The sequence below is a fragment of the Alosa pseudoharengus genome, unplaced genomic scaffold, assembly GCF_046254945.1.
Source record: "Alosa pseudoharengus isolate Yale_2024_CS ecotype anadromous, Long Island Sound unplaced genomic scaffold, YU_APseudo_1.1 YU_APseudo_1.1_scf_1, whole genome shotgun sequence".
In the NCBI taxonomy this organism is placed as follows: Eukaryota; Metazoa; Chordata; class Actinopteri; order Clupeiformes; family Clupeidae; genus Alosa; species Alosa pseudoharengus.
In genome coordinates this window covers 2,334,608-2,478,786 of record NW_027468564.1, presented here as the reverse complement: position 1 = coordinate 2,478,786, position 144,179 = coordinate 2,334,608, and the positions used below count along the sequence as shown (strand labels likewise).

The window sequence follows — 144,179 nt, the reverse complement described above, 5'->3', positions numbered from 1 at the left end:
TTCAAATCTTAAAACCCACATGAGAATACACACTAGAGAGAAGCCTCATGAATGTGCCCAGTGTGGAAGAGGTTTTTCACACTTCTCAACTCTTCAAAAACACATGCTCATACATACTGGAGAGAAGCCTCATAAATGTGCCCAGTGTGGAAAAGCATTTATAACCATCACAGATCTCAATCGCCACATGCCTACACATACTGGAGAAAAGCCTTATAAATGTGTCCGGTGCGGAAAAGCTTTTTCACAAATGTCAACTCTTAGAAGCCACATGCTCATACACACTGGAGAGAAGCCTCATATATGTGCCCAGTGTGGAAAAGGTTTTTCATACAGTTCAACTCTTAAAACTCACATGCTAACACACACTGGAGAGAAGCCTCATAAATGTGTCCAGTGTGATAAAGCTTTTACAACAACCCGTGATCTTCAACGCCACATGCTTACACACACTGGAGAGAAACCTCATAAATGTGTCCACTGTGGAAAAACTTTTACACGAAATTCAACCCTTAAAAGCCATTATGCTAATACACACTAGAGAGAAGCCTCATGAATGTACCCAGTGTGGAAAAGCTTTTACACGAAATTCAACCCTTAAAAGCCATTATGCTAATACACACTGGAGAGAAGCCTTATGATTGTGGAAAAGCATTTGACAGGTCCACAGATATTCTACTCTAACAGGAGCACAACTCGTTATGGTTATCATTTGGTGTGAATGGGCCTTAACTCGGTTGGGCTGTAACGTACACCAACCTCCAACTCGTTATGGTTATAGTTATCATTGGCCTTAATTTTTACCTTGTGCATTTTATTTTTATTTTTTTATTATGATCTTTATCTTTTAAACTATTCTTTGACTATTGCCCTTCTATGCTTTTATTTCACTGTTTGCATTTGTTCATGTAAAGCACATTGAATGATCTCTGTGTATGAAATGCGCTATGTAAATAAACTTGACTTGACAATGCCATAAAAGTGCAAAAGATAAACTGTGGTATACCAATTATGAAAGAAAAGAACCAAAGCCTCAATAGCTACATTAACCATATACATCGAACTACTCTGGCAGATGTTGACATGTCAAAAAACAGAGGTCTGAGGAAAAGCACTGGGCAAGACTTCTGCAACGCAATGACAGTGCTTTCACGGATCATTAAGGCTAGTTTTGAAGTCGTGGGTGTGTTTAGCTCTTTAGGGATCTCCAAGGCCTTAAGCTGTATGACGGCTCTGGTAATCGACATTCCGTCATTACGTTTTTCAGTCACATCATATCCACATACTCTGCCATCGATCTGTTGGAATCAGCCGCTTTTAGCACCGTGGATTTTGATGATGACTGCATTTTTAAGACGGTCTTTCTGGGCTCGTCATCACGTTATTTACCATATAGATTTTAAAATATCCATCACGTTATTTACCGTATGATTTTTAAATATCCATCACATTATTTACCATATAGATTTTAAAATATCTATCACGTTATTTACCGTATGATTTTAAAATATCTATCATAGCTCTTTCTCAGTTGTTGGTTAACTTGACCAACTTTTGAACCACTTTGTTTGAGACAATCTCTTGGTCTCCCCATCATCCAGGTTATCAATGCAGACTGCATGGTGCTTGATCAATCTATTGGTCTCTCCATCATCCAGGTTATCAATGCAGACTGCATGGTGCTTGATCAATCTCTTGGTCTCCCCATCATCCAGGTTATCAATGCAGACTGCATGGTGCTTGATCAATCTCTTGGTCTCCCCATCATCCAGGTTATCAATGCAGACTGCATGGTGCTTGATCAATCTCTTGGTCTCTCCATCATCCTTGATTATCAATGCAGACTGCATGGTGCTTGATCAATCTCTTGGTCTCTCCATCATCCTTGATTATCAATGCAGACTGCATGGTGCTTGATCAATCTCTTGGTCTCTCCATCATCCTTGATTATCAATGCAGACTGCATGGTGCTTGATCAATCTCTTGGTCTCTCCATCATCCTTGATTATCAATGCAGACTGCATGGTGCTTGATTAATACACCAGTGGAAAGGGACCTGATGAAACCCATCAATAGTCGAGCTTTATACCGAAACTGGCCTCCAAGAAGGGGTTTCCTGTGATCACCAGGGGCCTCATGTGCAAAGCTTGCGTACGCACAAAAATGCTGCGTACGCCACTTCTCACGCTCACGTCCGGATGTACGAAGGCTGATTTGAACGTGAGAATGTGCGGTCCTCCACCTTCATGTCTGGCGTACGCACATTTCCAATGTGTATCGTCAGTTGGCGACACTTAGAGGCAATGCAGCGCAACAACATTAGTTGATCGCGAGTCTAGGCCTTTATTTGCACAGTATATTGTGAAACGTGGGTTATTAAAAATGATAACACTTCGAAAGTAGGCCTATGTTTCTATATAAATGGACATGCAACATGCTCAAATTCTACTAAGTTATGCAACAACCTATCTATAATGACAACTGCAGAGGATACAAATTAAAAGGGAATGTGAAACCTATAGCCTACACAGAATAGATAGGCTGACTAATAAGCGCGGACATAAGCTATTTCCCTTAGTGTGATTGACTGCATAAGATACTTAATTTCCTCGAGTAAGCATTCGCATTATTGTTGTCACACTTGTGTGCAAATAGGGAAATGATCCAGAAATCGTAATGTTGTGGCGATGTGGCCTGGATCAACTTTGTTTATTCCACTTCGAGTGCGCGATGCGTGGTAGCCTACTTGGACATGATTGATTTAATGTTTTTTTTTTTTTTAATTAATGCAGTTGTGTTGTAATTAGGGCTGTCAAAATAACTGATTAATTTTGATTAATTAATTTGAGAAAAAATAACTGATTAAAAAAATAACACAGATTAATCGATTCTGTATGACCTTAGACCCTGAGCCATTGTAGTCAGTAACCATTAGACTGTAAAATGAAGGAGAGAGAAGAAAATGTGCTGCCTAGATCATTGATTGGAACATTTACTTTTCAAAAACGGTTTGATGGTGTTGATAAAAATAAAGTGTTGATTAAAATAAAGTCCTCTGCAATGTATGTGATAAAAAAACTTCTTCCTGAAGCACTTTTGAATTTATTTCCTCAGCATATTAGGTCATATCATAGATTATTATGGCCATTATTGAAATAATAATATTGCTAATGCTAATGCTGATTATTCAATGATTCATTTGAATTTAAATATTTAAAATACTTTCACAGCAAAAATCATATGCGATTCGTTTAGATTAATTAATCACAGAGTATGTAATTAATTAGATACATTTTTTTAATCGATTGACAGCCCTAGTTGTAATGATTCAAATGCATCAAACCCAGTTATGTGAACCCTGTCACCTACTTGCAGACTGACCAATAATTCTACCACTAGTCCAGTAGTAATAGGGTTACACCCGGAACAAATTAGTAACAAGCTGAATTTTTCAGGATATGTTCAGAATACCTTTAGGAATGACATACTAAAAGTCCCCGTGAATCCCCCTTGTGCTCTCTGAGATATTCAAGATGGCGTCCAAAATTGCCGCCATTTGGAGATTTTTCCGTATCTCAGGCTTAAAACCTGATACAAATGTAATTAAAAGGTCTGATGGTAATTTTGATACCATATATTTAATAGAGACCCAGTCAGACCAATAGTATGAAAAATCAGGAACAGAGTTTATTTACAATGATGCGCATCAAGGGAGAGACAGCATGACTTCACCTAAAGATCCATCAGCTGCTCTAACTAGACAAGGAAATAGTTAGGGTTTAAGTATCCTTCCAGGCTGAAGGGAGATGGCGTTGGTCATCCCATCTCACGTGGACTACACTGAATCAGACCCTGATTAGTGGCAGCCTGGCAATCCGGAGCAGATAGCTACTGACGCAGCCATGCAGAAAAGTGAAACACTGCAAAGTCATAATATTCCTGCTTATCTCTAAACACAGTCACACACAGATATACACAGGGACAGTACAGATATCATACAGTCATTACAGAATCATACTTTTAGTATCAAAGTGACCCACTAATGAGAAATGCAGAACATTAAACCACATAGTGATGTAGTACTCGAGTCCGGTCTCGGACTCGAGACCGGTCTCGAGACCAATTTCTGCTTTCTCGGTCTCGTCTCGGACTCGTTCCTTCAAAGACTCGGTCTTGACTCGGTCTCGGACCACAGTGGGAGGAGAAGGACTCGTAATTTCAGACCGAGTCCTCGAGACCAACGCATTTTTTTATGTTCTTATAAAAAAAACAGACAACACATACCAACAATAATAATAAAATGCAATGTTGACCGGCATTATTTGAAAATGACATCCCATGGTGCAATGCAAAGATACTGCCGTCAGAGCCGTTTATTTATCTCTATGGCTCTGCTGCCGGTGAGTGTCTGTAGGTCAGCATAGTCCATATTAAGACGTTAAGACTGCTCCTCTAAACAATTCCCAATCTAGCTTAGTCTGTAGGCCTAACGTTTGATTATTAACTGGGGTTATATTAAATTAATGAATTAATAAGTGAATATGAAAACTGACATTTTTTTATGGTCTTGGTCTCGACTCGGTCTCGACTCCTAAAGGACTCGGTCTCGACTCGGACTTGCTTCCTCAAAGACTCGGTCTTGACTCGGACTCGACTGTATTTGAAAACCAACAGACTCGGTCTCGACTCGGTCTCGACCCTTCAAAGACTCGGACTCGGCATAGGCGGTCTCGTCCCCATCACTAAAACCACATATTAGAATATTGGACATAATGTTCTAATCCACTTTCTCTCAGGTCAAAATATATGTTTTTTAGGGTAAGTAAGTCAAATTGAATGGAGAAATTTCATAATAATAAATCACTTCAGTCATCATCAGAAATTGGTGTTGATTCTTCAGTTTCTCCCTCATCATCTAGTAAAGCTGGCATTGGTGCTGCATTATATGAAGTAAGCATTATATATATTATTATTATATTATGTGCTATTACATTATAAAGGTTATAGAGGGAAATTGCTGTCTCATTGTTGTCTAACTATGCGTTCAGACCAAGAGCTACCAAAGTTGCAAAATCACTTTTGTCACTGGTAAAATGCAGCTGCTAAATAATAAATCTGTTGTTTTTGTCGCACAAGTCGCTCACGACATGAGAGATTTGAACCTTGTTCACATATTTTTCATAGACATTAAGATGGTTTATAACATGATCAAATGTATACAGAAATGCCTGTATGCTAAATATGCTTTAAAACTTGCCATCATAGTTATTCCTCTTTTGCCAAACTCTCTGAATTAACAAGGAATTCTTATTTTAACTTAGCTTATGCTAGCTGTTTTTTGGGTCACTGTACCATTTCAGCCCACCTTGGAAAAGGGCATTTTTTTATGTTCAAAAAATGCCTTTCTCCAAGGTGGGCTAAAATATTATTTCACCCATCCAAATCCTTATTTTTTTTTTTTTTGTAAAATGAATCAGAAAACATATAGTTTGTACACTCAACATTTTTCATCCTTAAGCAGTGTATCTGTAGCAGGGTTAATGTTGTTTCCCTGAATTTCCCCACATGAGTTGTGCTTTTCTTTTTGGAGTTTTTGTATTTTCTTTATTTTCCCACGGGAATCTAAGGGTAAGGGGGTGTGGTGTAGGTGTGACGTGGGGCTATGCTCCCCGAAAATTAACTTTTAACTAAGTGTCCCACTACCCCAGCTGGCTTGTCAGATTTCACGCAACACGAGCACCTGAATGTGATAGCTTGTGTACGAAAATAAACAAATTCAGTAAGACCCAGTTCGAACGTCACGTTGCATTATTTCAACTTTTCTTTTAAAAACACAATGCAGAGGATATTTATGGAGAGCAAAATACTCCCGTTACATATCAGTAGGCCTACATGTATTGACTATTGACAATGGTTTGCTCATTGCGCTAACTAGCATAACTCATCTTTCTACATAAAGCCAAATGTAAAAAATGGCACACAAAACAAACAATAATCTCCCAATTTACATAATATGAATCTACATACTTAATATGTAGAAAAGAGGCTCTATCTGAGGGGTTCAAAAACACCAAAGTTTTGAAGCGACTTTATCTGAGCCTCCTTGAGACTGCACAGATGTAAGTGAGCCTTATTCAATATTGACAAATGTAATTGGTGCCAAATAAAAACTAACGTAATAAAGACATTGTGTGATTAGACAAAATAATGAATAGCATTAGACAGGCCCCTCTTTTTCTAAATAAATGACAAAGTTACAAATTAATGGCTTAAATGGTGCCTGGGCTTAATGGGTACACCATGTGAATTTTGTGTCACATTGACCTTGTAATCTTGGTTAACTTTAATTTTAGCAGTGTGTCAATGGTGAATTTGGATTCCTTGTATGAGAAAACTTATATTTAAACATTTTTATTGCATTTGTATTATGTTTTAAGCCTGAGATATGGAAAAATCTCCAAATAGCGGCAATTTTGGACGCCATCTTGAATATCTCAGAAAGCACAAGGGGGATTCACGGGGACTTTTAGTATGTTATTCCTAAAGGTATTCTAAACATATCCTGAAAAATTCAGCTTGTTACTAATTTGTTCCGGGTTTGACTCAATTTTGAGCTAATGCCAAGAGGTCTCTGACCCTATAGCTAGCCACTGCTACGCTCTGCAATTACAGATGATAAAGATGTAAAATTATTGCCATTTCGTCGGATAAACACTTCTATTTTATTAATCTGATGATTTCAATTTTTAAACTTTGGAGCAGGTTCGAGTATGAATGGATCCACAAATGAGTTTTCATTGTTATTATAATTGCGGGATAGGCCATTTGTCTTCGCGGAGGTCTGCGCTCTCGAGTGGCCTTCTAGTTAGCATATTAAAATGAGTGTGATTGAGGGAGGAGAGAGGGTGGAGTGTAATGCTTGTGCATGTACGCTTAATTTCACGTTAATTGGGATGTACAAAGAAAAGCTGTGTGGAATGCTGCGTACGCACAGTTTCATACATCAGGATTTTTTTTGTGCGTACGCTACTTTCCAGGTTTGCACGTACGCAATGTTTTAGTATGAAATCCACGCAAGTCTTTGTACATGAGGCCCCAGGACTGGTGTTGGTACCTCTGGATCCTGGCAAGCAAAAAAAAATGTTTTAAAAATGACTGAGAAGAATCCAGGTAGCATATTGACTAACTGACAGTAAACCTACCTTTTCGTCGATCATAAAGTGCGTTGGGGTCCTCTGTGATCAGATGTGGGAGGAGCAATGTTGCAAGGATCACTTGCAGACCTTTTGTTAAAGATAAATAGAACTGTTAAAGATGATAAAAAAATAAAAAAGATGCACATAAAAATGACAAACATACCAAATTCATGTTAGGCTCTAATCTGTTTCTGCATTAGTTAACACAAATATAATAATAAGGACTTTATATTGAATAATAATTATTGGTAGTCAACACAGTATCTCTGTGTGACTCCTCTGTGCATAGAGTCTTGGCCTCATCATACATTGTGAAAAGATCCTGCCCAGTAGCTCGTCACAGACATGTAAGGGATAATGCCCGATGAGGTGTCCATTATCAGAAATAAATGGACGACACTGAGGCGTGAACCTTCCGCGAAGTCCATTTAAATATTACTAACTATTACTGGAAATCAGAGTGCAAGATAGTCCTCAAGGGCCTCCATAGTTGAATGGTTTTCTAAGTATGCTGTCCTCTCTACCCTTGTTCGGGTAGACAAAACATGTTAGAAAATAAAGAATGCATGCACCAGGATCCGAAGATCAGACATTGTCAAAATTTGGGTGGGTTTCTCATTTAAGTACATTACCATGGCAATGGATGTCCTTCTCTATGACATACTTTCCTGTCACATGATCCTCTGACATAATACATACAAAATTCCTCCTAAATGGTGGTTACACCACTTGACATTTCAAGTGGTTGACGTGATAGACAGGATTCCCCATATTAATTAAAACATTCAGAACAATGGGTTTCAGTACTTGTATTAAATATAGAAAAGTTCTTGTTCAAGATCATGCCAGATTATTTTAGAAGGGATTTTGGTGAGAACTTGTGTAATAGCCTATGGTTCAAGTTTTTGTGGTTACACCGTGTTGACAATTTTACCCAAATTCAGTTACTCTTTCAAAATTAAATAAATCCAAAATTTTAAGATTAGGGTTTGATAAGAATGATGTTTGAAAATAATTTGTCCAATTATTTTTAAATGTTAACTATTTTAAATGTATCTAACCCATATGTAGGCCTACACAAAAAAATGAGCGTCACATCATTGACCCAGTAACACAGTGTTTCTCAAACTTTTTTTCTGGGGACCCACTTTTTAAAAATTACAGACTATCGCGACCCAACTCGTGACTGTTAACAAACTAGAACAGTGGTTCTCAAACTTTTTCTTTCATTCCCCACTTTGATCAAGGGGGCATTCTCGAGCCCCACCTGTCCCTCATCACTCTAAGAAAGTGGTAGGTAGGTCAAGCTTAAAATTGTCAAATTTATTGAAATAATGACAAGTTCTATATATATCCTCTTCAACAGAGTTAAAATCAGCTGGTGCTGCAGATATAATAATAAATAAATACATAACACACATATTTCTGTTTTCCAGCAACATATTAGGAAGCATAGGCCATTTTACAGCATTGTATACAATATATTCAATGAAATACCAACATGCTGCATTAAATGGATCCATAATCCAGTCATACTGAGCAGCACTGCTGGTTGGGAAATATTTTTGAAATAAACTTTGCAGGGATGTAGGCCTACTGTTTAATACATGGGATCACAAGAGTGCCTCCCAATCAGACGTTTCAGCGATTTCGCTCAGAAATCTAATACTGCCTGTCCCATACTCAAGTTTTTTTGGTGAATGCAGTAATCTTATTTGCTAGGTGAGGTAGGTGCTTGTCTTTGCCTTGTAACTGGACATTTAACTCAAATGTATCGCTAAGATAGGCCTATATCAAATATATCGCTAAGATAGGCCAGCTTCGTCAAGAAATGTTCATTAGTGAACGTGCTTCCAGATTCAAACATCTTCCTCCAAGAAGAGGCGACTCGGAGCTCAAACACGCGCGACAGCACTTTACCTCGGGAAAGCCACCTTGCCTCGCTGTGAAACAGTAGGCCTACAGCCTTTTGGTCAGCTACCATCTCTTCGCAAAGTGCGGAGAATAGACGCGCTTTTAAGGGCCGGGTTTTGATAAAATTCACCACTCTCACAACAACGTTCAAAATCTCATGTAGGTCGGGACTAACTAAGCTGCCTTGACACGAGCGCTTCCGTGTGAATAACACAGTGCGTCCATTGCGCATCGGGTGCTACCTGGGCCCAGGCTACAGATAAAAAAATAAATAAAAAAAACTCCTGTTTTTCACGTCAGTTCGCGCCCCACCTGGCATGTCTCCGCGACCCAGTAGTGGGTCGCGACCCACAGTTTGAGAAACGCTGCAGTAACAGAACAGAATCATTCCACCGAATCGGTGCCTTTTGCGTCCCACAACATATAATCAGTTCTAAAGTTGCTTTAACAACAAATAAATGTGTAATTTAACATAATGTTACTATAGATCATATGCATCAATATAAGACCAAGTAAACCCAATAAAATACAAGTTAAAATGATTAAAATCACATAAATATATGCTATGGGTAAGGATTTTGGTTGATTTTGGCCTGTCCCACGCTATGTTTTTTCTTTTTCAACAGCACTTCTCAGTTGTAAAATGTTGGTAAAATGATACAATTTTCACAGTTTTATATTGTCTTAAGTGAAATCTCATTGTTAAGCAATGATTTTGACATAAATAGATATGTTTTCTTAGAAAATATAAGTAATTTCTCATTGTCCCTTAATTTCATCTCAGTCCTGTTACTTTCACCAAAACCCCCTATAAAATAATGGTACAAACTAGAAGTGACATAATTTCAAGGAAGTGACATCATTTAGAAGAAGCAGATTCCACAGTGTAAGAAAGGGTAACTTTCTCTCTTCTTAAATGTCCTATTTTTCATGTTTTATCAGGGTTATGAGAGAGGGGCAAGCATACAACATCAGTCCTGTTACCATTTTTTAAAGTGTATACATAAACAATTATTTAGCAATACTGATATTACCAATATCTAGAAGTAATAACCTTTCAGATTACATACCATGTGCCTTCCTAACCTTGACCTTGTTAGCTAGAAATGAGCAATTTAGCATGAAATCATCAGTCCTGTTACCATCAGTCCTGTTACTATCCTACAATATTCTATGTAATAAGTGAATGGTAAAAAAAAATGCATAGCTTGAGATGGCCCAACACAATTTCTTGTCATGTTAAGATGTGTTAATTAAATGGTCATTGAAAAAAATCAGTTTAAAACAATTATATTTTTCACATTTTTAAAGTTGAAAAGGCACCGATTTCGTGGAATGACCCAACAATACAAGTAGGTTCTTTGATTTGATGTTAGGAATTACCTTTTAAATGTCTAATGATGAAATCTCATTTGAAAACGTGTATGTGTTGCCAAATGTAAAGTACACTTCATAAAGAAATAATGTTTAATACATGGAATTAAATTCCGACTTTTATTTTGACAATATTCCGAATGACGGCCATATTGGAATTTTCATTCCGTCCCAGGATCCACGCAGGTATGGGAGTCTCGTCAACGTGTTGACAAAATTTGTTTCTTGTCTTATCCAAAACAAGTGACTGAGGTAAGTCTCTGTTACGTTAGGTTTGACATAACAACAGAAACACTATAACACTATCGACTTCTTGATTGCACACTGTAGCCTAAGTTAACGTTAGGGTTAAAACTACTCGAAGGCGAGGAGTCACGTGCCGATTTGGGTTGATTTGAAATAGACCTCTGAAGTTCGCCTACAAAAAAGCTGCCATCTTTGACATCCGGTATCTGGCGATTCTTCCTATGGGAAAATAACATGGGGATTTTGAATTATCGCATCTTTTAAACTCTCGCGGGGATGAAAAAGTCAGACGTTTGCAGACGTTTGCCTGAACACACTTTTGTCCTCTGCCTTCGAGTGGATACTGTGATCTCCGGTACGTGAAGGCGGCACACTTTGATTTTTGCTACCCCAGAGCTAACTTGCAATGCAACTTGCCATAGGTAGTTAGCTTCAATTAATAACCGGAGCTCCTTATATGGGCAAAGATTTTGCCGTTTTGGTTCTTTTTTGTAGGCGAACTTCAGAGGTCTATTGAACCCTAGTCAAGTTAAGAAAGACTCTACTCTTGCTCCAATCCGGATGCATGTCAGTGGTCCGTGTAACTAGCCTGTTCAGCGCGCAGACCTTACTAGGGGTATTTCATACCTCCGTCTCGCTATCTGGAGAAATAATCTTTGGTCACCGCTATTTAGGCTAGGCCTACCAATTTCCGGGCTCCCATTGACTTCCATTCAACACATGTAAACAAAACGTCAATTATGTGCTTAAACCAACGCCGCTGACTTATGCCAGCAACCATTTCACGTTGATAATAAACTACATTTTGGTACAGCATATAGAGGAAGGAATAACAGAATTTGGCTGAAGAAGTAAGAAGAAATTTTATGCTTAGTGTCCGCCCCTAAGATAGGGTGACCAGACGTCCCCGGTTTCCGGGGACAGTCCCCGATTTCGGTGACCTGTCCCCGGCTGGAGCTGTCCCCGGAAAAGTCCCCGGTTTTCACTGTGACTGACAGACCCGAAATTGGAATAAAAGAAAGAAAGAAAAGACTGACCAAACGTACAGTTGCGCACCCTTCACGCCCAGTCTCAAGCTAGTCAAAGACCATATAATAAACACGACATAGGTCAAAGCAAGCTCTCAGACCTCAGAGATGTTCTAGAATGCCCATATTTCTGGTCTGCTATTTCGGTTAGTGGAGTAGCAGCGCGGTAGAATCTTTGAAATGAAACCACTTGTGCAGGGGATTTATTAAACGAACGTGCCAGCTGCTCAAATCCAGGTGAAACTAAAATTGCAGAGTAGGGTACTCGTCACACAGACAGCATACATCCTATAATACGCAGATATCACGTGAACGGCCGGAATCTAAGCTTTCCAATGATATTAGCGCCAAGTTGCTGTGATAAATGGTTCGCGAGAAAATTAACAATGAACTTATGTAACAACTCTAGCATCGGTAGGCCTACAACAACAAGCGGTTCCTGAGTAATCCGGTTTTGAAACTGCAACAAATTTCTACATGGTCTCCAACTTTGGGCCAAAATTATAATGTAGGCCTATTCTCATGTAAACTATTTATGTCAGTAGCCTACAAACATTTTTGTAAATTGTTTAGCCAGAGAATGCCTATCCCACCATGGTTCTCATATTGCCAGATTCCAGACAATCACCTACAAATATGAATATAGCCTATATTTCTACTGGCAAGCTTCATAGTGACATTAACAGAAAAATATAAAGAAAAAAATTCATGAGACGTGAGTTATTTTTTCTTGATATAAGACTGACAACACATAGGCCCTTAGGCTACATTAAGACAAATATTATCACATCATACATTCTGGGTATAGCACAGACTGTCCTGAAAAAAAAAGAAGATAGGTATTACAATGACCAAGATAGCTAGATTAACTAGCCTATCTGAACAACACGGCCACTAGGATATAATGTAATGTAGGCCTAGTGCTGAAATGTAGCCAATACTATTTTGGACCATTTCTGAACTTTGAAACTGTGAAGAAAATATGCTTTGTGGTTGGGCAATAACATAACTTATTGCAATATTATAACCATTCCACCTGTGTGTGCATGGATAAAATTCTGAAGTGCAAATTTAGGCTACAGCACAAATATTTCCATCCATAGATAAGAATAATGAAGTCTAACCTCTGAATTTATTTTAAAAGTGCACCAAATTTATGCATTTACACAATAAAATATACCAAATTTTCTTACGGGGGAGCATGCCCCCGAACCCCCCTAGGGGGGCTTGTGGACTAGTGCAGGTCTAGTGACTCCCCTGGGACAGTGTCCCCGTTTTAAGTTTACAAAAATTAAAACATTACATGTTTTACGCTTCTCAACTGAAAATGTCCCCGGATTTTGTCTCAGAAATCTGGTCACCTTACCCTAAGACTGTGCCCATTGCCTAAATTTGTGCTCCTTTAATGTCGAATGTCAGAGTAATTACATTCCAAAACGTACCTTAATGATAGGCCTACTCCACAATTTATAAAGGAACGAAGTTTAAAAAGAAAAACAGAATATATCAGATGAATTACACGAATAATTGACAAGGAAGTACTGTAAGATTATTCGACGGTCGCTTCTTTTCTAATGGGTTACATTACATATTTCAGGCAATTGTGTTTTTCTTTTTAAACTTCGTTCCTTTATAAATTGTGATATGAAGGTATGTTTTTGAATGTAATAACTCTGACAAGTAAGGGATAACAGCCACCAAGGTAACCTGTTAAAAGTGACCAGAGAATGTCTAATAAGGGGAGAACTTCCACTCTCGGAAAACTTCCGGTTTCTGAACTGGTTGGTTCTAATGGAAATGGAGGTCTATGGAGCTGTACCCCTCAAAATCCACTTTTCTCGGGATCTAACACATACTGATGACTTGAGAACTCTGCAACTAGAGGGACTAGAGGAAACATGTTGAAAACGGTCTCCACTGATAAATATCACACTTGCTAACCTGGAAATGAGGTCCTATGTCCTAAATCCTGAACCACCCCTTTGCTTTACTTTGTCATGTGGAGTCGGGTGCGCAGACCCCAAAAACTGTAAAGACCCCAACACTGGTCATGTAAAGTAGCCTACTCTTTTTCTGAATGCTTTATATAATTTTCTAGAACATGAGAAAATAATTTAAAAAATATTCTGTTGTTTTGTGTAGCTCTGATTACAGGCTGTGTGTTTTTTTCGGATCTTGGCATCTTTGGTCCGTTAGGAACATGGATCTCGGACCAGCGTTGAGCTCTGGCTGTAACGTGACGGAACCACTCTGGGGCGATCTGGGACTGCTGGTGAAAGAAGAAGACATGAAAGAGGAGGAATATGGTCATATGATTGCATGTCAGAATGAAGAAGAAAAGCCCTTTGCAGAGTTTCATTGTGAATCTCAAACAGACGTCACAGACTTTAACTATGAATCACTACAGACAACAGTGAAGATTGAAGTGAAGAAAGAAGAGGATGAGCACGATTATCTGCTGGAAAGTAAGTCTTTTCAGATCCCCCTTTCAAACACAAATCCATAATCAAGTAAAAACTTTACGAGACTTAACAATAAAGAATAAGGTGTACTCTCAGTGTTCCCATACATTGACTAATCTGTGGCCGGGCGCCATAGAATAACAACTGGCCGCCACAAAATCCTTTCATTGAGCTGCGCTTTTTACGCACGCAGCCTTTCCTTGCCCCGCCCCGCTTTCTCTCGTAACGAACCTGCCGCCCCTCTGCATGCACATTTAACATTAACAATTGTTGAAGGATTGTTGTTGGCACGTACAGTGTAGAAGCATAGAAGACATCTGGCTAAATTGCTATTAAATCCGCTTAGCATCGTGACCATGCTGCGGAAAATGTTTCAAAACTGCTGCATTCAAGTTAACTCTGCTAAGGTCTTATATCACAACATAGTACATTGAGAAGACTAAACTAAGTCAGTCCTTTTAGTCCCTCCACTTGGCAGCCATATAGCAACGCTTTTTGGGCACTCATCGGGCATCCTATTCAGCGGAAATGCGCGTGCGCATGGCTTTACAACACCAATCTTGCTCCAGCGGCGAGTTCACAACACATGATTGGAAAGATGTCTTCACAACACACCATATGATTGGCTCAATGTATTCACATCAAACCACATGATTGGCTCAATGTATTCACATGTCAACGTTTTGCCGAGGAAGGGGTGGGATATGTGTAGACAACGTTACAAACTAACCCCATGCATTTCTATTAGGGGTGTAACGGTTCATGTATTCGTATTGAACCGAAACGGTACGGGCGTCACGGTTCGGTGCATGAATTTACACGGAGAATACACGGTATAAAAATACATAAAACCCGTGTGCGCATTAATTAATGTCATGCGCAATTACTGTTAAGTAGCGAGAGTTACGGGAGTTCTTTAGCGACACCTAACGCTAATCTGTAGCCTCGCCTTAGCTCTGAAGCTCTGATTGGCGCCTATGTTTTTTTTTGTCAGGTCGTCGGTCGAGTCCGTCAGTCATTAGCAGAACTAAGGTTAGACCCACAAGAGTTAGAGGATCCGCTGGTCTCTTTAATATCGCAAGTTTGAGAACTTCAGTTACAGTAACGTTAGTACAGGCGAAAGAGTGCTGGATAAGATGAAACTGTGTCGGCGTTGTTCAGCAGTTGTTGGGTATGTGAGTGGAAAAAATGCTACACATATTCGAAGCCATCACCCAGATGATGTAGGCTACCAATCACTGAAACGAGGGGAAAAAACTTCCCCTGCGCATCAGCAGCCTTTGGATACATACAAATAGGGCCAAAAACTATGGCTTAAATTAAATGATTTCGTAATGACAGAAAGTTATGTAAATCGCGTGGTAATTACCTTTATGTTGGGGTAACTTGTAACTTCTCACATGAGGAGCTGGTAGTGTTAAGTGCATAGACAGTAAAATAAAGTGACAACGCTAACCAGGCTAATAAACAAACCATGATATGGTGAGTTAACGTCAAAGGGCAAAGTCACGTGACTTCTAGTTGTAGTTATAGTGTGATATTTTTACAGTTAGTAGGCTAGATTATTACTTTACACACAATAAAAAAAATATTGAGGCAAATTGTAGACCCTTCCATATACAACTAAACACAGATATTGAAGGTCTTGCTTAAGTGGATTTTTAAAAATCATTTTTCTATGTAATTTGCACTTTCAGAAATAAGAGATGCTGTAGGCCTATTTTCAGTTTTTAGCTGATTGTCTTATTTTGTTTACAAGTTACAGATTGAGTCTGGGTACTTATTGTACTGTTTAGCCTACATCTTACACACTTCAGGCTGTTGCAGATAGCTCAGGGAAGAGACTGTATGACACTAGGTGGTACAGCCTGAGACATGTACAAAAAAAAATGCTTTCTGCATTTTTGTTTTGCTTTTCCCTCCATTGTACCGAACTCGTACCGAACCGTGATGTCCGAACCGAGGTATGAACCGAACCGTGACTTCTGTGTACCGTTACACCCCTAATTTCTATGGAGGATTTTTTGAGTGCTGTGTCTCCTCATTAGAAAGTCTCTGACTAAGTTAAGTTATGCAATCAAGCCATATCTCTAAGCTAAGGTTAGAATCTTTACTGTCTATGGTTAGAATACTGTTTGGATGTAGAGTTTAACAGCATGCTTTTACAGCTACTTGTCAATTGCGACTAGGTTACTTCTGCAGGGCACTGAATGTTTGCAAAATCCCGATGTAAATCAAAAAGTGTTTTCCAAGACTCTAAAGTGCTTATCCCAAGGAGAAGAATTACAAACCTTTATTTTAACTAACTACATCCAAAACATTATGAATTGCACCACACATATCAGCAGCCTTTTAAAAACTTCACGGATTCCTCCCTCACGAAAGTCTTAAAGTAACAGGCACTCAATTAGACCTACACACTACCAAGACAATCTTAAAGTGACAGTAACTCAACTTAAACCTACAATGTAACCCATTCCATTATAGACAACACCAGTTGAAATCAATTACATTGTTTTTTGACTGATGGCATTTCAAACTTACACTTATTCCATATCAGCGTTGTTTTGCAACATAAGCAGCAAGAAATGTGAAGGTTAATAAATGTGTACTCTCCATATTGAGTAGGCTATGACTTTGATTACATCAACATGTTTGATAAGTAGCCTATTAGTTATTGTAGGTCAACTCCTGCGGCATGTTTATCCATTCTGTAGATAAACTATCAAACAGCATAACGTGCTACAGGGTTCCCACGGTTCAAGGAATTTCTGGAATATCATGGAATTTTGGAAAGTCTATTCCAGATATGGAAAGTCAGGGAATTTTTTTTATAATTTGGGGGCAGACATGGAATATTAGGGAATTTTGTTGCAGCAGTTTAAAACCTACTTGCCAAACATTAATACAAATATATTTCCACGCAAAGTTGGTGTATATGGTTATTAGCTTTACTGCTTGCTTGAGTTGCCCAACTTTGTTTATTTTATGCCCATTCATTCATCTCCCGCTCTAAAAAAAAGTAAAAGATTCTTGAACGCTACGCGCCTGCTCAGAAATCATTGGTTGGTATATTGCACCATTCATTATATAGTAAGTCATGGCAGCCGTAATGCATGGATTGAGATAAATGCAGAGACCAAATTCCCTCACGGGATCAAAAGAGTATATACTTATACTGTAATTCAGGTTTTTTTTGTCAGGGAAAAGTCATGGAATTTTACATGTGATTTAGAGAGTGGGAACCCTGAGGCTATCTGTACCGTAGACTACTTTTACTACTACTGTTAATTTAAATACAACCGTTGACTGCCAATGACGTTTTTAAGGCTGGGGAACGATCTGGCGGAGCTTGTCACTGAAAATCAGGCTTGTAAACAGAGAACGTACTAGTGAACTGACCCGCTAGGTGCTTTCCGGCGACTCTAGCTTTTTTCACATCATCTATCGCAGGCTAGATATGAACCTGCTGGTTAATGTCGATTCTTGCAATGAAAATTTGATCAAATTAGATGTGATCCAACCCCCAAAACTTGATTACTTTTCAACAACTGGGCCCTGATGCAGTCTCAAATAGGGCTGTAACGATTTACGATTCGAAACCGAAATCGCAACATTCATATCCACGATACTGTGTCGCGGTGTGAAAAGGCAGAATCGCGACACACCCTTTCTAGTGTTTCACGCAGTGCTTTGCAGCTTATGCGGCCGCAAAAGCAACCCACAACTCCCGCTTTACTTATCGGTAGCCTACGTTGTCCAAAAACAAATAAATAAATAAATAATAATTTCATACCTCTCCTTGCTTTCATTGTAGACTATGTGTGCAACTTTACCAAACAGTATAGAAGTAAACCCCCTCTCCTTGCCCCGCTCTCTCTTGCGCTCCCTCCCTCTCACTCTCCCTCCCATTCCTGCTCAATGAACACGCGCGACTTAAATAAAACATTCACAATCGTGAAAGCAAGGACGCATAGACGACTAGCTAAATTACTATTAAATCCGCTTAGCATCATTAGCATGCTGCACATATTTGTTTAAAACTCATGCATTGAAGTTGACTGATCATCTCAATACCAACGTTTCCCAAAAGGGCCTGTCCCAAGGAGAACAAGTATTACCTTGAAACTTAAACACACATGGGGAAACTGAACAGTCCAATCAGTAGACTATGATAGGCTAAGCTATATTCTACTTTGTTTACAATATTTCCAGGCTTCAACCAGACAGCTGAATTAAAGAGGTAGAGTTGTAATAAAAAATAGTAGGCCTAGGCTATAGGCTAATCTGCATAAAGTGTGCTGTCATAAATATCAGTCATTCAGAAAAATATTTTTATATCAGGATATGAAATAATAGATATATTATATTGTAATCCTCTGGTGTTCTAAGGGAGGCTATTAAAATGTTATTTAATAAAATGTCTAGCCCCCCCCCCCCCAAAAAAAAAAAATCGAGATTCGTATCGAACCGTGGGTCAAAAATCGTGATACAAACCGAATCGTGAGGTTGGTGTATCGTTACAGCCCTAGTCTCAAAAGATATCTACTAAAACATGTCCTATCTGTTCACTGACCCTCTCTGTCTTGTAATGTGTAAGTCATAACTAGTGATTATATTTCTATCTGAAGTTAGATATTTCCTCGTCAGTATCTAATTGCTAAATGTGGAACATCTATCGTCATTCTAAGTCTCTATGGTAACTCTTCCAGGCGTATCAGAACATCCACATGTAATGGCACAGAAGATCCATGGACAGAGTGATGAACTCAACCTGCAACTGAAAGGAGGTCTGCACCACTGCTCGGTCTGCAAGAAGAGTTTCATGACCCTGAGAGAACTTGAGAAACACCAGCAAACACACTCAGTTTGGGTGAATGAAAACAAGTCTCACAAAAAAACACATACATATTCTCATTGTGAAAAAGCATTTACAACACCCTCACTAGTTAACCACCACATGCTTACACACACTGGAGAGAAGCCTCGTAAATGTTTGAAGTGTGGAAAAGGGTTTTCACACAGCTCAAGCCTTTCTCGCCACATGCTTGTACACAAAGGAGAGAAGTCTCATAAAAGGTATCATAAATGTGCCCAGTGTGGAATATCATTTACAACATCCCAAGATCTTCAAAGCCACATGCTTGTACACAAAGTAGAGAAGTCTCATAAAAGGTATCATAAATGTGCCCAGTGTGGAATATCATTTACAACATCCCAAGATCTTCAAAGCCACATGCTTACACACTCTGAGGAGAAGCCTCATAAATGTACCCAGTGTGGAAAAACTTTTTCACAAATTTCAAATCTTTACACCCACATGCGAATACACACTGGAGAGAAGCCTCATAAATGTACCCAGTGTGGAAAAGCTTTTATAACCTCCACAGATGTCAAACGCCACATGCTTAGACATACGGGAGAGAAGGCTCATATATGTGTCCAGTGTGGGAAAGCCTTTGTATACATGTTCACACTTAAAAGACACATGCAAATTCATAGTAATGAAAAGCCTCACAAATGTGCCCAGTGTGGAAAAGCTTTTACACGCTTCTCAACTCTTCAAAAACACATGCTCAGACACACTAGAGAGAAGCCTCATAAATGTGCCCAATGTGGAAAAGTCTTTTCTAATGGTTCAGCTCTTAAAACCCACGTGCTTACGCACACCGGAGAGAAGCCTCATAAATGTGTCCAGTGCGGAAAAGCTTTTTCACAAATTTCAAATCTTAAAACCCACATGAGAATACACACTAGAGAGAAGCCTCATGAATGTGCCCAGTGTGGAAGAGGTTTTTCACACTTCTCAACTCTTAAAAAACACATGCTCATACATACTGGAGAGAAGCCTCATAAATGTGCCCAGTGTGGAAAAACATTTATAACCATCACAGATCTCAATCGCCACATGCTTACACATACTGGAGAAAAGCCTTATAAATGTGTCCGGTGCGGAAAAGCTTTTTCACAAATGTCAACTCTTAGAAGCCACATGCTCATACACACTGGAGAGAAGCCTCATATATGTGCCCAGTGTGGAAAAGCTTTTACACACTTCTCAACTCTTAAAACTCACATGCTAACTCACACTGGAGAGAAGCCTCATAAATGTGTCCAGTGTGATAAAGCTTTTACAACAACCCGTGATCTTCAACGCCACATTCTTACACACACTAGAGAGAAGCCTCATAAATGTGTCCAATGTGGAAAAACTTTTACACGAAATTCAACCCTTAAAAGCCATTATGCTAATACACACTAGAGAGAAGCCTCATGAATGTACCCAGTGTGGAAAAGCTTTTACACGAAATTCAACCCTTAAAAGCCATTATGCTAATACACACTGGAGAGAAGCCTCGTGAGTGTGGAAAAGCATTTGACGGGTCGCAAGAGTTTTAAACAAATGTGCAGCATGCTAATGATGCTAAGTGGATTTAATAGTAATTTAGCTAGTTGTCTATGTGTCCTTGCTTTCACGATTATGAATGTATTTGGATTGTGCATGCCGAGTCACACGTGTCCATTGAGCGAGAGTGGGGCAAGGAGAGGGGGTTTACTTCTATACTGTTTGGTAAAGTTGAATACATAGTCTACAATGAAAGCAGCGAGAGGTTTGACATTTTTTTTTTTTTTTTGACAACGTAGGCTACTGGTAAATAAAGCGGGAGATGTGTGTTGCTTATGCAGCCACTGCAAATCACTGCATGAAACACTAAAAAGGGTGTGTCGCGGTTCTGCTTTTTCACACCACGACACAGGTTCGTGGATATGAGTGTTGCGATTTCGGCACGTCATTACAGCCCTAATGCAAACTTTCGTCAAATCTTCAAAGGCACATGGTTGTACACACTGGTCAGAAATGAAGTAGCCACATAATTGCGAGGCATGCAGTTTAACAGGGTTTCCATGAAGTCATGGAATTTCTGGGATAACATGGAATTTTAATTTAAGCCTATTCCAAACATGAACCCCGAGTTCGGCTGCGATATAGGTAGATATGACAAATGTGACTCTTCAAAAGCACATGATGGTACACACTGGTCAGAAATGATGAAGCCACATAATTGTGAGGCGTACAGTTGAACAGGGTGCTCATGGTTCATGGAATGTCTGGAAGTTCCACACATGGGGTCCGAGCTCGGCCGTGCTATAGGTAACGGAAAGCTATGTTCCAAGTCGGGGACTTTTATTTTGTCTTTTTAATTGGGCAATTCCACGCAAAATTGTCACGTCCATAACGCCAACTAAATACCATGGCATTGTGTTGCCGTTATGGATGTGACAGTTTTGTGTGGAATTGCCCAATTATTCTTTATTTAAATGATTTTACCTTGTGCATTTTATTTTTCTTTTTTTTATTATGATCTTTATCTTTTAAACTATTCTTTGACTATTGCCCTTTTATGCTTTTATTTGTTATTACTGTTTGCATTTGTTCATTTAAAGCACATTGAATGATCTCTGTGTATGAAATGCGCTATATAAATAAACTTGACTTGACAATGCCATAAAAGTGCAAAAGATAAACTGTGGTATACCAATTATGAAAGAAAAGAACCAAAGCCTCAATAGCTGCATTAACCATATACATCGAACTACTCTGGCAGATGTTGACATGTCAAAAAACAAAGGAGGTCTGAGGAAAAGCGCTGGGCAAGACTTCTGCAACGCAATGACAGTGCTTTCACGGATCATTAAGGCTAGTTCTGAAGTGAATTTCCTGAATTTCCCCTTGGGGATTAATAAAGTATCTATCTATCTATCTATCTATCTATCTAAGTCGTGGGTGTGTTTAGCCTTAAGCTGTATGACGGCTCTGGTAATCGACATTCCGTCATATACGTCACATCATATCCACATACTCTGCCATCAATCTGTTGGAATCAGCCGCTTTTAGCACCGTGGATTTTGATGATGACTGCATTTTTAAGACGGTCTTTATGGGCTCGCCATCACGTTATTTATCATATGATTTTAAAATATCCATCACGTTATTTACCATATAGATTTTAAAATATCCATCAAGTTATTTACCGTATGATTTTAAAATATCCATCAAGTTATTTACCGTATGATTTTAAAATATCTATCGTAGCTCTTTATCAGTTGTTTGTTAACTTGACCAACTTTTGAACCACTTAAAATCTTGGTCCCCATCATCCAGGCTCGTGCCACTGTTGTGAAGGATAGCTCACTTAATTCAAAACACTCGTTACAAAATATCAATATGGCGCCATCTACGGGGTTTCCTTTCCTTTAAGATGACTTTTTCAGACTTATTTTGAGAAAAAAAAAACCTGTCTTATATTCAGCCAATACGGTAATTAAATTGGGGCAGGTGGTAGTTGAACCAATCAAATGAAAAAAAAAATAGGGCTGTCAATCGAGGAGGAGCCTCGATGAACCTTTTCTCGCCATTTCCACTGGGGGGGGAACCTTTTCAGTTCAGAAAGGTTCCTTGGGGAACTTCTCAGCAAGGTTCTTTAAGGAACCCCTTAATAGGTTTAGGGTTCCTTTTAATTAGTAGGCTATTATTATTATCAGAATAGTATTATTAGGTTATTAATATTGTTATTATTATATCAATATTTATTAATGTTAATATTCATGCTATTGATCATACACAACAAGTTGAACAAAAACAGAAATAAACAGAAATACACACATATGTTATTTAATGCCTTTAGGGCAGAATTTACATAAATATTTGCTTAAGATAAGATACAATAAGCAGTTCCTTAAGAAAATAAATAGTTGGCCATTTTGATGACCGCTGGGGAGATCTTGCTCTGGGGTGTTTGACATTAAGTACTTCAACAAAACTAAGAGTGTTCTTCACTTTTTTGTGGCATTCAATGTTAAAAACAAAATAAATTGACGTTGCCAATGCCTGGGTGACGTCATCAACATTTTGAGTAAAGATGTCTGTATAGTCAAGCTTTATACCGAAACTGGCCTCCAAGAAGGGGTTTCCTGTGATCACCAGGACTGGTGTTGGTACCTCTGGATCCTGGCAAGCAAAACAAATGTTTTAAAAATTGCTGAGAAGTATCCAGGCAGCATATTGACTAACTGACAATAAACCTACCTTTTCGTCGATCATAAAGTGCGTTGGGGTCCTCTGTGATCAGATGTGGGAGGAGCAATGTTGCAAGGATCACTTGCAGACCTTTTGTTAAAGATAAATAGAACTGTTAAAGATGATAAAAAAAATAAAAAAGATGCACACAAAAATGACACACCAAATCACACCGTCATGATGGTCCGATCAATATCGACATCAAGCTGATTTTGAGATTCTGTAAGAAGCTTACAGGTGGGTTTTGGGTGGGTTTCTCATTTAAGTACATTACCATGGCAATGGATGTCCTTCTCTATGACATAATTTCCTGTGACGATCCTCTGACATAATACATACCAAATTGCTCCTTAAATGGTGGTTACACCACTTGACATTTCAAGTGGTTGACGTGATAGACAGGATTCCCCATATTAATTAAAACATTCAGAACAATGGGGTTTCATTACTTGTATTAAATATAGAAAAGTTCTTGTTCAAGATCATGCCAGATTATTTTAGAAGGGATTTTGGAGAGAATTTCACTTTTTTTCCAGCAAGTGTAATTATTTGGTTCAAGTTGTTGTGGTTAGGGGGGCGATGTGGCGCAACAGGCTACAATGCCCGTACCATGAACAGGTCCAAGTGCCCACGGGAACCCAGGTTCGAATCCGGTCATGTCCCGATCCCACCCCATCTCTCTCTCCCACTCACTTCCTGTCTATCTTCACTGTCCTGTTGGAATAAAGGCAAAAAGCCCCAAAAAATATACTTAAAAAAAAAAGTTGTTGTGGTTACACCGTAGGGTGACCACCCGTCCCGCGTAGCGCGTAAGCGCACAGCGTTTGAAGCCATATTCATGCGTCCTGCAAATTGAGACTGTGTCACGCATAATCAATGCTTGCTCAAAAAAAAAATTGCTCGCTCTATATCCTGCAGCCGGTTGCACGTTCCATCTTAGTTCAGTTCTAACGTAAACTGGCACGTTGAAGTTTACGAGCTACTAAAATGTATCGGGTTGCACCAAATTGAATAGTTTCAACGTACACCAGAGAATCCGTAGACGGGCTCTGGTAACACAAGTTATGACTTAAATTACACCACCCTCTCCCTAGGTGTAAGGTCCGTCGTAGGTAATTTGGTAACATGGTTTTCTCATTTAAATTGTGGGGATGTTAAATTTAACAAAGTATAGGCTTAAGTCGAGAAGAGTTAGCCTAGGTACGCGACCAATTACACACATTTAATTTAGCTACTTGAGCAGTGTTTGAATGATGTTTAAGGACCTAGCCTACAAATAGGCTACCAAACATCTACCTATCATTACCAAATCAAAGCATACATTTCATTGCTGTGGATTGATGTTATCAGAGATTTCATTAGCCATAGGCCTACTTGAAAGAGGTTTAACGTTAGCGTTACCTTCACTAACGTTAACGTTATCCACTGCGGTAGCCTACGTTAGGCCAAGTGGTGGCTGAAATGTTAGGCTACCCAGAACACTGAACAGTTTTTTCCCCTGCGCCTGCCTTTAGGCTACTAACATGCAAGTTCACCATCCTTCCTCCCCCTTATCGTTTTTTACAGCTCCTCCTTTACATTATAATTTATTTAAAGTGAATAAATTGTAATGAGAAATAAATAAAATGAAATAGGGTAGGTCTAACTAAAGTAAATCGTAAGTGGAAGTGCATCTGTCAATCCACTGAATGTTCAAAGTATTATGAATCTTTATTTAGAAAAAAAATACACTTTGGTTGGCCTATTCATGATACATCAGCAATTACACATGTTTAGGGGAGGGCATTATTAATATACCATGTACGGTGGATATGTGCTAGTAATGGGTAAACCACTATCAGTGAGTCTGCCCGTGAGATGGGGGCACCGCCGCGCCAGGCAGTGTCCCACATTGTCCCTCAGAAACATACCCCTTGTCCCCCCTTGGGATTATTAGCAGGTGGTCACCCTATTACACCGTGGTTGACAATTTTACCCAAATTCAGTTAATACTCTTTCAAAATTAAATAAATACAACATTTTAAGATCAGGGTTTGATAAGAATGATGTTTGAAAATAATTTGTCTAATTCTTTTTAAATGTTAACTATTTTAAATGTATCTAACCCATATGTAGTCTACACAAAAAATGAGCGTCACGTCATTGACCCAGTAACAAAACAATACAAGCAGGTTCTTTGATTTGATGTTAGGAATTACCTTTTAAATGTATAATGCAGAAATCTCATTTGAAAACGTGTTGCCACTTGTAAAGTACACTTTGTAAAGAAATAATGTTTAATACATTGAATTAAATTCCGACTCTTATTTTGACAATATTCCGAATGACGGCCATATTGGAATTTTCATACAGTCCCAGGATCCACGCAGGCATGGGAGTCTTGTCAACATGTTGACAAAATACTTGTTTATTGTCTTATCCAATCTAAACAAAGGGCCAGTGAGGAGCAGCGAATTTGACTGAGGTAACTCTCTGTTACGTTAGGTTTGACATAACAACAGAAACACTATCGACTTCTTGATTGCACACTGTAGCCTAAGTTAACGTTAGGGTTAAAACTACTCGAAGGCTATTGAGAGTAAGGAGTCACGTGCCGATTTTGGTTGATTTGAACCCTAGTCAAGTTTGTCAAGTTAAAAAAGACTCTACTCTTGCTCCAATCCGGATGCGTGTGGTCCGTGTAACTAGCCTGTTCAGCACGCAGACCTTACTAGGGGTATTTCATACCGCCGTCTCGCTATCTGGACAAATCATCTTTGGCCACCGCTATTTAGGCTAGGCCTACCAATTTCCGGCTCTCATTGATTGCCATTCAACACATGTAAACAAAACGTCAATTATGTGCTTAAACCAACGCCGCTGACTTATACCAACCTGCAACCATTTCACGTTGATAATAAACTACATTTTGGTACAGCATATAGAGGAAGGAATAACAGAATTTGGCTGAAGCAGTAAGGAGAAATTTTATGTGTCAGCGCCTAAGACTGTAACCTGACCCAGAGCCCGTTTACGGAGAACCGGATCACTCCCTCTTAACTCCATTGTACCTGCAATCTGTTGCAGTTCCGCTAGGGGCGATCACGAATAAGTGCAAAAACAATGGGGGTCTATGGAGCTAGACGGCTAAATTTGTCTCTTTCACCTGGTTGTCGTTGAGAAATTGAATATTTGATTGTGGTTTCTGCAAGCTCAATATGGATTATAGGTCAAAAGTTGAATGAACGAGTAGTCACGTCCTTTCGATTTCTTACAGGTTAGGCCGTTGTTGCCCACAACACACTAGCTTTCTGCTAATGAATGACGTCATTGACACATTTGAAAGGCTTTTTAGAACAAATAAGTGACTCAAAAAATATAATACTCAGCGGTTTGTATTTTCTCTGCCCCCTCTTTCGACTGCAACATTCGAATTTCTGGGGAAAAAATGATATCCCGAGAAAAGTGGATTTGAGGGGTACAGCTCCATAGACCTCCATTAATTCTGCACTTATTCGTGAGCGCCCTCATGTGGAACCAGAAAAGGAACTGCAACCAGTTCAGAAACCGGAAGTTTCCCGAGAGTGGCGGTTCTCCCCTTATTAGACATTCTCTGCCTGACCCTAGCCAGATGAATGTTGTTCCGCTTAGCTCCGCCTAGCTTCACTCACATCCATCTGGGACCTCTTCCATTGAGAGTGATTTCTGCAACCGATTTTATGGTACAGCCAATCAGGACGCAGGGCGGGAGTTTCATAGATGTGACATAGCGTAGAAGCGACTGTGAAACTGTTATTAGCGTCAATGGTTGGCTTCGATGTGAGTGGTTGAAGTAGCACGTCAATAGATGACGGACAAGTGGCTTATTCAATCATATGCAAGCATTTTTTGATTAGGCCCAGCCTTCTGAAGCAACACTTCAATGGATCGGTTCCAGATAGATGAGTGGAGCTAGGCGGAGCGAAATTCATCTGGCTAGGGTCAGGTTACTAAGACTGTGCCCATTGCCTAAATTTGTGCTCGTTTAATATCGAATGTCAGAGTAATTACATTCTAAAACGTACCTTAATGATACTCCACAATTGATAAAGGAACAAAGTATAAAAAGAAAAACAGAATATAGCAGATGGATTACTCAACGGTCGCATATTTCAGGCCACTAGATGGTGGCATTTCATTGCATTTCGGGCCTTTTTTGCCTCCAAAGTGAAATAGCGTCATGAAATATTTAATTTAACAGGAAATTGCAGTAGAACTCTTGTTTTTTTCTTATTAATTTTTCGTGTAATTCCTCTGATGTATTGTATTTTTCTTTTTAAACTTCGTTCCTTTATAAATTGCGATATAATATAAAGGTATGTTTTTTAATGTAATAACTCTGACAAGTAAGGGATAACAGCCACCAAGGTAACCTGTTATACGTGACCACAGAATGTCTAATAAGGGGAGAACTTCCACTCTCGGAAAACTTCCGGTTTCTGAACTGGTTGGTTCTAATGGAAATGGAGGTCTATGGAGCTGTAGGCCTACCCCTCAAAATCAACTTTTCTCGGGATATAACACATACTGATGACTTAAGAACTCTGCAACTAGAAGGACTAGAGGAAACATTTTAAAAACGGTCTCCACTGATAAATATCACACTTGCTAACCTGGAAATGAGGTCCTATGTCCTAAATCCTGAACCACCCAGACCCCAAAAAAACTGTAAACAACCCCAACAAGGGTCATGTAAAGTAGCCTACTCTTTTTCTGAATGCTTTATATAATTTTCTAGAACATGAGAAAATAATTTTAAAAAAATTCTGTTTTGTGTAGCTCTGATTAGAGGCTGTTTTGGATCTTGGCATCTTCGGTCCGTTAGGAACATGGATCTCGCACCAGCGTTGAGCTCTGGCTGTAACGTGGCGGAAGCACTCCGGGGCGACCTGAGACTGCTGGTGAAAGAAGAAGACATAAAAGAGGAGGAGTATGGTCATATGATTGCATGTCAGGATGAAGAAGAAAAGCCCTTTGCAGAGTTTCATTGTAAAACTAAAATGGACGTCACAGACTCTAACTATGAATCACTACAGACAACAGTGAAGATTGAAGTGAAGAAAGAAGAGGATGAGCACGATTATCTGCTGGAAAGTAAGTCTTTTCAGATCCCCCTTTCAAACACAAATCCATAATCAAGTAAAAACTTTACGAGACTTAACAATAAAGAATAAGGTGTACTCTCAGTGTTCCCATACATTGACTAATCTGTGGCGGGGCGCCACGGAATCACAACTGGCCGCAACACAATAATGTTCTATGTACTATTTAAATTAGATTAAAAATCCTTTCATTGAGCTGCGCTTTTTACGCACGCAGCCTTTCCTTGCCCCGCCCCGCTTTCTCTCGTAACGAACCTGCCGCCCCTCCTCTGAATGCACATTTAACAAAAACATTAACAATTGTTGAAGGATTGTTGTTGGCACGTACAGTGTAGAAGCATAGAAGAAGTCTGGCTAAATTGCTATTAAATCCGCTTAGCATCGTGACCATGCTGCACAAAATGTTTCAAAACTGCTGCATTCAAGTTAACTCTGGTCTTATCACAACATAGTACATTGGGAAGACTGAACTAAGTTAAGTTATGCAATCAAGCCATATCTCTAAGCTAAGGTTAGAATCTTTACCTTTCTATGGTTAGAATACTGTTTGGATGTCGAGCTTAGCAGCATGCTTTTACAGCTGCTTGTCAATTACGACTAGGTGCAGGGCACTGAATGTTTGCAAAATCCTGATCTAAATGAAAAAGTGTTTTCCAAGACTCCAAGTGCTTATCCCAAGGAGAAGAATTACACACCTTTATTTTAACTAACTACATCCAAAACATTATGAATTGCATCCACACATATCAGCAGCCTTTTAGAAACTTCACAGATTCCTCCCTCACAAGTCTTAAAGTAACAGGCACTCAATTAGACCTACACACTACCAAGATAATCTTAAAGTGACAATAACTCAACTTAAACCTACAATGTAACCCATTCCATTATGGACAACATCAGGAGGGTTGCCGGTTCGAACCCTGACCAGTAGGCACGGCTGAAGTGCCCATGAGCAAGGCACCTAACCCCTCACTGCTCCCTGAGCGCCACTGTTGTTGCAGGCAGCTCACTGCGCCGGGATTAGTGTGTGCTTCACCTCACTGTGTGTTCACTGTGTGCTAAGTGTGTTTCACTAATTCACGGATTGGGATAAATGCAGAGACCAAATTTCCCTCACGGGATCAAAAGAGTATATATACTTATACTTATACTTAATCCGCCAATAATTCAAGCTATGTGGTGTCTATGGCTGAAGCCTATGAGAAGAAAGAGAACATGGCGCGGGTGAGACATAGGCCTAAGAAAAAAGTTCATGAACTGTAGGCCGCTAACACTAGAGCAGAGTATGGCTCTGTTCGAAACGGAAGACTGTTGCCTGCTGCCCCCCTCCCTAGATAGAGTGCTGTCTCACTAGACATGACTTTTGGATTTAATGCATCTTTTAAAAAATCCATCTTTGTTTACTCTTCACAGCTGTTTCAGACGTTGCCGCAAAGGATTATGGGTAGTAGCAGGGAGCATGAAGGGAGCATCTATGCTGCCTTCAAAAACGAAAATCTAAGATATCTTAGAAGGCAGCAAAAATTGTTCTTGGTTTTGAACCTCACTTGCTGCCTTGCTCCCCAGCTGGATAGATAGATAGATAGATAGATAGATAGATAGATAGATACTTTATTGATCCCGAAGGGGAAATTCAAGAATTAAATTCAATTTAAATATCTTAAAAGGCAACAATTTGTCCCGTTTCGTACAGAGCCTATGTGTCGCAGTCACAGTAGTGTTGCAAACGGCCGAGACCTGGGAGAGGCGCCCGGGCCAAGCGGAGAAAGTAGCACTCGGTGCGTTTCACCACAGCTCAGCTCAGCAGACAGCTCCGACTCCGATAACGAATTCAGCGAACCTGACCCGGATTCTTCAGACGAGTGGTTGCCGTCTGGATCAGCTGAGAACAGCAGAGCCTCATCCCAACACGCGGCTCCAGAAACACATGAGGGAGGTAAGAGCTAACTTTTCCCTTTCTCTCCTCCTTCAGTCCCTGTCACATTAAAGCTGCAGTAGGCAAGATTTTTTTTGATCATATTCACTGAACCGCTGTTGTAGCAGGCAGCTCACTGTGCCGGGATTAGTGTGTGCTTCACCTCACTCTGTGTTCACTGTGTGCTGAGTGTGTTTCACTAATTCACAGATTGGGATAAATGCAGAGACTAAATTTCCTTCTCGGGATCAAAAGAGTATATAAAACCAACACTATGCTCTGACAGAGCAACATAAATCAGCCGGTTTTAGAAAAAAACCTACACTTCTACCTCCACCTAGAGCCTGTTATTTGTTTTGTAAAAATCCACAGCTCCCGGTTCTTCTGGTCCAATCAGAGCAGGGCTGTGTGAGATCTGACTGTCAATCACAGTCTGGTGCAGTCTGGTGCGCTCTGACGAGCACAAACTCTATGAGAGGGTGCTCAGTGGTAGTGGGGGAGGGGCATGAGTGTTGTAAACATTCAAAATTTTGGCTAAGTCCCCTCAATCTGTCAGACTTGCCAACTGCAGCTTTAATGCCACTCCCACTGTTAGCTTCAGGGCATGTCACATGAACGCCATTTAGTCCCTCTAGATGTGTTCACATACTGTTGCCAGTAGCCTACTGATGTGAAGCAATTTTCAATTTACAGATCGTGCTTCCAGCAGAGCTCCCACTCCTGTTGGCAGTGCGAAGAAGAAAGGTAAAAAAAAAAGTATTCTCCACATCAAACCGCAGCAATAAAAAAAATATATATATATATATTTATGGTAATTGTATATATTTCTATAATTTGCAGGTCGTGCATCAAGCGGGGATGACTGGCATCGAGCCGGCTGGCAACCAAACCGTTTCCCCTTCACCGCCACCCCCGGACCCCGCAAGGCTGCTGCGGAGCTGGAGAGCGACCTGCCAGCTGACTTCCTGGAGCTCTTCCTGACTGACGAGCTGCTCAGGCACATTGTGGATCAGACCAACCTGTACGCAAGTCAGTATTTTGAAGCACGACGCCCTGGCAATCTGCCGTATAGCCGAGTCAACGCATGGAAACCAGTGTCAGTCCCAGAACTGAAAACTTTCTTTGGACTCAGTTTTCTCACCGGTTATATCAAAAAGCCAAGCCTTGAACTGTACTGGAGTGTGGATGAGGTAGATGCCACACCCCATTTCAGCAAGACCATGTCAAGGAACAGATTTCAGATTATATGGAGTTTCCTTAATCACAACAATAACGCATTACAGGATGAGACTGACAAAATGTACAAAGTCCGCCCAGTGTTAGATTACATTGTGGAAAAGTTCAAGGAGATGTATCAACCAGGGCAGAACATTTGCATTGATGAGGGTATGATGCACTGGCGGGGGCGCCTATCTTTCAAGGTGTACAACCCTCAAAAGGTGAAATATGGAATCAAGTCCTACATACTGTGTGACTCTGCCACAGGGTACTGCTTCAATATGCGTCCTTACATCGGGGAAGATAGCACTCTGTCAGAGATTGTGTTCTCTCTCCTTGATCGTCTCCCAGGTCATGGTTATACATTGTTTATGGATCATTTCTACAATTCCGTAGCACTGTGCGAACGTTTGCTGGGAGCGCAAACCAACGTCTGTGGAACACTGAGAAAAGACAGAGGGGAGCCTCAGCTCATCGGCGAGCTGACAAAGACTGACTTGCGGACGAGGGAAAAAGTTGTGCGGCACAACGAGAGGGTGATGGTGGTGGCGTGGCAGGACAAACGGTTGGTGAAGATGGTGACTACGTGCCACCAAGACAGGATGCAGAAGGTCAACGTGTGGCAGAGGGGACGCAAAGTTTCTCAGTACAAGCCAGAGTGTATCGTTGCGTATAACTCCTCCATGAACGGGGTGGACAAGCTGGACCAAAATATCGCATACTATCCCTTCGTCCGACGGTCGCTGAACTGGGCCAATAAGTTCGTAGCCTATCTCTTCCAACTGTGCATGTTTAACGCCTACGTCCTCTACCAAGCCAGAAACCCAGGGGAGTGTAAAACCCTTTTGGAGTTCATTCGGAGGGTCGTGAAGTCCTGGACAGTGAAGAGACACGTGGTGGCGCATGAGGATGAGGAGGAGGAGGAGGAAGGGGCGGGTGTGGGGGTTGAGGGGTGTGGGGACTTGGAGGAAGGACGACGTACTCCGAGAGCTCCGTACAACACTGACCCGGACAGCAGGCTAGACGGAGAGCTAAGCAGACACAAACTCGAACGCCTGATGCCCACCAGCAAGAAGGGGAGACCGTCGAGGAGGTGCAGGGTCTGTGCACGCAAGGGCCGTCGCAGCGAGACCAAGATGTGGTGCAAGTCCTGTGGTGTCCCCTTGCACGCAGGAGAGTGTTTCACAGCTTACCACACTAAGCTGAACTATTCTGTGTAGGGGTGGTAACACACACACACACATACACACACACACACACACACACACACATATATACACACACACACACACATACACATACACACACACCACACATATACACACACACACATATACACAGGATATATTGGTTATATATTTGCAAATAAATTATTTTTTTGCTATCAAAAGACATTTCTCAATGTTGTTTTTGCTGTTTTTATGGAAGGAAACCACTTTTCAGATGTTGGAGTTGTCACTAAAGCAAAAAAAGTTTATTTTCATAAAAAGCTTATTTTCTCATTTTTTTTGGTGAAAAACAGGTGTTTTTGGTGAAACCAAGCTATGTTCTACTGCCAATTACTAAAGAATGGAAAACGGTGATGAAAGAAGAGTCTACTCTTTCTTTTGGTAGTTTTGGTGCTTACATAGTCAAAGAACTCACTGTTCTGTGGGTCTTGAAAAATCAGTCAAAATGCTGTAAAACGCTTGGTAGCATGGGGCTCTCTGCACTGAAAATGGCTGGCAGCCAGTGAGATAAGAGTGCACTGCAAAGGATTCAGAAATAACTATGGTGGCGGATCCTGATATCCACAATATGAGCGCTCGCGGGGGGGGGGTCGGTGATCGAACCAGCAACCCTTCGGTCACAAGCCTGAAGCCCTTACCAGTAAGCCAAGGCTGCCCCTACCCCTGAAGTGTGAGGCTATTTTGAGCCGTGCCAGTTGTTTGACAATAGGAATTTATTTTGATGTGGCTCCATAGCTGTAGGCTACAAACAATTTAATTGGTAATGCAAACAACAATCAAGCTCAAAATGCCTTGTTGAAACTCGTTATTGTGGTCAAAAAACAAAGCAAAGTTGATACATTGAATAGAGTGTAAAGAAAGAATTCATATAATATATGAAAATGGAATGGTGATCACCTCTATGTAATACATGTAGATCAGTATTCACTTCTAGATCATAAGATTGTATTAGTGATCCAAAATTTCTACTACATTTGCTTCCATAAATAGACTCGGGTTGTTTTAACCAAGTTAAAAGTTATAACCAAGTTTTGGGCAAGTCCCTCCTCTCGGTGGCCATATTGCAACACTTTTTGAGCACTCATCGGACATCCTATTCGGCAGAAATGCGCGTGCGCATTTCACGACACCAACCTTGTTCCAGCGGCGAGTTCACAACACATGATTGCCACAATGTCTTCACAACACACCATATAATTGGCTCAATATATTCACATGTCGACGTTTTGCCGAGTATGGGGTGGGATATGTGCAGACAACGGTGTTACAAATTAACCCAATGCATTTCTATAGAGGGTTTTTTTGAGTGCTGTGTCTCCTAATTAGAAAGTCTCTGTTTTAACCACTGATCTTTTCTTTTTAACATATGTGTCATTTGAAATGTATAGATATTAGACCTAGATACCGCACTGTCTCTAAACATCTGTTGGGGCAGTAGAAACAACTGTCAAACTAGAAATGCAATTCCAAGGAATTACCAGTGCATGGAAAATGCAAAACATATGACGTAAAATATAGATATAAAAAAAATATAAATATATATCTATATATAATATCTAATATCTAAAAAAGATATCTGTCCTATCTGTTTGTCTTATAATGTGTAAGTCACTAGTGTAACTACTGGTTATACTTCTGCATTTGAATTCTATTGAAGTTAGATATTTTCTCATCAATATTGAATTGCTAATCTATTTGTCATTTTAAGTTTCTATGGTAACTCTTTCAGGTGTATCAGAACACCCTATAATGCAACAGAAGATCCATGGACAGAATGATGAAATCAACCTGCAACTCAAAGGAAGGCTGCACCACTGCATAGTCTGCAAGAAGAGTTTCACAGCCCCGAGAGAACTTGAGAAACACCAGCAAACACACTCAGTTAGGGTGAATGAAAAGAAGAAGTTGCGCAAAAAGTCACATAAATACTCTCATTGTGAAAAAGCATTTACAACTTCCTCACAAGTTAACCAGCACATGCTTACACAAACTGGAGAGAAGCCTCATAAATGTGTCCACTGTGGAAATGCTTTTTCACAATTATCAAATCTTAAAAATCACATGCGAATACATACGGGAGAGAAGCCTTATAAATGTACCCAGTGTGGAAAAACTTTTAGAGCATCCCAACATGTTCAACGCCACATGCTTACACATACCAGAGAGAAACCTCATAAATGTGCTCAGTGTGAAAAAGCTTTTAGACATATTACCAGTCTTAAACTGCACATGCTTACCCATACTGGAGAGAAACCTCATAAATGTGCTCAGTGTGAAAAAGCTTTTAGACATATTACCAGTCTTAAACTGCACATGCTTACCCATACTGGAGAGAAGCCACATAACTGTATTCAGTGTGGAAAAGTTTTTTCAGTTATTTCAAATCTTAAAACCCACATGCTAACACACACTGGAGAGAAACCTCATATATGTGTACAGTGTGGAAACGCTTTTTCACAATTTTCAACTCTTAAAAGCCACATGCTAATACACACCGGAGAGAAGCCTTATAAATGTGTCCACTGTGGAAAAGCTTTTTCAAAAATGTCAAATCTTAACAGTCACATGCTAATACACACTGGAGAGAAGCCTTATAAATGTGTCCACTGTGGAAAAGCTTTTTCACGAAGTTCAGGTCTTAAACCCCATTTACTGATACACACGGTAGAGAAACCTCATAAATGTAACCAGTGTGGGTAAGCTTTTTCACACTTTTTCTGCATCCTTCAAGGCTTAAAACCGACATGCTAACTCACACTGGAGAGAAGCCTCATGAATGTGTCCAGTGTGGGAAAAACGTATTCAATAATGCAGAGGTTCCCAAACTGTGAGGCGCGCCTCCCCTGGGGGGCGCCAAATGATTTGAGGGGAGGCGCGGAAGGTTGATTTAAAAAAGAAGGAAAAACGTTTATTTCATGTTAGAACTATCTATGTTTTTTTTCCAATGATTATGTAATTGTCAACATTATAAAATCGAAATAAATCATAGAAGAGATGTATACTAAATCTTTGGGATAGTGGAAAGTATTATTGATCCCTATCCTGAGTGAGAATGTATTGTGCCAAACTTCATAACGTAACTTAGCAACAGTGCAACAGCGCCAGCCCAGTGAACGGTAACTTGCAGCTTGAGCTCCAAGCGGATTTGTACGCAGCCTTACAACACTGTTTACAGCTCTTCGAGTCACGGTAAAATGTATTTTTTGGTACATAGCTAATTTAGATACACTTATGGTGTGGGTGCTTGCGTTTCTTTAGGAATCCGACAGCTTGGTTTGTATAGAAATGAATAAGTGACAGATACACGTAAGAGGTTGGACATAGGCTACATGACGGTAATATGTGACGTTCCGATAGCTAACAGATTTGTTACATTTTATCGCTGCACGAGCCTAATATGGGCAACAAATGTTCATGTCTGCACTTACAGTGGCAGTTGATTTTTTTGTTTCTGTGAAGTTCTGTGGCTTACAAAGGCAGTTTTTTTTGTTTCTGTGAAGTTCTGTGGCAAGTACATTTATTTTGTAAAATCAGTTCTAAAACAGATTAGTTTTTTAAAATATATTATTTTTGGGCTTTTTATGCGTTTAACAGTGGAGAGTGACAGGAAGCGAATGGGAGTGAGAGCAGGGGTGGGATCCAGAAAGGACCACAGGGCGGGAATCAAACCAAGGTCGCCGGCGTATGGTGCAGATGCCCCAGCCAGTTGTGCCACAGCTGGGGCCTACTCTTGTAGCTTCTGAAAGTAAATATACCTGCTCAAGTTTGAACAGTAAAAAAAAAAAAACAGCTCAAAGTGTCTTTGGCAGGGTTCCCACGGGTCATGGAATTTCTGGAATATCATGACATTTTGGAAAGTCTATTCCAGACATGGAAAGTCAGGGAATTGTATAATTCTTGGGGGAAAGTCATGGAATATCAGGGAATTTTGTTGTAGCAGTTTAGAATTTACTTGCCAAAATACATGAATACAAATATGTCCACGCATAATTGGTGTATATCTTTTTAGCTTTATTGCTGGCCCAACATGTTGATTGTTTACAATTGTTTGGTCACTATAAGCATACACCCTTTAGCCTGGAAAATCCAGACCCTGATAATCTAGAAAGATTAAGGGTCTGGCAATGTAATGGCCCAATTTGAGGGGCGTCAACAAGCATGCATTTAAACATTTCTGTGGGGGCTGCCGTGGCCTACTGGTTAGGGCTTTGGGCTTATAACTGAAGGGTTGTCGGTTCGATCCCCGACCAGTAGGAAAAATGAGGGTGGGGGAAGTGGTTGACACAATAAGCAAAGACAATAAGCAAGGTGGTTCAGTGAGTAGGTCTATTGTGTAGGCTAATATAAAATATATATATATTTTTAGCTAGGGTTAGTTAAGTGGTCCTTTGTCTGAAAAACTTTGAAAAACACTGTCGTAGATCAGGTCTTACGTGGATCAGGTCTTCAATGTTCTTGAGTACCACGACACCCTGAACAATGATACCCACATCCTCTGGTGGATCAGCGGCAGTAGAACCCTCGTGTCTGATTACATAGATCCCAATGGTGGTCTTTTCCATCTGGCTCTGGGCACCTTCAAGGTCCACATCCTTTACCACATGTACTGTTCATGATATACTGTAGAGGGAGGCGGGACATGTGCCAATGCATGTTTAATCACATCTAGAGGACAATAACTAAAATTGGATCAGAGGTTGTCAAAGTGGGAGGCACAAAACAACTTCTCACTTACCTGGTCAATGGCAGCCATGATCTCCCTGATCCTATGCCCTGTTTCTCCTCTTTCCACGACAAACAGGAGACAGCTGGGAGCCAATGACGTAAAGTTCTGACATAAACTCAGGGAGAATTCTAAGCATTTGACGAGCAGAATCTTCTTGTGCACTTGAAAGAGCTACTTCAGTAGTTGTTCCAACCAATTTAACTGTACTTAAGTGTTTGAGATCCGCTTGAGGTCAGATTAAGAAACTTGTTCAATTCAATATCCATGTATTGCAATCTGAAGTCCTCTGCAACTGCAAATTGTCTTATGATCTCAAGTTTAAGATCATCTACCGACTCTGGTATTCCAGAAGGCAGAATCAATTTTTCAGAGTTGTTTTATCCATGGATGATCCGAAACCTCACTGGACTTGTCATTTCTGGCCCATTTTATTGTGTTGAGTCAAAGTCACCAAGCGAAGTGCTCCAATTTTGTAGTCACATAAGGGGTAATGGTCGGACAGTTCACTTAACTTGATCAGAGCAACGTTTGTTGGAGATGGATCCAGTTCAAAGGCCCAGTAGTGTTCCCTATACCATAGCCACCTTTCAAAAGACACATTTGCACGATTTTCGACAAACTCTGGCAAGCCACCAACTGACCCATGTGTTATCACCATGCCCTTCCTGTGATTAATGCCATCAAGAGACACACTCTCCGCAAGATTAACCAGAGTAGCTTCAGGGTGCTTCTGAGTGAAACTAAGTGCAACATCATCTCTCAGGATTGAGACTCGTGACACTTTTTTTTCACGGTTTGATGAACGCATGTAATGGCCAATCACAAGCTGATGTTTTCTAGCCAAAGAGAGGGTTATGTTTTAAAGCAGTTTGTGTGTCTAAGAACTTGTTTTTCAAAAAAGCATGTTTGGCTTCGAATCTCATTGTCCAAGTGGACCAAAAAGGCGGATCATATCTGGATAATGTTCCAGACAGTGATGTTTTGGTAGCAAAGTTCTTTCAGGGAAAAGTTCTTGGTACCTATATCGGTGCTCTGATATTTTACATTCCAAGTATGTAATTGATTCATCAGTATGGACAGGACAAACTACCGAATCAACAATGTCCTTTAAAACTAGAAGAAGTCGCCAGGCAGGTTCATCCATTAGTGGTATCAGCCTCAACAGACACCAATTCTCGTGTGCGTTCAAACCGACTGTTTTCCCCTTTTGAAAAGTACGTGGCAACACATGAGGACGATTAGTTTTATCTTCCCACTTGTATGGAAAAGTCTGAATCATATGATTTAGAGTATCAAAGGAGAAATACTTCTTAGCTCTGAGAACTCTGCTCAACGGGCACTATACCTTCAAAGAGGTCATGGGCAAGATTAGGGGGAAAGCCTGAAGTTACCTTAAAATGGGACAGGCTCTCAGCTAAAACAGCTAAAATAGTTTTCACACCAAAACAGTGTACTCCTTTTTCAAATGCCCTTGCTACATGTGGATTGTGGTTCTCCTCAGTTCTGAGTTGAAATACTCCCGTTTTTTCCTTCTTTTGACTGAATCACTGAGCGTGTGGCAGTATAAAACAGGCATACTCTCCACTAATGTTTCCACAAAACCAGCCAATCTGTGAGTGCCCAGACTATCTGCCACTACACACTGGACAGTGCCTTTGACAAAGGTTCCTAGATGATCAATGAACACTGATTGCTGCTCTAAAGTGACAAGGTCACGCAACAGAGGTTTAAATATTTCCTGATATTCGAATGTCTTAACATCATCACTTTTGCATAACAATGCAAGATAAATTGAGGAGAAAGAGGAATGAGAACCTGGTGGCTACATTTCCCAGAACCCAGTTTACTGAACAGAGTTTATGCTTTTTGCAAGATGTCCCCAAAGGGTTGCAGACTTCGAAATCATCTATATAGAGGCACAAAGAGATTCTGAGTTCATCGCCAGATAGAAAATCATTGTACAGAAAGTGATGACCATCTCCATAAGACCCACATTGCTCCTGATTGGCTAAATATGGGTCTGCATGACTATCAACAACTTGTATACTGTGTAGATCCTTCTGTTTGAGTAACTGCTGTATCTGTAGCCTGACGAGCCAGACCCACATTAAAATGTAGGGTCTGGACACTCGCCATTTGCAGTGCTCAGTCCAAGGGGCGGGATAATCGGTTGTCTTTCAAATTCCCTCTTACGCATGAGTCCCATGCGCTTCCCGCCAGCGGAGCTAGTTGGCTAGTTCAAACTTTTGCCGAAAAAGCTTAACTCGTGTCACACTGTTCGCCAACAGCAACATTATCTTATTTGTTTTCAAGTAGCAGGGAATTCAAGCCATACCGTTGCAACTCTGCCATCAATCATTATGTTAAGCCTGCCGAACGACTCGACACGATTTGATTGGCCTGATAGAAGTTTAATTTTTCGAGCTCACAAGCCAGTGGAGAGTTGCTAGACTAATGTAATTTGCTGCCGCTAGGGTGCGTCTAGATTTCTAGGCTACTGTATCTGAGTAACTGAGTAAATCACTGTAATGATTTCAATATGGGAACATACTGGAAGGTCTTAGGCCTAGTTGTTTGGGACTCCAGTATGCTCAACTGGATCAACAATGTCAAAATGTTCCCTGTAATACTGTAACGTCTGTGCCTTCCGGACTGAGTGCTAGCCTCCCAGAATGCAATGTATGTGTGTGCTGGATTGTGTAATGTCAGTTTTAGTGAGTGTAATTGCATTTACCTTGTAATGTGTAGCTTGTGTAGTCTTTCTTTAGGTTGTACCTTATGTGTTTACCCCATGTATTGTATGTGACTACCCTGTTCGTGTATCATGCTTGTTTTATTGACTTCCCTTGTGTTTCCTTTGTAATGGTGTCCTGGTGTATGTGTGATTCCTGCTTCCGCTAATAAACCTTTGATTGGACAGCTGTGTGTCGCATCAATCATTACAATACTTTCCCCATTTAAAAGCAGTACCTAATGGTCCATTCTTTGCTACAGCTTTCAACAATGGGTTAAAAGACAATAGTGCAGTAGACAGTTCTTCAATGGCCTGCTGGTCTAGACACAGATTGTGGTTCTCCAAGGTATCTTGAATGACTTGCTTTGATAGTGGTACTGATGGTGGTACTGAAGCTAATCAAACTAGATGTACCGCAGAGCGGTACAAAATATGACCGCCGCCCAGTCCAGCACATTTTTTCCACAAAAATAAATCACGCTGAAAGGCCTATATGATTCGAACTGTCTCACTAAATTGCATTATCCACACTCAATTCTCACTGGTATCTGCTAGACAACAAGTACCAAAACATGATTAGTTCATAGATTTCACATGTAAAATTCATTTTATACAACCCCACCCCCATCTTGCCTGTTTATAATTCTGAGAAATTCTTGAATTGTGTGCATGTGTGCGTGTACAGGTTTATGTTTATGTGTGTGGGTGTGTGTGTGTGTGCGTGCTTGTGTGTTTGCCTGCGTATGTGTGTTTGTGCATGTGCATGCATGCATACATATGTCTACTGTGTGAGTATGTGTCATACGTATGATTACTGTGAATGTATGTGTGTGCGTGTGTATCTGTTTATGCACATGTGTGCACATGGAATGGGTTAACATGGCCCCTTGAGATCAACATACAAAAAAAAAAAGGTCCTCCTAAACCTTACGGTTCTCGAGATATACACAGGAAAGAATTCTGTGTCTGCCCTACCCTCCTTTCGGGGGGTGCAGTCCAGCGGGGGGGCTACAGATCAAAACGAAAAACGATGGTTCCATGCTATCCATGTGGGGTTACATGCCCACCAAGTTTCGTCTACCCCGGTCTTTCAGTGTCCCGGGAATCCTTGACGGAAATTTGGACATGCAGAAAAAAAAAGAAGAAAAAAAAATCTGACTAAACCTATATGACCGCCGCTTCACTGCGCGGCGGTCATAATAATGCAATTCTGTTAGAAGTTCATCAATTGCTATACGTGGAATGTGGAAATAGTTTTCCAATTTCAGTAAAAAAGAAGCAAATTCCAGCTTTCTGCAAATCCTGTGGTTCAATTTCATCACTGCAAGAATCTGCACTGCAGTGACCTTCTTCTGAGAGTATAATCTACTCTACAATCATATGTTTGTGTTTCACTTGTTTTCACAATGCCTACTTTGAAATCTTTTAAAGTGTATGAATTGTGCTTCCTATTTTTATGTGACTTAAAAGTGCCATACACATTTGTCTGGAAAAAAAAACAGCCCTTGCAATGCAATGCACTTGCAATGCACATTTTTATGACTCTGTTGATGTGACAGAAATACTCTTTTGCTGAAGCTATATCACTGCGTGTGTACAAACTGCAGTTAAATGTAGCCAGACTAACAGGTTTTTGGACTGTTTCATTGCCATGATATCTGCTTAAGTGACCATGAAGAGCATTCCACATGTTGAATACACACAGGACAATGACAATATGCACATGGGTATGGGTGTCTGTGAGCAAAGTGACCATGCGATAACCTGTAATGCTTCAATAAAAGATATCTTGAGGACACTGCTGTCTTGCAGTCTTTGCACTGCCACATAAATGCCTGTGGGGAGAAAGATAAAGTATATCAAACTCAACACATTTACACTAAAACATTTAGTTAGATTGGCTTGTTTATGATTAAATTAGTTACTTGTTTGTGATTAACAAGTCAGTCAAAAAAAGAGTAGGCAGCCTCCACACCTTTAAAGGTGTAGGTTTTTGAACATTCTAACTTCCGCAACAATTGAAGGTTCTAAAATTCTACATTGAATTCAATGAACCCAGATATTCTTTAGAACGTTCATTTCCCAACATTCCCGTCACACCGGTGTGACCGTACTTCAAGTTTTTGCCTGAAATTGCGCAGCACCTGCTTCAGAGGCCACTGTTCCCACTTAATTAATCAAATGCTTAACCTGGGAGTGAGCTGAGACACTGTAGTTAGTTGGAAAAAAGTGTGTGATCAAAACTGTGTGATGTACTGGCACAGTTACAGAGACTAGAATATTGTTTTTTTTCTTTCTGCTGGATAACAAGCATCTCTGAACTGACCACATTTCAGCCCTCTAGGTCACTTGATATGACTTAGAAACACAACTGAGACCTAGCACCAGGTCAAGCTTATGATAATGAACCCCTTTGTGTAGAAGCATAATCTTGGTCTCAAAGGAAAGGTAACACTTTCAAGTTTCATGCTTGCATGTACTTCAGGGGTTTTGATAAGGAATGACTACACTAAATGTGGAATAATTACACAAAAATATACATAGATGCAGGATAGGAATTTCACGGCGGCCGCGACGGCCATGGCCGTCATTGCCCCTTGCGTTGGCCGTGATGCCCCTTTGAAGATCAGAGGTTTACAGGCCACTGTAGCCTTGGTGCCCCCTTCTTTCAATATTCTGCTTTGCGTCCGACTAATAGCGTATTTTATTAGCCTATGGCCTGTCAAAATAATCTTAGCATTCACAGCGCAAATTAATTTAAGCAATAAGCCCAGAGAGGCCGTAGGTTACACTGATTCTACAACAGCTAAGGGGCGTTGTTAGGCACGACGCGCTAGTAGAGTGCCTAAAACCCCCCTTAGCTGTTGAAGAATCAGTGTAACCTACGGCCTCGAGTGGCTTATTGCTTTTCTAAAACTGTTACAATAAATACCTGGCAAAGTTTCATAAAGTAAAGACACAGCAACTAGAAATATAGCGAGTTATTCCTAGATAATCATTCTTCCGCCAAGAAATATATTTCTATCTGAATGGTTGCCAAGCAACGTCAAGATGCAGCTACTTTAACTTGTATCAAGTTATGGTAGCGCGGTAATATAGAACGAAATGCGGTTTAGGTGTATGTTTATGCTGCATTTTACAATGGCATCGAACGTGATTCAGCTAATCACAGTCAAGGACCGGAACTATCAGTTTTAGAATTAGTCTTTTACGCAGTGGAGAAAGTGACGGCAAGAAAGAAAGTGCGTCCAAATTCATTCATTCTTCTCAGTTGAACTACTCGCAAAGTAGCCTACTCATCACACAGACATCACAAGTATCACATCTAGGGATGTCCGATATTGGCTTTTTTGCCGATATCCGATATGCCGATATTGTCCAACTCTCAAATTTCGATTCCGATATCAGCCGATACCGATGTCGATATGTGGGTTATTTTTCCTCAAAACTAATTTAGGTAACATCACATATCTCCTGTTGTGGAATTAACACAACATGCTTAATGTTATTGTGATGCCCCACTGGATGCATTCTTGAATGCAACAAGGCTTTCCAAATGTTAACATTGTCTGTGCAAAATAAGAAAAATACTTCAACTTAATTTAGGGAAAAAGTGCCATGTTTATTTTTTATTTTTTAATTGTCTCAAACAACAGTTTGGATTACACTCTCCCTGAGATAATCTTGACAATGCCCGCAACAAATAGGGCAAATTTGACTTCTTCACAAATGATAAAACATTGTACCTGAACAACTATGTGCAACATAGCAGAATGTAAAGCCAACTAAAATAACAGGCATAGTGTATGACAGGCTTCCCTTTTTCTGTGTTAAATGAGCCTGCATTTGTAGGATGCTTCATGAACTGTTTCTTTAACTAAAACTCAATCACCTTAATTGAATGAATGCACAATATGAGTCAATTACAATGTGGCAAGCAACTATACTGCACAATTTTGAAAACATTTGTTTGAGCTACAAAAAATACTTCAGGCTTGAGGTGAAGTACATAACGGGCCATACCCACAATCAGGCTTGGAATTTCACCATTTTAGGAGCAAAGCCACTTGGCCTTCAGTTGGGCATATTTGGTGGGGGGCACAAAGGCCACATGTCAGGGCACCAAGGCCAAAGTTAACTATACAGTAGTAGGCTATAAAAATGATCAAAGTTGTATTCACTGCAGTAGACCTGCATCACTGTATACAAAAACATAAAACATGACATATTACATATAACTGTAAATCATCTGATCATCTAATATTTTCAGATATCTAGGCTATATTTAACATTTATTTTATATTTGGCCTATTATGAAATCATGTATTGAACAATTTAAGCACAGCTCAGCTTTAAGAAACTCAAATAGCCTTGATGCATGCTTAGCATTTTGTGATCATTAAGGCTACTTTCACAAACTCTTACAGTCAGCTGTCCTCTGATTTACCGATATCTAGGCGACATTTGTAATATTTGTTTTGTATTTGGCCCGTTATGAAATAATGTGGAACAATTTAAACACAGTGTAAAACTTAAATCCCAAATTTGGAGACATCCATGTATGTTGAAATTTACTGCAAATTCAAAACGGGATTAGTCTGGAACGGCTAACTGTACAGGGGACTGATTTACACCTTTCTGTTCGGTAAGGTCTGCTGTTTATTCTGATATATGGTTTGTCATATGTTAAACGAAGGGTTCTGAAGTATTCCACCGAGATGAATGGGTAGGGAGATGGACGCAAAACCTTCAGTAGAATTTATGATTGAATGATATTATTTACTTTTCTCGCGAACCGTTCACCACAGCAATTAGCGGCTAACATCGTTTAAAAGCTGAGAAAAAGCTCTTTCATGTGATACTTGTGATGTCTGTGTGATGAGTAGGCTACTTCGCGAGTAGTTCAACTGAGAAGAATGGGTTAATTTGGACGCACTTTCTTGCGCTGTCACTTTCTCCAATCGCTATTAGTAGGACGCAAAGCAGAATATTTAAACCTCTGATTTTCAAAGGGGCGTCACGGCCAACTCAAGGGGCTACGACGGCCATGGCCAATTCCAAACCACAGACATAATGTTGAAACAGAGCGAGCAAGTTTGTTACTGCAGCCATCCACGCTTGTTTGTATGCTTCAAGACGCAGCTTGATGAGGTCATCATCTGTGCGCCGGTAAACGCTTCAGGAGCGCATAGGCACTATTTGGGTGTAACGCAAGCATTATTTTATCGGTTTTAAGGCAAAAAAAATCCGATAACGATATTAACAGATATTACATTTTTATGCTAATATCGGGCCGATAATATCGGTGGCCCGATATTATCGGACATCTCTAATCACATCACATGAAAGAGCTTTTTCTCAGCTTTTAAACGATGTTAGCCACAATTGCTGTGGTGAAGGGTTCGCGAGACAAGTAAATAAATTCTAGGTTCTGCGCCTATCTCCCTACATATTCATCTCGGTGGAATACTTCACGAACCCTTCGTTCAACACATGACAAACCATATATCAAAATAAACAGCAGACCTTACCGAATACAATACAGCAGTCCCATGTACAGTTAACCGTTCCAGAGTAATCCGGTTTTGAATTTGCAGCAAACTTCAACATGCATGAAATTTAGGCTTTAAGTTTCACAATCTGTTAACATTTTTCTACATGATTTCATAACAGGCCAAATACAAAATAAATGTAACAAATATCGCCTAGATATTGGTAAATATTAAAGGGACACCAGGCAAGCCTGATGCTTTTTCTCTACGAAACTCCCCCTCGCTCGGTCTGAAGCTCTTTTCCTTTTCTTTGCATCTTCCGTCAAGGGTTTTTGCTGCTTCTTTGCCGGCTCTGACATTATACACACGTTTGCAACAATCGCTAGCATTTTGTTAGCCTGACTCTGTGCTGTGGATGCAGGATGTAAACTGATCGCTTCGGTCGGCGGGTACGATACACTGAACTTGCAAGCGGGATATTCTTCCTACAGGCAGTAGGGGCGGGCGAGAGCGTCTTCATTCGCCCTTTAATGAGTCATTTAACCATATACCGACTTACGAAGATGAGTAATTAACACGAAAACGTTGCCTGGTGTCCCTTTAAAATCAGAGGATATACAGCTGACTAAGAGTTAATGATCACAAAATGCTAAGCATGCATCTAGGCCAGCCATCACCAAATGGCGGACCGCGGTCCGAGTCCGGACCGTGACGTGATCCTATCCGGACCCAGACCATAATAGCCTAATTTACATTTTTACGTAAGATTTCAAAGCTGCGCTAAATGTTTTGTTGTTTAGGATAACAGCATTTACTTCAGGAGCTTCAGGAACCATCATTTCGCTTGCTGCTAGCCTACTCAGCCAGTGAAATCTGTGAATTCTGATAAAGTCGAGTCAGTGAGTAAAGTAGCCTACTATGGAGAAGAGACTGATAGCCTGAAACGAGCGGGAGGAGACGGGAGGAGAAACAATCAGATGGATATCTAAGTTATCGATTCAAAGAGGAGAAAGCTAGACAGCGAGAACAGCTATATGTAACGATACAGGGGCAATACCCTGCAAAACTGTCACGTTAACGCCAACTAAATATGGTGTGACAGTTTTGCGCGGAATTGCCCTGGACCTCTGAGACAGTCGATTTTAAGCGCCAATTTGAACCTCCTCTACTAGACAAAGCATATATTTTGAGCAAACATAGGGTAAGCTAGGCCCATTCAACAGTGAACTGAGACCACAGAATATTTTACGATTTAAGAAGGCAATATGATTGATCCACCACAATCTAGTTAAGCCTACATGAATTCACTGCCCAACAACGTGATATTCCTGGGTTTCCAGGATTTCGGGTCAACCTAAAAAAACAAAAAAATAAATAAATTAAACTTGCTGATTAATGGGTTCAAGGAACCAGCTGTGGAATATCCATCCTTGTCTCAGCTCAAATTTTATTTTAAGTTCACGTTAAGATCTTAAAAATAGCCAAGGCTACTCAGTTTTTCTTCCCAATTAGGCTACTCTTATCTTGCCTTATTTCTCCTCATTTCGAATGTTGCCTTTTAGGCTACTTATTTTATTTCACATTAAACATTAGGCCTAGGCCTACAATCTTCTATTTCTTGAATTTCCCCTTGGGAATCAATAAAGTATCTATCTATCTACAACTAGGCTCCATCCATCCTAATATTATACATACATACATATACATAGACCTCGCTAAAGATTAATTAATTACCCCTGATCTAGGCTATTTGAGCTGTGCTTAAATTGTTCAATACATGATTTCATGCAGACATTTTGTTTTTTGTTTTTCCAAGTAATTCACTACTGTAATAGGGTACTGTACTTGATTTGTCTTTACTCCAAAACAACACAACTGCAATTTTTATTGATATTGATTGATATTATGGGATTGATATTGTTTGATTGTGGGTTTCTCAATGATACAGTATACATGGCTAAGTTTGAATGGAGTAGGCTGGGCACTGAACTGGGCAGAATGGATTGGAAGAATATATTTTGGGCAGCCATGGCCTACTGGTTAACACTTCGGACTTGTAACCGGAGGGTTGCCGGTTCGAACCCCGACCAGCAGGCACGGCTGAAGTGCCCTTGAGCAAGGCACCTAACCCCTCACTGCTCCCCGAGCGCTGCTGTTGTTGCAGGCAGCTCACTGCGCCGGGACTAGTGTGTGCTTCACCTCACTGTGTGTTCACTGTGTTTCACTAATTCACGGATTGGGATAAATGCAGAGACCAAATTTCCCTCACGGGATCAAAAGAGTATATATACTTATACTTATACTTATCACCTGAAATACACAATTAAATAGGCCTAGCCTGACTTTTTAATGTTTTAAAAACGTTTTGGAAGCAAACTATATGTGTGTGTTTATTATTATTATTTTATCAATAAAGGCTGTTACTATTGGTCTGGAGAAAACATTTAACCGATCATTTTCTAATAAATAATTTATTTCACATAGGTTTATGTTATAGGGTTAGGGGGACTTTTATTTTGAAAACAATACTAGCATGCTTTTAAGTGCCTTTGCAAACACGGATATCCGGTATGAATATTCTATTTTCGCTAGAATCACGGGGCTCAAGTCGTGAGCAGGAAAGTTTACAGGAACGCGAACGTTCATAGATGTTCAAGACATGTTGCGGAGTCGAAGACAAGCACGGTTTCACGTCTAATCAGACAAACACCAAATCAGCAGATCAAGTTGATGGAGCAGCGAACTTGCCGGAGGAAGGTATGTGTTTTTGTCACAAACAGTAGACGAGAGCTAGTTAGCCAAACATCCCAGGTAACTAAGGACCGGTGATCTCAACACAGCACTTGCATGCATTCAAACTTTCAGCAGTTTCTCCTGGAAGTTATGGTTGAGCCAATAACCTCGCTTCAGTGTTTCCCGTAGAATGTTTTTCCATCAGCGGTGCTGTAGGCTATGTGCGGGTGTGCAGTGGCGCAAAACGCATGCAGCATGCGAGCTGTTCTGTGTACCCAGATAGATAGATAGATAGATAGATAGATACTTTATTGATCCCCAGGGGAAATTCAAGAAATATGGAGATATGGGCGATACGCCAGGAGGAATACCATATAAAAATATTTTCTGTAATTAGCTGATTTTGTGTCTTTAAAACAGGGGTGGGTAAACTTTTTGGCTCAAGGGCCACATTGGGTTTTGAAAATTGGCCGGCGGGCCGCATCCCCCCAACCCCAACAACACACAAACACACAAACATTTTGTATAGCCTATCATTTAGTATCAAAAGTAATTTTGTTTTCAATAAGTTAAGGCCACGTCAATTCAACCAGGGCCCACGCACTTAGGTCTCAAATAGTAAAATTACTTTTATGTAAGATCAATACTTTCCAAGATACAGACAGTTATTACGGGGGTTGTCGGTTTTGTTCGGCCTCTTTTTTTTGTCAAAGTTCACAAGCCCATAGCGCAAGAACTAAACCATGTAGGAGGCTCAAATTTTGCTTGCTGGTACATAAATAAGAATAATATATTGCAAAATCGTCACGTCTGGTCTGGAAGATCCTGCATGGTCATAGTTGTCCCTCAAAGTTGATCAAAACTTTATTGGAGTTTTTGGCTGGGCTCTGTTTAGGCCTTCAGAAGACATATTTGTACTCAACATAGGCTCTTGATTTATGTTCCCTATTGAGATAAGTAGAAACACTCTCGCAAAAAGCAATGAACAGAACATAAATTCCTTCAGGGTCTGAACAGCAGACCTTAGAAGTCTGAAAAATCTGTCTGGTTCTCATTTTTAGAGCACCCAAACACTTTGTGGGAATATACAAAGATTTTTTTAAAATATTTGTTTCTTTATTCTCCATGATCCCTTCTTTTTAAAAACACCAATTTGACTTGTCTTATGCAAATCTTTCTTTTTTATTTTCCACCCTGAACATGGGCAAAATGCACCATTGAGATCAATATGTTTTATATAGAGTTACCACAGTGCCACCTGTGGTTGTATAGACTAACCAATTTAGCCCGCCGTCTTCTATGCCACAGATTAGTCAATGTATAGGAAACACTGTACAGTTAGCCAGACAGACCTGCAGAGTGAATCCCAAATTTACCAAAGGTTCATATGGGTATTCCCTGGCTAGCAGCGCACATCATTTGTTAACCATTCATTTATTGAAAGTTGCCTTCTATTAATTAAAAAAGAAAGAAAACCCAACTTGTCTTTATTTTGTTTCTCTGACTACAGGAAATTGAAAACTGTGTACGGGATCATCTTTGTACTACTAGCAACATGGATCTCGGACTTCCATTTAGTTCTAGCTGTGCTGAAACACACCAGGTTGACCTGAGAGTGATTGTGAAAGAAGAAGATATAAAAGAGGAGGAGTATGGTCTTATGATATCATGTGCAGATGAAGAAGAAAAGCCCTTTGCAGAGCTGCATTGTAAAACTGAAGCAGACGTCACAGAGTCACCAAGGTGTACGTACAATGAAATGCTACAGACAACAGTGAAGACTGAAGTGAAGAAAGAGGAGGAGGAAAAGGAGGAACAACACGAACATCTGCTGGAAAGTAAGTCCTCTCACACACGGCTAAATATATCAGTGTGTTGCACTGAGTTTTGTGACTCTAGAGCAGGGGTCTCAAACTAAAATGAGCGGGGGGCCACTGCTGCCAACGTCATCTGATTGGAGGGCCATGTCAGTGTTGGATGGATATTCTCCTTCAGAATCAGAATAGGTGAATAACATGGCCTACCCAAGACTTCAACACATGTGAACGTTTTTTCAACATTTGGTGTAGGCCTATTTCTGCTTCAATTTGTGCAAAACTATGGCCTCCATAGCTTCCGCGTCATTACAAACAAATGCACGTCTTGGTGTTTCTCGCGTTTAATACAAGTATTTCCTGAAAACTTTGTGCAGTGAATTTGGGCTTGAATCGAAGTTCTAGATGTCTAGCAACTAGTGAAGGAGAGTACACATGAGTTGTCACCATACATGGATCTATCTTATCTATCTAGATCTATCGATCTATTTTAGTCAGTGTTGTTGTTTGTCGCAATTAAAAAATACTCTCAAGGGCCGATTTACATTATTATTTTGACATTAGATCGTGGGCCGGGATTGGGAATTATCACACTTGCTAAACTCTCGCGGGCATGAAGAAATCGGAAATGCAAACGTTTTGCTCTACACACATTTGTCCTCTGCCTTCGAGTGGATACTGTGATTAAGTTAGTTAGCAAGTTAGCTCTGGGGTAGCAAAAATGTAAGTGTGCCGCCTTCAGGTACCGGAGATCACATTATCCACTCGAGGGCAGAGGACAAAAGTGTGTTCAGGAAAACGTATGCATTTCAGACTTTAGACATCCCCACGAGAGTTTAACAGGTGCGATAATTCAAAATCGCCAGATACCGGATACCGCTCTCAGTTTATAACTGATCAGTAATGGGAACCGGATAAATCCACAATCTACTCTAACCTCCTCTTTGTTGTCCTCACGATTTTCTTTTATAAGTAAGTATAAGTGTCATTTTCATCGAAGCTTTTTCCGTATTTAAAAACAAACTCCAAATGACATTCTAAATAGAAAATATATTGTTTTTGACTTAATTTTGTTTTAATTTTCTCTGGGATTGTATAGAAATTTGTCTTTGTTTTGGGTTAAAAGTGCAACAAGGAAATCTAGCCGCAAGCGGCCCATGACTATTCGGAATCCAATAATGCACTCACTCATGTGGTGCGTTTGTCAAATGCTTAATGTGTGTGCTGTTTGTTTCTGCTAGTTTTATACATCTGTCCCTGAGCGACTGTGAGGGATGTGTAATTTCATGAGTTTTCGTGCATGGGATGTAGATTTCACATTACATTTCCATACACCCCATCCCATCATAATATAAATTCAGGACACCTGCAAGTTCATACACCAACTCTGAAATGAGTTTGAGGAAACTTTTAGAAATGGTAGAGGTAAGACCAGTGAAATAGTCAATCCAGCTGTTGCGAGATGGTGGCACTATACCAGACATGCATTTTAGGCATACAGTCCTTGTTCAGAGAAGAAAGTTAATTCTAACGTAACGGAGTAACAGTTTTAGGCCCTGTATAAGGCTATAAGATATTAGCGTTGTTTTTGCATGTTTATTAAAGGTGCAGTCAATGATTTTACTCAATTTCAAGCCCATACATTCTTTTTGTCACATTCAGCAAACTATGTCTGGAATGTTGCATCATCTGATCAGCTCTTCTGTTCGGTCGTCAGAGAGTGCTTCCATCAAACTAGTTTGAGTAAATATCTACGATTTTTCAACAACTAGGAATCTTGTACGGTTACTAGAAGTCTGTAACTAGATTCCTTTAAATTATTTCCTGTCTTGCACCAGATATTAACGGGAACTCAACGAGGATTGACAAAAAACATATAGATTAACAAAAATATATAGATTAAACTTTTTTACTAATTGAAATTACACTCTTATTCTTAAATAAATCCCATATAGATATAAATACCAGAGAGATATTCCTCCTCAATCTTTTTGATGCTAATTTTTATATACAAGTCAATGGGTGGATTGCGATCTATATGGATAGACGGCACTATTGCTCATCTAGTTAATCTACCTGGGCAGGAAAATAAAATTATATCATTTGACCAAATTCATCCAGAAAACCAGTCTGATTCCACTCTTACTGGAATCAGGATTATCCTTCTTTTTGCAGGGGTGTCCAATTAATTTCAACCCTGAACGCATGCCGAAAATTTGATCAAATCAGATGTGATCAAACCCCCCAAAACTTGATTACTTTTCAACAACTGGGCCATGATGCAGACCCATAAGTAAAATGTCCTATCTGTTCACTGACCCTCCGTTTCTTGTAATGTTTAAGTCATAACTAGTGATTATACTTCTGCATTTAAGTTCTATTTGAAGTTAGATATTTCCTCGTCAGTATATAATCTAGAATGTGGAACATCTATCGTCATTCTAAGTCTATGGTAACTCTTCCAGGCGTATCAGAACATCCACATGTAATGGCACAGAAGATCCATGGACAGAATGATGAACTCAACCTGCAGCTCAAAGGAAGGCTGCACCACTGCACAGTCTGCAGGAAGAGTTTCACAGCCCTGAGAGAACTTGACAAACACCAGCAAACACACTCAGTTAGAGTGAAGGAAAAAGAGAAGTCTTGCAAAAAGCCACATAAATATTCTCATTGTGAAAAAGCATTCACAACACCCTCACTAGTCAACCGCTACATGCTTAGCAATACATGTAACCAGTGTGGAAAAGCATTCACACAAAAAGCAGCTCTTAAAAACCACATGCTAATACATACAGGAGAGAAACGTCATAAATGCGTCCAGTGTGAAAAAAACTTTTCTCATAGTTCATCTCTTAAAACCCACATGCTAAAACACACTGGAGAAAGGCCTCATAAATGTGCCCAGTGTGGAAAAGCATTCACACAAAAAGCAGGTCTTAAAAACCACATGCTAATACATACAGGAGAGAAACGTCATAAATGCGTCCAGTGTGAAAAAAACTTTTTTCATAGTTCATCTCTTAAAACCCACATGCTAAAACACACTGGAGAAAGGCGTCATAAATGTGCCCAGTGTGGAAAAGCATTTATAACCTCCACAGATCTCAATCGCCACATGCTTACACATACTGGAGAAAAGCTTCATAAATGTGACCAGTGTGGAAAAACCTTTTCTCAGTCTTCATCTCTTAAAACCCACATGCTAAAACACACTGGAGAAAGGCGTCATAAATGTGCCCAGTGTGGAAAAGCATTTATTACCTCCACAGATCTCAATCGCCACATGCTTACACATACTGGAGAAAAGCTTCATAAATGTGTCCAGTGTGGAAAAACCTTTTCTCAGTGTTCATCTCTTAAAACCCATATGCTAAAACACACTGGAGAAAGGCCTCGTAAATGTGCCCAGTGTGGAAAAGCATTTATAACCATAACAGATCTCAATCGCCACATGCTTACACATACTGGAGAAAAGCTTTATAAATGTGACCGGTGTGGAAAACCTTTTGCACAAATTTCAAATCTTAAAACCCACATGCTAATACACACTGGAGAGAAGCCTCATGAATGTGCACAGTGTGGAAAGGTTTTTACACGCTCCACAAATCTTAAAAAACACATGCTCATACACATAGGGCTGCACAGTCCCGCCCACAGACAAAATGCGGTTAGGTGCCGGAAGTAAGATTCCCATTCATTTGTCCCATTGACGTTTTGGAAAAATCCTGTATGTAAAGAGTTTTACAGCATGTCTTAGGCTAAGCAGCTATGGCATAACTCATAAGCATACAACATATCATTTTGAGTGAAAAAACGAAGAGAAAATCCAAAAAAATCAAAGGTACAAGACTCTGTACATATTTTCTTTCCGAGCGAAGAAACTACTCATCCCATAAACCACCACGCCTCACTGAATAATATAAGCAAGGACGAAACGGCGCGAATATATTGCCGTTTGAACGTTTTCCAACCAGTGACAGCACGGGAACCCTTTCCTCCAAACAGTGATTTTTATGTAGTGAATGTGCAGTTAATAGAAGTTATTTCAGGAGTAATCGTGTAAATAATAGTGTTTTGATATTGAATTTTACATTTATCATTGTGTATTTTATATCGTGTGTGTGAAAGCGGTTAACTTTAACGTTAGCAACATGGTGCATTGCTTTGTACTTGACTGTCATCCTATGCTGTACTGCTCAGTAGGGATGATGCATGGACCGGTGCATGGTCTGCTCTTGGACCACCATATTCAGTTTATTAATTTGCTGTGAATTACACTAAACAGTGACACTCAATGACACTCAACAGTCAATAATGTGACCCGATTTAAAGTGGCTTTCACCCCTTTGGACACTGACTAAAACATAATATATTTCATACCCGTGTTGCTGACTAAGTTTGTGTGATGTATAAACCACTAAGTTCGTTGCTGACTAAGTTCGTGCGATGTATAAACCACAATCCTTGTTGATAGAAGTACCAATATTCGTCAAGATAATCTTAATGTGGTTTAAAACTTTGCCATAGGCAGTAAAATACTCCGCCATCTTTGTCAATAATTTTCGCTGAGAAAGTTTCAAACTATGACCATAGCGGCCTTTCCACCAATCAGAGGCATCACTGTGGGATTGTGGGATTGTTCAGGATTGTGGGTAATGAAGTACTTATTCAAGAGATGGCGCCATTTATCTCAAAACAAGGTTAGTGCCCCATGAACTCTTGGCATCTATATGAGCATATACAATCACTTAGTACAGCCGTAGCTGGTTTTAAGTCAGTGCAGTTAAGTTTTTTTTTTTTTTTTTTTTTTTTTTAAATATTTTTTTGGGCTTTTTATGCCTTTAATTGGATAGGACAGTGGAGATTGACAGGAAGTGAGTGGGAGAGAGAGTCAGGGTGGGATCCGGAAAGGACCACGGGGCGGGAATCGAACCCGGGTCGCCGGCGTACGGTGCAGGTGCCCCAGCCAGTTGCGCCACGGCTGGGGCCAGTGCAGGTAAGTTTTTATGGCTTATACCGCAATTGTTAATGGAGAAATTGCATTGGATTTTTACTTCCATCGGCATCGGCTGTGGGCGGGACTGTGCAGCCCTATTAGAGAGAAGCCTCATAAATGTGCCCAGTGTGGAAAAGCGTTTAACCTCCACAGATCTCAATCGCCACATGCTTACACATACTGGATAAAAGCCTTATAAATGTGTCCAATGCGGAAAAGCTTTTTCACAAATGTCAACTCTCCCCTCACTGCTTCCCAAGCGCCGCTGTAGCAGGCAGCTCACTGCGTCGGGATTAGCGTGTGCTTCACCTCACGGTGTGTTCACTGTGTGCTGAGTGTGTTTCACTAATTCACGGATTGGGATAAATGCGGAGACCAAATTTCCCTCACAGGATCAAAAGAGTTTATATACTTATACTTCTAAGTGTGAAAAAGCATATCAACATTCCTCAAACCTTCAAAAGCGCATGGTGGTTTACACTGGTCCTACATGAAGAGGCCAAAGAATTGTGAGGAAAAAGCTCTATTTTGACAGCATGAAACGTGTCGTCTGAGGTGTACGGATTAACGCTTTGTAATGACACAGAAGCAATGTAGGCCAGAGTTTTGCTCAAATTGAAGCAGAAATACACCAGATGTTGGGGGGCGGGGGTAGTTTACTTGATGAAGTCTTAGGTTATTCACCAATCTGATTTTGAAGGAGAATATCTGGGTCATTCCGTGTCAAATCAGAGAAAATCCAGGAAAATGGTTGCAGCACCGATTTTCCTCAAAGTTTGTCTACAAAATGTTTAGGTTTCATAACTAAAACCTGTAAAAATGTTTGTTAAATTCTATTGTTTTCAGTCGTTTTGCCCTTGATTGTTTACACTCTCTCAAGGTCTTATTTTGGAGGCCATGTTTGGTCATTCATATCTTAAAAAGTATTATTCCTAGCCTGACCAAACTTTGTAGAATGAAAGACATACATGTTCGCAGTACGATTCAACCATTAAAAGATTGTACCACAGTCTCATTGGTTTTATAGAAGTCCCTCGTTTCAGAAAAAAAAACATGCAAAAAAGTGATGTTGACGGTCTCAAAACTCCTTTATTGTGACACACCTTCCATCAATCAGTATTTTCTCTAGAAATATAATCCTTTGTTAATGTTGTCCCAAAATGTGAAGTGTCCAAAACAAAAGGCCATGACAATAATAAGGATAAAACAAGGTGTATTTGTATTTTTGTAATTTTCATGCAACTGAAATGGTATGTGGGGTAGCTAGTAGGACCATAAAAATCTATGTGGAAATAACATATGGACATTTAGTGTGAAAAGTACCAATATTGTCCCAAGTCCCATTCACAGAATAAATGCATGTAGTTACAGGTGTTTTGGGAACACCAAAATAAACATTTACAATAAAAAATATATTTTAGTTATCCTGGGATTTCCCATGCGGCTAGGCAGCCTGGATTCCATGGATCTGATTTTCACCTCAACAAAGGAACCAATCACAGAATGGGGGGGAGGGCAGCAAGATGATGACGACACCGAAGCGGTTATGAGCTACGTAACATACATTTGATAGACATTCGTAGTGCCCAATAAACGGCTATGGGCATTCGTAAACCACGTCTCAAATACAAGAAAATGAATGTGTGGTTCCCAAACCCCATCTCAATGAGGTATTAACTCTGGTATTAAGGTATTAACTCTGATACTTGAATATAATAAAATGACTATATTTTACTTAACATATTTTAAACAAGATAAGACATTCCTAATATCTTGAAAATGAAAAGGATTGGCAAATATATTGAATTATGTCCTAGAAGTTATATTTTACCCATTGACCTAGAATAGGCCTTAGCTGGGGATACCCTTTCATGTTCCATTATTCATTCATTGGTCAAGTCCTTAAAGGCCATTTGAATATCTTCATAAGTCATCTTTTTGATGTCCTGTCCTGGTGGTGGCTAGGACTGGCACTCTTTTCCTTCATACAATAACAGAATTATCACACTTGCTAAACTCTCGCGGGCACATAGAAATTGGAAATGCATACGTTTAGCTCTACACACTTTTGTCCTCTGCCTTCGAGTGGATACTGTGATTAAGTTAGTTAGCATGTTAGCTCTGGGGTAGCAAAAATGTAAGTGTGCCGCCTTCAGGTACCGGAGATCACATTATCCACTCGAGGGCAGAGGACAAAAGTGTGTTCAGGAAAACGTATGCATTTCAGACTTTAGACATCCCCACGAGAGTTTAACAGGTGCGATAATTCAAAATCCCCATGTTATTTTACCATAGGAAAAATCACCAGATACCAGATACTGCTCTCAGTTTATAACTGATCAGTAATGGGAACCGGATAAATCCACAATCTACTCTAACCTCCTCTTTGTTGTCCTCACGATTTTCTTTTATAAGTTAAGCTATCAAGCTTAAGTGTCATATTAATCTGGGTCATTACTTTTTCTTTTTACGTTTTTATGATTTACAATTTTCATCGAATCTTTTTCCATATTTAAAAACAAACTCCAAATGACATTCTAAACAGAAAAGAAATTGTTTAAAAAGATTTTTTGACTTAATTTTGTTTTGATTTTCTCTGGGATTGTATAGAAATTTGTCTTTGTGTTGGGTTAAAAGTGCAACAAGGAAATATAGCCGCAAGCGGCCCATGACTATTCAGAATCCAATAATGCACTCACTCATGTGGTGCGTTTGTCAAATGCTTAATGTGTGTGCTGTTTGTTTCTGCTAGTTTTATACATCTCTGTCCCTGAGTGACTGTGAGGGATGTGTAATTTCATGAGTTTTTGTGCATGGGATGTAGATTTCACATTAGATTTCCATACACCCCATCCCATCATAATATAAATTCAGGACACCTGCAAGTTCATACACCAACTGTGAAATGAGTTTGAGGAAACTTTTAGAAATGGTAGAGGTAAGACCAGTGAAATAGTCAATCCAGCTGTTGCGAGATGGTGGCACTATACCAGACATGCATTTTAGGCATACAGTCCTTGTTCAGAGAAGAAAGTTAATTCTAACATAACAGAGAACAGCTTTAGGCCCTGTATGAGGCTATAAGATATTAGTGTTGTTTTTGCATGTTTATTAAAGGTGCAGTCAATGATTTTACTCAATTTCAAGCCCATACTTTCTTTTTGTCACATTCAGCAAACTATGTCTGGAATGTTGCATCATCTGATCAGCTCTTCTGATCGGTCGTCAGAGAGTGCTCCCATCAAACTAGTTTGAGTAAATATCTATAATTTTTCAGCGACTAGGAATCTTGTACGGTCACTAGAAGTCTGTTACTAGATTCCTTTAAATTATTTCCTGTCTTGCACCAGATATCAACGGGAACTCAACGAGGATTGGCAAAAAACATGAATATATAGATTAAACTTTTTTACTAATTTAAATCATACACACTTATTCTTAAATAAATACCAGAGAGATATTCCTCCTCAAAATATTTTTGATGCTAATTTTTATATACAAGTCAATGGGTGGATTGCGATCTATATGGATAGACGGCACTATTGCTCATCTAGTTAATCTATTATATTAATATATATATAATATATATAATAATATATTATTTGACCAAATTCATCCAGAAAACCAGTCTGATTCCACTCTTTTACTGGAATCAGGATTATCCTTCTTTTTGGAGGGGTGTCCAATTAATTTCAACCCTGAACGCATGCCGAAAATTTGATCAAATCAGATGTGATCAAACCCCCCAAAACTTGATTACTTTTCAACAACTGGGCCATGATGCAGACCCATAAGTAAAATGTCCTATCTGTTCACTGACCCTCCGTTTCTTGTAATGTTTAAGTCATAATTAGTGATTATACTTCTGCATTTAAGTTCTATTTGAAGTTAGAAATTTCCTCGTCAGTATCTAATCTAGAATGTGGAACATCTATCGTCATTCTAAGTCTCTATGGTAACTCTTCCAGGCGTATCAGAACATCCACATGTAATGGCACAGAAGATCCATGGACAGAATGATGAACTCAACCTGCAACTCAAAGGAAGGCTGCACCACTGCACAGTCTGCAGGAAGAGTTTCACAGCCCTGAGAGAACTTGACAAACACCAGCAAACACACTCAGTTAGAGTGAACGAAAAAGAGAAATCTTGCAAAAAGCCACATAAATATTCTCATTGTGAAAAAGCATTCACAACACCCTCACTAGTCAACCACTACATGCTTACCCATACATGTAACCAGTGTGGAAAAGCATTCACACAAAAAGCAGCTCTTAAAAACCACATGCTAATACATACAGGAGAGAAACGTCATAAATGCGTCCAGTGTGAAAAAACCTTTTTTCATAGTTCATCTCTTAAAACCCACATGCTAAAACATACTGGAGAAAGGCCTCATAAGTGTGCCCAGTGTGGAAAAGCATTCACACAAAAAGCAGCTCTTAAAAACCACATGCTAATACATACAGGAGAGAAACGTCATAAATGTGTCCAGTGTGAAAAAACCTTTTCTCAGAGTTCATCTCTTAAAACCCACATGCTAAAACACACTGGAGAAAGGCCTCATAAATGTGCCCAGTGTGGAAAAGCATTTATAACCTCCACAAATCTCAATCGCCACATGCTTACACATACTGGAGAAAAGCTTCATAAATGTGACCAGTGTGGAAAAACCTTTTCTCAGTGTTCATCTCTTAAAACCCACATGCTAACACACACTGGAGGAAGGCCTCATCAATGTACCCACTGTGAAAAAGCTTTTACACACTTCTCCACTCTTAAAAGACACATGCTCACACACGCAGGAGAGAAGCCTCATAAATGTGCTCAGTGTGGAAAAGCATTTATAACCCCCACAAATCTCAATCGCCACATGCTTATACATACTGGAGAAAAGCTTTATAAATGTGTCAGGTGTGGAAAAGCTTTTGCACAAATTTCAAATCTTAAAACCCACATGCTAATACACACTAGAGAAAAGCCTCATAAATGTACCCAGTGTGAAAAAGCTTTTACACACTACTCAACTCATAAAAAACACATGCTCATACACACTGGAGAGAAGCCTCATAAATGTGCTCAGTGTGGAAAAGCATTTATAACGACCACAGATCTCAATCGCCACATGCTTACACATACTGGAGAAAAGCTTTATAAATGTGACCGGTGTGGAAAACCTTTTGCACAAATTTCAAATCTTAAAACCCATATGCTAATACACACTGGAGAGAAGCCTCATGAATGTGCCCAGTGTGGAAAAGCTTTTACACGCTTCTCAACTCTTAAAAAACACATGCTCATACACATTAGAGAGAAGCCTCATAAATGTGCCCAGTGTGGAAAAGCTTTTATAACCTCCACAGATCTAAATCGCCACATGCTTACACATACTGGATAAAAGCTTTATAAATGTGTCCGGTGTGGAAAAGCTTTTGCACAAATTTCAAAACTTAAAACCCACATGCTAATACACACTAGAGAAAAGCCTCATAAATGTACCCAGTGTGAAAAAGCTTTTACACACTTCTCAACTCATAAAAAACACATGCTCATACACACTGGAGAGAAGCCTCATAAATGTGCTCAGTGTGGAAAAGCATTTGTAACGACCACAGATCTCAATCGCCACATGCTTACACATACTGGAGAAAAGCCTTATAAATGTGGCCAATGCGGAAAAGCTTTTTCACAAATGTCAACTCTCCCCTCACTGCTCCCCAAACGCCGCTGTAGCAGGCAGCTCACTGCGTCGGGATTAGCGTGTGCTTCACCTCACGGTGTGTTCACTGTGTGCTGAGTGTGTTTCACTAATTCATGGATTGGGATAAATGCGGAGACCAAATTTCCATCACTGGATCAAAAGAGTTTATATACTTATACTTACCAAAGCATTTGACGGGTCCACAGATATTAAACTGTACATGCGTACACACTGTAGAGAAGCCTCATGTTCTACAGTAAGTGTGAAAAAGCATATCAACATTCCTCAAATCTTCAGAAGCGCATGGTGGTTCACACTGGCCCCGAATGAAGAGGCCAAAAATTGTGAGGAAAAAGCTCTATTTTGACAGCATGAAACGTGTCGTCTGAGGTGTACGGATTAACGGTTTGTAATGACACGGAAGCAATGTAGGCCATAGTTTTGCTCATATTGAAGCAGAAATACACCAGATGTTGGGGGAAAAAAAGTTTACTTGTGATGAAGTCTTAGGTTATTCAACTATTCTGATTTTAAAGGAGAATATCTGGGTCATTCCGTGTCAAATCAGAGAAACCAGAGAAAATGGTTGCAGCACCGACTCGATTTTCCTCAAAGTTTGTCTACACAATGTTTAGGTTTTATAACTAAAACCTGTAAAAATGTTTGTTAAATTCTATTTTTTTCATAGTCTTTTTGCCCTTGATTGTTTACACTCTCAAGGTCTTATTTTGGAGGCCATGTTTGGACATTCATATCATAAAAAGTATTATTCCTGACCAAACTTTGTAGAATGAAAGACATGTTCCAGGTACGATTCAACCATTAAAAGTTTGTACCAGTCTCATTGGTTTTATAGAAGTCCCTAGTTTCAGAAAATAAAGCATGCAAAAAAGTGATATTGACGGTCTCAAAAGTTTGTTAATGTTGTCCCAAAATGTGAAGTGTCCAAAACAAAAGGCCATGACAATAATAAGGATAAAACATGTGTATTTGTATCTTTGTCATTTTCATGCAACTGAAATGGTATGTGGGGTAGCTAGTAGGACCATAAAAATCTATGTGGAAATAACATATGGACATTTAGTGTGAAAAGTACCAATATTGTCCCAAGTCCCATTCACAGAATAAATGCATGTAGTTACAGGTGTTTTGGGAACACCAAAATAAACATTTACAATAAAAAATATATTTTAGTTATCCTGGGATTTCCCATGCGGCTAGGCAGCCTGGATTCCATGGATCTGATTTTCACCTCAACGAAGGAACCAATCACAGAATGTGTGGGGGGGGGGGGGCAGCAAGATGACTACACCGAAGCGGTTATCATACCTGCAAACTAGTCACCTTTCGGCGAAAATTCGCGTTTTTGAATCAAAATATGTCATTCACGTGAAACGTGTAGATCGGGGGGGGGGGGTCAACTTCCCATAGTCTGGAGTGAGACTATCATAGGTTTCATGCGAGATTGATAGGCAAGTGATTGGCCTCTCTTTGTGCTATTTTTGAAGACCTACCTATCAGTTGTTTCTGAGGGAGGGCTTTATCTCCCTCACTTTCTGTTACGCATAGCCTGCTATGGCCTGCAGCAGCGATATGACCAAGGAAAAAAAGAAAATGTTAGCTAACAAACACGGGCCACATGCTACACTCTCTCTGAATGTAAACTCAAGGTAAAACATCATATTGTTAGGATACTTTTCTCTTGCCCTCGGTGGGTTAAACTTGCTGATGTGAGGTTAACAAGTGTTTACTCGCAAATTCACATTCTCGCAGCTGGCCGTTTTGATTTGCTTTGCGAAACAAAACGACTCTGCACTGAGTGCGATTGTGAATTTAGCTCGGCTTAATAGTTTAATATTGTCTTGGAAAGTTATTGCTTGTTCTCAAGTTATTTCATTTAGCATCATATTTTCCATGTGTCGATGATGGTTAGACATGACGTTCTCAGGGAGCGCAGACCTTTCCAAGGCCAAATAGTTATTTGCAACAAATCTGAAAGTGGACCTAGCAAAATATTTTGACTTGCTCAGTGATAGGTGTTTAATTTGTTTGTTTTCTGTGTAGCATATAGATCATAATTCTTGATAATTAGTGCGCAAACAAGCGAGACCTAGGCTTCTATAGTAGACTGATAACGCACCTATTGCTGAGACCCGCCCCTTTAGTTAGAATGTGATCATAGCAGCCTCAGTAGACACGAAAGGAGAAGAAAGACACCAACATAAACATGAGGGATAGATGTATTTAAAATATCAAATAATAATGGATTGAAAAGAGGTACTAATAAACCAGACATGCTACACTGTAAAAATTATAAGATCCTGGAGGAACTTTTAGGGGTTCTTCAATTTGAAACTGTGGGGGAACCTCAAAAGGTTCTTCGAAGAACCTTTAAAGAAAGGTTCTTTGAAGAACCTTTTCAAAGGTTGCTTGAGGAACCTTTTGAAGTTCATTACAGAACCTTCATTATTATTAACCTTTATTATTATTATTATTATTATTAGAATGTATTAACCTTTATTGTTATTATTATTTGTATTATTAGAATGTGGGATAAATGTACATGAAACAACAGATGTATTTAAGCAAGAATTTAATCAAAAGCGTCAAATCATGTCAATGGCAAAATATTAGGAATACTGTACATGAAAGGATGGACAGATAGATACATAAATAAATATATAAATAAACAAATAATACACAGGCTACATAGATGAAGGCATGAATGAAAACATCTATTAAATAATGCTATTAACAAGAACACAATTTTAACTTCCTAATCTAAATGAAATAGTCAATAAATGATTGATTGAACTATTGAGTATTTAATTTAGAGTATGAAATTTGACATCCGAAATACGGCAATGGGGATTTTTTCTTTTGTCTTAATATCACACATAGACTGTAAAAACAACAATGTCTTGTTCACGGCCTTTGGGTATTCCATATTGAAAATTAAATAAACTGCTAGCAATGCTCCAATGCCCATCAACACATCTTCTGGTGTTACGACGTCTTGTCCGTCCATGCAAAGTGTAATGGTGGTGTCTTCCTCAAAGGGGTTGCCTCTCATGCATATGGTAGGTGTGGGTGTCTTGGATATCTGAAAAGTACAGAATAACAGTATTTAGAATGGGGATTGGTGATATTCAAGCCCATTGGCAGGGGAAGTTTCTAACAGTGTCAAATGACTGGTACTCTTACCTTATCCACAACGTATGAGCCTGTCAGGATTGTCCCCAAACAGATATGGCCGCTCTGCTGCAAAGAGTCCTGAATTTGAACAATACACTGGATAAGTCTTATAGCAGTAATAACATACTTGTAATTCCATACAGTTTTATAGCAGTAATGACATGAAGTGTAAATCAAACTTCTTAATACCTTTGTATTTGTAGGTTGTCTCCTCACAGGCCTGATTTAGTGCAGATTGGTACTTAGGTCAATGTTATGCAGGTGCTGAATTTCAGAGGAAACCTTTAAAAAGATAAGAACAAATTACATGTTTGCTTGGCAGAAGAACATCTGAAAAATAATTTGCAGTGAACTAAATGCCAAATGTTAACTCACAGTTCAAATGTGGTGTAAAGCTGGGTATTCAGTAAGGATTTCCTGTGTGGAGTGGCGTTGAATAAATGCCACTCTGTCACTGATTGTTCTCCTTATTCTGTTTTCAATAGTATTTAGATCAGGGTTTTGTCTCATTGTCCTGTAAATGTTACATTCAATTTAAAGTAAAGGTCAATTTGGTTAAAGAAATGTAATAGGTAGTAATATATGGTGTTTAATCATCATCTGAAAACTTACATTGGATTTGGATACGCTTTCATCACCGAGAACATCTACAACCTGTCAGTGTAAAAAGATCATCAGTGAACATATGCACACGCACGCGCACACACACACACACACACACACACACCATACCTGAACTACAGTGTTTGCATCCTGGGTAGCAGGTATCTGTGTGAATAGAAAAAAAAATAAGTGTGGTTTCCCTCACATTGGATTGAGTTTTGTCCTGGAATCAAAGTAAACCTCAATAAGGATCACAGTGAAGTGTATTTCTGAAAGCTTCTGCTTGAGATACAGATGCATTTTGCTTTGTGAGGAAAAGGTGACTTGCCTGTGATGAAGTTTGCCTTTTCCCATCCTTTGCTCGATGGTATCCAATTTCAGGAAGGCTCAGTGGGATTCTCTCTTTCTTGAATTTGTTTTTAGCATTCCCAACCAACTATAATATGAAAGGTTATAGAAACCAATTAGCCTAAAGGAAAATTCAAATGCAATGGCCTGGTTTATACAGGTGTTAAGCAACATACCAACAGAAGTGAAGAGTGTCATAGTAGGCATACATGATTCAATTGCATCTGTAAGTGAGCAGACTACAACAACCTGAATACCCCTGACAGGAATATCCCATCCCATTATCCCTACTTGTTAGGTGCCCTAAAAAAGGACCCTCACTACAGCCAGTAGGCCTAACTGTATGTTTATTACTTTAATAATCTACTTACATGCATATCCTGGTCCTGTGCGATCCCGGAGGAAAGGGTGCTTAGATACAGCAGCAGCACAAATGTCATGATTGGATACCTTTGAAATTAAACATAGAGATGGAGTAGCCTATATTTTAAATGACTTATTGATTTAAATGACTGGTTGTTGTTTTGCATGAATGCAAATGAAGAACAGCAAGTAAAGCTGTAGGCTACCTCATGCTACACACTTACCACATAGAAATTGAATCAAATATGACCTGTATAATCTGTGTGCAGCAGTATGAACGTCAGGACTTCCTCCATTAATGTTAGCTTTCATTTCAGGAGAGTTGGAAACACGGGAAGTTGAAAAGTCTGTGCTGAAAGAGTAAAATAGACAGAATATTTGGCTAACATTCAGTTTAAGCATAGCATACAAGCCAAGGCATAATGCTATCTTATAACTTAAAAAACTAACGGTAGGCTAAATAAGGCTAAGCTCTAACGTTATGTTAAAAAAAAAAGGTAGCTAACGTTAAGGTTAACGTTCACGAACGATGACACGTTGACCTTACCTTTAGTTGTATGCTATATAGCCTATAATGAGGTCATGGTTGAAACGTCTCGTTTCCATTTCATATGTAGAATATGTATAATTTAAGGTATAGTTTCTGACAAACGTCAACATTAAAAAAGCTTGAGATAGGGCTGTCAAAATGTTGCACTTACCTCCTGTAGTAACGTTGACTCAACTGTCAAATTCTGTTGCCATTTTTAAAGATTCCACACGCGCGTCATCGCCTCGAGCAACACCTGTGCGCCCATCGAGTTATCCGACCGTGTTCTGCTGCTATTTTGGCATAGGCAGTAGGCCTAGCCCAGAGCCGTATATAGAGAGAGTTCCGACAACTGAAATCATGGGCGCCATCTTTAAGACACAAGTCAGATCACTGCACAGCGTTCTATTACGTCTGCCAATGGACCGAATTGGGGTGTTGCAACAAATCGCTCATTATCATAAACTGTTTGTGAATGTTAAAAGGTTTCTCATATATTGCTAAAATATACACGCTTTTACAAAAGTCAAGTTTAACATTTCAAGACAGAAAATGAATCCTATCGCCTAATCAGTGGAGCCGCGTTTACCTTACCTTTTCCGATAGCCGTCGCCATAACCTACGATTAGGCTAGGCTACTTATTGAGACATTGGCTACAAATAAAAATGACAACTTCTTGGTTGTTTTAATCTAATATTTCTCCTAAATATCAAATTAACCCTTATCGTAGCTACTTGGTGTCATGATCTGACTGTGTCTATTGTTAAATGTCTGACTGATGAGGCTAATGGTTCAAGATTCATGACTTTTATTTGTCACTGAATAGTATATGCCCAAGGGAAAAAAGACCAGACACACATAGATTTTGTTTATCAATTCAAGAGTTGTTTTCTCTTTCATTAAAAAACAAATCAGACAATAGCAATATAAAAATAACTTAATTAAATAATATGCAAAAGTGCAAGTGAAAGCAATAATTTGGATCTTGAATATAAGGTAAAAGTATATGTTGTATTAAACAATCTATTAATATCTTTGGTTACTTCTTACACTATAGCATATACATTATGAATGTTTGCTTTCAAATCCTAGCATAACGCAATCATTTATACTACATTTAAAGAAACGAAATGACTCTCTGGAAGATCCTCCAACAGGAAAAATCATATTCAAATTACAACAGTGAAATCAGGGAAGAGCCATTAAAACAGATTTCGAATATTATGGTAAAAGTTTTTTTTTTTTTTCATTTTGTATTAGACACTCTTATAGCATACTGGTATAATACATTCTGAATACATTCTTGGTACTACTTCAGAGGTGACATTGAAGAGTGGCAGGCCTACGGTAATGCAGTCTGAGTCAAGGTCCTCGTGTGTGTGTGTGTACCTACATCATTTGAGTGTGATGGTACATTCATGGCACTACGGAATGACAAGCACCGCCCCCGTGGCTACTTTGTTTTTCCCACAGCAAGTGTTCATGTGCTTTGCCGTCGGAATGTGTGACAAACACGGATGCCACAACAAAGGTTAAAACATACACTCACTAATCCTAAATAAACAACTGTATTTGCTTAAAATATAATGTAAGACACTTTTGAAAGAAAGATATGCAGCTTTCAAGTGACAAAAATGGCAAATTCCCAAGTTTACATTAAAACTGTTGGACATGAAAGGCCACATGGACCACAAACAAACTACAACGTGACGACAAAAGTGATGACGAGCCCCTAACTGGGCAACTCTGTTAGCAAAATCTAGCCCCAGTTTCCGACCTCTGACTCACACACTATGTGACGTGAATGACACATAATGATGATGTTTTCACTGGGGAAAAAGGGTTTTCCGAAGCCCTTGAACGCTAGGAAAGTGAGTGGAGTTCCTCATGCGTGTGTGTTCTACATCATGTGTGTGTGAGTAGGCAGTGCAGGTCCTCATTCGTTTGGTGGGTCTGCTGGGCGGTGTCGGTGGGGTGAAGACGAACAGTGCTGGGATGGCATTCGGCTTGAGCTTCCTAACACCATCAGCTCTGTGACTCTCGAACTGCGTCTCATCAAAGGGGTCCTACAAACAAGAGTCAGACATATTTTAATGCCATTTCAAAGAAAGTAAATGATGGTAATGGATTTTCACAGAATGACATCTAACCAATGTTATGCATGGATTGCATAGAGCTTGGAAAAACACAGACAGCTGATACAGGTTGCTTGTCCTGGAGTTCAGTAACATAATGGTTGTGTAGCTTAACACTACCAGCTCAGTCTAACAAGCCATCACCGCAAAATATCCTATAATTTAACCGCGATAGCACTAGACTCTGGACAAGAGTAACATAAACCTCTCCAGCAAACTGACCATGTGTTATTATCTGTTACTCAAGAAATAGCTGTAAGCAATGCTGCAAATGGGCATTTGTTTGACACATATCCACATGATTTTCGTGCAAAGTTAATCACAATCTTTCTGACCTGCATGAACATAAAGACAATGCAGCAGGTGTTTTGAAAAAATGCAGGGTAAAACGCAGGAGTGCAGAAAGATAGCAAGTAGGCTAGCCTTGCAATGATGTAGTAGTAATATTTGTCATTCTAAAACTTGCATAGATTTTCACAGAATGACATCTAACCAGTGCATACTTAAGCATACTATGTATAAAAGAGCCTGGTGGGAAAACACAGAAAAATACAGACGGCAGATGCAGGTTGTTTGTCCCGGAGTTCAGTGCTAGCACTAACGTTAACATAAAAACGGAGCAAAGAGCTAGCGAGCATCGTGTACTTATCACTACCAACACATTCTAACAAGCTATCTCAGAAAATTACTTCAATTGATTTTCTCCAAATGACATTTAAACCACAAATGGTATTCAAAATGAAACGACCTTATACAATTTATAATTGGCAAGTAGAAGCTAAAGGCAAGGATGGGGACTAAGAGAAGGCTAGGCCAAGTTCAAATCAAATTCACTTTGGTTAGTAACGTTACGTTTTTTTAAGCATGCCATGAACAATAAAACAAGGGGTACAACAATATTTTCCAAATGTGTTTTCTATACAAAAGTCCATGATAGAAATGTTCTTACCTCACACAACAAGGAAAAATTATTCGGCTTCGTTCATCCTTCTGACCCTCTGTTCCCACAATTTCCTCCTAGTTAGGGTCCAGAGGGATATAATGCAAACGTTTACCACGTCCGGGCTGTACAGAGCAACCATAGGCAGCACAACACGGTATTTTCTTTCGAAAAGCAATGATATCACAGATATATATTCCTCTCTTGTAAGTTGTCGCACTTGACTTCTTGATAACGACAATGAAGACTAATTGATTAATGTTGTGTCCAGAACCTGGTTATGTCTTAAACATGGCGTCCATAAAACACGTGACTACCTTTGAACCAATCCCACGACAGAATTGTGCTGAACGTTCTAAACACAGTTGTCGGAACTCTCTCTATATACGGCTCTGGCCTAGCCTATGCTCGTCTAGTTTTTCAAAATAGTTAATTACACACAATTAACAAAACACCACACAAGTAGCTGAATGCTTCAGATCTTTTGCGCAATTAAACACTAGTCAAACTATAGGCGATTATCAAAACTCTTATTTTGTTGTCATAGCCTATCACAGGCCTAGCATCATATTATCTGATTAGGTTAGCCTATGTTTTGAATCAGTTAGGCCTAGGCTACACAGCAATATAGGCCTGTAAAAGATAAATTCAAGAAAATTAGTCTTTCTCAGCTGGAGATCCTCCAGGAACCTTGATTAAATTGGGTTCTTTGAGGAACCTCCTTTCATACTGAAAAATCGTTAAGGTTCTTGCAGAGACCTCTAAGAGCATCAAGGCACGTTTGAGTTCTCAGAAGAGCCCCTGGGTTCTTGGAGTAACATTGAGGTTCTTCAAGGAACTATCCAATTTTTACAGTGTAGAACAGAGAAAATGGATATCCACAGTCCCTTTCTATCAACACCAGTGATTTTTATAGATAAGGATTAGGCTTTAAAACAGATTGTCAACATGTATGTTTGGTCTGTTTTTGACTGCATACATGAAGGCCAAGGTGGGCAATGTGCTTTCCCTGGTTTGAGGCGCGTCTTTCGGAAATATGTCACCTTTTTCAGCCCTTCTGAGTTTGCAGGTATGGTTATGAGCTACGTAACATACATTTGATAGACATTCGTAGCGTCCAATAAACAGCTATGGGCATTCGTAAACCACGTCTCAAATACAAGAAAATGAATGTGTGGTTCCCAGACCACATCTCAATGAGGTATTAACTCTGGTATTAAGGTATTAACTCTGATACTTGAATGTAATAAAATGGCTATATTTTACTTCACATATTTGAAACAGGATAAGACATTCCTAATATCTTGAAAATGAAAAAGATTGCCAAATATATTGAATTATGTCCTAGAAGTTATATTTTACCCATTGACCTAGAATAGGCCTTAGCTGGGGATACCCTTTCATGTTCCATCATTCATTGGTCAAGTCCTCAAAGGCCATTTGAATATCTTCATACGTCGTCTTTTTGATGTCCTGTCATGGTGGTGGCTAGGACTGGCACTATTTTCCTTCATACAATAACAGACTCCGAATCACCAGTGTTCTTATCAACCACACCTGTGCTGCATCATAGGACAGCTGGAAAGGGCAATTTTTTGCATTCTTCAGCATTTTCTTTTGCTACAAGCCATAGAATACATGCGTTTGCATTGGTGGCACTGTTAACCTTTTTAGTAGCACTATGGTTCAATGTGTTTGTGTGTGTGTGTGTGTATTCTATGCTATTGCATAGTTCAAATAACAAACAGATAATAAAATATCAAATTAACATTTGCACTGATTATCTACTATTTCTAAGCCATCGCATACTTCTGCACTTACAATACCTAATTTGAGTCTGCGGGGGTGTTCACACTGACAATTCCAACGACACAAAGTTCACTGCTAGTGGAACAGGATCTGTAGTCTTAAGAGAGCCAGATTGTATGATTAAAGCCTGAGAGTGCCAGTTGCTGCAGATGGCCTGAACCCCTGGCACAGGATTCTAATTGCTTAATGGCCCTACTGTGATGTCATAATCTCCAATGTTAAGTCTATGGGGACATTTTTATTGTTTTTAATCAATAGTTTAAAAAGTATAAAAGTTACAAAGATGAAAAACACAAAGCACACATGTCCTAAGTAAGACCTAACATAGTTTCTACGTTAAGCGGTTGAAGCTGCATTAATATAAGGGATATTCCACCATTTGGGGAATTACACTCATTTTCCACCTCCCCTTGAGTTAAAGAATTGATTTTTACCTTTTTCCAGTTCATCCAGCCGTTCTCCGAGTCTGGCAATACCACTTTTAGCTCCAGTCTAGCTTAGATCATTGAATCTGATTAGACCATTAGCTTCTCGTCTGCTAGCAATATGTTTAAAAGTGACTAAGATTTCTGGTAATTTTCCTATTAAAAACTTGTCTCCAAGTTAGAAAGTGCAATAAGACCAACAAAAAAATGAAATGTGGCAATTTTCTAGGCTGATGGAGCTAAAAAGTGGTATCACCAGATTCAGAGAACAGCTGGATGAACTGGAGAAAGGTAAAAATCAACAATGTAATAAGCTGTTTTGACATTGACATGGTAAACGCTCTCTAAGAGGAGTGTAAAGCAGTTTGCAGTAGCCTAAAGTTAATCACAACGTTGTCTATGCTGGAAAAAAATAGCGAGCGGCCTATGATAACCTAATTAATTAAACGGAGTGTCTATTCGTACCCCTGGTACGAATAGCCTTGGTCACACAACTGGGCTATTCACACCCTGTTACATAACAACAAAAACATGTTGCTCGCATTCCCAAAAAACATGGCCGACATTCGTTTTTTCGTCAGCAGAAAGTGAAGAATTCTGAACGGTTTCAGCACTAATATCTGTTCAAATTAAATTTGAGATGGAAAAGTTGTGTGTTATTTTCATAATCTTTCTTCAGTGAACACATACAACCGTCACTTTGTTAGCTAACAGAAATTTCGTAATTATGACGTTCAGGCCTATAAAATATAAGTTCACCTGCAAACCTCTTATCCTTGTGGAAGCAGATAGTGCAGTGGTCACAGGCAAGGGCTGGCACACGGGAGTGTTCGTAACAGCTACCGCTAACGCATGCATACGGATAGCCTACAACTTAGCTATTTGCAGCTCCCTAAATACAATGGCAAGCATGTTTTATATAACAGGCATTCAGGGAGGGAGACACACACACACACACACACCACACGCGTCCAACACTCAGCCAGGTGGTCGCTGAATAAAACTCCCACAAATACCACGGAACAACGTTGGCATTAGGCTACTTAATCATATGACCAGTGTTTGTAACAGCTACCGCATGAATATGGATAGCCTACAACTTAGCTATTTGCAGCTCCCTAAATACAATGGCAAGCAGTTTTATAAACGATCATTAAGCATTAAAAAAGTAGCCTACCTATCTATCATTCGTGTTTTCCATTTGGACCCACAAACTTGCTTCCACCTTCAAAGTGTATGGCAATATTTCAGCTAAGTCAAACAGTTAAAAGATGCTTTGAAAGTTTAAAGTTTACTGTTGTCTTAAAGAGCCGATACACATAAAAAACGCAAATATCGGCCCAATATATCGGCCGATCCCTAGCATACACTGCTAATTGTACCAGGGGTGCAAATAGCCTTTCCCTTAATTAAATGCACGGCAGGCCGGATTATAGTGCGTGGCGGGCCGGATCTATGATAAACTAATAAATGCTCGGCTGGCCGGATTAAAGTGCATGGCGAGCCGCAGTTGGCCCGCGGGCAGTAGTTTGGACACCCCTGCACTAGTGTAACTAGTGATTATACTTCTGCATTTAAATTCTATTTGAAGTTAGATATTTCCTAATCAATATTTAATTGCTGATCTATTTGTCATTTTAATTGTAAGTCTCTATGGTAACTCTTCCAGGTGTATCAGAACACACACATGTAACGCAACAGAAGATCCATGGACAGAATGATGAACTCAACCTGCGACTCAAAGGAAAGCTGCACCGCTGTACAGTCTGCAGGAAGAGTTTCACGGCCCTGAGAGAACTTGAGAAACACCAGCAGACACACTCTGTTGGGGTGAATGAAAAGAAGAAGTCTCGCAAAAAGCCACATAAATACTCTCATCGTAAAAAAGCATTTACAACAGCCTCACTAGTTAATCACCATATGCTTACACACACTGGAGAGAAGCCTCATAAATGTTCCCAGTGTGGAAGAGGTTTTACATATAAGGCAACTCTTAAAAATCACATGCTAATTCACACAGAGGAGACGCCTTATAAATGTTCCCAGTGTGGAAAAGCTTTTAGAACATCGCAATATCTTCAACGCCACATGCTCACACATTCTTTAGAGAAGGCTCATAAATGTACCCAGTGTGGAAAAGCTTTTACAATGTCCATTTACCTTAAACTTCACATGTCTGTACACAATGGAGAGAGACGTCATAAATGTCGCCTATGTGGAAAATCATTTAGAACATCCCAAGATTTTCAACGCCACATGCTTACACATACCGGAGAGAAGCCTTATAAATGTGTCCAGTGTGGAAAAGGTTTTGCACAATTTTCAAATCTTAAAAGGCACATGCAAATACACACTGGAGAGAAGCCTCATAAGTGTGTCAAGTGTGGAAAAGCTTTTTCAAAAAGTTCAAATCTTAAAGATCACATGTTAATACACATTGGAGATAAGCCTAATGAATGTAGCCAGTGTGGTAAAGTATTTACACAAATGGAAACCCTTAAAACCCACATATTAACACACACTGAAGAAAAGCCTTATAGATGTGTTCAGTGTGGAAAAGCTTTTCCGCACCCTTCAAAGCTGGAAACCCATATGCTAACTCACACTGAAGAGAAGCCTCATAAATGTGTCCAGTGTGGAAAAACGTATTCAATAATGTCTAGTCTTAAACGCCATATGGTAATACACACTGGAGAGAAGCCTCATGAATGTAACCAGTGTGGGGAAGTATTTAGACACCTCCAAACTCTCCAACATCATTTGCTAATCCATACGGGAGAGAAGCCTCATAAATGTGGCCATTGTGGAAAAGCATTCAGAACATCTAAAAACCATAGATGGCACATAATTAAACATACTGACAAGAGTCTTCATAAATGTGTTCAGTGTGGAAAAGCATTTCCGGCCCCTTCAAAGCTTAAAACCCATATGTTAAGTCACACTGGAGAGAAGCCTCATAAATGTGTCCAGTGTGGAAGAGCTTTTTCGCAAACGTATAGTCTTAAACGGCATATGTTATTATTACACACTGAAAGAGATTAAAGAGGAGATGATTATGTTCAAAGTCAAAATGGTGAGGTAAACATTTGGATTCACAAATACTGTTGATTTAATTAATTGTCAAAAAACTGTTTGATTTAATTCATTTAAATGTGATTTGGTTAAAACAACTAGCCTGGCTAACGTCAGACCTCGTCTCATTGAGATGGGGTCTGGGAACTAGACATTCATTTTCTCGTATTTGAAACGTGGTTTACGAATGCCCAGAGCCGTTTATTGGGCACTACGAATGTCTATCAAATGCGTCTGTACGTGGCTCATAACGGCTTCGGTGTGTCGTCATCGTCTTGCTGCCCTCCCTCTGTTCTGTGATTGGTCCCCTAACTGAGGTGAACATTTGCTCTATGCAATCCAGGCTGCCTAGCAGCGTGAATAAAATCGCGTGAGTCAGGCAGCATGGGAAAACCCAGGCTATAAAACAACATTACTATGGTGAAATATATGCCATGTTGACTAAATTATATTTGCATAGATGAAGTACAACGAGGGGAGAAGAACCGTAATACAACCCCAACACAGAAGTTGGGATATTGTGGAGAGGTTAGCTATAAGAACCATGTTGAGTGTTGTACAAATACAGATGTTTCTACTGATTATTTAAAACGGTACAAAACATTGTGATATGCTATTTATTTTCTATAAAAATGTTGAAAAAGATTGAAAAACTTTTTCTTTTTGGTTGCATGTTTCTACCACATTGTCTTATATCCTGTAGGCATGTGGCAATGTCATTTTCAATCACAACATTCAATTGACATTTTTCAGGGGTATGAATATTTTGGGATTGACTATTAAGGATTTATTTACAACCCCAAAACAGAAGAAGTTGGGATATTGTATAAAATGCAAATAAAAACAGAATGTGATAATATGCAAGTCGCGTAATCACATATTTAGCAGACATAGACAACATATCACATGTTGAAAAAGAACATTTGGACTATTTCATGAAAAATATATGTTAATTTTGAATTTGATGTTAGCAACAGGTCTCAAAAAAGTTGGGACGGGAGCCTGTTTACCACTGTGCTGCTTCACACCTCTTCATTTAACAAAATTCTGTAAATGTTTAGGAACTGAGGAGACCATTTGCTAGAGTTTTGAGAATGAAATGTTTTCCCATTATTCCCCGATATAGGATTTCAGTTGCTCAATAGTATATGGGGTATTCTCAGTCATGTTTTTCAATCCATTATGCACCTAATTTCACAAATCTGGACTGCAGATAGGCCATCTTAGCACCTGGAATTCCTGTAAATACTAATATTCACAACATACCACATGATTGGCACGATGTATTCACAACATGCCACATGATTGGCACGATGTATTCACAACATGCCACATAATTGGCACGATGTATTCACAACATACCACATGATTGGCACGCAACATACCACATGATTGGCACGATGTATTCAGAACATGCCACATGATTGGCACGATGTATTAACAACATGCCACATGATTGGCACGCATCATACCACATGATTGGCACGCAACATACCACATGATTGGCACGATGTATTCACAACATGCCACATGATTGGCACGATATATTCACACGTCAACCTTTAGCGGCAGAAGGGCCGAGGTTACAGATGTATGGCTACATAACATTCTTTAAATGGTCTACAATTAAATATCTATTAAAAACTTCTCAAATGGAGGATGTTTTTAGAACGTGATCAGGCATACAGGCTTCCAAATAGTCCTCTTATCAAGGTAACAAACCAGAGGTCCATGCTGCGGCTTCACCCTGTGCCAGGGAGCAAACTGAGGTGGGAATGACACTAACTAATTGTAGTATGGTGGGGGTAGGGCACAGAGACTCATCCCAGGCAAGGGGGACAGATAGATAAATAGAAACTTTATTGTCCACTGCATTTACATACACTGGAAATTCATCTTTGGCAAAATAAAACACAGCACACACTGACAATATCAGTTAAGTTGTTTACATAAAATATAAACTAAGTGCTTAAAACATGACTGAATAAGTACGTTCTCAGTACTGATCATTCTCATCATCACCCGGGCTGGGTGGTGCATGAGTGAGTGGGGAGGGGAGTTATTTAAGTGTGCCTTGCTTCCGGATGGACACAGTAGAGGGAGGAGATGACTTCTTGTACCCATTTTTCCTGGCCATTGGGACCATCAATCTTCTGCCAGATGGCAATAGCAGAAAAGATCGATGAACCCCTCAAACAGAACAACAAAAGGTTGCCAAACCTGTTTACATCAAAAGCCTAATTAATTTGCATTTAATGTAGGAGGTACATTAAAACAGTAGCCTATTCATGGCTAGAGTGTTAGATGCTTGGGGTCAGTCCAGTCTCTCCTCTATGCTGATTTTGCCATGGTAGAGTCAAACAGAACAACAAAAGGTTGCCATGGTAAAGTCAAACAGAACAACAAAAGGTTACCATGGTAGAGTCATGTCAGAGGTCAAGTCAAGTCAAGTCAAGTCAGATTTATTTATAAAGCGCATTTAACATGCACATAGTGCAATCCAAAGCGCTCCACAAACAAGACACATAACAACAAGACAAAAGATGCCGGATGGAGCGGCGTAGTCGCCAGCGTACCCATGACATCAAGACAAGACAAATACATTTAAAAAATAACAAATACAAAAAATGCCGGACGGAGCGGCGTAGTCGCCAGCGTACCCGTGACATCAAGACATACACAGACAACAAAACAAATAAACAAATAAAAAAAAAGAAAATATATTTTAAAAGGGGAAAAAGTGATGTTAAAATTAGTCCAATTTCCAAACCAGCTGAAAATGTCCAAGGGCAATGATGATCCGTGAAAACTGCGCACAGAGCTTTGTCTTTACAACCGATGCAATGCCAACAAAGTTCTTTAGCAACTGACCAACCCGGTGAATTCACTGGCAGTCTGGAGATAACGTTAACGTTAGAAGCTAGGCCTGCTAGACTGCAGTCTGGAGATGATGGAAGCACAGTCCAAAGTACTGAGCGATCGTGTAGATCCGCAATTTGGTGGACTTAACAGCGACTTTGTTGCTCCGTGAGAATGCAGCTCTTCACCGTTAACGTTAGTTTGCAGTTGGCAAGGCAGCTCGCAGGTCAGCAACAGCTCGGCGGGCACGGTAGATCTTTCGCAGAGTAGAGCCTAGGTCCGGCTGTCCCGAGAGATCCACTCGACCAGACAGTGAAGTGCACTGTTCACGGATGGATGGAAGGATGTCAGAGGCCCAGTTAGTCTGCAGTTGGCATGGCAGCTCGCAGGTCAGCAACAGCTCGGCGGCCACGGCAGATCTTTCGCAGAGTACCCTAGGTCCAGCTGTCCAGAGAGATCCCCTCGACCAGACAGTGAAGTGCTGCACCGCTCACGGATAGATGGAAGGATGTCCGATGCCTAGCTAGGGCAAAAGCTAGCCATAGCAAGCTCCCAATGGACAAATGTCAACGACATCTGCTGACTTAGGAGTAAAAAGGACTAAGAATAACACGAAAACTATCAAAAATAGCGTAAATAAATAGGGAAAACATTTAACTAGACAAACCAATACAAAAAATAAACATGACATTACATAAAATTACGAACATTACATAAAAACAAACAAAAACATGATGCCAGACGGAGCGGCGTGTCTCGCGAGCGTCCCCGTAACCTAGCAACTAGGTCACTAGGGTCCAGCAATTTTTCACACAGATTTCTGTTTTCTGACCCTACTGTTCTTCATACTATATACTGCTAATAGCCATATACTGTTCTTCATACTATTCATCCTGCACATACACTTATTCTTACTACTCTTATAATGTTACTGTTTCTGCACTACAATGCTACTGTTACCACACTGCACATAACTGTACATTTCTGTCTATATTTTTCATACTCAATATCCATTTATTTTGTTGTCTTATTATGACCGTCACGCAGCGAAGCGGCGGTCATATAGGTTTAGTCAGATTTTATTTATTTATTTATTTTTTTTTATTTTTTTCGCATGCCCAAATTTCTGTCAATGATTCCCGGGACACTGAAAGACCGGGGTACACGAAACTTGGTGGGCATGTAACCCCACATGGATAGCATGGAACCATCGTTTTTCGTTTTGATCTGTAGCCCCCCCGCTGGACTGGACCCCCCGAAAGGAGGGTAGGGCAGACACAGTTTTCTGTGAATATCTCGAAAACCGTAGGGTTTAGGAGGACCATTTTTTTTTGTATGTTGATCTCAAGGGGCCATGTCAACCCATTCCATAACCACTCATTTCATGTATAGCGCCACCTAGTTAAACACAAAAAAGTAAAAATGAGGTGTTGTAATTGAAGGTATCTGTGACCTAACAAAGTCAAAACTATACAAAATTGGAAGTGTAGGATTATTATGACACCCTCTGTATGCACGCCAAGTTTCGTGGAATTCCGTTCATGGGGGGCCACACAATAAATTAATTTATGTTACTATACACCAACTGGCCTGTAGGTGGCCGGAGATAGTTTTCTGTGAATATCTCGATAACCGTAGGGCCTAGGAGGTCCACCTTTTTTATGTATGTTGGTCTTAAGAGGGCATGTCAACCCATCCCATTACCACTTATTTCATGTATAGCGCCACCTAGTTAAAAATGAAAAAGCAAAAAATTAGGTGTTTTCATCACAATATCTCTGGCTGACAAGGTCAAAACTGCACGAAATTAAAAGTGTAGTAAAAGTGTAAATCATTATGACACCCTCCGAATGCATGCCAAGTTTTGTGTACTTTCGTTCATGGGGGGCCTTACAATAAAATAATTTATGTGTACATTTAGTGACGTACACCAACAAGGATTCCCGGGACACTGAAAGACCGGGGTACACAAAACTTGGTGGGCATGTACCCCCACATGGATAGCATGGAACCGTAATTTTTCGTTTTGATTTGTAGCCCCCCCGCTGGACTGGACCCCCCGAAAGAAGGGTAGGGCAGACACAGTTCTCTGTGAATATCTTGAGAACTGTAGGGCCTAGGATGACCATTTTTTTCCGTATGTTTGCCTCCAGGGGTCATGTTAACCCATTTCATGTGCACACATGTGCACAAACAGATACACACACACACACATACATTCACAGTAATCATACGTATGACGCATACTCACACAGTAGACATATGTACGCTTGCATGCACAGGCACATACGCAGGCACACACACAAGCACGCACACACACACACACACACACACACACACGCATAACATAAACATGTACATGCACACATGCACACAATTCAAGAATTTCTCAGAATTATGAACAGGCAAGATGGAGGTGGGGTTGTATAAAATTAATTTTACATGTGAAATCTATGAACTAATCATGTTTTGGTACTTGTTGTCTAGCAGATATCAGTGAGAATTGAGTGTGGATAATGCAATTTAGTGAGACAGTTAGAATCATATAGGCCTTTCAGCGTGATTTATTTTTTTGGAAAAAATGTGCTGGACTGGGCGGCGGTCATATTTTGTACCGCTCTGCGGTACATCTAGTATTACATTCTGTTAATACACTGCATCTGTAGCTATTACTCTAAATGGTTACTACTATATTGCATATATCTGTGCACATTGTTCATACAGTACATGGTTCATATTACATGGCCATATTTATTCTGCTGTTATAAGGTAACTGCTAATACACTGCACATATTCATATTTAATTTATAGTACTCTAATCCACCTTTTCAATTGTATACTACTATCTACACTGCACTATATTTCTTGACCTGTCTATATGCACCACCTGTCTGTTCTTTGTATATTGCACTTTTCTGCTTTTTTTGCACTTCTGGTTAGACGCAAACTGCATTTCGTTGTCTTTGTAGGATACTTATACTCTTCACAATGACAATAAAGTTGAATCTACAGGGCCTAGGCGCTAAAGGTGAGGCTATTCACAAATCACCTGCAGTCAACCTCCATTCCAGAAGGTGGCAGTAAGGCATGGCTTAGCTGTCTGGTTGCTTTGACTTTGCCTCCTACGCTACGAACAAATTCCATTTTCTAGCGAAACACCATGGAACTGTTAAATATGTTTGAACAAGAGTGCTAAATTTGGCGAGTTAAACATTGTTTCAAGTCTCGTCAGACATAATTACGAGACTAACATATCTCGGTGTGTAGAGCAGCGTACCTGCTTGAGGTAGGTGTTCGGACACGATTGTTGGAAGTTAATCGAATGTAGCCTATCAACCATGAAGTGATGGCTGAGTAACGTTAGTGTAGGCCTACCATTATGCGACTGCAATGTTATTTTCTAAAATATGACCAAATATTTCGGAAAAACACTCAAGGTTTGTTGCTCCGGCTGTAACCTAGTCATAACACTCTGAACGGGCTCCTTTACACCACAGGGAAGATGGATCTCGGACAGCCAACGTCGAGTTCTGGCTGTAGCGTGAGTGAAACACACGAGGTTGACATCAGACTGCTGGTGAAAGAAGAAGACATAAAAGAGGAAGAATATGGTCGTCTGATATCATGTCAGAGTGATGAAGAAAGGCCTTTTTCAGAGCATGGAATACTACAAACAACAGCGGAGATTAAAGTGAAGAAAGCAGAGGGCGATGGAGAGCATTTGGAAACTGGAAGTAAGTCCTTCAGAACCCAAAATCCCGTGTGAATGCATGCATCAACTAAACTGTTTGTTGACGTACACAATAGCCTACAGAACGATATCTGAGCTAGATGTCCTGGATGTAATGCGCGTGGTCCTAGAGTTTGACGAGATGTAGCGGCTGCCTACGTCACAAAAACAGAACCCTCCAGAATGATTGGCACCTCTGCTAAAGTTAACTAAGAACTGGTATAAAAAATTATCTGTGGTGATTGATTGTAATCTCACAATGGAATAAATAGGAAAAATCCAACCTTTAAGGGAAGCAAATTTCTTTTGAGAAAAAGGAAAATCTCATGAAGAAATTATTATTTCATTTTGTATACCTTATTTAGGTTCCCAAAGCCTAGAGGGGGGGTTTGGTTTTTCTACTTCTGCTCTACAGGGTATAGTTTGCTGCTGCTCGTGCCCCTCACAGCTCCCCGAGCGCCACTATAGCAGGCAGCTCACTGCGCCGGGATTAGTGTGTGCTTCACCTCACTGTGTGTTCACTGTGTGCTGAGTGTGTTTCACTAATTCACGAATTGGAATAAATGCAGAGACCAAATTTACCTCACAGGATCAAGAGTATATATACTTATACTTAATAATAAATAATGGACGTTGCACTGGTCTTTTTCACCAGCTCCTCTGTTTCACTTTCAGCCATGTTTGCACAAGATGCTTTGCAGCCAGTTGCAGTTCGTGGCTCTAAATCTTGAGGGTAGATTGCATCAACGTTCAGCAAACAGTTATAGTGTGCACATCCCACCTTCTGGCAGGTGCAGGACAAAAGAAAACTATACTCAATTGAAAAAATCTAATGTCCGCAACACTGCTTTTGTCTCCCAATTATTTAATGCAACGTTTCGACCCTGCTGGGTCTTCTCTTTTGCCTGAAGAAGACCCAGCAGGGTCGAAACGTTGCATTAAATAATTGGGAGTCAAAAGCAGTGTTGCGGACATTAGATTGCATCATCAACATGCATAATCGCGATAGAATTTAAATCTCTATTGTAGGCCAATTTTGTATCGAGTATCGCTTCTATCGCTCATTACTACTACAAAATATTCTTTGGCCATGTTTAGATTTACGAGATTTGAGATTTACGGCTCTCATTGAGACCCATTCAAAAAAACAAAATGATACTTCGAAAATGTGCTCAAACTAACGCCGCTGACTTAAGAAAGCAAGCATTTCACGTTAATAATAAACTTTATGTTGGTACAATAGCAAGCTTTGCCCTTGCATACAGTCATAGTATAATATGCAGTTTCTGGCATCCATAAGAAAAGCAATTGTAGATGAATGGCCAACATAACTTTAACTGTAGCCTACATCTGACTCATCTTCAGGTTATAGCAACGTTACTAGGTCTTAGTGATGCACAACTTTATTTTCATACATTAATTTGATGAACAGGCTATATCATATGAAGCTAAGCTAGAATGCTAGTGGGTATCAAGGTGGTAAGCGAACGACTTATAGGAGGTTCTGCAGCTAACAAGAAACCACTAATATATAGAGTTAGAGTTCACTGGCAAAATGCAATAGCGATACAACAACATTCAGACACAAAAACAGCCAATATTTGGTAGATTCATTTCAAGTTAATCGGTAGTATCTACAAGTGATTGCTGAGTAGCACTTCACTATTCAAGTAACAGCAGTGTTGGCACTGTTATTTCCTAGAATGAGAAAGGCTCTTGTAAAACTATTCTATTCTGTTCTGTTCTATCCTGTTTTTTGTGTTCTGACTATAGTATATAACACGTTAACTGGGATTAGTGTTGCACGGTGTATCGATACTAAAAAGGTATCACGAATCCTTCACGCAAAAAACGATACGATTTCCGACGTTTTTAGAATCGATACTTTATTAGAATTAACGTTCTGTGTCTGCGTGAACTGCTGCTCTCACTGCTCCTTGCACGCATCTAGGCAAGTGGGCGTGTCAAGCAGGCAGCTCTGAGTGAGTGAGTGCGCAGCCAACGTCAACATACAGTAGTTCTTTGCCGACCGTCCGCCTTGTGGATAAAACAAAAGGTGAAGTGAAATCTGCAACTATTTCGGATACATCGTGAATAGTGAAGGCAAGCCATCAGGTACACAGAGGCCCGTTTGTGAAATATGTTTCAAAGTCATTTAAAAGCAGTAGGCTACGCATGGCTAAACTTGGCTAAACACCTCGCAGACATATCCCAACATTTTTGTTCAAAGAACGACAGGTTAACGAATATGCTATAGAAAACACGACTACATGGTTAGTGCCAAGTTCTTCTCTTCTGTTTTAGTCTAGCCTAAGTGAAACGAGTATGGTTCTCTGGGATAAAGCGAACCTTCCTTCATCAATGAATTTTGACGAGACATAACGAGCTGTAATCATTTTGACGAGACATAACGAGCTGTAATCATAGGTGCTAACGTGATGAAAGCGCAATGTTCACGCCAGAATAACATTACCATAACTTGTAAACAATCTATTTCATGTTCGGTCAGTACTACTGGTAATATTTGTCATGGCATGTAGAATGCAATTTATTCAATAAGTATTACCCAGATGTAGAATAGGCTACCCGAAATGCGCTAATTAAAGCCCACAGCATATAATACCACTAAAGCGTGTTGAGTATAATAGCGGGTTATTGTTACGTGGTAGCAAATCATGTTATCAAAGAAATAGACGTAGGCTAATGTAGGAATGCACACAGACATATTGCAACAGGTAATGGTGTAGGCCTATCTGACGAAGACCTGAATGTTTGGAACGTCGTACTTGTACACTGGGCGCAAAGAAGACTATCCTCACATTTTTCCCTTTGCAACTGTCAAAGAAATCCCATGAACACGGGAAGGCCTACGGAAGCCTTTACTGTACATCAGATCGCCTAAAGATTAGGCCCCTCTGCATAGCATTCAGTGATTTGCATGCAGTAATTTCAACACTGACCTTAATCTAGCCTAGTTTGGCTATTTAAAGCTACTTTATTGGCAAAACACAACACAATGTAATGAACTATAACAAAAAATAAAGGACTTAATCACACAAAGTAGGCCTACTATTTTACTGACTATAAAAATAATAATTATGTAGGAAGTTTAGAACCCAGAATTGACCTGCACACTACAATAGTGCACCGAATTCAACACAAATGACTCAATACACTTGGAGGAGGTATGAGTCCTTTTTTTTCCAGATATCTTAGGATTTCGCCGTAGTATCGTTTCAGTATCGAGCATCGTGATATTTATGGCAGGTATCGTATCGAAGTCATAATTTTGGTATCGTGACAACACTAACTGGGATCATCTTTTGTCTACAGGGAACATGGATCTGGCATTGAGCTCTGGCTGTGATGTGGCTGAAACACACCGGGCTGACAAGAGACTGCTGGTGAAAGAAGAAGATGTAAAGGAGGAGGAACATGAGCATATGATTGCATGTCAAGATGAAGAAGAAAGGCCCTTTGTAGAGCATGACTGTAACACTGTGACAGACAGCACGTTAGAGTCTTACGTTACCTACAATGAAACACAACAGACAACAGTGGAGATTGAAGTGCAAATTGAAGAGGAGGAACAAGAGCAAGATCATCTGCTGGGAAGTAAGTCCTTTCAGACACAATTACCATGTATTAATCATGTAGAAAGAGGAATTGTCCGCACACCAGGGTTCAGCTCCCAAATGTTTGATTAAAAAAACAGCAACATTTCAACTAGGGCTGCACAATTAATCGAATTTTAATCACAATCACGATTTTGGCTTCCCACGATCAAATTTGCGTGATCGTGACACGCCACCCAAAATCAGTAGTAATATATGTTCTTACCTTAACTTTCACGAGTTGAGTCATACCTCTCCCGCGCCGGTAGGTGCACTCAAACGCTCTGTCGCGCGGCGCGAATGTGTTAGCATGTTGCTATGCTAGCGGGCTCTGCCGTGGCCGTATAGAGAGGAACATAGCAGTAATCCAACACCTCCACATTGGAGGAGACGAAGAACTGGTATAAAAAACGGCACGGCAGAGCCCGCTAGCATAGCAACATGCTAAACCTGTCTGACCATGTGCCTGCATGCAGCCTACCAATCTGCTCAGCCTGATGCACTGCTCAGTTTGGATGCATTGTGGACTAGTAGCATTATGTTAACTATTAGTAGGCCAGTTAGACTATACAAAAAACGACGATCAAAAATCAAATGTGTGGCACAGCAGAAGGCCAGAGCTTGTCCCTCAAAACGGATCATCCGTTGTTCGAAAATATTTTGGATTTCAGGCAAGTGAAGTTAACCAAAAACATAAGCAAAGCAGGGCTCTCAACTCATACCTACGTGAAACACATCACATGATGTAAACCACACATGCCTTTTTTAATCCCGTTAACTTTTAGTCTTTGTTTGCTTTCTCATGGCTTCCTCCGATATAGCCAATTAATAAGAGTTGAGCTAACAACGGGATCCGTGAATTTTATTCATGTATTTTATAAGCTACATGTGCAACCTACAATGCATAAGCGTTTCAAGACACAGCCTAATTAAAACAAGTGAACAATAATGAAAATGTAGCCTACAGGTCAGTTTTTTACATATCAACGAATGACTAAACCATGTCCAAACTGCGGCCCGCCACGCACTTTAATCCGGTCCAGTTTATCATAGGCCGCTCGCTATTTTTTTTCCAGCTATAGACGACGTTGTGGTTAACTTTAGGCTACCCTTCTGCAAACTGCTTTACACTCTTCTTAGAGAACGTTTAAAATGTCAATGTCAAAACAGCTTGTTACATCGAGATACATATCTCCATTGCAGCCGATCAAACTTAGTTTAGTTTAGCCCTAGTTTCAACCTGAAAAAGACACAGATGGGTCGCTGTTGTTTAATTAAAAAATTTGGGAGCTAAACTCCAGTGTGCAGACAATTCCTCTTTCACTTACGTCCTGCACCTGGACGAAAGGTAGGATGTGCACAAAACCCCTCTACCTAACTCCAGCGTTTCCCCTACAATGTATTCATCAGCGGCGCAGCGCCGCTCCTGGAATTCAAGCGCCACTGCAAAAAAAGTTGCCTAATTAAAAACAAAAATAGACGCAAGTGAACTTCAGGAACAGCTGCCGTTCGTTCAGGTTTCATGTCAACAAATAATAGTAGGCTAACTTTGAATGAAGGGAGCAGTCAGGGATTCCACAGGAGATCACGCTTGTTTGTGTTTATGTTTAAGTTTATTAGCAGACGCAATTTTGTGCAAAAAAAGTAGCCTACATTATGTTAACCAAGGAACCAAATTAAACACGCCAGCGAGATAGCTCGCCCCTACAGTCAGTAGCCTATTCCCAGATAAATTGCTTCGTTTTTGTTTGTGATACAGGCAATGCTTTCAAGCCCTGTGTTGCTAACATACCTAGGCTGTGAAACTAAGGTCTAGCTAGCCTATTGGTGGGTTTAATTGAATTTGAGTAGCCTAATAGGATACGCAATCATTTACACCTGAGATATTTTTCTAATTCCTGTAGAGCTCACCAAAATTATAGATGATACAAGACACTTATCTGCTATAATCCAAGATAGATTTTCTTCGAGTTTTTGAGCATTTATTTTACCAAATGACATGGGAAACATAATTAATTTCATTCAAAAAACATAACACAAAAAACATTTCTCAAAATAAACATAAACTAATATATATTTATATATTATTATATAGTTAAAAGTTAAAGTTATACCCAAGTTACAAAAAAACAGTTAAGGACCAATTCTTCATTCATGCCAAAAGGAATAATTGTACCCAGATAGTGAATCCAATACGCTTCTCTCTCTATCCCCACCCCTGTGTGGCATTTGCACCACCTCAATAACATGAAAATTAACTCTCTGACGACATGATTAGCGCTGTAAAAATGTCTCACCACCGATGATTTCTCATCCTGCTTCCGCATGGAGGACTTGTGTTCACATATCCGTGTTTTCAGTTCACGTTTTGTTTTGCCAACGTAGTATAAATTACATGGACATTTTAGCAAGTACTGTACATCACATACTTACTGTTGCAAGTGATTCTGCCTCTTAACACGAATAGTTTTGTCTAAAGTGGTGTGCTTAAAATTGACGCCTTTCATCATAGCATAACAATGAACACAGTTGTGGCACGGGAAATTGCCGCTAGGAATATGCGACCAAAAATGTGTAAACATGTAGTGGAGAGATCCAATTTTACTAGAACATTCCGTAGGTTCGGAGATCTATTATAAAAGTGTCTTGGTGGACTAGTGAAGCAAGCTGCAATCTGGGGATCTGTCTCTAGAATGTGCCAGTGTTTTCTGACTATATGTTTTAAAGATTCTGCAATATAGTCAGGGGGCCTATATGGTTTCTGTGGGTTTGAAATGTTAATTTTTAGAGAGTGGTTGGACTGTCTTTAGAGGTCATTGAACATGGGGAAAAATGATGTCTCCATTTTTTTACCTGTTCCAACCCTAATTTTTTTTTTGTATATTTCACTGTAATTAACACCATACATTTCGCCTAAATCACTAGCTATGTTGAATAAAGTTCACAAAACAGTTATTTTCAACAGTATGATTGTATGTCAGTATTATGATTGTATGTCAAACAATTAGAGATAAGATCAATAACCAATCGGTTTGGTGGACAGTGTTTTCCCTGACTGACGCGAGAAGCGAGGTTCCATTCATTCATTTTCATTCGGGGCGTGCCTTGCCGTGCTTAGAACTGTCTGTTAATTTGCAGCAGGCTATTATCGGATGAAAGAAAAATAAACTAAACGTTTTCCCGATCAAGATATAGCATACTTCTTAATTTTGGTGTCATAAAATATAGAAGCATAACATTAAATTGCCTAGTAGAGTCTCCATGTAGTGTCAATGTAGGCCTACGTGTCTGCGCAAGTGAAACTGACAAACTGAACCTCTCGTGGGTAGGCCAGAAACAACTATATTTAACCCAAGAATGAACTGGATTACTGTTACTGTTCAAACGAGTGATTTGATAGCCTAATCCACTGCACGAAAAAAAGGAAATAGCAACGTGTTCTATTTCTAACAGGTGAATATCGTAGCAAATAGTATGGCGATGGCAGCTTAAAAAAAACTTTTATTTCAATCATCTCGCTGAAATGAACGTGGCCTGTTGCACAAATAAATTAATTAGGCAATTGATCTACATCTTCATTAACCTAAAGCTAGTTTTCATCTCTATTGTTGACGTGAAATATGTCTCCATAGTGTCAGTGAAGTGATAACATAATTATGCAGTTGCCGGTAGCAGTGCTCACGTCACGGGAGTCAGAAAGAAGCTACCAAGACGGGCCCTGCTCTGTTTCTGTCCCTCCCAAACTGCGCTAAAATTGTGTAGGCTATTTAACAGCCAGAATTTTAAAAAATGCCCTTTTATGATCCACACTACCTCTTACAAAATAGGCCTACTCCAACTTTCATCTAGCTCTTGTGAAGTATGAACTTCTACAACACTGCCTATACAATTGTCAGCAGTCAGTAACAGCATAATGTGACTTAATGGCCTGTGTGATTGGGATGTGGATTTCTCATTTATTATGAGTAGGCCTATAGGCTATGGTATAGCTATGGTATGGTATTCTCTCCGATATAATAAATACAACACATTGGGTTTGGCAAGACATTTGGCAATACTACTTTCACACAAGTGATGGCACCCCTGCTTGGAGACAGAAGATTGTCCGTTTTGCTTTTAAGGATTTCATCTGCAATGGAAAAAAATGGACTTGACTCGGATGAGTAGTGGACTCGACTCGGACTTGAATTTTTTTTTTTATGACTTGGACTTGACTCGGACTTGAACACTGAGGACTCGAACCTGGACTCGGACTCGAGGCATAGTGACTTGACTACAACACTGCCAAATACACATACTCCATTGCTGAAAGATAGCAAAAACAGAATTACAGATGAGACCTCGAACAACATTTAATTCATTTACATATACACAACATATTAGATCTCACCTCCACAATTTCCTCATCAAAATCTACAACTAGTCTACTAGACCCTATTCCTACACACCTTTTTAAGACTGCTCTCCCCTTCCTGGATAATGTTTTGCTCTTGATTATAAATAATTCAATGCTATCAGGGCATACCACAGTCGTTTAAGACATCTGTTATTAAGCCCTCCCTCAAAAAACCTAGCCTTGTATCAATACTGGTCCTTCTGGACCTCAGCGCTGCCTTTGACACCATAGACCATGACATACTACTTAGGCTTGAAAATTTGATAGGCATCCGACTCGGCACTCGCTTGGTTTAGATCATACCTTCCTAACCGTCAACAATTTGTACAGGTCCATAATAAACCATCTACCCAGATTATGGTAAAATATGGAGTGCCTTAAGGCTCAGTACTGGGGCCCCTGTTGTTTAGCAGATGATACACAACTATACGTCTCCATAAAACCTGATGAATTAACCCCGTTAGCCAAACTTATAGAGATATAAAGACATGGATGACGAATAATTTCCTGCTTTTGAACTCCGATAAAACAGAAGTCAAAGTTTTAGGTTCTAAAAATATGAGGGATATCCTATCCACATCACAGGCTACATATAGTGATCTTCCACTGACCTCATCCACTAGTGTTAAAAACCTAGGAGTTATAATTGACCAGGACCTAACACTAAATAATCACATAAAACAGATCACCAAAACTTCATTTTACCATTTAAGGAACATTTCAAAGATAAGGAAGTCCTTATCCTTACCAGATGCCGAGAAATTAATCCATGCTTTTGTCACCTCAAGGATAGACTATTGCAATGCTATTACGCTGTTGTAATAACACCTGTCTAACAACCTGTCTCCATACTCTCTCTTGGACAAAAACAAGAAATTTGGCATATGTTTCTAGTGATGGGTTATTCACCAGTCCACACATATCTGCCACTGGATACATAGCCCAAAATCTGTTTCTTTTAGAATATGTGTGCCATCACCTGACTAACAGAAAGACACACCTCAGAATATAACCTAACTAGACTGTGCCACCATGAACTATGAAAATGTGCTTGCTCAAATGTAGAAGGCCACTAATACCACCAACCATGAAGAACAGAGCACTATGTGCTTCAGGTTATTCGATATTCTAAATTCTATAACTGCCAGCTAAACAGCCAACTGTCACTGCTAGTGTCGTGGCCAGACAACCACTTTTCTTTCAGGGGGATTCACCACCCAGCATTTATCAATTTGTTTTAGATAGGCTGTTCCCCTCACAGGAACGTTTAGGACCCCTAAACAGGGCTCTACACTAACATTTTTTTTCAGGAGCACTTGTGCGCCCAAGTTAAAAAATTTAGGAGCACAGACAAAAATTTGGGCGCACAGTCAGTTCTGTACTTAACTTACACATAATCTAACATTATACTGCAGCTAACAGTTAAACATGCCAGTGCACCAATTGCGAATATTAAGAATGACTGACAACATTTAGGCTACAGGAAACATGATTTTAAAGATCAGTGCCTACTTTATTTTCAGTCTGTTCTATTTTCCTACATTTTGTTAATGTAAAATAATATAATACATTGCCATATTTGCATTTAGCCTGTATATCAAGTATCCTGCCAAATGTAGGCTAATTTATTTATTTGTGAATCCATCTATAGGCCTAGCTAATCCAAATATGCCCATGGTGACCTATCTGACGGCATACTGCCTAATACTACTACTAAAACAGTTAATTTTCTCTTCCACAAAACCCAACGTAGGCTAATCAAGGATATGTGTTTTATACTTTTAGTTTTTATTTGAAATATCTGCATTGATGGGGGCAGTAGGCAAACGTTAGGCCTACTTTCGTTTTGCACTTCAGCTTGTATTCGGTGTAAACAAACAAGCATGCGTGGAAGCCTGGAGTTGTCAGAAGCGTTCTACCTTTGAATAAAATGGGATATAATAGCCTATTACGGGAGGCTACTTTTGTGCCGGTTCGCTACAGCTATATTTTGCATATTGCAGCCAATACGTCAACCATAGACGCCATAGACACCACAGACTCAGAAGTGCAAATCATGATATTTATTAAGGGCCTACACACAACCTTCAGACAGTCAATCTGAAGCCGGGGGGGGGGGGCAAATCACAGCAAGACACACAGGTGACCAAAAGGAGTTCTTGTATAGATTAGAATAAATCATGTCACACAGCAACATTTTACTACAGAACACACAGGGCTAAATTCCACCACACGGCTAGCTATAACGGCACAGCAAACCCACAGTGCATTATTACCCACCAAACCAAATAAAGTCAGCCCTCCCAGCAGGTACCCCCAAACAAGTATGTCTGCGGTAACCCGCACTTAACTGTCCGTCAACAGTCCAAAACGGCTTTATGACGATGGAAGCAGTGCAGCTCCTCGGGAACGCTCCCTCTCTTGCTCCGATCAGCTGGTGGCTGGTGGCACAACCCGGAAGTAGCACACAGCAGCAGCAAGCTGTCTGGAGAAGGCAGAGGGAATTCTCAGGGCAAATCACGGCTGAATCCAAGCACACACAGCAACAATAGACACGGTTGCTTTCCTTTAGATGCAGCAAGAACGGCAAATCACGGCTGAATCCAAGCACACACAGCAACAATAGACACGGTTGCTTTCCTTTAGATGCAGCAAGAACGGCAAATCACGGCTGAATCCAAGCACACACAGCAACAATAGACACGGTTACTTTCCTTTAGATGCAGCAAGAACGGCAAATCTCTCGCCAGTCTCCTCCAAATCCACCGCTCGTCATCTCGAGGAACTGCCGCCTGAGAAGGAAGTAAACACTAAGCGACCGTCCGAGCCCGTAACTAGCCCCAGTCACTCACTCAGACTACCGTTCCTTTCAAGGTGTGTGTCAGTCGTTCCTCAGGCAGCTCCAGGGTCCTCCGATGGGCGATCACCAAGACACAGGCACAGGAATCTGGACAGACAAACAGACAGAACCACCACCGCATTCCCCCGGCACATTGCGTGCCGTAGCTCTCGCCCCTTCCCGCAGTGTCCGGCGTGTTTTTATTGGGAAGCCAGCCAATCCATGTGTCCAAGCTGATTGCCCACCAGCCCAATTGCATACAGCTGGCTGTCAATCTTCTTCATCAACTCGTACGCATCATTTATCCCCCAAACCCACATATAATAACCATAACAACCACAGTCCATTGAAAGTCCATGAGTATACATACAGTTTTCCAGTTAATAATAAAGTACACGTTACCATTACAGTACATAAGTCCATCTGTATACAGACAACAATTGCATCTCTTTATTCCCAGACACGACACTAGTGTTTCTCTTTCTCTCTCTTACACACACACACACTCACCTGTCTGTTTGTCTATCTGATCCTTTTACCCTTTCTTTTCTTCACACTTACATAGGGTTACTTCAGCTGATACTAGCTATGTAAAAGTCTATTAAACTTGATTTAACAGAGATCTCTGCACTTTGTGCTCTGAATGGGTGTAGACAAGAACTGGCAGAGCAGGCTAGGCCTACACTCAAGCACACTAATAGACATGAATTGATATTGAAGTATTATTTTTTTAAGCGGACAATTTCGAGAATTTTAGGCACAATGTCTTGTTAAAGAGATCAATTATCAGCCTAAAAATGTTTTATAGTGTTGTATTGTTTATGTGGTCCACTTTTGCACACTACCTTGCACAACACCAAATTTGACCTTTTCTGAATTTGACCTTTAATTTGGGTCCTTCAAAACCTTCAAAAAAATGGAGACATGTTTTTTTCTACTCGTAAGAACTCCTAGAATAAAGATATAATACTCTCCAAAAATTAACATGCGAATCCCACAAGCCCCCAAATTAGACACATAGGCCCCCCTACTAATAGGGCTGTACGTAGAAATCAACGCCAAGCCTTGTTGGACAGGATTCTTCTGTTTTGGCTGTAATAAATCTGTTCATTGTATCTGTCTTACTCTGTTGAGATGTTGTTGTAATGTAAGATCCTTATATCCCCTTTAAAGCCTCACACAAGTTCTTTGCGTGTATTTCAAATGTGTCATGTGAAGCGCAAATGTGCTTTACCCATGTTAAACAGGTGTGATTATTCAAAATCTCCATTTTCCCATAAGAAAAATCCACAAGTATTCGGATCTCCTTATATGGGCAAAAGATGGCAGCTTTTGCGTAGGTGAAGTTCAGAGGCCTAATGCTATGTTAGGATGGCACATATGGGATGCAAACAATTTGGGCAAGAGCAGAACGGGAGAGATGAAAATCTCCCTGCCACCCCCTTGAGCTAGACAAATTTAGTAAAACTCAAAAATGTTAAATTGATTATACCTCATTTTACAGTGTCACTTACAGCAACACTAAAGACTTAAATGTGCGTCTTTGCAACAAACTATAGACCCTTTCAAGAGAGTTCCATTATCAGCATCATAGTTGGCCCCACAAGACTTCCTTTTTAACATTCCATATGTTATCTTAATGCAGAGGAAGTAGATTGGGAACCAAATAGAATGTTCAAGCATTGTTTTTGTTTTTATTGTTGAAAGGGTCTATAAACATAACTAAGATAGAGGGAATACATGGATAGCAGTATGTAAAAAGAGAGCTCTGAATTTCATTTTGGAGGGGGGGGCAGTGTTCCTTTCCGAACTTATGGTTATTTTAAGGTTAAGACAACTTATTTTTACGGTTATTTTACAAGGGATTAAACCTGCTCAGAGTGCAGAAGTGTAGTTTGCGCTATTAAGAGTTTATATGCCATCAAAGGAACATTATTTTAAGGTAAAGGTAAAGGGGCTTTAAGTGTTTCTGTTGAAATGTGTGCTATGTCCTTATCTGCTAATTGAAAAGAGTACTGAAGCCATGATTGAAAAGAGTACTGAAGCCATGATGTAGCGTTGTCAAGGCAGCAATTTCACTGGATCTAAACAAATCAATCTAAACACAGTATTCACCATCACCATTCACTCTTAACAGCTGCCAGTCTTTGATAAAACGTGAAATATTCACAGGAATTTAGTTTCTTTCTCTTAGACCTGCCAGGTAATCTGTGTTATGTGGCTAAGCTGCTGCCTAGCAGGTAAAATATGTTTAAATGGCTATAGCCTACATTTAAAACAATTTATTAGCTAGAAATGGCACATATCTACATTCAATGCTATTTCAGCCACTTCGAACGTTTGTTTAGATCCAGTGATTCTGCCGTCATGGAAAGGGAACGTCACACTTCGGTACTCTATAGACCGGTTTCAGGTCCCTAACAACCGTCGTTAAGGACGAACTCGGAGGACAAGCAAACCCAGAGCCGTATAGCAATACATTGAGAGAAAGACGCAAGGAGGTTGAAAATTGTTAACTTTTGGCAGAGAAAAGCAGACGGAAATTCCCCTGTGTGGTACAGGAGACATTTCATTTTTTGTGATGTGTCCGTTCAAAGCTAAAAAAAATTTAAACGCCAATAAAGTAGGCAGGCCTAGGTGCTAGACATTTGAATACGAAGCATGCATTATGAAGCTACGAAGTTATGCCACAAATGTTATCTTCATGCTCAAGAGGAAAAACTCAAGTCATGTAGGCTAAATAACATAGGGTAGTGACGTTAACAAAGTGTTTTTTTTATCATATTCCTCAGCATATCATTTTAATGAGAGACTTATGATCCATGAGAACGGAGGCTAACGTTAGCCTACATTTCACGCAAATGACAATATGTAGGGTAGCCTAAAGTTAAAGTTGACACTCCATTTGAGTTGTTTGTTTTAGAAAAGAAGACATGGGCTTGCAAGTAACGTTATTGCATAGGCCTACTATAAGGTAGCCTAGTTTATAGCTAATCCGTATTAGGCTCCTGTCCTGTCAGTTAACATCCAGCACAATGCATTTTGTGCATTGTAACGTTATTTCAGTCAATCGTTCAATGTGTGGCCAGCATAGGCTACTTTATCAAAGTAATTATCCTCTGACCTCAGGGGGAAATGATTCTCCACCCCTGTCATTATGTACCCTTTGAGTAGGTAATGTTCTCACTAAATCTAAACTAATTGTTTCTGCAGTCGAAGCCCTAACGTTAACATTAGCTTAAGCCTAACGTAACTTTACAGTGACTGGCCACATGTTTAGCCTACCTTCTGTAAAATCCATTGCTTTTTCATAGGTAAATCCGCTACACCTCTAGATGAAAACAATCCAGACTCGGCTACACCGAAATATTTCGGCAATATGTTATTATGACCGCCGCGCAGCGAAGCGGCGGTCATATAGGTTTAGTCAGATTTTTTTTCTTTTTTTTTTTCTTTTTCGCATGTCCAAATTTCCGTCAATGATTCCCGGGACACTGAAAGACCGGGGTAGGCGAAACTTGGTGGGCATGTAACCCCACATGGATAGCATGGAACCATCGTTTTTCGTTTTGATCTGTAGCCCCCCTGCTGGACTGCACCCCCCGAAAGGAGAGTAGGGCAGACACAGTTTTCTGTGAATATCTCGAGAACCGTAAGGTTTAGGAGGACCATTTTTTTTTGTATGTTGATCTCAAGGGGCCATGTCAACCCATTCCATAACCACTCATTTCATGTATAGCGCCACCTAGTTAAACACAAAAAAGTAAAAATGAGGTGTTGTAATCGCAGGTATCTGTGACCTAACAGTCAAAACTGCACGAAATTGGAAGTGTAGGATCATTATGACACCCTCTGAATGCACGCCAAGTTTCTTGGAATTCCGTTCATGGGGGGCCACACAATAAAACATTTATGTTACTATACACCAACTGGCCTGTAGGTGGCCGGAGACAGTTTTCTGTGAATATCTCGAGAACCGTAGGGCCTAGGAGGTCCACCTTTTTTTTGTATGTTGGTCTTAAGGGGGCATGCCAACCCACCCCATTACCACTTATTTCACGTATAGCGCCACCTAGTTAAAAATTAAAAAGCAAAAAATGAGGTGTTTTCATCACAATATCTCTGGCTGACATGGTCAAAACTGCACAAAATTGAAAGTGTAGGATCATTATGACACCCTCCGAATGCATGCCAAGTTTTGTGAACTTTCGTTCATGGGAGGCCTTACAATAAAAAAATGTATGTGTACATTTAGTGACCGTACACCAACAAGGATTCCCGGGACACTGAAAGACCGGGGAACACAAAACTTGGTGGGCATGTAACCCCACATGGATAGCATGGAACCATAATTTCTCGTTTTGATCTGTAGCCCCCCCGCTGTACTGGACCCCCCGAAAGGAGGGTAGGGCAGACACAGTTTTCTGTGAATATCTTGAGAACCGTAGGGCCTAGGATGACCAATTTTTTCCGTATGTTTGCCTCCAAGGGTCATGTTAACCCATTCCATGTGCACACATGTGCATAAACAGATACACACGCACACACATACATTCACAGTAATCATACGTATGACACATACTCACACAGTAGACATATGTACGCATGCATGCACATGCACAAACACACATACGCAGGCAAACACACAAGCACGCACACACACACACATCCACACACATAAACATAAACGTGTACACGCACACATGCGCACAATTCAAGAATTTCTCAGAATTATGAACAGGCAAGATGGGGGTGGGGTTGTATAAAATGAATTTTACATGTGAAATCTATGAACTAATCATGTTTTGGTACTTGCTGTCTAGCAGATACCAGTGAGAATTGAGTGTGGCTAATGCAATTTAGTGAGACAGTTCGAATCATATAGGCCTTTCAGCGTGATTTATTTTTGTGGAAAAAATGTGCTGGACTGGGCGGCGGTCATATTTTGTACCGCTCTGCGGTACATCTAGTTATTCTTCATCTTATATCAAGTTCAGCCAGCTTGTTTTCTATGCGCTGTCAGTGTAAACAACTAGTGCTTGTCCTCCGAGTTCATTCTTGACTACGGTTGTTAGGGACCTGAAACCGGTCTATTGTTGGATGTAGAACATCTGCCTCTCATTTTAAATCTACGTGATAACTCTTCATTGTAAGTCTCTATGGTAACTCTTTCAGGTGTATCAGAACACCCACATATAACACAACAGAAGATTCATGGACAGAATGATGAACTCAACCTGCTTAAACATGCTGGAGAGAAGCCTCATAAATGCATACAATGTGGAAAAGGTTTCCCATATATTTCAACTCTTAAAAAACATATGCTGTCTCACACTGTAGAGAAGACTTATAAATGTGTCCAGTGTGGAAAAGGCTTCAAATATAATTCAACTCTAAAATCCCATATGCTAATACATACTGGAGAGAAGCCCCATCAATGCCCCCATTGTGGAAAAGCCTTCACACAAGTTTGCTATCTTAAAAGGCATATGCCAGTACATTCGAGAGAGAAGGCTAGTCAGAAGCCAATAGAAAAGAAGCCTATAGAGAAGCTTCATAAGTGCCTCAAATGTGGGAAGGCTTTTTCACAAATGTCAGCTCTTAACATCCATCAGCTAACACGCCATACAGAAAAGCCTCATAAATGTGTGCAGTGTGGGTTAGGGTTTTCACTCATTTCAAATCTTGAAACCCATATGCTGTTTCACACAATTAAGTATCATAAATGTGCCCAGTGTGGAAAAAAATTCTCAATATTTGCAGCTCTTCAAGCCCATATGCTAATTCACAGAGACGAGAGGCGTCATAAATGTGACCAGTGTGGAAAACCATTTTCACGCCCTGCAATTCTTAAAAAACATATGCTAACACATAGAGGAGAGAAACCTCATAAATGTTTCCAGTGTGGAAGAGTTTTTTTGCTAATATCAACGTTTAAAAAACATATGCTAACACATATGGGAGAGAAACCTCCTACATGTGACCAGTGTGGGAAAGCATTTTCACACCCTGCAATTCTTAAAAAACATATGCTAACACATAGAGAGAAACGTCATAAATGTGACCAGTGTGGAAAAGCATTTACACGCCCTGCAATTCTTAAAATCCATTTACTAACGCATACAGGAGAGAAGCCTCATAAATGTTTGCAGTGTGGAAAAGCATTTGCACGTGTTTTAACTCTTAAAAACCATATGCTAACACATACGGGAGAGAAACCTCATAAATGTGACCTTTGTGGAAAAGCATATGCACACGTTTCAACTCTTCAGTACCATATGCTACTGCACTCAAGAGAGAAGCCTCATCAATGCGAATGGTGTGGAAAAGCTTTTACACTGCTTTCAGTTCTTCAAAGTCATATTTTAAGTCACACTGGAGAGAAGCCTAATAAATGTGTCCAGTGTGGAAAATTCATTTCAAATTTTAAATCCCATATACTAACTCACACTGGAGAGAAGTCTCATAAATGTGACCAGTGTGGAAAAGCTTCTCCACAAACTTCAAATATGATTACGTCCCATCTGCTACAACCTAGACCACAGAAATGCATCATAATTGTGCCCATTGTAAAAAAGCATTAAAGGGCACAGATCTTAAAAGCCACATGCTTATACACACTGGAGAGAAAGCGCATGATGTGTCCAGTGTGGAAAAACCTTTTCAGAAACTGTGACTCTTAAATATGTACTGTGCCAGTTTCTTACCTTGTTGGTCGGTGGTAGCATAGTGATAGGATCCTGACTAGCCTGCAGTAGCTAGAAACTTGTGGGTTCAATGACCAGACTTCCACTGTTGTGCCCTTGAACAATGCATTTAACCTCACTGCAAAAAATGAATTCTAACCAAGTGTTATTGATCTTATATTGAGATTAAAAAATCTAATTTTAAAATCTAAAATCTAGTTTTTAGTATGAAAAGACTTACCTAGAGCCCTCTCAAAAGATCATTTTGACTTAATTTAAGAAGACTTTTACTTATTTTAAGGAGTCTTATCAAGACAAATTTGCTCAACGCACTGGCAGACAAATTTGCTTGTTTTTGGGACAAATTTGCTTAACGCACTGGCAGACAAATTTGCTTGTTTTCAAGATAAGATGTCTTAAAATAAGTGAATTATTTTTTAAATTAAGTCAAATGATTTCACAAGAAAGCGCTAGGTAAGTCTCTTTATACTGAAAACAATACCAACTAGTTTTTCTTATCTTGATATAAGATTAATAACACTTGGTTAGATTTTGATAGATAAGCAGTTTTTGCAGTGCTGTTGAGGAGTGAATTATTTTCCTGGCTCCTTCTAGAATTCTTGGCAAACGAGCTATAGTTTCAATGTTCTTTATACAGTTTATGGGAAAAATCTCTGAGGGTAATTCGCCTTGTTCACCCGGCAGCCAGAACGAGGTTAAAGGTTACACTTGCCATTACACCTCAGTCCAGCAGATGGTGGCGGTAATGCACTCCATTTGCAAATTGCAAAAAAAAAAGCTCACCGAAAAAGAAGGGTTCACTGGCCTGTTCTTCTTCAGTGAGTTTTTTTTTGGCAGTTTGCAGGATGCATTACCACTATCAACTGCTGGACTTAGGTGTAATGGTAAGTGTACCCTTTAGCCTTGTTCTGACCGCCAGGTGAATAAGGCGAATTGTCGCATCAGTGCGGAACTGTCAAGGCATTTAACCCTGAGTTGCTTTGGAGACATTTGCTAGCCATGAGTGAATATGGCCAAAAACACCCGTAACTGCATCCGATACATTTAAAACTTCTTCATGTCTTCATTTACACTGCAAATGTACTGATCTAACCAAGTGTTCTTAATCTTTAAGATAAAAGAAAAAGGTAGTTGGTATTGTTTTGAATATAAAGAGACTTGCCTTGTGCTTTTTCAGTAAAATAATTTTGACTTGATTTAGTGGGCAGCTATTTTAAGCCGTTTTATCAAGACAAATTTGCTTAACACACTGGCAGCCAAATGTGTGTATTTTCAGTACAAGGATGCCTAGGTTTGCAATCATTTGTGTATTTTCAGTACAAGGATGCCTAGGTTTGCAATCATTTGTGTATTTTTAGTACAAGGATGCCTAGGTTTGCAATCACTTCCTATATTTGGAGGGCGATTTTTGTGGTGTATTCCTTATTTTGAAATATCAATACAAGCCAAGAACTTGTTTGACATTATTGTTTTTTTTTTCTTGAATAATCTTCTATATTTTACCTAGATGTATGTAAATGCTTTGAATGAAACATGCTTTTCCAAATTAAAAAATAAATGAATAAAAAATATTTTTGTTCACTGACCCTCTCTGCCTGGTTATGTATTGCCATGGTGATGATGTATTGTCTCACATATGTATAATTCTGCATTTGAATGATATCTCGGGTATTTTTGAATTTCTGGATGTAGAACATATTTCCGTCATGCTAAGTCCATATGGTAACTCTTCTAGGTGTATCAGAACACCCACAGTTGTAGAATGTCATTCTAAGTTTCTATGGTAACTCTTCCAGGTGTGTCAGAACACCTACATGTGAAGCAACAGAAGATCCATGGAGGAAGGCTGCATCACTGCACCATTTGCAGGAGGAAATTCACTGCCTTGAGAGAACTTAAGAAACACCAGCAAACACACTCTCTTAGCATTAAACAAGACCTGAACATTAGCAATAAGCCCCATAAATGTATCCAGTGTGGTAGAGCATTTTCACAATTTCGAAATCTTAAATCCCATTTGCTAACGCACACTGTTGAGAAGTCTCATAACTGTTCCCAGTGTGCAAAAGTGTTCAGATGTTTCTCACTTCTTCAGACGCATATGAGCGTTCACACTGCCACACGCCTCGGAAAGGTGCTCCGCAGGGGAAAGCGTGCACGAGGTCTGCCGTAAAAAAGCGCACTCCAAGTCACACCGTAGAGAAGCTACATGAATGTGTCCAGTGTGGAAAAGCTTTTTCACAAATTCAGCATCTTCTATCCCATGTGCTTTCACATGGTGCAGAGAACAAAAATGCACACAAATGTAAAAAATGTGAAAAAGCTTTTGCAACGACCACAAAACTTAAACTTCACATGCTAGAACACGCTGGAGAGAAGCCTTATACGTGTGCACAGTGTGGAAAAGCTTTTTCACTTATTTCAAATCTTAAAAGACACGTGCTAGTACACAGCGGAGAGAAGCCTCATAGATGTGCCCAGTGTGGAAAAGCTTTCGTGACGTTCACAGATCTTAAAAGCCACATGCTAATGCATAGTGGAGAGAAGTCTCATAAGTGTATGAAGTGTGGAAAAGGGTTTTCATTCATTTCGAATCTTAAATCCCTGACAGGGCTGGGACGGTAACCGCATTAGCGCGATACTTTTAACACCATAGAATGTCATGCACGATTCTATAGAATAGTTTGCTATCGGAAACGTATCCAGTGAAAGATTGTTGATTTATACAAGGGGTGCTTAATGTGATGACGTTTATGTTTTTGTTGGTGGGGAATTGTATGAGTGTTTTAATTTGGTCTGATTGGATTGTTGTTGCTGTTTGTAATTTGTGATTACTACAATTTTGATGCAGCCTACTATTAGGATAAATAAAATTGAATCGAGTGAACTTTGTGACATCTGATCTAAAAAATCTAACCAGTTGATCTCTTAGTCGAAGTGAACGCTCATAGATTAAAAGAACGTACCTCAAGGCAGACTTGAGATATAGTGTTTACGTAAGTCACAGAGCTTTTGACCTTTTAAGGACCACCATTATGATGTCACAATTACCCTCAGAGATTTTCCCCATAGACTGTATAAGGAACACTGAAACTATAGATTGTTTGCATAGAATTCTAGAAGGAACCAGGAAAATAATTCACTCCTCAACAGGTTAAGGACCACCACACCATGAGCTGTAACATTAATGGCAACGTTAATGGCAAAAAAGCTCAAGCTAATCTGATGTCATTATAGTTTATGTTTGAATAGGTACAGTGCCTATAAAAAGTATTCAGCTTAAATGCGTAACGTTTTGACAAGCACACCAATTTTGCCTACCTTGTTCTTGCAGCTTGCCCATGTCAAATAACTCCTCTAGCTTTGCTGTCTCCATCCTTTGTTTTCGTTGTTTTAAAAATAACGTGTTATGTCCATGATGAGTCTTGAGTTAGTGAATTAGCTTATAACATTGTGTGCTGATAACCAGCAACTACAAATAGTAAAAGAAAACAACAATTAGCCTATACAACTTCTGTAGCGTGCGTGCGTATTCTCTCTCCTGCTCAAACGAAAGGTGTGCGTGTGCATATACTGTAGTTCTGCATTAAAGGGACTGCAGGCTGTTCACGAGACAATATTATTAAATTGAATCATAAATTCTAGGTTCTGCGCCTATTTCTCTACCCATTCATCTCGGTGGAATACTTCATGAACCCTTCGTTCAACACACGACAACCATATATCAAAATAAACAGCAGACTTTACCGAACACAAAGGTGTAAAGCAGTTAGCCGTTCCAGAGTAATCTGGTTTTGAATTTGCAGCATATTTCGACATGCATGTCTCCAAATTTGGGCTTTAAGTTTCACAATGTGTTTAAATTTTTCCATATGATTTCATAACAGGCCAAATACAAAATAAATGTTACAAATATTGCCAAGATATCGGTAAATATTAAAATCAGAGGATATACAGCTGACTAAGAGTTTGTGAAATTAGCCTTAAAGGGACACCAGGCGAGCCTGATGCTTTTTCTCCCCCTCGCTCGTCTGAAGCTCTTTTCTTTTTCTTTGCGTCTTCCGTCGCTGCTTCTTCGCCGGCTCTGCCATTATACACACGTTTGCAACAATCGCTAGCGTTTCGTTAGCCTGCCTCTGTGCTGTAAACTGATCCTGCTTCTTCGCCGGCTCTGCCATTATACACACGTTTGCAACAATCTCTAGCGTTTCGTTAGCCTGCCTCTGTGCTGTAAACTGATCCTGCTTCGGTCGGCGGCTCTGCCATTATACACACGTTTGCAACAATCTCTAGCGTTTCGTTAGCCTGCCTCTGTGCTGTAAACTGATCCTGCTTCGGTCGGCGGGTAGGATACACTGAAACTTGCAAGCAGGATATTCTTCCTACAGGCAGTAGGGGCGGGCGAGAGAGTCTTAATTCGCCCTGTAACGAGTCATTTAACCATATACCGACTTACGAAGATGAGTAATTAACACGAAAACGTTGCCTGGTGTCCTTTAAGTTGGTTTTGATACCGTGTTTACAAACTTTGCTTTACAGAAAATTGTAAATAGCCTACTGTCATGCAGTTAATGGGATACTGTGCAGAGTTGGGAAGTTATGGTAGGCCAATTTGGTTTGAATACACACACACACACACAGGGGAAATTCTCTCTCGTTGTTGAGCAGCCTGATGGTACGCACAGTGCGTACGGCCGTGCACCTGTAGGCACGCCTGCCTGCTTGTGTTGTAAGATTGTTTCAATTGATTCAGAACGCTGCAGCACACCTGACACTTATGCCATCCTTACACCAGAAGAGAGACAAGATTTGGAAAAGGTTTTTGAAAGACTATGCTCTGACCCTCTCACATCTAAAGAGTTTTTAGTTATCTATCTTTAGTTACATCTGATGATTATTTAGTTATAGAGTTTTTAAGTCACAGACTACTAGGGTTTACAAGACTGCAACAAGATTAATTTATTTTCTCATTGTGAACTAGACATCAACAGAACTCAAACGAAACCCTACTCATATCAAAGTCATGTTTTCGTGTTTCTGCAGCACTGTTTCATGTTGCATCCCTAACAGATATAGAGTTGCTCTGTCATGTGTAATAGCCGACTAATAATTGAATGATCACACAGTATTCAATTTAACTGATGGCATCAAGCTGGCGGGGGCCCCAAATCAAATTAATACTGGCAGATATATTGACTTGAGACTATTTTGGGGCGAAGCACAGGCGAAGCACTACTACTTGGGTGCAGAGATATCACGCAACACATGAGTACCTTGTCTCACTCGCCACAGCACGGACAATCTCTACTCTTTAAAAACAGCTCCTAAGATGCTTAGCGATTCTGACTTTTTGACGATGGAAACTATCTCGGCAACAGAGACATGAAACTGCCCCAACTGGTTCCTGACATGTCCAGACCTACAGTGCATTCTCCTACAAGCACTTTGGGATGCCTGGAGCCATAGTGCTCAATATCCCCAATTATGTTGCTGGCTGCACTGCATTCTAAGTCATTGTAAGCTGTAACATACTAGGGCTGTCAATCTTCTTCCATAATCCAATTAGAATTTCATTAATTATTATTTTTAATAATCAAATTATATTAGAATATTTAATGCTCAAATTTTGCCTATTATTAATATTTATGATGCATCCCTATCCACTGTATAGTGAATACTTATACATTGCAACCGGAAAGTTTTCAGACCCTTTCAAGTAGGACAAAGAAGGACAAACATCAGTGCATCACTCCACCAATCAGGCCATTATGATAGAGTGGACAGATAGAAGCCATTTTCTGCCGGGAGTTTCCCAAAAAGCACCTCAACGACTCTTAGACCATGAGAAGTAAAAGCATCTGGTCTGATGAAACGAAGACTGAACTGTTTGGCCACAATTCCCAACGGTATGTATGAAAGAAACCAGGCACTGAGCTGCACTGATGTTTGTCCTTCTTAAAGCTTCTCTCATCCTCTGAAAAGAACTCTGGATCTCATTCATAGTGACCATTGGGTCTTTGGTTACCTGTCTGACTAAGGCCCTTCATCCCAGATTACTCAGTTTGGCTGAGCGGCCAGATCTAGGAAGACTGTTGGTTGTTCCAAAGGCTAAAACCAGTAGGGAGACGTTCAGCTATCCCCTGCTCCCTCCTCCTCCTTCTAACCTCTGTGCGTGAGACCTCAGCAGGAAGCACACGCTCCTGCACAGAATATAGTTCCACGGCCCCCACTCTCCACACTCTTACACGTCAAATGAATGATTTGACGTGCAAATGAGTGATAGAAAACCACAAATGAAAGCTAACAAATACTCCGATTTCCCCCCCCCTGCGAGCGCTCATATCGTGCATATCAGGATCCGCCACCATAGTTACTTCTGAATCCTTTGCACTCTTAAAATGAATTCCAAACTATGTTACTCCTGTCCATGTAGCCAACAGATGTAGCCTACATGTTATGCCGTAGTTTGAAAGTTTATATACTGAATAGATAAATATGCCGCAGCAGTTAAGCTACAATAACAAGGCTACCTAAGCATTAACGAACATCTTGATGTCATCAAGGCCATAGCCTACTCAATACTTGATGGCTATAAATTGTCTGCCGGACAACTACATGTGAAATCAACCAATATCCGGTTGTAGCCGGCTAACATAAACTCTGCATGGGGGATAGTAAATTACCGGATATACAGTAGAACATCTGTCTATCATTCTAAATGCATGCGGGTACTCTTCCAGGTGTATCAGAACACCCATATATAATTCTCTCATTCTAAGTCTCTATAGTAACTCTTCATTCTAATTCTAAGTCTCTATGGTAACTCTTCCAGGTGCATCAGAACACCCACACATAATGCAACACCAGTTCCATGGACAGAATGATCAACTCAACCTGCAACTGAATGACGGACCATACTACTGCACCATCTGCAGCAAGAGTTTCACGGCTCAGAGAGATTACGAGAAACACCAGCAGACACACACTCTTAGAATTAAGTCAAAGCAGGCGACAGCCAAAAAGTCTCATCAATGTACCCACTGTGGAAAAAGTTTTACTTGCATGTCAAATCTTAATCAGCACGTGCTAATACACACTGGAGAGAAGTCTAATAAATGTGCCCAGTGTGAAAAAGCCTTTTCAGCATCCTCAAAACTTAAAAGACACATGCTTACACACACTGGAGAGAAGCCTCATAAATGTGCCCAGTGTGAAAAAGCCTTTTCAACATCCTCAGATCTTAAACGCCACATGCGTAAACACACTGGAGAGAAGCCTCATAAATGTGTCCAGTGTGGAAAAGCGTTTTTAACATCCCCAGAACTTAAACGCCACACGCTTAAACACACTGGAGAGAAGCCTCATAAATGTGTCCAGTGTGGAAAAGCATTTTTAACATCCCCAGAACTTAAACGACACATGCTTACACACACTGGAGAGAAGCCTCATAAATGTGTCCAGTGTGAAAAATGTTTTTTACACATTTCAACTCTTAAAACACACATGCTGTTGCACACTAGAGAGAAGCCTAATAAATGTGCCCAGTGTGAAAAAGCCTTTTCAACATCCTCAGAACTTAAAAGACACATGCTTACACATACTGGAGAGAAGCCTCATAAATGTGTCCAGTGTGGAAAAGGTTTCTCACTGTTTTCAAATCTTAAAAGACATCTGGCAATACACACTGGAGAGAAGCCTCATAAATGTGTCCAATGTGGAAAAGGTTTCTCCCTTCTTCCAACTCTTAAAACCCACATGCTAACACACACTGGAGAGAAGCCTCATCTGTGTGCCCAGTGTGGGAGAAGTTTTTCACAAGTTTCAAACCTTAAATCCCATATGCAAACACATACTCTACAGAAACCTCATACATGTGCCCAGTGTGGAAAAGCATTTGCAAGACCCTCAGAACTTAAACTTCACATGCTAATACACACTAGAGAGAAGCCACATAAATGTGACCAGTGTGGAAAATGTTTTTTACACATTTCGACTCTTAAAACACACATGCTGTTGCACACTGGAGAGAAGCCTGAAACATGTGCCCAGTGTGGAAAAGTGTTTAAGTTATCCAAATATCTTAAACGCCACATGCTTACACACACTGGCAAAACCCGCATTAATGTGCCCAGTGTTGAATGACTTTTACAATACTCTCACAACTTTAACTTTACATGCTTACTATACACACACTGGAGAGAAGCGTTATAAATGTGCTCAGTGTGGAAAAGCTTTTACAACATCCTCACAACTTAAACTTCACATGTTGTTACACATGGGAGGGAAGCCTTTCCACTGAAAGTACACTGAAAAAAAAAGTTCTTTGAATTTACATGATTTTAATGTGTACATCGGTCCCACATAATCAGAATGTGTCCAGCTGACACAATTTTTACACTTTTGTTCTAGTTAATCGTTTCTTGTAAAACCTACACATTGAAATCACATTGTATTACATAAAAAAATCATGTTGAATGAAGATAATACCTTCATATTTATGTAATACCAATGTATTGTGTAATGCTAAAGTAATTTTATCATGTCAATAGTAATAGATTGTAAAAGGTACTTCTAACTTCATTTATTAATGCTAAAAAAATAAACTCTTGAAGTTTTATGTCCCTATAGTACCAGAACAGTGTCTTTTAACTGTTTTTTTTTCTAGAATTGCAGACATATGTTATACATCTTTTTACTGAAAAGAGTCAAGTCAGTTTAGTAGTCAATTTTTATTGAAAGCAACATGAAATACACAGTATTGTTTTTTATCCAGCAATTGACAAATGGAAAAAAGTGCAGCAAACATCACAGGGAGAGGAGGGAGAGGAGAAAGATAGAGGAGTGAGAGAGGAAGAGGAGAGAGAGAAGTGAGAGAGGGAGAGAAGAGAAAGAAAGTGAGAGATCAGGCCTGAAGACTGATGGACCAGATTCAAAGATGACTGACCAAAAGGTGACATTTCTAGTTCCTAAAATAAAGATAATGAATAATTAATAATAATAAAAAAACATCCACAAAAAGATTCCATGACCCGTGGTCACTCAGCCATTGATAGTCCTTTCAGGTTTCAACATAGTAAAAACAGTATTTCTTTTTCAAAAAATAAAAATGGAAAGTCATTCACTGAAACAGGTTGTTCTTTAACCAACCTTGGGAGTTTGCCTTCATCCAGCTCCATGAAGATTTTTTGCAATGCCTCAAAGGTGTATCTAAGCACGGGCAGGTACATGAGGTTATCAACTCCGACATCATAGTGACAGCTAACGGCCATGTAGATCTGTCAAAACTTTATTCCTTGGAGTACGACCCCAATGTCCTCTGGTTCACTTGACTCATGTTCTCTCAGGACATAAACCTCAGCAGTTGTCTTCAATGACATCAACTTCATCCATGCCCTGAATTAGGCAGACAAATGCACATAACAGTAAGAAAATGAGACCCTCTAACAAAGCCCTATTGAGAAATGAATGTGAAAAATAGACATGTTCATGTACATACCACATATTCCTGCACAAAGTTTTCAGGATCTTCCCCCGTGTAGATACAGAGTCCCTTCAGGAGACACTCGGCCAGCATCTATATCACACTGAAATAAAAACATTATTGATTAGCACGTTAATCCAAGTTTCATTTAAGTCAGCCACTGTTGTAAACGGCCATATGATAAAAAGAAAAAAAAAGTTAGACGAATACAATAGATAGATAGATAGATAGATACTTTATTCTTCCCGAGATCATCACAAATTTTAGGATGTGATGAATAATAGAATAATAATAGAACAATATGTGAAGAAGTATCAATATCAACATGATCAAAAATATTAGCCTCTGTAAGGTTAGCATGATTAAAACTCTGCATTACTCACATCAGTAATTTGCTTAATCATTGCTTGGAGACAGGAACTTGGATTGAAGTGGGACAATTGTGATTCTTTTGAAATTCCGTGTTGATCTGAAATAAGATTAGCAGGAAGAAAATTAGTTTCATACCATCACACATACGACAGTGCCAGACAAAACATACTCATACTGCACCACACATCTGGCATAACAGCCATTTATTGATGTATAAGACATTCATTTTATCAACAGTAAATTCATAAATAAATAAAAGATCAAACTTCAGTGACTTCAAACAGTAACATCACTACATCTTAGACTCAGTAACAAAAAAGTTGTATGCGTACACTTTACTGCCTGTTTTTTTGCCTGCACAAACAAATCAAAATATTTATATTTCATATTTTCATCATATGGGGAGACAACTTCCTAGGGCTAAACGTTTTTGGATGCTATAATGTAAATTTGCAAATGGCTTTTTGTCCACGTGGCTATGCTAGCTTGCTTTTAGGCAGCCATTTGCTGGCAACACACTTGGCGCACACAGGCTAACAGGCTTTTCACTCACATACAACTTATTATGCTTCAAACGTGATCAAATTAATGGACTGTACCAAACCAACCCCAATTTAGCTTTACAATGATTTATGTATTTTTCCAACCGCCCAACAGATGCAGCTAACTGGTTGGTTAGGCTAACGTTAACTTGGTAAAAAGAAACGGACCAAAAAATAATACAAAGACATCAAGGGTCAACTTTGCAACACTGTAATACTGTAAGAAAACAGCTAGGAGATTTATTGTCTAATATAACATGATCATAAGGTTGATAAACTTACCCTTCAGTAGGCTAATTCGATTTGCCATTCTCTCTTCCACTTCAGTCACTGATGATAGATATCCAAACTTTAACGGTCAAACCATGCTTCAAACACTTCTTCTTCTACTACTATGTATTGTTTTAATGACACATTACAGCCACCTGCTGCTCTGGAGTATGTCTGAACTTGAAATTTTCACTTTCGATCAACACAAGAAAAATGTCTACATCCAGCATTCAAAATTATCTCTTGAAATCTACTTAATTAAAACACGTTTTCAAGCGGAATATAAAACAATCATGTTGCATATATCAAATTAATTTGTGTCAAATCAAAGACCCCCTATTTCCATTTTTTTCAGTGTAGTGTAGGCCTCCAAGTTAATTTCACATTGCTGGAAAACATTTGCAAGCAATAAACAAGAGAAAAAAATATTGTTTGTGGAAAAAATGTAAAATGTACGTAAAAGAGTTATATATATTTTTTACATAAAATGTATGTAAATATGTTAAGTAATGTACGTAAACTGATGTAATCTTTTGTTATTATAAATTCATGTTACTTGTGTTCGGTCAACGGGAGTTGAAGCCTTACGGTGGAAATAAAAATGTAATAAAGTCATAAAAGCTACCTGTCATACTATTTTGTCCTATGAAAATGACCAAAAAATTGTAACCCCACCTAGTCTAACCCTTAATATCTTTAAGCTCATATTCTGTAAATACCTCAAGTGTAAATGGGTAAATGACTGTAATGAAGTGTTACATATTGGCGATCCGCACCTTACAGTAGAAATCCGATAGATCTCCATTTCTCGCGGTCACCTAGTTGGCGGTGTGAAAAAACAGTCCCCATGTTCATGCCCCCCGATGTGTAGCGCTGTAGCTGCCTGGATGCTTTAACCAATTGTTTTGTTATTATTCGACAGTACAGAAATATCAAGTATGCTGCTCATGACGAAATTAACTGAGGTGAACTTCTCCCCAATGAGCAGGACACAGACCAAAAAGGCTCATAAATGTGCCAACTGTGGAAAAACATTTAAATATGTTTCAACTCTTAAAATCCATATGCTAATTCACACTGGAAAGAGACCTCATCTTTGTGCCCAGTGTGGAAAAGATTTTTCACTTATTCACCATCTTCAAGTCCACATGCTCACACACACAGGAGAGAAACCGCATAAATGTGCCCATTGTGGAAAAGGTTTTCCACGAAATCACCAACTGAAAGTCCACGTTCGAGCACACACAGGTGAGAAGCCTCATATATGCAGAGGCGATTCTAGAGTCTGTGGGGGCCCCAAGCAAAAATTCCAAGGGGGCCCTACCAACAAGTGTTATCACCATTATGTTATATCACCATTAGGTTATTATGTTAAATAATAAAAATACAAAAAGCGTATTATAAAAATTCTTATATTTTGACATGTATCTCTAAAATATTTTTTTAAGTGCATGGTGTATGCACTCATAATGATTCTCTACAACATATTTTTACTGCATTGCCATGAACAAAGTAGAGGCAAAAAAGGGGTTTCTTTGTTGAACAAATTGGGATGCAATGTGAGCCTTGAATTGGATGCCATGCAGGAATTTGCTAGGATCTCAAAACCGAATTATGAACATGCTTTGCCATAGAGAAACACACGAAAGCGTTGGATTATAAACATGCTTTGCCACAAAAACAGACAAAAAATCGTAAACGTGGGGTAAGTCCAGCTATATGAAGTTATTATTTTGCTGTAACTTCGTCTGTTTTATAACCCAGAAGGATGTAGGCCTACTTGATATCAAATGATAGCTCTGTGTCTCCTCTTTCATCTGACGTGCGTGGCATATCTATCCGATCACGGGTCCGCGAGTAATTCAAACGAGAGTAGCCTAATGGGTGTACAGCGTTGGTTTGTGTACATGACGTTATTATTTTGCAGTCACTTCGTCTGTTTTTATAAGCCAAAAGGATCGATACCAAGGATCGAGGATGGTACCAATGGATAGCCCTGTGTCTCCTCTTTCATCTGATATGCTTGCCATATCTATGCGATCACGGGTTTGCGAGTAATTCAAACGAGAGTAGGGTGAGCAGGTGAACGTAGAAGAGAAGTATAGACTGTAAATATGATGCTATTTGATTTAATTTCATGATTTTCTTTTCATACTTGGTCGTACAGACAAGTGCGTAGTCTTGTTGGAAAGCCCCACTTCTGCTCTGTCACGCAATGCACATTTATCTCGCTGCAATGAACAGTTCCGGAGCAATGTAACAAAGAAGAAAGGGTGTGTGTTTTTGACGCACTTTGTCAATCGGCTCCTTGCTTGACTAGTTGTAACTGCCGCTAGCTAGCTGAAGTTTAGGCCTACTGTCATATAGATTTAGCAAACCATGTTCAATCTTTCTGCCAATTAACATTAGCCTACTATAACTTCATTGAGTAGGCTAAATGCCAAAATCCGATGATCCGTCATCACTGCACCCTCGATTGACGTTTACCACAGTTGCCTAAATATGTGCGGATTCTTTGAACTTTTTTGAACACAGATCCGCTGTTCATAAGGCCATAGCATAGGGCCTACATATGCACGTACTGTTTGTACAATAGGGTAGGAGCACGCAAAATACATCATTCAATCTCTATGGACGAAATTCTCGCTTGACCCACCGGCAAACGCACTGAGACCAGGTCGGGGGCCCCCTAGCGGCTCGGGGCTCCAAGCTGTTGCTTGGTTTGCCTATTGACAAGCTGCGCCTCTGCATATATGTGTCCATGGTGGAAAAGCATTTGCAACGCCCGATAATGTAAAGATCACATGCGTACACACACAGGAGAGAAGCCTCATATATGTGTCTTGTGTGGAAAAGTATTCGCAACGTCTGGAAAATGTAAAGATCACATGTGTACACTTACTGGAAAATCTTTTTCAGCAATGTCAAATCTGAAATCCCATGTGAGGGCACACTGGGGAAAAACACACAAGAAAAATTCAATAAAAAATCAATAAGTTGTTTTTTTTTTTTAAAGAAAAATCTGTGTAATTTGTGTTTACTGTTATTGTTGCTGTTGTATCCGACGTCATGTTGTGTAAGTTTACGGCTCGGCTGTTGTAGTAGTATCCCACGTCATGTTGTGCAAGTTTACGGCTCGGCTGTTGTAGTAGTATCCCACGTCATGTTGTGCAAGTTTACGGCTTGGCTGTTGTAGTAGTGTAAGCACCTGTAAAATGTATGTTTTTCAGTATGCTTAATATGCCTTTTGTTTCTGTATAAATTTACTCCATGTACCAGAATGCTTTGTAATTTACTTGCTTCTGTGATTTCCAACATTCTATACATGTGCACCAATCAAATGTCTTTGTTTGTTTTGCTTTTATTTGAATTGTTTAAGCAGCCAATCATTATCTGTTATTTGTTTATGCCCGCGAAATTTCGGTGAAACTGAAGGTTCCATCACCTCAGTGAGGAGAAGGCTCGTGAGTTCCAGTCTGCCCGGAGTAAAGAGAGGTCACAGTTTCTCCTGCTCCGCCTGTCAGTGCTGGTTCATGGAGACTTAGAGGTGCATTTATGTACCCCGGCCCACGAACGGTGAACTGTGCGAGTGGGTCACGTTCATTGTGATCAGTTTGGAGTGGACTGGCATCGTGTCTCTCGACGGGTTGTTGTTCAACTTGAGCTTACTGTTTTGCTAGTGCTACAGGTCGTTAGCTACTAGCTACTCTAGCTCTTGTTGCAGTTTTCCTTCAGAGACGAACTCGTTTATACCTCCGGTGCTGGACCCACCGGAGCTACCCGACCCTCTGAAGGACGACTGTTACCTCCGGTGCTGGGCCCACCGGAGCTACACCTCCCTCAGGACGACTGCTTCTCCGCCGGTGCTGAGCCCACCGCAGGACAAACCGCCCTGCTACTGCTGGTGCTGTTGAGGTTTGCCGGCTGACTGCAGCAACATCGAGTCGCATCCTCAGCTAGCTTGGACATAGCTGCCTCCCATCCTCTGAGTCAGGACTGAGCGGAATCTCCCGGTTCTGAGTGATCGGTCGTGAGTAACGTCAACTGCATTTACACTGACATACACACACACCCGTTCTCTCGTCTCGCTTGGATCACCGGCGAGTTGGAGGGCCGTTCAGTGGTTGCTGTCCTGCCTGCAGCTCAGAGAGCTGCCACCTGTGCATCAACGAGCTCCAACAGAAAGCGCTTGGGGGTTATTGTATATTGTCAATTATCATTGTATATTGTCTACATATGGTGGTTTATCTGTGTTACCGTTACCTTTTACACAGTGCATTACTGTCTGTATATATTGTATTGTCTTCCATACTGGTTACTTAACTTTTTAGCTTAAGCTAACTGTGTTGGCCAACCTTTAGCTGCTAGCTAAAGTCTCTTAACCTTAACGTTCGAGTGAATTGTTCGACGTGGCTATTATTATTAAATAAACATATGATTATTATATTACATTATTTACAGGGTGTATTGGTAATTAATTTAACTACATTAACCACTAATATTATTATTTTCACATTGATTAGTTAAATTCTGTAGAAGTGCATTATACACAAGCTTTAAGGTGTAGTATTTTTACAGTGGAGGCACCGCACTATTATTTAATTGAATTTATTGTCTGTAATTGTTAGCCTACTGGTATTCAGGAATCTCAGCCAGCTCACCATTCCACCGCTGAGACCTTTAGGATCCTGTTTGCACCATTTAATTAATTGTTTTATGTATTGTAACTAGTGCCTGTGCACACACCCGTTAAGAAGGGGTTACAGTAGTATCCCACGTCATGTTGTGTTTACGGCTCGGCTGTTGTAGTAGTATCCCACGTCATGTTGTGTTTACGGCTCGGCTGTTGTAGTAGTACCCCACGTCATGTTGTGTTTACGGCTCGGCTGTTGTAGTAGTACCCCACGTCATGTTGTGTAAGTTTAAAGCTCGGCTGTTGTAGTAATATCCCACGTCATGTTGTGTAAGTTTAAAGCTCGGCTGTTGTAGTAGTACCCCACGTCATGTTGTGTTTACGGCTCGGCTGTTGTAGTAGTATCCCACGTCATGTTGTGTACGTTTACGGCTCGGCTGTTATAGTAATATCCCATGTCATGTGTAAATTTACGGCTGTCGATTGGCCACTGGGGAAAATCCCCTACCTACAGTACAGCACAAGGAACGTAACGCCTCTACTGTGTGTATTTTAAATTGTGTATGTGATCAATTAATTAGTAAATAATCGACTCGTTATTAAATTGTGAACTTGCTGAATGGTTTGCCGTCACCCCTTTGTTGCCTTTCATCAATATACCGTAAATAATTAATACAATTATTCATGCCCCTGGCAAATATTGATTTAAAGTTGTCGCTTGACTGATATGTTTGTTCTGACTGAAAATGACCCTGCCACATGACAAAAGGTTGTAAGACAGTGTGGTAGAAGCATGGAATCAAAACATTTATTTGCATTCACTGCTCTCAAAATGATTCATATAATACCTACCAAGCCTGCCCATGTCTCCACAATAATTCTAGACCACACCTTTTTTAGCAGCAACCCGGGTTTTGAGGCAGGAACGATTATTTGCCAACACTCTGGCCTCGTGTTCACTTTTTTGACTGATTATATGGCTGGGCCACTCTAAAATGTTGATATTCTTCTCTGTTAACCATTTCTTGCTTTGTTTGGCTGTATGTTTTGGATCATTGTGTGGTTTAATGCCAAATGCCGCTTATCGTGGCAGGTCTCTCGGCCAGATCTTTTTCTCCATCCTCCAGCAGTAGCGGTAACATAATATCTCAGCGCCCTAACAGGGCACAGCAAGACCTGTTGAGGGTCACTGCTGTCTGTGTAGGCCAATAGCTCAATGGACTGGTTGATAAACCCAGATGAGAGAACCTTGGGTAAGAATGTTGGGTTAGGCCTGAGCCTCACACTCGAATTATCCAAACCCCAGTGAAGACACAAAGGGCTGACAGTTAGTCCATGCAGTTCACAGGCACGCTTGGCAGATTACACTGCAAGAAGAAATTATGACTTTAAGGACAACCATTAAAGAGAAGCCTGGTCGAGGGGCTCAAATGGCTTACCACAAAGAAATTCCAGAACAGTGGGAAGATCCCAGGGTGGCGGCCTATTCATTCTAGGTGGCCTCAGTCTCCTTGCTCCTTTAAGGAAGGCAACCATCAGGCGATGTGAGCCAAGGGATGATCCATCAATCAGGGCACGATGGCTAGAGAGTGCAGCTACATACACCTTCAATGTAGATGGAGATTTCCCAGATTCAAAAAGCGATTGAAGGAATTCTAACACAGGATTCAACAGGACAGGACAGCGGGTCCCTGTGACGATCTTTACACCATTTCTGAAAGATCTTCCATCTCCCATCGTACATTGCATGGGTTGACGGTGCTCTAGCGTTAAGGATTGTGAGTCTGACCTCAGGTGTGCATGACATTAACTGTGGGTTGGCCCCAGGGGCCACAACCATAACTGGAGGAACTCCGGTTGTGGGTGCCATATCTGCCCTCCTAGTTGTGAGAGGAGATCTGTCCTTACAGGAAGCTCCCAAGGTAACCCCTGCTGGAGAGACAGCAGCAGGGGGAACCAAACTCGTGACGGCCAACGAGGGGCTACCAGGAGAACTCTGTGTCCCTCCTTCTGGATCCGATCCAGCAGGGCGTGTATGAGAGGGATTGGTGGGAAGGCATAGAGTCTGGCCAGCTGTGAGCTAAGCCGTCCTGTCCCAGTGAACTGTCCTGCTCCTGCTCTGAAAACCAAAGACGGCAATGAGTTGTATCTGCGGAGGCGAAAAGGTCCACTTGTGCCTCGCCAAACAAACTCCATATTTGCCGCACCACGTCTGGGTGAAGTCTCCAGTGGCCGGGGTGCAAGGCACGGCGGGATAGTGCGTCCGCTACACCGTTGTTCACACCCGCCAGGTGAATCGCTCTTAGTGAAAGGAACCTGGGGTAAGCCCACGACCACAATTCCTGTGCTAGTTTCAGGAGATCTCGTGACCTGGTGCCTCCGTAGTGGTTCACATGGAACACAGTGGACAGGTTGTCGGAGTTAACTAGCACGTGTCTGCCCTTCAGCACTGGCAGAAAAAATGTTCCAATGCCAGTTGGACTGCCCGCAATTCGAGCAGGTTGATGTGCTCTTGTGCCATGGGCGATGACCACATGCCCCGCACTCCCCTGTGGAGCCAGACTGTGCCCCACCCAGTTTTGGATGCATCGGTTGTTAATACTTCCCTGCGTGATGGAAGCTGTCCCATGGCTACTCCTGGCGAAAGAAAATCCGTTGACTGCCATTTCTGTAGAGCTGTCAAGGATTCTTGTGATATACGTACCGGTGTGCGTCTCTGGCGTACAGGGTCCAGCCCCAGATCCCTTAGCCACATCTGAAGAGGTCTGACATGCAGCTTCCCTAGTGCAATTACCTGTGCTGCGGCTGTCAGTAGGCCCTGAAGCTGCAGTAATGTCAGGTAAGGCACCTGTGTTCCCAATTTCAAGTGCCCAACGAAAGCAAGGATCGATTGGAGGTAGGTAGGCCATCATCGTGCGGGAATCCAACCCCATCCCAATGAACTTCACCAACTGTGTCGGCGTCAAGTTGCTCTTTTCCCCGATCACAGTGAGGCCCAATGCCTGGATGTGAGTGAGCAGTCTGCGTGTGTCCATGACTGCCTGCTCCCTGGTGGGGGTCGTCCAGGTAAGGTAGGATTTTGATCATGAGGATCATGGATCATGAGTGGTGACAGGGATGCCTTCACTAGGTCCACTAGTGTGAACCACTCTCCTTTGCAAATGCTGCAGAGAACGTCTGCGGTACGCAACATGCGAAACGGAGGAACTTTTAAGAACATATTCAACCTCCGGAGGTCCAGGATTGGTCTCTGGCCACCATCTTTTTTCGGAACTATGAAATAAATTGAATAAAAACCCTCTTCATGAACATGAGGGTGAACAACTTCTATTGCGTCCCTGTCCAAGAGGGAGGAAATCTCCTTGGAGAGGACTAATGCACGCCTTGGGTCTCGAACAACAGTGACCCTGGGCTGTGAACTGAGGGGTGGCCGGCGACAGAACTGCAGCCTGTACCCTTCTGTCCGCTTTGTACGCACGACTCATAGGTCTTTTGCGGACTTTTCCCAGTATGACAGCTGCTGGACTGACAAAAGCCCTGTCACCGGCCGGAGCCCATCAGCGCTGAGCTTTTCTTGGCCTAGCATCGAAATCTGGGCGCTGTGCAGGGCGTCTACGTTGCGCCTGAGCAGGTGGTCTCGCTCTGCGCTCCTGGAGGGCCGAACGAGGTACCAGGGTGCTGCTGGTGTCTAGTTTCCCTTGGGTGGGTGGGGTGGGGAGGCCTGGGGTGGCCAAAGCGTGGGGTTTGGAGGCGCTGGGGCCCGAAAACGAAAGGGCCTGTGCATGCTCACATGCTGAAACGATTCAGATAGGGAAGTGCGACGATCCAGTGCGTCCTTTACAGCAGGTCCAAAGACATGGCCAGGGACCAGCGGCAGTGTCCGAATTGTGGCCCTGCATGTCTCCGGCAAGGGGGTTTGTGCTAGCCAGACTTGGCGGCGGCCACGCACAAAGGTAGCTACAAGTCTTCCCATGTCTTGGGCTATGTGGCCCATTGTCTGAAGCGCGGTGTTCAGTAGTTCATCTGGGGCGGCATCGGCATTAGTGCCTGGCAGTGACGCTCGCAAGGCCAGCAGAAGATGTGCCAAAGAGTTGGATAGCCGTCCTACCCGTGTTGCTGTGTTGTGAGCTCTGATGAACAACTCATCTGTACGTCTGCACTCAGCACTCACCACCAGCACTGCAATACATGGGTCCACTGCTGGCATATTTGCCAGGCCATGACCTCCAGCGCTTGTCATGGCTGATAGTGTGCGCACAGCTGGGCTCACCCGAGTCCTGCAAAGGCAGCTGAGAACTCCGCAACAAAGTCCTTACAAATGGGTACAGAGAAGTCATCATTTGTGGTTGCTTTCTTAAAGAAGGCACTGGGTTCCGCTGTCTGAGCAGGCGGTGTGTCCAGGGCCAATCTAGCTAAAGCCAGCTTCATAGTGCTCTGCAGGGAGGCTATGGGGCCACCCCCAGTGTTTGCAGACGTTAGCGAGTCATCACTAAGGTCTTGGGACCGTGTGGCAGGTTCCATGCCAGCTGGGGGTGCCAATTGCACAGAGAGTGCTGAATTCTCAGTGCGTGCAGGGCTGTGTTGAAACACAGCATTTGATGCAGCTGTAGACAGGATATCATAATCATCATCTGCTTCAGATGGGGAATGTTCAGGCATGTCAGGTGAGGTGTCAAAAATTTTATTTGCTCCATATCAGATGAAAGAGATTCCACCTGCTGGGCCAAGCCAGATGTGGACTTTTTCTTTTTATAAGCCACAGAGGGGGGGTCTCCGCAGAGTGGCGCTTAGTAGTCTTTCTATCAAGGGCAGCAGGCAGTGTTGCTTCACACCCTGCGCTCAAGCCTGCCAGCCTAGCCTGCCTCTGTGCAACCGACATTATTGCACAATTCATGCACGGGTTAATGAGAGCTTCACGGAGGTGGCCCAGCCCAAGACCGGATGGGCAGAGATCATGGCCATCATAAGGTTCCAGTGTAGTGGGACATTGGGGACACTGTACTGATTCAAACATGGTTCGACAAGGCAATACAAGCGCCAAGTTGACATTATGCTCAAGGCTGATAAGTACAGGTAACGCTAATGCAGTGGTAAGAACCGCACAATGAAGTCCACGCAGGGGCGGACCTGGACACTTTGAGGCCCAAGGCAAAGGATTCCGAGGCCCCTCCGAGAACACCCCCCCCCCCCCACACACACACACACACACCACAACCCTAAAACTAAAACACTCTTTATTCTGTAATAATGGGACGCTGAGGCATACTCAAATACAACAAAATGTTTTGCCATAGATGACAATCAAGAAACGGTAGTAAAAACCTTTGAAAGTATTAGGCTACAATTATCAATAGTGTGTGTGTCTGTCTTTGTGTGTGTGTGTGTAAGAGAGAGAGAGAGAGAGAGAGGGTGAAGGCTAGGGGTTTGGGGTCTCTGTGTGTGAATATACTCTATGTAGCTATGTACTGTATGAGAGTCTGTCCGTGTAGGCTACTGTGTAGAAGAGAGGGAGAGAGAGAGTGAGAGTGAGTGTGTGCGTGCAAACTAAATGAGGTGTTCGATCTTCCAAAAAGCCGACATCCAAAACAATAAACAGCGTATGCACTGACCGAATAAACTAGTCATTTTCTGTTTATTTTTTCTCCATTTTTCATGGTCATGTAATAATGTTCAACCGTGAATCTTCTGGGTGGTTTATCTGCATTTTTTGGGGGATTCGAAGTTATTAATTTGCACGGGGCCTTTTTTAATGATTCAACTCGTTCTGCATCTCTTGCCTTAACGCAGGGTCGTCACCTATGGTCGTCACTGATAACTGTAGTGCTACTAGGTATCGTGTTAGGTTCTACTCACGTTACTGGTTTCGTTGCACCCAAAGCTTCTGCTACTGAAATGGTGTCCGTAGCAGCACCAACAGCACCAGTGCGGACTTCGGAAGTGACAGTGATCTTGTCTTAGATCTGTTTCACTTAGATCAACATCATAATCATCATCATCATCATCAGTAGAAGAATATGTAGTGCAAGTTGCCGGTGGTGGTGCAGTACCACAGCTGCTGCAGCTAGCATTAGCTACACCACCCAGCTCAGCAGAAGTTGCAGATGTTGTTGCATCACTGTCCAAATTACTTTCTTCCGTGGAAGAACTCTTCGACTGGAAGAAGTTGGTTAATTTAGGCAATTTCTTTCTAAATTCTTCCTTCTCCCTTTTTCTTTTTCGTTTATCACTTCCACTCTGGAAACGTTTCATGGCTGCTGTCAATCGCTCAACTCCAGACCTCACCAAGACCTCGTTCAGACTAGAAGCTAGCTAGTGCTAGTTGCTGCTATGGTGACAGGAAGCGGACCTGCAGTGATTTGATTTTATGATGAGTTTATGAGCAATCATGAGGCAAAATATTTTTTTCAATCTTTATTATGGATTAGAATGTATTGTTTGGATGCGGTGGTCATTTATTAAAAAAAAAAAAACGATATGGGGATGACGAGGCCCCAGGCAATTGCCTGACCATGCCTAATGGCAGGTCCGCCCCTGAGTCCACGTTAATCTAAGGAATATTCCTTCAGCTACAGTTGAGTGTTAGCCGATCTATAGCAATCGCGATCGTAAACCTTCAATACTTACCAAAACACTGCTAATTCAAAATCTTACAGTCGACAAGATGTCTCTAACTTACCGAGCTACGCTCAAGGCAATGTTACTTATGGAATGGAAAGTTAGCTACTAGCTAGCCTACCGAGCGGGGCTTAAGGCGATGCAGTATACTGGTGTCTTGACTTGAGCTAGCCTGTTACCGAGCGGGGCTCAAGGCAAGGCTGCTGTGATTGTGTTTGACTGGGACTAGCGGTTACCGAGCTGAGCTCAAGGTAAACCGATCCGTGTTTGTGTTTGACAGACTGAGGCTAGCCTGTGAACGAGCTGGGCTCAAGGCGAGGCTGCCGTGCTTGTGGACAGTAGGCTAACGTTAGCCAGTCACCGAGCGTGGCTCAAGGTGAGGCTGCGTTGTTTTATGCCGAACAAGTGTTCATTTAACCAAGCAAGCTCCAGGTTAAAACACGTAGGTCGTCAGTACAATCATCAATCCAACTTATTACCCGAAATGTAGTCTGAACAGCCCGTGGAGGACGAAGTAAGCTCCGTAGCTCCGACGAAGTCACCGGGCTGCGTAGAACAACAATCGTCTCATAAGCGGCGAGAAGAGATAAGAGGAAGACTGGCGTGTGACAAAAGCTGATATAATCTCGGTGACATCACACGCCGTGTCACGGAGTGACGTTTTTGGTATACAACTCTCGGTCTGTGGCTGGCGCAACAGAGATATATCCACTACAAAGAGACTGCCCTGGCGGTCAGGAACTACGAAACATAACTGGGGAATGCAATTTCTCTGCTCCTGCTGCTTTGCCTTGCCTAAATTAAGCCTATGCCATGTTTGATGTGGTCATCAAATAGGCTATGTTTACTTACTCACATGTTAGGCGGTCACTTGACTAAAGATTAACAACATGACAGAAAAACAAACTTTTGATTAAAGAACACAGTGTCATCCATTATCACTTATCATGAACACATTAAAAGCGGTCATGGTAGAACTGTTAATAAATACTTCATGGTTGAACCATATGGAGATCCATAAGTTGACAGTGTTACTATGAACTATCATAGTGAATTTTACAGTAAAACCATCAAATTACCACAAATAAATTAATGAGAATAGCAGCACTCATTTATGGAAGCCTTAGCTATGTAGCTATGACACCATGTGTGCAGGAAGACCATCTTACTCAATTTAGCTCTAATATTCTCAGCTGCCGGTCGAGAGTGTGATGGAGTCATAGCTGCTAGTTCGGGAGCTTGCGGTGCTCCAGCTGGTGGCCAAGAGGGCAACGTCGACCTGTAGAGACTTGGGAGCTATCGTTTTGTGGACTGTTGATATTTGAAGTGCGCACGTTCCGGTTGACACAAGTCTGCGCAATGTTTTTCACGTTTTGTGTGTGAGTTCCTGTGTGTGTCCCGAGCTTGCTGAGAGGGTCAGGGTCTCCATTCCCTGCCACAGTCGTTCCCCGCACCGTTGTGCTCGAGAGACAGCCAACAAGAGTTCTACGAGAGGGCAGCGCAAGGAGGGACCTCGACGTGGACTGCTGACCGCCTAGAGATCGGCACACTGTGGACAGGTGGCAACGGCCACGAGCTGTCACAGTAGCTAGAAGGGGCTACCGAACGTCCAGGGGTTCCAGCGTATCCTGGGGTTCGGCTTGCAGTGGGACTGTTTATTGCTGTTTAAGGTAGCGCAGCTGCACGGCGGGGAGACCGAGGGCCCAAGCGACACCATGACCCACGTCTGGCCGGTTCTGGTGCTTGTTTGGGGGAGAACTGACGTGACAGGAAGGGTTATCATTGGAGGGTTATCGTTGGAGAGTGCCGGGCCTTTCTGCGGGAGCGGCTCCAAAGACTGATCGCCTGGGGGTCGGAGTGGCCAAGAGCGGGCCACCGACAGCATGGGGATCCTATGTCTATAGAGAAGCTCCGGCCGCCTTGGACTCTATTTGCAGCCAGAAGCTTTCCGGTTCACTTGGATTAAGCACGGGTACTGACACCGATGCAGCCGCAAGCGGTGAGCTGAGCTGTCATTGCTGGGGACGCTACAATATTGATGGGCTATAAAAAGGTTTTTCATTACCAAGGTGTCACACAAGAAACATTTCATGATGAGGAAAAGCAAAAAGCTCTCCCAAGACCTTTGCAACCTTATTGTTGCAAAACATATAAATGAAACTGGTTACAGATGCATTTCAAAACTTCAGAATCTTCCAGTAAGCAGCATGGGGGCCATTATCTGCAAGTGGAAGTCAAGTCAAGTCAAGTCGGCTTTATTGTCAATTTCTTTACATGCACTGGTCATACAAAGAATTGAAATTTCGTTTCTTACTTTCCCATGCAGACATAGACATACTTTAAATACAGACATAGACATACTTTAGACACAGATATAGCCATAGACAATAAAAAATAAAAAATATACACATACCACATACAGACATTAAAGTGCGAGACTGAAATATAGAACATATATAAAAAAAATAGAGGTAGTTGTGTTGTATATTTACATAGACCTAGCGTAACCTTCTGACAGTAGTAGTAGCAGCAGCATTGTGGCAGAGTGATAAATAACATTGATAACATTTACATGAAGTTTAACTTGTACTTGTGTGTACTGTATATTTACATTGATATGCAGTCATTTCAAGTATATCAGGCTTGATATGAAGCAGCAACACGTTAGGCTGCGCAGTCACAGTGCAGTTCCACAGGGCGGTCCTGGGGGGGGTGTTGGGGGGGGGGGTAGACAGGATCCTAGGTTCCTGGCTGGCTGGTGGGTGGGGGGGCTGTCAGTGATGGGAGAGTGGGTAGAGTGTTCAGCATCCTGATTGCTTGGTGGATGAAGCTACTTGCAAGTCTGGTGGTGCAGGAGCGGAGGCCATCACTGCATCATCAACCGGCCATGCACACAGGATCTCCTCGCAAGATTTCTGACCAGGGAATCAGTAGGATAGTCAAAACTCAAAAGAGTAGTCCAAGAGCCAAGGACCACTCGGATAAAGCTCCAAAAAAGACTTGAAGGCAGCCAATTGAATTAAATCCAATTAAACAGTTTAGGAAGTAACTAAAGATCAGGATTCACAAGAGGGACCCCTAGAATCTGTGTTTAGAACCATGGGCCAAAATCACACCTGATACTGCGACTAATAAGTTTTATCATACAGGAAATGTCTTGAAGCTGTCATTACAAACAGAGGCTTTTCCACAAAGTATTGAAGAAATTTCAGTAGGGGCATTCATTATTTTTCCTGTGTCATTCCACTTTATTACACATAACTCTTAGTTTGGATTTTTTTATATGTGTGTTTATATAATGTGTGGTGAAATTTTTGAATAGACTCAGTTTAGGCTGCTTATACTGAAAAAAAATTATTAAAGCGTTCAATATTTATTTCCACCATATATTTATATTACCTGAATATTTTAACTTCCAAATTCAATGTCAAAATGAATGTGTAGGAATTTGGGGTATTTCTGTATGTATTCTGATGTGTCTATCTGTGTTACTTATGTGTTACTTTTGTGTATAGTAGAGACGTGGAGAGGTGCATGCCATGGTTTCACTCCCTAGTTCCTTAGGCGCCTGTATGGCTGCACATAGGATGGAATATCAACAGGGTCAGAATGTCATGTTCCGGGCCGTAGTCATAGCATGGGCAGAATGAGATATCACCTGTTATTCTGCTTTCAGGGCTAGTACTTTTCCTATTATTTCTGGTGCCTGGTACCTTCCACGTCGGCATGATTTACGTAGATATGATTTTAGTATAACAGGCTTTGTCTCAGGTTTGGACTTCGAGACGGATCGAGGAAGCGACTCGGGGAGCATCTTATGCCAAGACGCTCAACAGCAGCCCGCTTCTACTAACTACCACACCTGTTAGACTCTGTGCAGTTTTACTGTCTGAGACTTAGCCTGTGCTCAGTTAGTGAGTGTTGTACCATCTACAATAAAATCTTTGATCACCGATCCGGATCCAGCCGTCAAGCTTTATTGACCATCTTCAATACAGACATCAGAACTAAAACACAACGCAAAACGATCGTGAATCCAACATTTGGTGCCGTGACCCGGATGCAAGAGGAGGGGGAAGACGAGAACATCCATTCGGCGAGGTCAGACTGAGTCTTCGGGTTCAAACAGACGTCGAGGGCAGATCTTGAAACTTCACATCTGTAAGAAGAGTCTATTTTGGGGCCCGGGCTGACGTGACCAACCCCAGCTGGAAGCCTACCAAGAGGGAGGACGCTGTGTGCGTGTGCACCCGCCGCAGTGAAGAAACTCTGACCAGGTGAAAGCAAAGAGTTTTTTCTCCTCTGTGCGTGAAAAGAACCAAGAGTAAAGTTAAAAAATAAACATAATTTAGGGAGTAAATTAGAATTTTTTGATTTAAAGCTGCACATTAAGGAGAGTATTGAAGTTTGTGTCATTAAGTGTCTTGACAAGTAACATAACTATATGCCTATATCAATGATTGATGAGCGCTACATGTCATTTGATATAAGACGTTTTCTGCTAAAGTAAACGGTTAAAGTGTACACATATTTTGGGTAATTGGAATAGATTCGTGAACGAATTAAAAGAAGTAATCGATTAACTACGGACAAGCTTGGGGGATTAAAGCTTTTCTTTTCCTGTACTGCCATTACATGCCAAGCTGTGTGGGTTTTGTGATAAAAAGCTGTGTGGGTTTTGTGATAAAAAGCTGTGTGGGTTTTGTGATGAATGCTGTGCGGGTGCCGAAGAGAAAATAGAAGGAGTTACGGTTGCTACAGTTATTATTGTTGCTGAAGTGAACTGTGTGGTTGTTTCTCAAGGTCTTTGTTTAGTTTAATGGCCTAAGACTAAACTTAGCGTTACAGTTATACAGAGAGGACACGAAATCACCAGAGGGGGGGTGTTTTGGTTGTGCAGTAGTTGAAAAGTGGGATAGGGTTTCCAACCTATGTTTTGTTGACTGGGTCAACTGTGAATTTAGCGAGAGATCGTTAAAAGTGTGAATGAGACATTAATTTTTGTCGTTGTCCAGCCGTTTTTGGGAGAAAGGAAATAGTCTGAGTTAAGTGTAACTGACACTGGTGAAATTTATTGTTGTGGCTTCATGCTGTGAGGGAAATAATTTACCAAGTGCCAGGTTACGGAGCGAGAGAGTGTTTTCTTTTCCCTGGCGGGAGCAGCGAGCGTGTGTGTGTGAGTGAGCGTGTGTGGGAAAAAAAAAGGAGAAGGACAGAGAGAGAGAGGTTCCTTTTGTTTTTTTGGCCAAAGCAGAATCGCAAAAGTTGGCACTAAAACACCACACACTACTGACATATTTAAGTTAAAAGTTTAAAATAAAGGACCACGTCCTTGTACAAACACATAGTCTAACTCGTATGGCTTCGGGCCCCAATAATAATTTGGAACAAGACATTGTGCAAGAGAGTAAGAAATCAGAGATGGCTCGCGGGCGCAATAAGCAAAAAGAAGATAAGCAAGCAGCTGACCATGATGAGGAGAAAGTGAAGCCTCAGCAGGAAGAGACATTTGCTGAAATACAAGATTATGTGTCAGATTGGATGGCGAAGAAATTTCAATTGGGCAAATTTGAAGAAAAATTGAGAGCAGATTTTGAAATTGATCCAGCATCTATTGTCCAGGGGCGCTGGCCACCTAAGAAGGTTCGTGAGGTGTATTTGAGTTGGAAAAAGCACAACAGACATCGTGAGCCCTATGCCTTTTTGTTAATGAGTCAACTAAGGCGATCTTTTATGGGGGCTATGCGGGCATCCTGCTCGCAGGAGGTGGATGCTGAAAAACACCGCACCGAATGTCTGGCAGAAGAATTGAAATCACAGGCAGGGAAAGCTGGAAAGAGGTTGCAGACGGCTGCAATTGTGGAAGAGTCGTTGAAAAAGAAGATACAAGAATTGGAGGCAGAAATTCGAGACAAGACTTGGAGAAGTGAGATGGAGAAACGTGACTTGGAGGAACAGTTGGCCGAAGCAGACATGTTGCTAGAACACACGGGAATGAGGCGAAGAAGAGCAGTCACAGCGCGCCACTCTGAGGGGAGGAGCCAACTCCTCCCACTACCACCGCCCCATCATGGGGGAGGGAGGCGTGACGGGCAGCACAGCACCCGCCTCTACCCGACACTGCATGGCTCGGACCCAGCAGCGCCACCTGCCATGGTGGAGGCTTCTGGAAGTGCAGTGGACATCTCTGACACTATCGAGCTGGGAGGCGGTTTCATCGGCCACTATCCGGCTATTGGGGGTCTGTTTGAGCCAATGAACAGCACCCCACCTGGTGGGTACCAACAACCAACAGGGAGAGGCCCCGGTTACCAACCATCTACAGCTGATGCTCAAGCCAGCATGTGCCCACCAACAGGCCTTGGCCTCTACACTCCATATGTGATCAACTGCCAACAAACCGCTCAACCCCAGCAGGGCCATTACCAGCTACCGGCCATTGGGGCTACAGCACCCACTCCAACTCCATCCATGCTGTTACCAGCGCCACCTGCAACCAACCCCCAATACCTGCCACTCGAACAAGCCAACCAAGCACCAGCGAATGATAATGCAACTGCTGTACCCGTGACTGACGCCCCATCCACATCTGATGCAAGCCAGGGAGCGGCTGCTCCCGTAACCAAGCCAAAGACCAAAAGGCGCAGACCACCAGCAGAGGGATGGGATGTCTGGGACGAATCAGCTGATGAGGCACTCATATGCCCAGTACGCACAGTAGCCAACGCTGATGGTGTGTCTGTGTTCTACCAACCAGCAAAGGGCGACGAAATCCAAAAATGGTCCGCCGCCATACAACACCCTCGGGATGCCGGACGGCATACCTGGACGAAGATAAAAGAACTCAAGGAGATGAGAGACCTGCACCCTTTTGATGCATTGAAGATCCTACATCGTGTGCTGAATGTCAGAGAAAGAGAACACCTTCGAACACTGGTCGTAACAGCTTTGGGAGACAACCAGTTGCAGTTGGATGACGCATGGGAAGAAATTCGCCAGTGGCTACGACAACAAGCAAAGGCCACAGTTGACTGGTCCAAGATCTCAGTTTGCCTGCAGAAAGAGGGAGAGTCTGTGGATGCCTACGGGAACCGCTTCATTGAACTCTATCTGCAATACGGGGGAATGAACCACGACTCCGACACCATCGCAGCAGCCACCGAGGCACCTTTGAAGAGTCAATACCTTCGGGGGCTCCTGCCTGACGTCCAAAAAGGAGTAAAACTCATTTTCGCCAACTGGGAGGATGACAACATTGATTTCCATCAAGTCATGAACTGTGCCATCAGAGTAGCACGCGATACTGAGGTGAAGATCAGAAACCTGAATGCCAACAAGAGAGAGGGCAAGGAGACGCGAGAAAAGAAAGGGAAGTGCCACAGCTGTGGGAAGACAGGTCACTGGAAAAGAGATTGCAAGGAAAAGCCAAGAAACTGGAAGTCCTGCGGGGAAGAACCAAACCGCCGGAGGAGAGATGAGGGGTCCGATGATGAGGACAAGAAAACCATGTTGAAACGATTTAAAAACCTGAGCATGGAGCAGCTGGAAACCCTCTTCTCTGCGGTCCCGGGAAACTAGACACCCCCTCACTCCGATCAATTGCCGCCGCCCTACGACTTGCCGACAACACCCTTTACGTTACTGCCTTGCTTGAAGAACACATTGAAATTGAATTTTTGATTGACACTGGTGCTGAACTCACAGTCTTTTCGTCCAAACTATTGAAGAAACACAATATTCCTCTGTCAGGTGTCACCAAGACAGCTTGTGGACCATCCGGAGAGAAATTCAGTCTGAAGCAAACAGCCCCAGTCACCATAGCCATTGGACCCACCGAGGTAACATGCCACCTATGGGCAGGCGACCAGATCCGCGAACCCCTGCTGGGGATGGATGTGCTGCTGTCCTTTAATGCCAGCCTCAAATTTAAAGAAGGGGAAGTCTCTTTGAACCTGCGAAGGCTGAAAAGAGAGGACCTCCGGGAACACGCTGCATGGGCCAAAGGAAAGAACGATTGTGGACTGCTGGACATGGAACCTGTCAGACTGACTGGAAGACCACCTCCGTGTGTGAAGCAATATCCCATCAATCGAGCTGCCTTGGACGGACTCCGCCCAATCATCAAGGAATTAGAGGAAAGAGGAGTCATCGCCAAAACAAAGTCTGCTTCCAATGCCCCAGTCTGGCCCGTGAAAAAGGCCAACAACACCTGGAGATTGACCATTGACTATCGGGAAGCCAACAAGACTCTTGACCACATCTGCCCAATAGTGCCGGACGTGTCCACCATTTTCAACTCTTTGACACCGGAGCATAAAATGTTCACGGTGCTGGACAGCGTCAACGCCTACTGGACAATTCCCATCGCCGCAGAGTGTCAAGACTGGCTGGCCTTCTCCTTCGACGGGAGTCAATACCATTGGAAAAGATTGCCTCAGGGCCTAAGCTGCGCACCAACCATCTACCACCAGGCGCTACGACGACACCTCACGCTTCCTGAAGCACCCAAATTGACCTCAGAGGTCATCACGTATTTGGACGACATTTTGATTGCATCTGAGACTGAAGAAGAACACGACAGAGACGTGCTGGCTTTGCTGGACTATTTACACGACAAAGGCCACAAAATCAGCTACGAAAAAGCACAAATGTCACAGACTGAAGTTGTGTTCCTTGGACAAAAGATATCCCCAGGCAAACGTGAAATCACTCAAGACCGAACTGCTGCAATCCGAAGGACCCCAGACCCCAAGACAGTCAAAGAACTTCGATCTTTTCTTGGGCTCTGCAATTACAACAGATCCTGGGTGGAGTGTTATACTGAGATTGCTCAACCCCTGAACGACTTGCTAAAAGGAAGACCAGATTCGAAGGAACAGATCCAATTTGGAGAAGAACAACGAAAAGCGTTTGAAGATTTGAAAAAGGCACTGTGTGAAGCTCCAGCTTTGGGAATCCCCAATGTCAGACGACCATTCACTCTCTATGTCAACGAGAACCGTGGCTACCTGACATCCATACTGTCACAAGAACATGGAGGCCTGATGAGACCGGTGGGCTACTATTCTGCCAAACTTGACACTACAGCCCTTGGGTTTGGACCCTGTCTGAGAGCAATCCAGGCTGTATACTTAGCTATACAGCTGGTTAACAACATCGTGCTCGATCAACAACTGTTTGTCAAATGCCCACACTCAGTGAACACCTTGATGGCCGGACGAAAAGTTCCATGTGTCTCTGACAGCCGTTGGGGAAACTGGCAAGCGGTGCTTGAATCTCCAAACATAGTCATTCAGAAAGCTACAATATCCAACCCATCCACCATGCTAGCTCCCACGGACAACGACGGGACAGAAGACCACAGGTGTGAAGACCTGGTGGCTCTCTTGGAGCAAGAACACCCAGTGAAGGAGGAACCCCTCCAAAACCCAGACGTAGTACTGTTCACTGATGGCTCCTCGCTAGTGGAGGATGGAATCCGTGGCGCTGGATGGGCCGTCACAACCGAACACGAAGTATTGGCATCTGATTCCATGACTCCTGGCACTTCAGCCCAACAAGCAGAACTGAAAGCGATGATTGAAGCTTTGAGACTCGCAGAAGGAAAGACAGCTACTGTCTACTGTGACTCACGCTACGTGCATGGAGTTACAATGGATTTTGGACTTCTGTGGAAACAACAGGGTTTTGTCACAGCTAGAGGAACACCCATCAAAAACGGAGAGCTTGTGGCTGAATTGTTGGATGCAATGCAACTACCAAAAGACCTAGCAGTCGTAAAAGTGAAAGCACACACAAGGCAAGACACCTTTGAGGCAAGAGGCAATGCATTGGCGGATGCGGCGTCAAGAACAGCCGCAAGAAAAAGAGAGGGGGGGGATAACGAAACGACTAACGAGAATGGACACGGAAATGGAAACACGGACGGATCTAACGGTAACAGGAAATTTTTTGAAAATGACAACGAGAAATGCATGATGAGAGTGACAAAGAAGGTCAAGGAAGAAGGGAAACAGGAAAGTTTGGCCAACATCAAAGACATGCAGAACAGCGCAAGCCGAGAAGAGAAGTGGACTTGGATTGAAAATGCGGTGAAGCTCCATGATGACAACTTGTGGAGGTTTGGAACACGAACAGTGGCTCCAGAAAGTCTTCTGCCATATCTGGCGACGCAAATTCATTCACTTGGACACGTGGGAGTGGAAAAGATGAGGAACAGATTCATACAGGTCTGGTGGGCCCCAAAGTTCACAGCAACGGCCAGGGACATCGTCAAGCGGTGCGTCACCTGTCGACAAAACAATCACGACAGAAGGGTCAAGCTGCCAATGTTGAAAACACCTGCTCCACCAGGGCCTTTCAGAGTTCTTCAGATAGATTACATCACCCTTCCAAAGTGCAAAGGCTATCGCGACGTTCTGATTGTTCTGTGCAAGTTCTCTAGGTGGATCGAGGCGTTCCCTGCACGATCCGGAACTGCACTACACACTGCCAAGGTCCTCGTGAAAGACATCATTCCCCGATACGGATTGCCGGAACAGATCTGCTCAGACAATGGAACACACTTCACTGGAGCAGTCTGCGCCGAGGTGGGCCGCATGCTGAATGTGCAATGGTCCCTGAACTGCCCTTACCACCCAGAATCCTCTGGGCAGGTGGAGAGAGCCAACCGGACGTTGAAGGAACGACTGGCCAAGAAACATCAAGAAGGCATTCCTTGGGTTGACGCCTTACCAACAGTCCTGTGTAGCATGCGAGCTACAAGCAACAGAGACACTGGACTCAGCCCATTCGAGATCGTGACTGGCAGGCCTTTCTCTGCACCAGGCACGATTGATCTGAGGAAAGCCGACATCCACCTGACATCAGATGCAATGCTGAACTACTGTGTGCAATTGACAGAAGCGGTCCAGACAGCGGCTAATCAAGTGAAAGAGGCCTGGGGAGACCCTCCGGAAGGTGGGCACTCTCTAGTGCCAGGTCAGTGGGTGATGATTCACAAGCCCCAAAGGTTAGCGCTAGAAGCGAAGTACGACGGGCCGTATCAGATCTTGTTGATAACACAGTCGGCAGTAAAGGTCCAGGGCAAAACTAAATGGATACACGTGAGCCACTGCAAACTAGTTGATCTGCCTGAAACATGACACGCCCGGGCAGGGTACGAATTATATCTGATTTTCCGCCCGTCTTCTTTTTAGAAATAGGGTGTAGACCAGGGAGGAAGATTCACGGAAGACTTTCATTTTGACGGTGGATTTGTTGTTTTCACGGGAGGTCAGAGGAAAATGAAAAAGGGTAGGGACACCAGTGTAGAATCTTTCCCTGTAAAACCGAGCCTGCCTGGAGTGTTGTGCTAATTGACTCTTGTTGACACAAACTCATGCTCAGAAAGGTGATAGACTTGGACAAGTCTTACCTGTTTTTTATTATTGGCATTAGCTATCTAATTCAGGAGTGATTACCTATACCTGTGAAATGTCTAATCATTATTTGTTTGCAATACTATAACTTAATTATATATTACATTTAATCATTATATGATTGTTCTCACTGCAACCATGACTATCCTCCAACTGATACTGCTCTTTACTTTCACTCCACATGTACCCGTGAAGTTGCTCGAAGCCACGGACATCATCCAGGACAGAGACTTTTGCCTTTGAACTGAACTGTTGCCTGCCGGTCTCCTGCACTTCTCCCCAAAAAGACTCTGTTTCCCGAAGGAATCCTCAACTCCATCATTCTCTAACAGCGATCAGCTCACTGAATTCTGTGTTGTGTAACTGTTGTTGTGTGTCTCCTTTATCATCTGAAAATGTCACCGAAAATGTTGTTTGGTTGTGCTGTTATCCTGTGTCACCTGGTTATTGTTACTGATACTCTGTATGACAGCCATCATGATGTGCACAAGGACAACACTTTCCTGAAGACGGCTCATGGGTTGGCCCAGGCCAAGCGTAAGCATTCGTGTTGGGTATGCGGGTTAATGCCATCTGCCTCTGAAGTGTATCCTTACATAGCCATCCCCTTTACCATCCCAGAGTATGTAGCAGCCTTTGACAGTACTACAAAGGGTTCCCCTAATGACATCTTTCCCAATCCTCCATGGGTCGGAGGGCCCCCTACTAAGCTTAAATTGAGTTATGCCCCACGTGGTGTGATCTGTTGGGTGGCCGACAAGAGTGGACGGTCGGTGGTAGGTCAGAGCATCTGCCCATATGAAGTTCCGGTTGGACAGACGGAGGTTTCCATTGAACAGTCAGGTGAAGTGGTCCTTATTCCCCTTCCCCCGATGATGCGTGTTCCAGGTGCAACACCAGGAAGCACGGTCGTCACGAACGCACTAGCCCCTGTACGTGGTTCCATGTTTGTGTGTGGACAGTATGCATATTCCTATCTTCCCCCTAATTGGCAAGGCTCCTGTTATTTAGCTTATGTTGTTCCAGCTGTGAGGATTGTGGAGAGGGAACATTTGGTGGGTGAGTCAACATCTATACACCCTAGGACTAGGCGTGACGCTTTTGGGGGTCACAGTATTGTCGCAACCCCGACACAGAGATTCTTTGCCGCTTTACTTCCAACTTATGGCCTAACTGTGGCGCTTGATGAGATTAGAGATCTGGTACACATTGTTGATGTAGTAGCTAATGACACTGCACGTGCTCTTTCAGACGTTAACCGGGAACTGTATGCAGTAAGACAGGTTGCCCTTCAGAATAGGCTCTGCCTGGACGTGGTTTTGGCCAGTAAGGGAGGTGCTTGTGCTCTGATTGGACAGGAATGCTGTACTTATGTGCCTGACTCGACCAGTAATGTCTCCAATTACATCAAAGATATTTACGCCAACGTGCAGCAGCTTAAGCGGGATAATGGTAGCTGGTCCCTGGGAGGGTGGTTGAGTAGCTGGGGTGGGTCCCTGTTTGCTCAGATTGTCCAGTTCATTTTGCCCCTGCTCATTCCCATCTTGGTCATCTACTTAGCTATCCAAGTTGTGTTGTGTATCATCAAGCGTGCCACCACTACCACTCCAAGATTGGCCCCTGTTAGAGTACCTCCTGCCCAGCCTCGGGATGAACCGGGGATGTGGGTTTGATTCCTTCCCTTTTTAATTTTTTATGTGTGAGACAATCCTCCGGAACGAAATCAGTTATTATGTTTTCTTTTAAGACACCGGCACTTTTTCCTTTTTCAAAGTGCTAGAGAAGTAATCTTGTCTTGGTTTGTCCTCTGTTCTTTAGACCACATCAGACTCCTTTTATTTGTTTTGTATGATCTATAAAAATCTGTGTTTTTTTAGTTGATCAAGAGGGGGGACTGTAGGAATTTGGGGTATTTCTGTATGTATTCTGATGTGTCTATCTGTGTTACTTATGTGTTACTTTTGTGTATAGTAGAGACGTGGAGAGGTGCATGCCATGGTTTCACTCCCTAGTTCCTTAGGCGCCTGTATGGCTGCACATAGGATGGAATATCAACAGGGTCAGAATGTCATGTTCCGGGCCGTAGTCATAGCATGGGCAGAATGAGATATCACCTGTTATTCTGCTTTCAGGGCTAGTACTTTTCCTATTATTTCTGGTGCCTGGTACCTTCCACGTCGGCATGATTTACGTAGATATGATTTTAGTATAACAGGCTTTGTCTCAGGTTTGGACTTCGAGACGGATCGAGGAAGCGACTCGGGGAGCATCTTATGCCAAGACGCTCAACAGCAGCCCGCTTCTACTAACTACCACACCTGTTAGACTCTGTGCAGTTTTACTGTCTGAGACTTAGCCTGTGCTCAGTTAGTGAGTGTTGTACCATCTACAATAAAATCTTTGATCACCGATCCGGATCCAGCCGTCAAGCTTTATTGACCATCTTCAATACAGACATCAGAACTAAAACACAACGCAAAACGATCGTGAATCCAACAAATGTTAGACAAATTATAAAGTTTGACTGACTGAATTTTGTATACAAAACATACTGTCTAAGGTCACTCTCACTCTCCCTTGCTAAAGAGCAAAATGCTTTAGTCCGCCTGCACGATTCATAAGGTAGCCTAGGCCTATTTTTTGTTTATTTAGTTGAGCATCGCTAGTAGCCTAGGCTAGTAGACCGCTAATTGTGCTGCTGGTGCAATGTCTTTCTCCAAAAACAAAGGCCAAAACAGGAAAAAGAGGGAGATCAAAATGAGGGGATAGGATACTGTGTGTAGCTGGGAGTGTATGGTAGGCCAATTTGGTGTGAATACTCCCAGGAAAACTTAGTTCATCTACCTGCTGTCTTGACGCTCTGCCTAAACTTCTTTAAAAGTGTTTTCAGCTGTTTGGCATTTGAGCTAATGCAAATTGTGAACCGTTCTCACCTCAGGCATTTTCCTAGCAGCACTTAAGACTGCAGTTACCAAACCTCTCCTGTTGTGTTTCTTGTCAAATGTGACCAATTGACAATTATTTTCTCTCAAAAATATTGTTACCTTATTCTGACTACCATGAGGCGCCATGACTTAACACAGGGCATCTGAACACACAAAACAATTTTTGATAATTTGTATGACAATTTAAGTGTTTTATTTAACACCCATGTGTATTCTCGGTCTCAAATATGACCGGCCATTAGAAATTAATGGGTGAGAAAATGGTCAGTGTATAAAATTGAGTCCAGACACATACTTATTGATTAGATGGACTGTATGTGTGCTTAAACACACACACAAACACACCCTCACTCCCCCTCTTTGCTTCTATGCACTGGAACCTTTCCCCAATAGAATCTTCCCCTTTCTGACTTGCATGAGCTCAGGGCAATGAGCCCTACAGGCCATAAATAGCAAATGGAAGTTCAATAGGTTATATCTATAGAACACACGTTCATACAAAGGTCTATCACAACATTAGATGATAATATATGTTCTACTATGGATTTATAATAAGTTATAATGCAGCTGTCATTTTTGACAGGGAACACAAAACTAGTAAACATGAAACGAACATAACAGGTGGATTAATTATTTACAGGCCTATTTCAAGCCTCCCCTTTATAGACAAGGTTATTGAAAAAGTAGTTTTTAACCAAATCAATAAATACTTATAAATATTAATAGCTTCTATGACAACCCCCAGTCAGGCTTTCCTCAACATCATGCTGAAGCACAGGGCTCTCAAGTTTTGAAGTTTGCAAAGAGTGAGACTTTGTTTCTCAGGGGGGGGGGGGCGTGGCATTGGCACAGTACCACGCCCCCTTACGCCCTGATCGAAGTATGATGAACTACTCGTGGCGCCACGCCCCCTCCCCCCCCGATCAACAGACCCACCTTCCCCATGTCCCATCGACCCAGCTTCATGAGAGAGCACAAATTCCATTATTTCAAACACACTGCTTTATTTATTCTAGAACCCTATAATAAATAATAATAAATAATAATAACATAAATTATAATAATAATTTCACCCAAATGGGCCCTTTGAACAGCAGTGGCTCATTCTGCTCTAAACAAACAGAAAACAACCAAATGAGAAAAAACACATTTAGCCCCAAAATGGTCTCTTGAACAGTGGTGCTTCTGTCCGTGTGTGTGTGTGTTCATGAGTCCATTTAAAGCACTGTGGTTCAATGTCAGCCATTTTCACAGTCATGAGGCCATCCTTAAAAATATTCTTGTTTGCAGTAACAGCCAAAACATTTTTTTTTTAAAATGGGTCGGTAGGTAGGTCAATATTTTCAAGATTAAAAGTAATCAAAGAAAAAAAATTTTCAAAGTAAAAAAAAAAGTAAAATTTTGGTCATGGTGATTACGTAGGTATGAATTTAAACAAATGTGCATATTGTGACGTAACTGACTGGGTCCTCAACCCGTGCCTTCAGGCGCATCACTGCAAACCTCAATCTGATGCAGGTTATGTAGACCAGCCTTTCTCAAACTTCTTTGACCTGAGGCCCAGTCATGGCAGACTTTGGGGTCTTAGGGCTCATCTACACATACCCAACCCCACTCCCTCCAAATCAAATTGTCATTATCATTATCACAATCATTATTATGCCTATATTGTTATACATGCACTTTCACTTAAATGTTTTGTGACATGTACATCAGAGGACTGCTTTACTAAAGAAATACTTTTCAAAACAGCAACAAAACAACATGTTTTATTATGAAGTTTAATTTGAATGCCTGAATGTAAGGATTCAGGAAACACAATACCAGCTTTTTTGGCGAGCAGATAGGCGTAAATCACTGATCTGTTGATCTTTAACAGATAGAAAGAAGGCTACAATAGCTTTTGGCCACGTTATATTCAAATTTGACTATACAATACTCAGTGCTATACAGTGTATTATATAGTCTCTGCTCTGTTTCTATGGAAGTTCCAAAAATCAACGTTGTTCTATTAAGTGTTGTTAAACAATTAAATAGCATTCAACAGGTTGAACACCTTGCGATTTTCAGCCAGCGAAATTTTGCCTCAGGGGGGTGACGGCGAAACCGCTAACCTTTTGACTGCAGTGTCTAGCCAGTGGTGGCAAGCGAGCTAATTAGGCTAATCAGCTAGTTCAAACGTTTAAGTACTTAATGAAGATATCCAGGGGTCTTTTTGCCTCGACTAAGTTGATGTTGCCTATAAACAACAATTCATGTTCATAGAAACAACAAAGTCAATAAGACATAATATATTTCATACCTGTGTTGCAGCATGTAGCCTAGCTGTCTAGCTAGGTTTACAATGCAATCCAATGTCCTTAAATACTAGCATTTCGCCTGTCAGCTAGCTAAAAAGATCGAGTGCTTAAACTAAAATATATATTGGTCTATTTAGTGGTGTACGTGCTCTGACTAAGTTCGTGTGGCATATAAACCACAATTCGTGTTGATACAAGTGCCAATGTTCGTGTAGAAAATTTTAATCACATTCAAATGTTCGTGTTACAGCTCAGGTAGTCTCCGCCATCATGGTCAGACTTTTTTGTAACTCCCGCCTCCAAACACAAAGACGCGGACCTGATTGGTTCTCGAATGGTCCTCATTTAAATAAAGTTAAACTTTTGCCAACTTTGTTTCGCCCGCCTCGGCGATTCGCTTTCATTTCGCCCAACCAGGGCGAATTTCGTCTTCATTCAGCCTCAATGAGAGCGACGCGAAATTTCGGTGTGTGGAAACACACCGTTAGTTTCAGTTTCTCTCGCGCAGACGCCTGCATTGAATGAACGCTCATACCACCACTTTATTGTAGCTATGGCTCCATGTTTAATGACATCGATAGCAGAAACGTTTGTTTTCTTTTTTTGTCGGTCCGCGGCATCTTGATCAACTGCGCAGCAAATTATCAGACGAAGCACCGGGCCTAATTTCACTCCACGACTCCGCGGACCAGCAGTCTTCACATTGCGGACCCACATCAAAACAAAACTATTTCCTGATTGGTTGAGTAATCCTATTTTCTGATTGGCCGATAGGTTAGTAACTGAACAGCAGCTCTCTGAGTGAGCGCAGACAGCAACGTTGTGTGACACTTTTGTAAAATATAGCCCTTAGAAATAAGAGTTAATAATTTCTGAGAAATGCCTGTCTGTGAATGAAATGTCTGCTGAAGCAGCTCTAGTCAAGGTCGTAAATGGCATTCACCTGAATGCAGACTCTGGTAAAATACGATACATACATTTAATAAATTCCTACCTAGGTAAAGTCCTACCTAGTAGACAAAACTACTTTGTTTCTATCAGCACCTATGTATCAGAGAAAAGCACCATGCCATATGGGGTTCCACAGGGATCTGTTCTTGGGCCCCTTAACCTGTACCTGTTTAACATGTACATGCTCCCTCTTGGCCAAATCTTTCAAGAAACAACAATGACAAGGTCTATTGTGTAAGAGGTAGTGTGGATTATAAAAGGGCCTCCCTGGGCATTTTTTTAGCGCAGTTTGGGAGAAACGGGACAGAAACAGAGCAGGGCCCGTCTTGGTAGCTTCTTTCTGACTTCCGTGACGTGAACACTGGCTACCTGCAACTGCATAATGTTATCACTTCACTGACACTATGGAGACATATTTCACACCAACAATGGAGATGAAAACTAGCTTTCGGTTAACGGAGATGCAGATCATCTGCCTAATTAATTTCTTTGCGCAATAGGCCACATTCTATGTTCATTTCAGCGAGATGAGTGAAATAAATGTGTTTTAAGCTGCCGTCGCCATAGGCTACTATTTGCTACGATATTCATCAATTAGAAATAGAACAAGTTGCTATTTTTGTGCAGTGGATTAGGCTATCAAATCGCTCATTTGAACAGTAACAGTAATCCACTTCATTCATGGTTTTAATTAGTCAGTTTCACTTGTGCAGACACGTAGGCCTACATTGACACGCTACATGGACACTCTACTAGGCAATTTAATGTTATGCTTCTATATTTTATGACACCAAAATTAAGAAGTATGCTATATCTTGATCGGGAAAACTTTGTTTATTTTTCTTTCATCCGATAATAGCCTGCTGCAAATTAACAGACAGAAGCACGGCAGGGCACGCCCCAAATGAAAATGAATGAATGGAACCTCGCTTCTCGCGTCAGTCAGGAAAAACACTGTTCACCAAGTCACGATGATCAGCTATCCAGCAGCAGTGTGATGTTTAGCCTAGGCTGAGTGTAATCTTAGGTAATGTCATGTCATGTATGAGAACTAATATTGCCTGGCAATACTACATTGAAATATCGGCGGCCATGTCTCCAGGCATTTTGGTGTTAAAGTTAACGTTAGTTTGCTTTGCATGTGAACATGATGTGACTTGCGATGTACTATGAGACGAAGCAGTAGCCTAACATTCCATTGAACTAACATTAGTATTACAAATAATTTAGATATTAAAACCATATAGCAAATTATAGCCTAATGACATACTACAATTATAGCCTTATGATATATTACAAAAAAAAGGCGAGTCCTCGACGAGTCATCGCGAGTGCGAATGCACGAGTCCGAGTCCAAGTGCAAGTCATTCAGTGCTCAAGTCCAAGTCAAGTCACGAGTCTCTAAATTTAGCTAATGACTCGGACTCGAGTTTGAGTCTCGGACTCGAGTACTACAACACTGTCACCTACTCCTGAACAATGCTGAACTCAAATCTCGAAATTTGCCTGTCAACACCGGATATAATGCGTTATCATAATAATAATTGAAGGAATGTAACCTAGGCTACCTCTCGCTCTAGATGCACCCATTATCACAATGAGACATTAACACATTATGAACACAAAGAGGCTACTTCAAAACTTTTATTGACACGTCATAATTACAGGTTTCTGGTTCATACTTTTTGGTATGAGGCAGGTGTGAAGATTCAATATAAATTTAATTGAGGACATCTGTACGCACAACTCTTTCTTACCATGGCACTGCTGTGTTTATAAAAATGTCTTTACTTTGTATCGCACCAACGTTGCTGCCCGAGCTGCCCTCGCAGCACCGAGTCACCGTACAGTGACTACAAGTCTCTCAGCTATACCAACAGGTGTGCTGTGTGTGTTCTGGTGGATGATAAATGGTGTGATGCGATGGACAAACTTCCCAGCAGACAGGCGGAAGTACTCGTGGTGCTTCTCCTCATCTAACAGCTGTATCTTTTGCACATAAGTGTGGAACACTCCTTCACTGGCTCTTCCTTCGTTCAGTGCTCGCACATCCCACCTTCTTTTCTTCAGGCATTTCAGGCTTCTTTGGTGGTAGTGTCCTACTTTCAGGCTCAACGTACCGCCCCCAGTTGGTGGGGCAGAGTATCACAGTTAATTCGTAGTGCGCAGGCGCTAACCTTAATCATATAGCGCGCATTCAGGAAACAAAAATTGGAGAATTCCTCATGTACGCGTCAAAAATGACGCATATCTTCAACACGCACAAATGTGACGGATGAGCTTACCATTTCCTTAAGGCCGTGACTGCTCGTGAGGCTTGCTTGATTCTCATGGTTTTAAGCTAATTTTGTTGCGCTAACTTTTGCGTCGCAAATATAGGATATGTGGATGAAATGAATTGTTTTCCATGTCATTTGTTAAAATAAATGCTCAAAAGCCTAACAACTCAAAGAAAATCTATCTTAGATTGTAAGAGATAAGTGTCTTGTAATGGTCATTTTTGTGAGCTCTGCAGGAATTACAAACTATCTCCAGATGTAAATGGTTGCGTATTCTATTACTCAAATTCAATTAAACTCACCAATAATCTAGACCTTAGTTTCACAGCCTAGGTATGTTAGCAACACAGGGCTTGAAAGCATTGACTGTAGAACTGGAATTACAGAACTGGCACCAACCCTGGAGTTTCTGGAGGTAAAGTCTTTTTGGATTTTGTTTTTGAACATTTTCACTTTATTGAACTGAAGCAAATACTGTATAATAGCTGCTATCGTGGCATGGGGGACTTCTCATGCTTGAAGGGGCGCAGTGGCCCAACTGTAGCTGTCATTTTCTCCACTATTCTATCTGAATAAAAGGCCTTAATAATAATAATAAAAAAAATAATTAATAATAATAATAAAAAAGATTTATTGCTTGAATGATGGTTTTGTTCGTTAATTGAGGCTTTGTGTTATTGGGGGCCAAGCAGCGAAGCTGTGTAGGCACCTATTGTGTTTGTATGGTTTCTTCCCTATTATTCCGCCATGGGAGTCTGGCAGCCCATAGAACCGTCTGGTAAAAAGTTGTGACATTTGGCACACTGATTGGGGACAGTCCAATGAATCATTTCATCAAGTTTCATGCCGGCACCTCTAGCCACCAACAGGCCAAAGTTGGATGTGCGTTCATGCGCGTAACTTTTGACCTTGGCCTGATTTTCAAAAATGGACCAAGCCGAGTTCAACACATCCTATGCCGTCAATTTCCGCCATGATAGATTTTCCGCCATATTGGATTTTATCAAAAGTGAAACAGGTCACAAATTTTATCTAATGCGTCTGTAACAGCCAATCGAAATTGGTGGCGAAGCCGCCAAACAGGAAGTGAGCTCATATCTTGGCAACCCTTTCAGACATCAAAATCAAACCTGGTACACGGACTAAGGGTCAAATTAGGAGAATGCTCAAGAAATTTGGTGACCTTTGACCTGTAGGGGGCACTGCACTTAGCAAAAGTGCATTTTGGCTTGAAACTATTGATGTGTTTGGAATTAAAACTTACTAGTGGTATCTGTTAATACTGTGGGAGGTCTGAAAGACGACAAATGGCAACTTGTGATGTTACTGTAATCGATCTGGCTGCCATCTTGGATTTTGTCGGAAACACAAAAACATTTTCACAGGTTACACATTTGATCCGATCTTCACCAAAAATGGCACAGACCATCTTCACAGAATGCCTTATTAGTGTATTACTTTCTGAAGCAATTGACAAAATTGTTTGCTCGTGACAGCTAATCGAAATAGGTGGCAACGCTGCTAAACAGGAAGTGAACTTATATTCTAACCAATCTTGGGTTGTTTGACATGAAACTTGCTGTGACTGCTTATAGCCATATATCTGATGTAACAACATTGAGTTGCATGGCAACTCCAGCTTGTTTGCTTGGCCCCCTCATTGCTGCTTGCAGCTATATTTAATAGTGTTTTTCTTTCTCTCTCTCTTCTCTTTCCCAAGGTGTTTCTATTCCATCAACCCAGAGAATAGATCTACAGTGGAGGAGACAAACGCATCTGTCTTCATATGTACCCCAGAGTTCTCACCCCGATTCTCTGGTCATGATGTCTGATTATTGACTAAGCTCAGTAAGATTTTACTTTGATGTCTTTATCTGTTCAGTTCTTCAAGGTAAAGAGTTTAAGATATATTTTTGTTTACATTTCATTGTTACCGAGTGCTTTTTGCCAATGCCAGTTTGTTGTACACTAATGTCTGTAAACTCTTTCCCTAGAATTTATAGAGGTTTTGCTCCAATAAAGTATTTTTGGTTAAAAAAAACTTTGTAAACAACTCTAGATCTGTGTATGAACAGATGATGAAACATACTTTTATAGAAGGCTGGTATTTTAGATCTATATACTTAAAGGAATTATCCGGAGTAAAATGCACTTTAGATCGATTTACGGATGATTGGGGGTACATACGTTGAGTTGACATCAAAATTGTGTCAGTCGGATGTGTTTTGAGAAAGTTCGATTGTACCGTTTTCAGTCAGAACTCGTAGCCTGGAAGTGAGCGGGGCATTTCAATTGCGCCGCTACAAAACGCTATTTTTATACCTCTTCTAAAGTTCCAAACAACATAACACTTACGTGGTAGTGAGTAGAGGGTCCCTAAAGCCAAACCGAAGTATCCCGAGGTCTTTATGTGGTCGAATAGAGAGTCCAGAATGAATTTCATCAAGCCAGTACCTTTCCGGAAATGTTGCCATCTTTCCCCTGAAGGTGGCGGCAAAGTCCGTAGGAGTTTTATTGCTGAGTGTGTTGTAACACGCTCTGGAAATTCACAATTTCGTCGCCGTTTAAAAAAAAAAAAAAAAACATAGTCCAGTATTTCTTTCGAAATTGAAATGAAGTTGTATGGACTGGACTATTTTTTTTTTTTTTTAAACACAGCAATAAGACTCCTACGGACTTTCCCCTGAAGGTGGCGGCAAAGATGGCAACATTTCCGGAAAGGTACTGGCTTAATGAAATTATTTTTTCCCGCAAAAAATACAGGAATTTTTTTCAAGTGCTATATATTTTTGTAGTAGAACGTGAATGCTTAACTGTGAAACATTCACAAGTTGACATTTTCATCATGAAGTTACCAGTGAATTTCAATGTAATTTGAACCAAATTACCAAGAACTGCAATGAACTTTCATACTAGAATTGTAAACATGGATGATTGTTATACAGTGAACTTTAACAGATCAACCATGAAGTATTACAGTTTTAATATAAAATTTCACAGATCATATTTATACATTTTCATAGTAGAACTGTGAATGCTGAACCGTGAAACATTTCACAAGTTGATGTTTTCACCATGAACTTTGACAGGTAATTTCAAAGTAATTTCGACCAAATTACCACGAACTGCAATTAAAGCGATGGTTCTTTGCACCATGACCCCGAGCCAAACACCCTCCCAGAACCTTTTTTCCCTTGGTCGAGTAGCGCTGTCAGAAACTAATGACGTTCTGCAGTCGTGATGGAACCACTTTTTTGCCATTAACGTTGCCATTAATGTTACAGCTCATGGTGTGGTGGTCCTTAAAGGTCAAAGGCTCTGTGACTTACGTAAACACTATATCTCAAGTCTGCCTTGAGGTACGTTCTTTTAATCTATGAACGTTCACTTCGACTAAGAGATCAACTGCAGTGTTTCCTCTATGTTGATTTGGTAGTGGCAGCCCCCCACGGTTTAATTTTCTTCCCCCACGGTATCAGAAATGGGGCAGACGCACAATAGTCGCAGTTGCCTTTCAAAATTCATTGTGCAGACCTGTTGTAGATTCTCCAAATATACAGCTCAATCACAACTGAAAATAATGCCTCATTGTGTGTGAATAGAGGTGAATACATATAATTGTTTGTGTTGCAGCGAAGTGTCAGTTGTCAGTTCCGTGGGACGGGGGGACGGTGGGGGGTGGGGTTCGGACAGGCCTGCCCCCACTGCTTAAAAAAATCCTAGAGGAAACACTGAACTGGTTAGATTTTATAGATCAGATGTCACAAAGTTCACTCAAATCAATTTTATTTATCCTAATAATAGGCTGCATCAAAATTGTAGTAAT

The 144,179-nt window shown here is 41.0% G+C and overlaps 3 protein-coding genes and 2 long non-coding RNA genes across 8 annotated transcripts in view; 3 read left to right on the top strand and 2 right to left on the bottom strand.

Annotated features, from left to right (window-relative positions):
- Positions 1-947, top strand: part of LOC143120328 (uncharacterized) — a 12,608-nt gene extending 11,661 nt beyond the window's left edge. Inside the window, exon 3 of the mRNA XM_076281367.1 lies at positions 1-947. This exon is cut by the window's left edge and continues 1,669 nt beyond it. Within this exon, the coding sequence (XP_076137482.1) occupies positions 1-541 (541 nt within the window). The 3' untranslated portion in view covers positions 542-947.
- Positions 948-48,336: 47,389 nt separating this feature from the next.
- On the top strand, positions 48,337-106,784 carry LOC143120344 (uncharacterized). 3 transcript variants are annotated; one of them, XM_076281369.1, is made up of 5 exons: positions 48,337-48,490; positions 49,977-50,304; positions 80,757-80,993; positions 84,323-84,604; positions 105,378-106,784. In XM_076281369.1, exons 1-5 carry the CDS (start codon positions 48,464-48,466, stop codon positions 106,685-106,687), a joined length of 2,184 nt encoding a protein of 727 aa, XP_076137484.1. In that variant the 5' UTR covers positions 48,337-48,463; the 3' UTR covers positions 106,688-106,784. The 3 variants fall into 3 exon arrangements, with proteins under 3 accessions (XP_076137484.1, XP_076137483.1, XP_076137485.1); XM_076281368.1 differs by lacking the exon at positions 105,378-106,784 and adding an exon at positions 97,014-99,236; XM_076281370.1 differs by lacking the exons at positions 48,337-48,490; positions 49,977-50,304; positions 105,378-106,784 and adding exons at positions 80,399-80,545; positions 97,014-99,236.
- On the top strand, positions 58,883-61,835 carry LOC143120651 (uncharacterized). The gene has a single exon (XM_076281388.1). It carries the CDS (start codon positions 59,232-59,234, stop codon positions 60,675-60,677), a length of 1,446 nt encoding a protein of 481 aa, XP_076137503.1. The 5' UTR covers positions 58,883-59,231; the 3' UTR covers positions 60,678-61,835.
- On the bottom strand, positions 63,945-64,813 carry LOC143120821 (uncharacterized). 2 transcript variants are annotated; one of them, XR_012986341.1, is made up of 5 exons: positions 64,788-64,813; positions 64,551-64,647; positions 64,365-64,457; positions 64,185-64,253; positions 63,945-64,083 (listed from the first exon to the last, which is right to left on the bottom strand). It is a non-coding gene; the product is annotated as an uncharacterized LOC143120821 (long non-coding RNA). The 2 variants fall into 2 exon arrangements; XR_012986340.1 differs by lacking the exon at positions 64,788-64,813 and having other exon boundaries at positions 64,551-64,672.
- A 475-nt stretch (positions 106,785-107,259) lies between the features above and the next one.
- Positions 107,260-109,345, bottom strand: LOC143120810 (uncharacterized). Its single transcript, XR_012986339.1, has 4 exons — positions 109,223-109,345; positions 108,410-108,495; positions 108,042-108,129; positions 107,260-107,938 (listed from the first exon to the last, which is right to left on the bottom strand). It is a non-coding gene; the product is annotated as an uncharacterized LOC143120810 (long non-coding RNA).
- Positions 109,346-144,179: the final 34,834 nt, after the last annotated feature.

What these genes read in the sequence shown, in the direction of transcription:
- LOC143120344 (XM_076281368.1), top strand. Translation starts at nt 48,464, where the DNA reads ATGGAGCAGCGAACTTGCCGGAGGAAG. An exon ending in AGAGCATTTGGAAACTGGAA is followed by an intron (nt 80,994 to 84,322) that starts GTAAGTCCTTCA and finishes TTTTGTCTACAG; the next exon opens with GGAACATGGATCTGGCATTG. An exon ending in GCAAGATCATCTGCTGGGAA is followed by an intron (nt 84,605 to 97,013) that starts GTAAGTCCTTTC and finishes TAACTCTTTCAG; the next exon opens with GTGTATCAGAACACCCACAT.
- LOC143120651 (XM_076281388.1), top strand. Translation starts at nt 59,232, where the DNA reads ATGGTAACTCTTCCAGGCGTATCAGAACATCCACATGTAATGGCACAG.